At 39.4% G+C, this 144179-nt stretch overlaps 2 protein-coding genes, 1 long non-coding RNA gene and 1 other non-coding gene across 5 annotated transcripts; 1 reads left to right on the forward strand and 3 right to left on the reverse strand.

Moving 5' to 3' along the window:
- The first annotated feature begins 26274 nt into the window (after positions 1-26274).
- TRNAQ-CUG (transfer RNA glutamine (anticodon CUG)) lies at positions 26275-26346 on the forward strand. The gene has a single exon. It is a non-coding gene; the product is annotated as a tRNA-Gln (tRNA).
- Positions 26347-29609: 3263 nt separating this feature from the next.
- Positions 29610-60579, reverse strand: PMP22 (peripheral myelin protein 22). Of its 2 annotated transcripts, none has more exons than XM_034408330.3 (5): positions 60037-60579; positions 56892-56992; positions 55769-55862; positions 36281-36421; positions 29610-31366 (listed from the first exon to the last, which is right to left on the reverse strand). In XM_034408330.3, exons 2-5 carry the CDS (start codon positions 56967-56969, stop codon positions 31200-31202), a joined length of 480 nt encoding a protein of 159 aa, XP_034264221.1. In that variant the 5' UTR covers positions 56970-56992; positions 60037-60579; the 3' UTR covers positions 29610-31199. The 2 variants fall into 2 exon arrangements, with proteins under 2 accessions (XP_034264221.1, XP_034264227.1); XM_034408336.3 differs by lacking the exon at positions 60037-60579 and adding an exon at positions 58611-59279.
- A 2655-nt stretch (positions 60580-63234) lies between these two features.
- On the reverse strand, positions 63235-77302 carry LOC117660254 (uncharacterized). Its single transcript, XR_004589592.2, has 3 exons — positions 77223-77302; positions 68546-68701; positions 63235-64187 (listed from the first exon to the last, which is right to left on the reverse strand). It is a non-coding gene; the product is annotated as an uncharacterized LOC117660254 (long non-coding RNA).
- Positions 77303-82209: 4907 nt separating this feature from the next.
- TEKT3 (tektin 3) lies at positions 82210-101900 on the reverse strand. Its single transcript, XM_034408303.3, has 8 exons — positions 101764-101900; positions 96919-97526; positions 95418-95501; positions 91861-91931; positions 89797-89940; positions 87808-88030; positions 86167-86321; positions 82210-82595 (listed from the first exon to the last, which is right to left on the reverse strand). The coding sequence occupies exons 2-8, from the start codon at positions 97495-97497 to the stop codon at positions 82379-82381; spliced, it is 1473 nt and encodes a 490-aa protein (XP_034264194.1). The 5' UTR covers positions 97498-97526; positions 101764-101900; the 3' UTR covers positions 82210-82378.
- Positions 101901-144179: the final 42279 nt, after the last annotated feature.

Raw genomic sequence — 144179 nt, forward strand, 5'->3', positions numbered from 1 at the left:
TATGGGCCATTTTTCAACTCAATCTTTCCAAAAGTTTATTGCAATAATGGTAATTCAGGTTCATCGTACATACTTTTAGTCAGGGTTCTCCCAAAGTCTGGAGATATCAAAGCTAGAAGTAAGTTTAATCTATCTTTTGCCAAGTACTTTCCCTATACCGCATTGAGTCTTGTTCAGAGCAGTTGTTGGAGTTAGGCTAATGAACCAAACCTTGACTCCCTTTACACAATCTCCTCCAGAAGCATGAAAACCAGCTGGGTGAACTTTGGTTAGTCACTCTCCCAGCTGAATCCACTTCACAGGCTTGTTGTTGGGGAGAACATAGGAGGAGGAAAAGAGCATTAAATATGTCTGACACCTTGAGTTCTAAAGTAATAAACATAGGATTTTAAAAATTTAATAAACAAACAAATATTTTGTTGAGTTGGATGGAATAATGAAGGCTGAAAAGCATGAGGTATCTGGATTCATGAATGATTTTCACTCCTTTACCAGGAGTGGGCATTGAAGGCACGAGTATTTTCTTCTATGTAATGAAACCACTGCCCATCCCTAGGGACGTGTAGGGGATCTTTTCCTGATTTTTTTTTCTTTGTAGCCCCCAGAATGATCCAGTCAGTTCTCAAAATCATTCTCCCCTATCACTACATTAGGCTTTGTTGTGTTCAACTTTTTGAATTATTCTGTCATAGATGGATGAACAGAGTCATGACTGTGTTTATATAATTTAATTCCAACCTTCTGTTGGAAGGTTGTAAGTATAACAGTAAGAACCTTCACATTTGGATGGGTCATTTTCACATTCAGAGTTAGAAGCTATTTAAATTTTACCCAGCTGTTATCAGCTACAGAAACTATTACAGGATCCCAAGGTTTTCATGTAGCTGGGACTGAGCATAGATATATGCACCTTCCCAAAATCAACACTGACGAAAACCCTTTAAAAATGGCCAACAAAAACCCAGAATGCTCAGTAGGCATGGAAAGCTGATTGATTGCCACTGGATTGATCCTAAATAGGAGCACTTCCTGCTGTGACATATTGTTGCAGCGGCATGCATATCCCCTGCAGCCTTTTAAAATTTTTAATAAACTGCAATTTTCCACTTTTGAGGGGGAGTGCTTCTGAACTGTAAGAGCAGGAATCTTTGCTCCTTTACTGAAATTATATTTAGATCTTATCGTGTTGGAGCCTGCTAGCAATGCTTAAAATATATTCAAGAATATCCTCAATAGATTTGCTTACTGGCAATGAAACCATTCAGATGTTTATAATAAGATCATAAGGCCAACTAGCCTGAGAGTCCATCTTTCTCCATTTCCAATCTGGAAGTTGTTTATTAATTCCCACCTTTATCAGAACTGTACCAGGGGCGGATTTCAAAATCCGTCACTACCGGTTTGTGTGTGCGCACATGCGCAGAAGCGTCCGGGCAGGTGGGTGGAGCCTCCCACCGGCGCCACTACCAGTTCGTCTGATCCGGGGTGAACCGGTAGCAATCCACCATTGAACTGTACTGTTATCAGGTATAATAGTCTCCAGAATGTATAAAAACCATAGGAAATACAGTTATTGTGATTTATTATTTTATGTTTCAACAATAACACCCAAAAATTACATAAATGGATATACCAAAAAGTAAATGTGCCTTTCTCTCTGTGTGCATATGAATAAATATGCCTTGGGCCAGCACAAATAATGACTCAAAGACTGGTTCTGCTTTTTAAAGGCATGAAACAACTATAGCCACTTGAAGGCTTGGTGTGGCTGCTATGAGACCTTCTCAGTCTTCTCAACTTATTCTGACAACTAATAAAAACATTCTAGCCATCTGCATTCAATATGGCAATCCAGAGTGATGTTTACACACCCAGGGACAATGCATTAGAAAAACATTATTATTATTATGTATATACAGTTATTAGATTTGTCTAAAATATCTTTGCTCTTGTGATTATTCTTCTGGCAACACTAATTATCGTATGTACTTTAATTTTTTCAGGACTTTGTAATAATGAGCCTAGCAAGTAATACAAGAACTGAATCAATGTTTTAAGTTACCTCAATGTACACTCAACAGGAAATATTGACTGAATTCAATATTGTTGGATTATTTTCAAGATTTATACAAGAACTTTCAACCAAAAATATTGATATATTGGCACTGCTTCCAGAGATGATAATATTTCTTCAACATAATATGTTCTCAACTTCTGCCAATGCAGGTTGAAAGGTTTTAGTTTATGCAGCATAATTTTTGCAGAGTGTGGTGTGACAATGGTTTATCTTTACAGAATGCTTGATGGTTTGCTGAAATATATTTTATACCAGAGTTCCAATTTAGATAATCCTCCCAGAGTTTTTCAAAAAAAAGTCAGAGTTTGATATAGCCTTGATGAAATTCCCTTGATATCGAATGATGTGTGACTATATAATGTGGTCAAATATTATCTTACACATCTTAAATAATATATAAAGAATCTGGATTTATTTAGTACCAAGTTAGTATTTATGACTGTTGTTTAGACAGTGTTGAGTTGTTGATCTCGTTTTTTGAATATTCAAGAAGGAATAACTCCTAAGGGTTCTAGCACCCACTGAACATGTTTTTCTTTTCTAATAGTATGAATTAATTTTCTTGACTGAAAGTTTTCAAAATAATGCTTTAAACTTGATATACTTCAACCTCCATTGTATGTTTGCTTGTATTGCATAGCTAGTTTAGTCTCAGGAGATTTTTATAATAATGATATATAAATATATCCTAAATAGTGCTATAAAACTGGGACTGAAACTGTTTGGGACCGGATTTTATAAAGTATTGCATAGTTACTGTAACTTCAGCAAGCAATGGTAAAGAAATATGTTTCAATGATTTAAACTCTGTTTCAAATGTAGATATAAAAGGATCATAATTATATTTTAAATTAGGATCAATTCTTTTAAAAATCTCCTACTATATATCTAAGTCCATCTTGAAGTCCAATATCTTGAAACTGGTTTCTGTGATTTTTAACTGATATTAGCATAGCAGAAAGGATTCGTAGAAGTTAACTTCTGACCTTCTTTCATCACATTCTTATAATTCAAACTGCAGATGAAATATATCTCTGATCAAGTTTTTAAGAAAATAAGATAATCTTATTTTCACCACATAAAGAAATTACATGGTGATTGAAGACTGTTCCCATTTCTCCTAATATTTGGCACTGATCTTTTCCTACTGTATATAAACAGACATTCTTGTTTGATACCACTTACACTACTGTAGTTTACGATGTACCTCCTATCAGTGTCTAGGGATGTCAAAAGTCATTTCCCCTGGCTCTTCAAAATCCTGGATATTGCTTGTACATACATGTGGCAGCTGTCTAGATCATGACAGAGGGCTCCACTGTGACCCCTTACACTTGTGCTGTATTTTATCCAGGGAAAAACAGAGCTTGCCAGTGGAAAGGAACTTTGCTTAAATTGGCATTACAGTGGGGCTACAATTGTAAAAAACTATTAATTAGCATTTTGAAGATCTGTCCCCTTTTTGTGATTATGGTGGTGATGAGGACAATCTCTGTACCTAGAGAAGGCAATTCTTTTTATATTTTACCTGATGAAATTAGACAACTTAAAGCTTCAGCTGGAGAGGACTAGAACATATCGAGTTCTTTACAGATGAGCTGTTAGTGTAATACAAATTAATAAAATGTATTATCAAAATTTACTCATCTCTACATATGTACAAATATTTAAGAGCATTTTTCCACTGTGCCATTTAATTAACAGCTATTTAGAAATCCATTTTTCATATCACTTTTAATCATTTCTATACAAAGCACAATCATTTAGAAAGCTCATAACCTCCAGCCTAGTTCTTATATTTCTAATTAATGTCTGTATATTAACCAACAGAACATCATGTAAAAAGTGACTGATAACAATAACTTCATTAACAGTCCTCCTGTGGAAACTGGCCCTACATCATTCAATTAACACATTAATAATTAAAATAATATTTCAGGATGAAACGTTCTTCCGTGCAAAACCCTCAGATCACTGAATTATGGGCATATTAATTCATAACTGGCTTTCTTAATGGGTCTTGGCCTTTGTTTAACACCTAGCACATTAATATGGCCTGAACTGATTTTTCCCATCTATTTCACATATGGTCATTCCTTCTCATTTTAAAATTATAGTTTTTAAAGAGATTTCAGAATGCAGCTTTTTTTTTATTGCTGTCTCTTGCTTCTTCCTCTGAAAGATGTGGAACCGTTTCTCTCCCTTTGTTAACCTTTTGAAGTAGACCAGACTACGAAACTAAAGTCAAGTAGACTATTTTTATTACAAAATTATAGTAAAAAAAAAAAAATCTTGCAAGCTTGAATCTGCTTCCCTTCTCCATCTCTTTATGTTCCCGAGAACTAAAGAAGATCTTATCTGAGATGCTTTCTTGGGTTACAGTTCTGTCCAGGACTTAGGTTTCTTTTATCTGATTGCTGTCCTGGTAGCAACTCTTCCCTTTGTTCCTCAGGGTCATTAAGTTAAACCTAAATTTGGTGTTTTTAAATCTTGATAAGATTGGAGTGGAATATTTGATTGGAGCAACTAACTAATAAAAAAGGAATGGTGCTTATGAAAAATGGATTTTACTCTAGAAATGCCCTTTCTACTTCAATATCTTTTTTAAAATAGAATAGAATAGAATAGAATAGAATAGAATAGAATAGAATAGAATAGAATAGAATAGAATAGAATAGAATAGAATAGCATTCTTTATGGGCCAAGTATGATTGGACACACAAGGAATTTGTCTTTGGTGCATATGCTCTCAGTGTACATAAAGAAAAATAAAATATATTCATCAAGAATCATAAGATACAACACTTAGTGATAGTCATAGGTTACTAATAAGCACTCAAATCATACTAGGAAACAAATAAAACAATATAAATTGTAAAGATACAAGCAACATGGCTATAGTCATAAGTGGGAAGAGATAGATACTAGGAAGGATGAAAAGAATAATAGTAATACAGTCTTAGTAAATAGTTTGACAGTGTTGAGGGAATTATTTGTTTAGCAGAGTAATGGCGTTCGGGAAAAAACTGTTCTTGTGTCTAGTTGCTCTGGTGTGCAGTGCTCTATGGCATCGTTTTGAGGGTAGGAGTTGAAACAGTTTATGTCCAGGATGCGAGGGGTCTGTAAATATCTTCTCAGCCCTCTTTTTGACTCGTGCAGTATACAGGTCCTCAATGGAAGGCGGGTTGGTAGTAATTGTTTTTTCTGCAGTTCTAATTATCCTCTGAAGTCTGTGTCTGTCTTGCTGGGTTGCAGAACCAAACCAGAGGTGCAGATGACAGACTCAATAATTCCTCTGTAGAACTGTATCATCAGCTCCTTGCAGTTTGAGCTTTCTGAGTTGGCGCAGAAAGAACATTCTTTGTTGTGTTTCTTTGATGACGTTTTTGATGTTGGGTGTCCATTTTAGCTCATGAGATATGGTAGAACCTAGAAATTTGAAGGTCTCTACTGTTGATACTGTGTTGTCTAGTATTGTAAGAGGTGGTAGTATGGGAGGGTTTCTCTTAAAGTCCACCACCATTTCTATGGTTTTGAGTGTGTTCAGTTCAACTTATTCAAATAGATGGGTAACCCTATTGCAGGAAATCCCACAAGACTGTCACATGATCCTCAGGCCAAGAGGGTGTTTGGCATGCTCTGCATTGCCATTTTCTTTCTGATTCATTTATTTCATTCAGGGCTAATCTGTTGGGACATGCATGGTGAACAGTTGGGGAACAAAGAACCTTTCTTAAAAGGAACTTTATAGCAACTTCTCCTTACAAGGTGAAAATAACTGGGGTCATGGCTTACATTTTAGCTGGGATGGGTGCTAGAAAATAGGGTTGACCCTAAGTTATAGAAGTCTTTGAAGAACATGCAGCTCTCTCAATGGTACGCATGCTTCTTAAAGTAACATAGACAGAAAGCAAGCAGTCAACAGGAAAGACCAAAGACAAGATAAGCTCTTTCTAGTTCCTCCCATGTAAGAAATGGATGAACTCAGAAGAATTTGGGGAAATGTTAGGAATGTCATTCCAATAAAGAGTTTTAACTTTAACCAAACAAATGTAGGATATAGATTAGATTTAGAATGTAAAATTAGCTAAAACAGCACAGAAAGATAAGCAAACAATTGTTCTGCTGATGCAGATGCAAACATACATTTTCACATGCAGTGGAACTGCACATCCTGCTACAAAACAGCTACTATAGATAATGGGGCAAACCCTCAGGACGTTGCCATGGAAATGTTACTATTATGATACTGATGTGCAATGGCAAACGTTTGAAAGATTATCTACTTCTTAGAAAGCTGTAAGTCACCAAGTATGAATGAGCCAATGCTGATACATTCTGAGATATGTTCTAAGGAGAGCAAAGGTGACAGTTTAACATTTGGACTTATTGTGGTCCATAGTAAAATACACGGGGAATCCCATTACCCATGAGAACAAAATTAGGATTAGGGTTAGTGTTAAGGGTAGTTCTTCTTGGAATCACGGGCAAAAACTAATGTCAGAAATAGATTCTTAGAGGTTCTCTAAATAAGTGACTGTAAAATCTTTTTGTTCAGACTTCTTTTTAGACCATAGTAAAGTATATAGGAAAATCCCATTGCCAATGAAACGAAACTAGGGTTAGGATTAGTGATAGGTTTGCTTGGAGTCAGGGCAAAAACTGATATCAGGGAGAGATTCTTAGAGGTTTTCTAATGAAAGAGATGGTGACAGATTTTTTTTCAGATTTCTTTGTGGACAATAGTAAAATTCTGGGAAAATCCCATTGCCAATAAAATGAAACTAAATTTAGGATTAGGATTAGGGTTAGGATTAGGGTTTGGTCTTCTTGGAAATAGGGTCAATAACTGATGTCAAGGATAGATACTTAAAGGTTCATGAAGGAAAGGGACAGTGACAGATTTTCATTTGGACTTCTTTGTGGACCACAGTAAATTTCATGGGAAAATTCCATTGCCAATGAATGAAACTAGAGTTAGGGTTAGGGTTATAGTTAGGGCTCCTTGAATTCATGGCCGAAAATTGATATATGGGATAAATTCTTAGATATGCTTTATTGAAATGGATGTTGACAGCTTTTTGTTTTAACTTCTTTGTGGACCACAGTAAAATACATGGGATAATCTGACTGCCAATGAAATGAAACTAGGGTTAGATTTAGGCTTAAGATTAGTTTTATGGTTAGGATTATGATTACCATATTTTTCAGATTATAAAATGCACTGGTGTATAAGACGCACCAAGATTTTGAAGAGGTAAGCAAGAAAAAAAAAGTGTTTGCCCTCCCTGGCCCCCAGGAGCACTCTGCAGGCCTCCCAAAGCCTCTGCGTGCCCTGTTTTTGTGAAAAATGTGCCTGTTTTTTGCAAAAATGGGACATGATGGGTGGGGCTTCGGGAGGACAAAAATGGCTGCATTTGGTGTATAAGATGCACCAACATTTCCACCCTCTTTTAGGGGAGAAAAAAGTGCATTTTATATTCCGAAAAGTACTGTCTCCTTGAAGTCATGGCTGAAAAAATTAAATGAGGAAAGCCCATTGCCAATGAAATGAAACTAGGGTTAGGTTTAGGATTAGCATTAGCATTAGCATTAGTTCTCCTTGGAGTCCAGGCCAAAAATGATGTCAGGGATAGATTCTTAGAGGTACTCTAAATAAAGCCACTGTAAAATCCTTTCATTCAGACTTCTTTTTGTACCATATATACAAAGTACATGGGAAAATGCCATTGCACTGTTTGAAATACTTGGTGTGAAATTGACTATATAAGGTGGTATATATGCTCATATGTGTATTGGGGTCTTTTGCCTCTAAAGATTTCTTCATATGTCTGTCTCTCTGTGTGTATGTGTGTTCTTTACTATATTCTTATTTTTCTTTTCTTATTTTTCTACTTTTTTCTTTTAGTTTGCATTAATTTTTTTTCATTGTAATTGTAGTTTTTAATAAAACTCCACAGAATCAATAAAATTCTGGAGAAGTATTCTGTGTAATGGCTAAGTAAAGAAACAGAACTAAACATTGCCTTCCAGGTGTTGGATAAAGGAGAGGAGGTGTTTTCATGGAATTTCTGCAACATCCTGAAAAAAGTAAAAGGACCACAGTATCCTTTCCTTCCGCAGATCTATATCAGAGGTAGAGATTCCTCGATAAAATCCGAAATTGATCCACACTTTTAATGTAATCTGATACCATTCAGTTTTATTATTTATCCATCTAGGGTGGCTTCTTTTGCCTCCAGCCTGGCCTATGCTCACTAGACTACATTCACAGGGCAGCAAACTAAGCTTTAATTAAGAGGTAAAATTATTAAAGCCACAAATTATTATAGCCTGAGGATGCTCCAGACCTGGTGATACCAAACAGATGGTCCAGGGCAAGCAGGAGCCCTTTAATAAAGCATTGTTTGCAATTCATGAGCATTAATTATGTCCACTCCTCTCATTTTCCAGTGTTATGGTTGTCAGGCCTGGCATTGTATTGCAAGAAAGCATGATGAATGAGGCAAACCCCATCTGGTTCAGGACAGAGGCTTTGTGTGGCAAAAATTAAAAGTATTGTCTTCCATAAAATGCAGTGATTGGAATGTTTCAGCCTGTAGGTTTCCCCTTTCCTTTCCTTTCCTTTCCTTTCCTTTCCTTTCCTTTCCTTTCCTTTCCTTTCCTCTCCTCTCCTCTCCTCTCCTTTCTCCTTTCCTTTTTTTTTTGTAACCAACGGTTATCTGAAATTCCACTTCTTTTCCTTTAATTACTTGTTATTTTTCATTTATTTATTACATTTATATTTTGCTGCTGTTCGTCAATGTGTGAACATGGGACAAATGGAACTTCTAAAACAAAATTCTAAGAATATGATAAATAAATTACTTAGTATCAAGATGTAATCTAGAACACTCAATGAAATAATCAGTTTTCAGCATCTTCCTGAATGTAGTTAAAGAGGGGATCTGAAAATGTAAGAAATAAAACATTTTTAATGAGGTTACTCGCTCACCTGGAAATAAAGATTTAAGGAAAAAAAACCTATTAATGGAGTAGTTGCATTTTAAACATATTTTAGACCAGGCTACATTCAAAAACAAGGCAAAATTTCAAGGAATGTAGCTGTTTTTGCTCTTGGGGTCTGTTTAAATTGCCAAACAACAACCAAATGGAATAGTATGTAGCCTGATTTACATATAGTTAGCGAATAGCTCTTTGATGGTAAAAATGTTATGCTATGGTAAGTCATGTGGTAACTGATCTATGCAGCAGAGTTAAAAGTAGCTTCCATTTAATGACCTTGGTACAGGTAGTCCTCGATTTATTACACAATTGAGCCCAAAATTTCTGTTCCTGAGTGAGACATTTGTTAAGTGAGTTTTGCCCCATTTTACGACCTTTCTTGCCACAATGGTTAAGTGAATCACTGCGGTGGTTGAGTTAGTGACACAGTTGTTAAGTGGATCTGGCTTCCCCATTGATTTTGCTTGTCAGAAAGTCACAAATGGTGATCACATGACCCTGGGACAGGGCAACTGTCATAAATGCGAGTCCGTTGCCGAGCATCTGAATTTTGATCAATGGGATGCTGCAACAGTTGTAAGTGTGAAAAACGGCCATAGGTCACTTTTTTCAGTGCCGTTATAACTTTGAATGGTCACTAAATGAACTGTTGTAATTTGAGGACTACCTGTATATATTTTAGCCCCTGACAATCAATATCATTCAAGTTATGGTATTCTCTTTCTCCTTCAAATCCATAAATGCATAGCATCTAAGGGGCCACTCCATTTGGACCCAATAAGCTCCAGGATTCCTAATCCTGTGGGTTTTTGGCTGCCCTGGACACTAGTCAGGAAAATGCCCCCAGCGAGCAGCAACCAAATCCCAGCTCTCCATTCTTATAAGTAGCGCTGGAGCTCCTTGCTCATCTTGCTGAGGGACGCAGGTCATCAACCATTTCTGTGATAGACATTTGAAAAAGGACACTCAGCCCCTATGGCTGCTTTTTGATTCAGCCCCTTTCCTGAGGCGTTCCCAGGTGACTGACTTGCACACAAAACCCCAACAAGCATCTGGCCTTTTGGGGAAACTATAACCTATGGAGCATCCGTGATCAACTGCTGAATTCATTTATAGGAAATCCCTTGCCTCTCCCACCTGCTCCTGCATGGCTGTGGGTCAGGTGCAGCTCCAGGCCTGCCCCCATGCAGTCAGAGAACCAGAGTATGAGGCACAGGTCATGTAAGGACTTGAGGGTCTCTCATTAAAGGGGGGAAGGGCAAACAACAACAAAAAAGATTAGACACAGCATAGCCATTCATTATCTCGCTTCATTCTCGGATCCATTAAACAGTCCCTTTTCCCTGACAAGGGAATAGGTGACAGGGGATGCTGTTTTGCTAGGGCAGATGGGATCACAGCCAAATCACACCCCAGGTGCTTCACGGTGCATTAGTGCTGAAGCCAAAAACAAGAAAGTGGGATGACAATTCCTCAAAGGACAGGGCTGAGACCCAGCAGGAGGTCCCGAAGTTCATCTGTATCACAGACACTAATTTAGTTTAATTTATTTCAAAGGCCTCCTTGAATCAGTCAGGGAACGGTCCCTTACTTTTCTGTTTGGTGAAGTCCATGGGCCAGGAAGAACAAGAGGCCAGGCCACTGGAACCACTGAAGGAAACCATTCTGAAGTGAAAGCAAAAAACCATTAAGACAAAAGCTGGACTGAAACAGCAGTGTGACATTTAACTATGGTGTCTCCTATAATGTATGTTTAAAGGCAATACTCAATCAGGGGTCGTGAGATTTTTAATTAATTCATATCCACTCCAAGCTGCTGCACTGGGATAATTCCAATGGTTGCGTCATCTATCTGATACACCAAGGTAGATAAACATATATGATGAATAGATGATCAAAAATATGTTGTTGCTTTATTTTACAATTTCAGTTGCTTCTGCAGCTGGGCTGACACTGAATACATTATAATGGGTTTTCCACAATTTTAAAAAGTATGTTTTAAATAAAGCCTAATATTTCTTTTACTACCATGTTTCCCCGAAAATAAGACCCTGTTTTAATTTTTTTTTTTTTGAACCCTGAAATAAGTGCTTGGCCTTATAGCCATGTGCTCAAAAGTCCAATTGGGCTTATTATCAGGGGATGTCTTATTTTGGGGGAAACACGGTATATTGTGAATCAGTATATGCCGGATTCATTCTAGTCTTTGCAAAAACACATTCGATTCATAGGTTCACTGTGAAGATTTTGCATGCGGTTATATCCTGTATAGCCTAGATTTCATCACAGCCAGTGGTGGTATTCAGCCGGTTCAATCCAGTTTGGGAAAACTGATAGCGGCTCCACCCACCCACCTGGACATCATCACGTCCTGTTTTTGACACTCTGCGCATACGCGGAAGGCCCGCATGCTCAAATTTACGAACGGTAGCAAAGGTAAGTGAATACCACCCTTGATCACAGTCACATACCTATAAATATTTTTTAAAAAATGATTTTCATAGACATGAGGGTTCTGACAAAAGGGTTGACAATGCAGATCGTTTAACAGTGTACAAACAGCACTGAGTGAGCACAATGGCATGATTTCAAATCCTATCAAATTTCCTCAGGATTTTCTTCCCCCTTTGACTCTTTCTTAAGATAAAACAAGTGTCGTTTGATGGATGAAGTGGTGGAAATGTGGGCGGTTTTGCCTGGCAATATACTGTAGCAAGGGAATACAGATGGGATCCATATGATCAGTTCCAAACTGCTGTGCTATCCTTTAGAGGTTATTTTTCTAGATGTGCTATAATTAAACCTTTTTTTTTTAAGGTGCAGAGTTTGTCTTCTTCCTTCCACCTTTCCTCTTGTCACCTACTTCCTTGAAATTTCAAAATCAGACTGTTGTAGTTAAGAAAGGGAGGGGAAGAATTAGGAAGGGACAAAAGAAGCTACAGATAACAAGCGACGCTGATGGATGTAAAATGAGAAACCTGAGATCAAAGCCAAGAGGGCTGTGTGACTCCTGCTGGTGGAACACAACAGCTAAAGCAGGATGGCCTCAGTCTCTGCAAGGGGATGGAATTTGCTGCCCTGCATTTCTCAAAAAGTCCCTAGCCAGCAATGCCAAAGGCTAGAGCAATGGTCTTAACTATTTTTCAAAATAGCATTCTTTTGCTACTAAATCTTCTGTGCAAAAATTACATTTACCATTAAGTGACTAGTTATGATTTGACGTACTGTAAACCCTTCTTTGCAGCCACTGTGTAGGTGCATCAACAGGCATGCCTGAGGGAATGAATTCCCAACTATTTCTCTCCTATATTTGCATATCCCCCCAAAGAGTTTAACAGCAGTATATTGAGAACCACAGAAGACACCACTGTAGCCAAAGAGGCCTCAAAGGATCATGAAAATATCTCTTTGTAATTGTTCTGCCCCAGCTACGGAACCCAAAGAACACAGCACACACAAAGTCCGTTCAAACCTTAGTTTACTAAATAAACCAGTTTTTTTACAACAATGGCTGTTCATTAACTGCATTAACAGCCGCCAAGAATTCAAAGAATAATACTGAAAGCTTACTGTGATTGGCAGAATGCCCAGAAGCAATTTGCAGGAAGCTGATAAGCAAGACAAGACAGGAAGGTATGTGAACGGAGTTGTTCCCTGCAAATTGCTTCAGTCGGCATTCCTCCTTAAATAGGCTAGGGGAGTGGCCAATTAGCCCCAAGCCTTACTCTCGAGGAGACCTCCTCCTGAGGAGCCACTCCTGCCTTTTGGCAGCTCTGCATGCCCGTGCATCAAGAAGAGGCTCCTCCTCTTCGTCCTCTTCATTTAAGGGAGGTTCTGGAGGTTCTGAAGGCCCTGGCTGAATCCCTGCCTCTGGCACCACATCTTCTCCAGCCTCCTCATTGTCCTACTTGAGTGCCAGCTGCACAGGCTGCTGGCGCAGCACCACACCAGCCTCCTTGCTGTCTGAATCAACTACTAGCTGCACAGGTTGCGTGCTGGCCACAACAGTAGTACAGGTAGTCCTTGACTTACAACAGTTAATTTAGTGACCGTTCAAAGTTACAATGGTTCTGAAAAAAGGGACTTTATGACTTTTTTTCACAGTTACAACCTTTCCAGCATCCCCATGATCATGTGATCAAAATTCACTTAACAATGGTGGCAAAAAAGGTTGTAAAATGAGGCAAAACTCACTGAACAAATGTCTCGTTTAGCAACAGAAATGCTGGGCTCCATTGTGGTCGTAAGTTGTAAGTATACAGGTGGTCCTCGACTTACAACCATTCATTTATCCACCCTTCAATGTTACAACAGTATTGAAAAAAGGGACTTACAACTGGTCCTTGCACTTACAGCCATTGCAACATCCCCACAGTCAAGTAAAAATTTGTGAAAGTAAAATTTGGGTGCTTGGCAACCAGCATGATCACCGTTTGCGACATTCTCGGCCTGCTTCTGACAAGCAAAAAAAAAAAATCAGTAAAAATAAAATCATTGGGGGAAACTGGATTCACTTAACAACCATGGGATTCACTTAACAACTTCAGTTATTCTATTATGAACTCTGGCCAAAAAAAAGGACATAAAATTGGGCACCATTTACAGCAACTACTTTGCTTTGCAATAGAAATTCTGGCCCCGGTTGGTGGTTGTGAGTTGAGGATTATCTGTAATCATCATTTCCTGAGTCTTGGGGACTATTCATTTTATGCAAGCAAAAAGAAGCAAGATAGACTTCTCGTATTAGTAATGTGGGAAGCAAAAAGCGATGCGGTAAAGAATTGCCTTTGCTGGGGATGTCCTTTTGCTGGTTAACATTGGTTTTTTTTAAAGATTTTGCAAAACTAAATCCAATCTTTTAAAACATGCTACTTGTTTGCCATTATATTGATTGGTTTTTATTGTTCTGCTGTTTTGTTGTTGCTAGATAATGTAAGATGCCTTTGATGTCCTTTGGAAACATAAAGAGAGGAATAGGAACCAGAGGTGGGTTTCAGCAGGTTCTGACCAGTTCTGGAGAACCAGTAGTGGAAATTTTGAGTAGTTCAGAGAACCGGGAGTAAAAATTCTGACAGGCCCCACCTCCATGTATTCTCTGCCTCCCAAGTCCCAGCTGATTGGGAGGAAATGGGAATTTTGCAGTATCCTTCCCCTGGATTGGAGAGGGAATGGAGACTTTACAGTATCCTTCCCCTGGAGTGGGGTGGGAATGGAGATTTAATAGTATCCTTTCCCTGCCACAACCACCAAGCCGCGCCCACCAAGCCACACCACACCCACCAAGCCACACCCACAAAACCGGTAGTAAAAATTTTTGAAACCCAACACTGTGTGAAACCTATCAGAAATTATTTCTTTAGCTAACATGTCATGCTTCCTGACAAAACCATAGACAACTCTGAAAAGGGGCAATAGTCACACCACACGTCTTTTGTTGATACAGCTGGAATGAAAACAATTACATCAGAGGAATTCCTTGGATTTAGGATACTCATCAATGTAGGTGTACCTCCCTTGTCAAGTGAGCAAACCAACTTCAGTTTAAACTTGGATAAATCGTTGCCCAAGATACGATGACTGCTTTTCAGTTGTCAGAGGGGTGGGGGAAGGCACATGGGATTAAAATATACAGATTCCGTACCTCAAAACTGCTTTTGTTCATGATGCAACATGAGGCTCGACCTAGTGGCGAGCAGTCCAAATAATATGACAAACATAACTGGCACTGGCAAAACGATCCATTTTTATGTTTGGAAAAGTACAAAAAGCACAAAAAGAAGACAGCTTGTTCTTGCTGTGCAACTGCTAAGTGAAAGGCCCAATTGCCAAATACACAAGGATCAGATAATTTGCAAGCATGCTGGAAATGATTTTTGAGCAGTTGAGCACCCTGGTTACCATCTCTGCAGAGAAACCATGCCAGAATGTTAATCTTCATAGTCCTTGCCAGGTCTTCTACTTTCTTGTTATAAAAAAATAATTTATTCAGCAAGATAATAAGCTGTAACATAAACTCTGCAATAGATTTTGGTAAATAAATATGGTATACGCTCAAACCAACTTCTATTGCTTCTAAATTTCAGGGTCAGATGAAATTTCCAAGAATCAGAGCAGAATTAGAGACAGATGAGTAAAGTTACCATTTTGTAATCGTGAAGCTTGGATTTATCCTGCTGGACATTATTTAACACAATAATGAAACAAATGAAAGAGACTTTTCATCTTCTTCATGATGGTAGACTAGATACAACTAACCTTCATTGCCGGCAGTGTCATTTTACGTAAATTGGAAGGAAAGTAACATCCTTAATATACACAGTAGTATGTTATATGAATTTCTAAATTAGTGAGATCGTGGCAACAGTTTGCATATAAACTAAAATACAGTTCTAAAACAGGAATAAAATATACTTATAAAAGTATATTTGGAAAATACTGTATAAATTAGGTATCCTAACCAATGGGCTTTTTTATACTTAGAGTTGGTTGACTGGAAAAAAATATGTACTCCTACTGTAAGTAGCAATTTTAAAAACTTCCTTGCCCAACATCATTTGAATGTGTTTGATATAAAATTCTACTTTGGTTGTTCCCTCTCCTTCTCCCTCTCCCTCTCCCACTCTCTCTCTCTCTCACACACACACACGCACAAAATGACATTCAAAATGAAGGCTGTGTATAGCTGTGCAGTGTGCTGGAGTTTCATCTCTCTTCCTCTTTTTGTATGCACTCTTTACTTTGGTGGTGTGGGATTATCTTAAATGTAGAGTTGTCTTTTGTTTGGATAATTGTGGCATGAGATACTTGGCTGATAAAATGGAGGATTACTGAAAATCTTTTCTTCTGGCCTGGCCCAGCCTTGCTAAGTATTTTTTTTTTTTAAGAAATCTTGTTGCTTCTCTAGAACTATGCTTTCTAGATAAGCCTGTAAAAATCTATGTAAATCTGCTTTTATCTTCTAAAATGTCCACCGCAGAACTCAAAAGATTCAAGAAGAATTCCAGTCTCTCAGGATCTGCAAATGTCTTAAATATTAGAGATGCTGCTGCTTGATGGGAGGGATAAGCCATAGCATCAAATAGCATACAAACCATTACTGAGAAATAAAAGGCTTACTTCCCAAAATCATGTTATCGGTATTTTTCCAATGTTACTGAAAATTGTAGCAGAACCCATTCAGAATTTCCATTCCCTTTCATTCTTCCTGGTTTTCTTTCATTTTCATTCCTACTTTCATTATATAGGTGGATCTTTTTAAATTCCTATTTAGAACAAGAAAGAGGGCCAAGAGGCAAAGTATTTGCATGGTTGTAATCTTCCCAGTGGCAAAATGTTTCCTAGATTGCAGCTGATTTTCACTAGCAATTGACTCTGTAAATGCCAGTATAAAAGTTTATGCCACATTAAAATAACAAGAGTAGGGGAAAAATTCTACTAAAAGATAGCAATAGAAACCTAATTGTTATGGTTCCTTTTATTTGTCTAATAAAAACCTGGGCATGCTTGAATCAACAATGAAGAAACTTTTGAGGTACAATATACAGTGAAGATTATTGACTTGATTAATATGCTGCCAGGGAGAAGCTTCAGATAGTTAGAAAATTAGAATAAAAATATTAACATCGCTGCATGTTTATTATGGGAGAAGTAGTAATGGATTTATTGAGACCTCTGCATGCTCTTACCCTTAGTTTTTCAAGGCCCATAAAGACACAATCATTTAGTCATAATTTATAGGATGGAAATATGACATGGCATAATTTCTAGTTCCTCCAATGCATTTTGAAGCCAACTGCACTGTCAGCTTTATTTGCACCAACCTTAGAGATTATGCCTCTAAGTTTGTCAAAATGCACCTTATTTACCACAGAATGAAGAAAATTGCAGTGAACACACTCAAAGCCTAGTCCTCAATGTTCAGTATTACATGCTAAACTGGGTTAATACAAGTAAATGCAGGTAACATCCAAATACTTAACAGCAGTAGCAATAGCACTCAGACTTTTCCCAAATGCCTTTCAGAAGGCAACTGGACTTCCTTGTTTTTTCTTTTGAAGATGTTTTGCTTCTCATCCAAGAAGCTTCTTCAGCTTTAGCAAGATAGTGGGGAATGGAAGGATTTATATTCCTTGCAGACAGCTGGTAATCTGCATCCTTTTAGAGGGTAATTGAAGCACTTGGAGGTTTATCTGTGTCCTCAGGTCACCTGAGTAGTGCTCCTGGTTTCTGCAGTTGCAATTTTTCCTCTGGAAATCCCTTCTCACTCCCACACCATTCAAAGGGTGTACATCCCAAATTGTATAATTAAAAGTCTGTAGAGATTCTCAGTCATCCAGACTGAGCACCTTTGGGACAACCATGACCTGAATGACTGAGAATCTCTACAGACACTTAGAATTATATACTACTTCATAGTGCTTTACAGCCTTCTGTAAGCAGTTTACAATGTCAGCATATTGCCCCCAACAATCTGGGTCCTCATTTTACCCACCTCGGAAGCAGGGGTGGGTTCTACTTACCTTTACTACTGGTTTGCAACGGGGCCGCGTGCACGCACTTGCTTCGCTAACGTGCACACATGCTCTTTTCTGCAAGCATGCGCAGAAGCATTATGATGATGCAAGCGTGCGCAGAAGCATTTTGATGACGTCGGGGTCAGTGGGCGGAGCCTCCCGCTGGTTTTACTACTGGTTCTATAGAACCAGTGCGAACCGGAGGCAACCCACCACTGCTTGGAAGGATGGAAGGATGGGTCAACCTTGAGCAGTTCAAAATCGAACTCCTGGAGTGAGCAGTGAGTTAGCCTGCAATACCGCATTTTAACCACTGTGCCACCATGGCAGCTGTCAGATAAGTTCTTTTTGCATGTTAAAAATCTCAAGCAAGATCCTGTCATCCTTTCTATGATGAAAGCAAGAAAGCCTATGCATGTACTCTTCAAGATAAGTAGTCCTTTCACACAAACTGAAGCACTGATAATACATGTCTTCAGCTTATGAAAAAGTCTATGAATACAGATTTTTATGCTTATCACGTGGCTGTCAAGGACAGAAAATTCTGTGAAAAGTTGGAAGGTAATGAGACGGGCACCACAACCCTTTTCTCCTAGATGACCCTTTGCCACAGCACTGTGAAGGTAGAGGCACATGTCCCACTTTTCCTCCTCATGTGCATAGACTGGTTCTTTACTAAATGTGGTTTGTATTTTCCTTTCTTCTTATCTTTGAGAAATTTTATTTATTTTATTTATTTATTTATTTTATTGAATTTGTATACCGCCCTACTCCCGAAGGACTCAGGGCGGTGAACAGCCATAGAATAAAACATATAAATACAAAATTTAAAATAAATTAAAACGAATTAAATAATTTGGCTGAACAAATTTAAAACCCCAATAATTTAAAACCAGATTTAAAATTTCCATTTAAAAAGGGGACAGACTTAGGTCAGGCCAGCTTGATGAAAAAGGAAGGTCTTGAGCGCGCGACGAAAGGTAGATCTGGGATCCTCCGTATCTCCGGGGGGAGCTCGTTCCAGATCGTAGGTGTCCCCACAGAGAAGGCTCTCCCCCTGGGGGTCGCCAGTCAACATTGTTTGGCCAACAGCACCCGGAGGAGCCCCTCTCTATGGGAGCATACTGGTCGGTGGGAGGCTATTGGTGGTAGCAGGCGGTCCCGTAAATAACCAGGTCCTAAGCCATGGAGCACTCTAAAGGTGATAACCAAAACCTTGAAGCGCACTCGGAAGACCACCGGGAGCCAGTGCAGCTCGCACAGGAGAGGTGTTACATGGGAGCGCCACGTCGCTCCCGTCACCACCCTCGCGGCCGCATTCTGCGCCAGTTGGAGCCTCCAAGTGCTCCTCAAGGGGAGCCCCATGTAGAGAGCATTACAATAGTCCAGAAATGCTGTCTAATGTATTCTTTGGCCTTTAAACTATTTTCCATAAAGTTTAAAATGTTCTTGCTCAATAACCAGTGGAAAAAAGGAGGTTATAATGGTATTGCCTAGGAAGACTCTCTTTTCTCATTTCTGCAGGAGGGGATGTAACTGTTAACTGAATTATCTTGGTCAATATATCCTGCCAAATAGCAAGTATTATGCTAATCAGTATGATTAATTAGAATAATAGTACAGATAGTCCCCAACTTACAACAGTTGATTTAGTGACCTTTCAAAGTTACAATATTGTTGAAAAAAGTGACTTATGATCATTTTTCACACTTGCACCATTACAGCATCTTCATAGTCATGTGATCAAAATTCAGACCTTTGGCAACTGGCTCATAATTGTGATGGTTGCAGTATCCCAGGGTCATGTGATCCCTTTTTGCGAGCTTCTGACAAGCAAAGTCAAGGGGGAAGCCAGGTTTACTTAACAGCTGTGTTACTAACTTAACTATAGTGATTCACTTAACAATTATGGTAAAAAAAAGATTGTAAAAGGGGGCAAAACTCACTTAACAAATTTTTCACTTAGCAACAAAAATTTTGGGCTCAATTGTGGTCATAAGTCAAGGACTGTCCTATATATAAATCAATCTTAGAAAATGAGTCTCAGCCTGGACTAACATCTCAGGAAGATGAATGTGTGGTTCCAAGAGTCCCTTCACTATCATATCTGGGGATTTCTAACTAGAAAGTTTATTTGATTCTTTATTTTGTGCTCAATGTATAATTGCGCCTATTCTGCAAAGTCTAATTTTAAGATACTCATAACTATTGTTGATATATTGTCAATTTCAGAAAAAGCAAGCAAAGCCACACACATCTACATATTAATGATTCACCTGTGGAGATGGTTAATAGCATCAAGATTCTGGGTACAGCATGCAGCTAACGGGAAGGCTGGTTTGGTTGGTCAACAGTGAGACACTAGTGAAGCGGGCACAGCAACATTTGCATTTTCTGCATCACGTGAGAAAAGTACATCTTCCTTCCCCTGTCCTTACTACTTTCTATAGAGGGACGATTGAGAGCATCCTGTCATATTGCATTACGGTCTGGTTTGGAAGCATTACTGCTTCAGACAGGAAGGCGGTGCAGAAAGTGGTGAGGATGGCAGAAAAGATCATTGGCAGTTCACTCCCTTCTATCCAGGACATAGCACATAAGTGCTAAACCCTGCTTGAGCAGGGTTTGCAGTATTGTCTGGGACGCTACACATACTCTTCACAACCTGTTTTTCTTGTTAGCTTTTGGGAGGAGGCTTTGCGCTATCCGAAGCAGAACATCCAGATTCAGTTACAGTTTTGTTCCACACAGGATCAACCTTGTGAATTCTCAAGGGTCCTCTTCCCACTATGTATTCAAAATGGACAGTGATACACACACACATTCATATACATATGTATGTATGTATATATGTATAGTGCAGGTTTATATTTATGTATGTGTGTGTGTGTGTGTGTGTGTTATGTATGTGTTTGGGTAGATATACACCTTCTCTTGAGAGCAGGCAACATAATTTCATTTTTAATGTGGGCCAGTGTGCTCACAATAAAAAAAATGACAATCAAGTTATTTTATCTCCTCTCCTCTCCTCTCCTCTCCTCTCCTCTCCTCTCCTCTCCTCTACTCTACTCTACTCTACTCTACTCTACTCTACTCTACTCTACTCTACTCTACTCTCATCCTATCATCTCATCTTATCTTACTAATATTTGCCCTGAATGTTCTTTACCTTTGAATGTTCAACTAAAAATCAGTGGCAGTTGTAGTTTAACAAATTGGCATACATCTAGTCAGAGAAGGTTGTTCCAAATGAGGAAGATAGATGCAATAATCTGAAGGGAAATGATAAAATATGCCTCTAACTTCAGAAGGAAATAATAGGTATTGATACATATTGCTTGCTACCCATGTGGTGGTTATGTCAAAAAACTCAAAAGTACTGTATGAAAAGAAATACATCAAAATATTTAAATAATAATAATCCTAAGAATAAAATTTGAATTGCAACCACATATATTGTTCTTAGGTATAATTCCAGAAAACATATATGACAGTTGCAGAACAAATTTGGCACAGTAGAAAATGTCTCAAGCAAAAGGAAAAGATGCTCAGATAGAAACAAGAGTAAATATATAGGTTTTGTATTCATTTAACTGCTATTCATATAATTTATTTTGAATAACTAGGCAAGGCTGCATCATGTTTTGTGTGCACCACTTTTCTAAAAGATCTACAGCAACTGCATTCTTTATAGACGTTCTTCCATTATTGTAGTTAAGAAACAGTTCAGACCAGTTTATAACTAAAGTGATTGTAACAACTCATACTATTGTTAGATCACTTCACGATTTTTTTTGGGGGGGGGGTATTTTGCTCCTGCTATTGTCTGTATAATCTACTTCATATTTTCCCTTTACTGTATTAATTGTATGAAGACACCTCCATATCCCATAACTAAAGTGAATGACAATTTTACAGAGCAATTAGTTTATTAATTGCTGGGAAAATTTTGGAAGAATTTGATTAGGTACAAGAGGAAGCAATGAGTGAAATATGGACAGCAAAATGAGGCTATATCCCATCCCAGGAGGTTGTTGGGCAGACAAGATTTAGTTTAGTTTAGTTTAGTTTTATTTGATTTGTATACCGCCCTACTCCCAAAGGACTCAGGGCGGTGAACAGCCACAGGATAAAAAACATAAATACAAAATTTAAAACTGAATAAAATCGAATTAAACAATTTGGCTGAAGACAGATTTAAAACACCCCAATAAATTAAAAACGAATTAAAATTTACGTTTTAAAAAGGGAAAAAAGGGAAACAGTTAGGCCAGGCCAGCCTGATGGAATAAAAAGGTCTTGAGAGCGCGGTAGAAGGTGTGTAGATCCGGGATCCTCCGTATCTCCGGGGGGAGCTCATTCCAGATGTAGGTGCCCCCACAAAGAAGGCTCTCCCCCGGGGGCCGCCAGTTGACATTGTTTGGCCGACAGCACTCGGAGGAGCCCCTCTCTATGAGAGCGTACCGGCCGGTGGAAGGCTACTGGTGGCAACAGGCGGTACCGTAAGTAACCAGGTCCTAAGCCATGGAGCGCTCTAAAGGTGGTAACCAAGACCTTGAAGCGCACACAGAAGACCACCGGGAGCCAGTGCAGCTCGCACAGGAGAGATGTTACATGGGAACGCCATGTCGCTCCCATAACCACCCGCGCGGCCGCACTCTGCGCCAGTTGGAGCCTCCGGGTGCACCTCAAGGGGAGCCTCATGTAGAGAGCCCCATTTGTGCTCTTTGGCAGGTCATTGGGAATTTTTGAGTGAGAGGATTGTTGTATATTTGTTGTTCTAGAAAGCATACAGGTAGTACTTGACTTACAATAGTTTGTATAATGGCCGTTCAAAGTTACAAAGGCATTGAAAAAAGTGACTTATGACCATTTTTCACACTTATGATTGTTGCAGCATTCTCACGGTCACATGATCAAAATTCAGACACTTGGCAACTGACTTATAAATATCATGTCATAAATGTGTTGCAGTGTCATAAACATATTATGTCATAAATATATTGCAATCTCTTGGAGTCATGTGATCAGAGGTGGATTTCAGCAGGTTCTGACTAGTTCTGGAGAACTGGTAGTGGAAATTTTGAGTAGTTTGGAGAACCGGTAGTAAAAATTCTGACTGGCCCCACCCCCATCTATTCTCTGCCTCCAGAGTCCCAGCTGATCGGGAGGAAATAGGGATTTTGCAGAAACCTTCCCCTGCCTTGCCCACCAAGCCATGCCACACCCACCAAGCCACACCTACAGAACCGGTAGTAAAAAAATTTGAAACCCACCACTACATGTGATCCCCTTTTGTGACCTTCAGACAAGCAAAGTCAAGGAGAAGCCTGACTCACTTAAGAACCATGTTACTACCTTAACAACTACAGTGATTCACTTAATGACTGTGGCAAGAAAGGTCATAAAATGGGACAAAACTCACCTAACAACTGTCTTGCTTAACATAAATTTTGGGCTCAATTGTGGTCATAAGTCGAGGACTACCTGTACAGAAAGCACATGAACAGGAGTGCTGAGTTATGGAATGTTTTGTACAGATTTGAAGGTCTGTCACTTAATATAAATTCAGCAACATCCAGTATAATGAACGTTAAGCATATTCATGAAAAGAATGGAATGTTTAACAAAAGGCCTAATTTTAAACAGGATGTAGGACAAGATTCCTTCATTTGTTTAATGCATTTATAGATATATGTATAAGGAATGCTTATGGTAATATTAGAAGTATATTGATGGGGACATGAATGTGTTTATAGTTTTGAATTAAAATAATACCAGGGTGAGGGCTGAGAACATTCACTCAAAATCATTTTAACTGAGTATTAAAAATATTGTATGATGTAACTAGTAGTTTGGATCTAAAACATATTATATCCAAGATCAAAGCACTTGAGTGTGATGAGGAAAACTGAGCAAACAATTCCAAGTTACACCATCTGTGTACCTTGGAAGAACATTGAATAAATATGAAGAAATTAATGGAAAAAAATTCAGATGTACAAATGCAGACATAGTATATTTGTGAAAAAAATATGTTTGTTAAAAGAAGCAAAAAAAGGTTGTGTATAAAATATTTTCCTGCTTTGTTAAACAGATGCGGGAGTTGGACATGGGACAAAAAAACAACCTAAATATTCAATAAGAGTAGATTATTTAAGAAGTGTGTATGGTCAAACAGTATGAGATAAGATCAAGCATGAATGTTTGCACAAGGACTATGCATTGAATATAAACTTGTGTTTGGTATAAAAGAAGTACTTTGAGGTAATTGTGTTCAAAGTAGGACTGAATCATAGAACAAATATGTGAAGTGTGGATGAGTCAACTATAACTGTAGGAGATAGGCTGAGCGGAAAGATGAAAGCCATCCAGCGATCTTCCAAATGGTACGAATGTTAATGTTGGTCTTTCTATTTCTAGTTCAACATCTTATCTCTTCCATGGTACCGATTCATTTCAAGAACCTGTGAAAATCATGTGTTTCTATCTAACAAAGCCCTCACCTCTATCCATTCAGTCTTTGAGAATTTCTGTCAGTAAGAATAGACCAATCTTGCCCAATCCAATGCTCTCCAGAGGGGATGGATTTTTGACTTCCAGAATTCCCAACCAAAATGGCTGTGATATTACTAAAAGCTAAAAGTTTTCCCTGTCCAGTTGATTCTGACTGTTGGGGGTGGTTATCATCTCCGTGTCAGAGTTCCAAGTAATCTACCCATAGGGTTGACACTCCATTTCTTAGCCGAGGGAACCAGCATTATCTGAAGGCACTTGGGTTTCTAACCTGGCCTGTCAGCTTTCCAGCTGACAGCATCTTTAACTGCTGAGCCATCTGATATAACTAAAGTGAAGTGTAATGCATGTGAAGAATAGTTCCAGAGAATACCAGATTGGGGGAGGTATTAAAGAATGAATAAAGACAAATTCTTAAATTTACACTGAGTTGACATACCAGACTAAGCTGTGATTTGCTCGACCATAGTTTGCTGAATAAAACACAGGAGTCTATATTTAATGACACACTAAGTCAAAACTAAATCTTAGTACAGTGTATGAACTGAAATATAAACTACCTTAAGCAAATTAAATCTCAGTTTTTGCAAATTCAAGGCTATTCTGAAACTCATTGGCTTCTAAATGATATTACTGAAAGATACATGGTCAAGAGCACCCCCTATTGGTTAGATAGCATTTGTTGCTTACATTTAATTCACAGCACTGGTCTGTTTTTTGTTTTTTTTTTAAGTGACAATAATTTTGAAACAGTTGTGGCATTCTTTTACTCCAAAGCTCGGGAAAATCCTCCGAATCAGAATTATAAATGAAAGCTAAATCTATTATGTATGTGTATTTTACAAGTACAAAACTTAAGTTTGTAAAGGATTATTTTGTATAGATTTATGGTGCAATGTACATGAAATAATCTTTCCAAAGAAGTATTCTGTCTCCCTTTATGTATTGCTTAAGTCTCTTATGTCTTGCTGTGACTTTCATTTCCAGATATTTTTCTGTGGCTGCCATAGAGTCAGTTACAGATATCTGTGGAGATTTTAAAGATCCAGCAAGTTCTGATACTTATTCAAAATCTATTTCTATACAGGAACAATTAAACATATTTGTATAGAAATGTGGTCACAAAGACCAACCATACATAGATTGGCTGGCTCCAATGCTAATAAATGTTTGTTCTCTTTGTAGCTGTTATCAGCATTTTAAATGGGAATGTCCTAATAAACTAAAAATAGCATCTTAATTCTCTTGAGTTGTTGTTCCTGGTACCAACATGATACCAAACAGAGCACATCAATTTATTGGCTTCTTACCTCCAGAGGAATGAAATAAGCTTTACTCTATCCAATCAAAAATCCTATTAATGCAATGTGTTCCACGCTAGTCAATCAGATGTCTGTAGGAAGCTCACAAGCAGGATAGAAATCAACAGCCATTTCGAATAAGTGGTATGTAGAGAGACATTGCTAGCTGCCATAGTTAATTTGACCATGATTTTATATATATAGTTTCCAGTGGTGGGTTGCCCCCGTTCGCACCGGTTCTATAGAACCAGTAGTAAAACTGGCGGGAGGCCCCACCCACTGACCCTGACGTCATGAAAATGCTTCTGCCCCATTGTGAACTGGTAGTAAAGGTAAGTAGAACCCACCCCTGATAGTTTCTTCTTAAAATTGTTCATTAACCAACTTTGTGGTAGGGAGTTGCATAGCAGTCTATCACTGACACTTGATGTTTCTAACCATTTTTTGTTGCTGTGCAGGCATCAAAGAAGATGACCTCTCATTAGAAGGAGCCTATAGATGTATATCAATGTAGAGATCTATTGAAGGTTCCTTTGTGATGCTTTGTTGCCTAGAGGAATAGAAGCTATACCCATTCAAAGCAGCAGTTTCTGACTTCTAGGCATTTAGCATAGTTGTCTACTGATACAAGTTTCAAAAAAATGAACAAAGTATATTACTTGGCTACACATAACAAGAATTCTTACAAAAGGATTTGTAAAGATTGTATTCTCTATATATCTAAAACAACAAAAAAACCTACTGAAAAATTTACTTGTGTTTTCACTCTTCACAAAGAGTAATTTGGAAAATGTGATTCTATTACTTTTTTTTAAAAAAAAACACACATTTTATAAAGAAGAGAACATGGCTGCCCTTTTGTGGTTCCATGGTGTAATGGTTAGCACTCTGGACTCTGAATCCAGCGATCCGAGTTCAAATCTCGGTGGAACCTATCATCTAAATCTTTTTCATAAATGACTTAGATGGGGGAATAGAAGGGGAACTTACCAAATTTGCAAGCTGGCAGGAATAGCTAACACCCTAGAAGATAGGCTTGAAAACTATCTAACAAAATGAAATTTAATGTAGAGAAAAGTAAAATCCTACACTTAGGTAAGAAAAACCAAAAGTACACATACAAACTGGGTGAAACCAGACTTAATAGCAGTGACTGTGAGAAGGATCTTGGAGTCTTAGTGGACAACCAGCTAAATATAAGCGAGCAATGCGCAGCAGCAGCCAAAAAACGCCAATGCAATCCTAAATTGTATTACAGAGGGATACAATCAAGATCAAGTGAGGTACTAATACCACTCTATAAAGCCTTAGTAAGACCACACCTAGAGTACTGCATCCAGTTTTGGTCACCACACTATAAAAAAATGTTGAGACTCTAGAAAAAGTGCAGAGGAGAGCAACCAGAATGATTAGGGGACTGGAGACTAAAACATATGAAGAACGGTTACAGGAACTGGGCATGGTCAGTCTAGTGAAGAGAAGGACCAGGGGAGATATGATAGCAGTGTTCCAATATTTGAGGGGCTGCCACGGAAAGGATGGGGTCAAGCTGTTTTTCCAAAGCACCTGAAGGCCAGACAAGGAATAATGGATGGAAACTGACCAAGGAGAGATTTAAACTGGAAATAAGGAGAAATTTTCTGACAGTGAGAACAATCAATTAATGGAACAGCTTGTCTTCAGACGTTGTGGGAGCTTCATCACTGGAGGCTTTCAAGAAGGGATTGGACTGCCATTTGTCAAAAATGGTGTAGGGTCTCCTGCTTGAGCGGGTATGTGTGTGTGGACTAGATGACCTATAAGGTCCCTTCCAACTCTTTTAATCTGTTAATTGTATTTAGGGAATTCGGAATCCTTATGGAATGCACATTTTCTCAAGAACAAGAGTGGTAGTGCCACATTTCTCCCCAAGAGGGCAGACATTCATTACATTTTAGCTTGCTACTAAGAAATCAAATGACCATTACTAGGCTGCTATCATTAAAAAAAAAAAAAAAGTGTATATGTGTGTTGTATGTGAAAACCATTCCAAAGAATTTTTGAAGTTCAACAAAATGTGAAGTGAATAAAAGCTTGTCCTGAGGAAATTCATTTCTGAATCAAAATGGTGTCAGTAATGATGGCTTGGTTTCTGATAAATTTGCACTGATAAGAGTTTCTCAGTGATATTCCAAAAAAAAAACTTTCCCATGCCAGAGGAGAACTCTGTATCTTTCAGGGCAGAGCTCAGACTCTGAAGAATAATTACTAAAATTTCAGGAATAAAAATCAAGCAACAAATTCTAATATATTGAGTGTTATGCATCTCAAATACATTTTGAATACCATAAGGACTGCAAGATTCACAAACTGGCATGATAACATTGCCAGAAAGGTGTATGCTTCTGAGTATGTAGCATTCAGAGATACGAGCAGGCTTTCGTTTACAGGACATAGGTGAGTTTAGGAAGACTTGGAGGTGCTAAAGAATTTAGATAACCTGCTCACTTTCATTCTCGTCTTACTCTACTTTTCTGTTGAGCCATACTTCTGAATCTTAATTGCCTGATTTCTTCTCATCTTGATCTTCCCACATGGCCTAAAAAAAAAAAGAAGCTCTGAATCCTAGTTTCAGACATATATGCTGTTCTACTTGGAGTCCTGTGAGTTGGATGATTTCTCCCACACCAAATCTTTTTAATAGGAACAAGCTGCTAAAACCTGCCCAGGGAGGGTGACTGGTTTTAATACTTTTGTCAACCTTTTCTGAAATGATTTGTGAACATGCAACAGTTCCAGTGATGGAATTCAAATTTGTTTACTACCGGTTCTGTTGATACTTGGTGGGCGTGGCAGGGGATGGATACTGCAAAATCTCCATTCCCACCGCACTCCAGGGGACGGATATTGCAAAATCTCCATTCCCATCCCACTCTGGGGCCAGCCAGAGGTGGTATTTGCCAGTTCTCTGAACTACTCAAATTTTCCACTACCCGTTCTCCAGAACCTGTCAGAACCTGCTGAATAGCACCCCTGAACAGTTCCCTTTCCCTCAGTTCTTTCGTTCCACTTCTCCTGGAAAAGGGAGAAAAGATAAAGCTGATCACTAGGTGCCCTTGTGGTTATCTCAGGAAGTGCAGAATCTTTCACAAAACTTGCAAAACTCCTAATCTACACCAATTGAGAAGACTGTCAATATGGTCTTCACATGAGTCAGTATATTCCTAGCGTCCTACAAACACTATCAGTGCCTTTTAGGAAGCAAGAAATTCAGCTAATCCAGTCAGGAAAATGCTTAAAGTTAAGATGGGGCTTGCCGATGTAGGCTTGTTATCCATCTACAAGCACAAGCTCCCCATACAACAGCTGTATTAATAGTGTCTGTAAGTCTGTGGTAGTCTTGCATCAAGAGTTTCAAAATATCTAAAATCACCTTGAATTTGAAAATTAAAAGAATGCCCTTAAAATTAACAGAGTAGCTTTACAGAATGCAGAGATATATGCAGGTAGGGATTCTATGAATGCTAACCAAGCTACACCATTCTCTGGTTAATGGGTATCCTAAATTGGGATTAAAGGGCTTGGTAGCCCTTTAAATACTCAAATACTGAGGGCGTCTTCTCATAATGTGGAAGACAAATAATGAGTTTGTTAATGGAGGTTTGAGGCACTGGCATTCACAGAATTTTGGATTCAAAATCAGACCACTTCTGCTAAAATTCAAAGTGGGTTATTTCTTTGTACATGAATGTTTTTATAGCATCTTCAATCAATAATGATGAAGTCCATCTGTCCTCAGTATTAAGCACAATGGTGGTTGAATGGATCTAGAAAATGTAAGCCACAAATAAGGATGCCTAGCTGGTCTGATTGGTTTGATTTTGGATATTTGATGGGAATGTAGACAATTATGATTTGTTTTGTAAAATATTATGAAATAAAACTGTGACTTAATGGGAGTATGCAAATCTGTTTATACAGTCCATCAATAAAACTAGAAGTTGCACCAAATAAATCTTCTATACCAATCCACATCCATTAGGATTGGCTTAGTCTTGGTTTACTAAATGAAGCACAAATTCATTCGTTTCCAACATCTATTAATTAAAACTAAGCAAACCCCAACATAGCCTATAGCACATTGTGTGAAGAAGGTCATTAGTTTGTCAAAAGGCTAATTGAGAACAATTGATTGAGATGCAATATAAGCCAAAGCACTTGAGTTATTCTGGCTTTTATTTTGTTGCTTCTTAGTCCACACAGCTGGTATAAAATCAGAAAAGCAAAGAGAAATAATTGCATAATAAAGCCTGGAGTTTTAGGATTAGACGGCATTGCCTTTACTGCTCTGGTCACCTGTACAGTTCATTCCCAGACATCTCTGGAAGCACAGAAAAAGGTTACAGAGGCAGCTTTTTTGGGGGGAGAGGCAGTAGATTCTGTAAGCTCTACAGGTTGCTTACTTCCCTTCTGCCCATGAAGGGAACAAGAAAAAAAAAATCCTTGGTTATAAGTGCTTTATTAAAAAAATAGTAATAATAATAATGGATAGCGACTTTCCTACATACAAAAGCAGTTATAGGTTGTATATATTACACAGAATTATTTATCATTCCTATTCCTTGGCTTTTCTCAAAATGGTTACCGCAATTTCCAGTGAGCAACGGTTAAATGGCTTAGCGATATAAGGAATGGTAAATAGATAGCACCATTTCACGTATTTGGTATTTGATTTCAGAGGATCTTGGGAAAGGGACGAGGGTGAACCATAGAGCTTAGAAAGCGTCATTCAACTTTTTCACTTTTGCTTATTCTCCAGGAAACAGAGGAAAGTCTTTTCTGAAGATCAGGTGGCATAGCTGAAGGAGAACCACTAAGCTAGTTAAAAATCTCAGAGGTTTTTATTTGAGATCATCATCCCGCCCATAGTGTCCCTTTCAACTAACTCAGCTTCCGTGCTAGCCTTGGCTGATCTAAGATATGCAAACATTTCCTTTCTTCCCAAGACTGAGGCCTAATTCAGGTTCTTTGCATCACCTCTGTCCTACAAGGAACTCGGGTGATCATACCAGGTGGCTTTAGGTGGTGATAACAGTGGCAAAGAGCTTTGGGTTGCATCACTGAGGCAATGTACCTCATTCAATCCTCCACAACTTGGTTATCATCCCAAGCAGTTGAGAAGCTGGGCTCGCCCACCCTTAACACACCATCTGCTTTCAGGTAGAAGTTCCTCCCCTTTCTGTATAGCATTTGGTCTCCATCATTTGGTTAAAAGGGCCATAATGCAGACATGGGCTAAGGCAGGTGCCAGGGTACCAGACCATACTTAGCTGGAGGGGCCAGATGGAGGGTTCTCAAACTGGGCTTGGCTTGAGGTTGACAGTGGAAAGCTTTGGAGGAGGGATCCGCTTGCTTCCACAGCATAAAGATAGGGAGAAAAAAGCGGCATTCTCATTACATTGTTAGGAGTTAAGAGTTCTTAGGCACTTTTTTAGGCTTTAGACATGGTGGCAGGTCAACAAACAAAAGCAAACAGTACTCTGTACATATATGTAAAAAGTGTTATAAATAGGCTTTTTAAACCATAGATACTATATACATCTCCAATGAATACAGTAATCCTTCTTTCAGCTCTCTTTCTTCCTTTTTTTCCCCTTAATATCTTTGTGGGTTTTGAAGGGGCAAGGGAGTGGATGGGGTTGGTGGTTTGGGGGGGGGGGAGGGAGAAAGTGTTTGGTTTTTCATTTTCTATTTTGCCAACACCTCTTGTCCTGAGGGCTCTAAGTCTCAGTGACCTCCCTTGACATTTCACTCGCGTTTCCTCAAGATGACATAGATCACCCCGCTAAGGATAGCCAGCGGGAAAGCCACCCAGGACAGAATGTAGGCAAAGCCAAAGGAGACGTTGTCTGTGGAGGGATGCCACTCTGTGTGCCTCACGGTGAAGATGGCCGCAGCACTCATCACGCACAGGCCTAATGCAGAAGAGAGAAAGAGAGAGAGATAACATGAGCAACCAACCAAGTCCATGATTAAGAGACCGAAGAACAAGAAAGAAGATGCTTTGGTTTAAGAAACTTCCTCTTTCCCTCAATTCCAACCCTTTGACTTCAAGAAATGGTAGGAAGTTGGCAGCCATGTTTAAGGCATCATTATCTTTTGCCCTCTTTTCAAAACATCCAAATTTTCTTTAGGGTCAACCCAATTGTCCCAGCAGTTACCGATGACCTAGTGCTGTAATGTAGAGGATACTCTGTACTGTTCAGTTGAAAAAAAAACCAACTCTTCATTTGTTCAGCAGATAGATAGGTGCTCTTTTTAAGTTGAGGTTGTTACCTTTAAGTAGGGACTCCAATCTGGTTGGAGCTCTGCTCTGCAAACCCCAGCGCAGTAGTTAATCCTACCTTATCATAACCAGTAAAGCCAAGCCTGACTTTTCTATTTTTCCATCCTGCTGCCTCCAGTATCTAAGCTCCTGAGATCAACATTTAAGCTGCTCAAATCGGGCCCCTGTGTAGTAATGTCACTAAGGTCAGCTTTTTTGTACTGCCAGCTCAGCAACACCAGCTCGATGGGCTTTTCACCCCTTTTGCTTTTTCTGAAAGCCCAGCATCAGAGTTTGCCAGGACTACACAATGCCCCTTCTATTCATGGTCCAGAACAAGGCTTTTCCGTTGATCTCTGCAATTCCACAACCTGCTCTCTGGGCCACCAGTTATTTCTGTTCCTACAATGTGCCTCAGGACCACCTACACCTCAACGCAGTCATATTTGAGCCCTTCTTTCCCTCTACACTGTCCCCTTTGTTTGCAGAAAATGCATGAGTAGGAAGGTGTTGAATTCATGAACTGCTGATGTAGCTCCCATTCTCTGGGCCAGCAAGTGGACACCCACAAACAGAGCCCACATTCTGCAAGCAAAACCTATTGTCTCTCTGCTTGGGTGGAATGGAATAAAGCAGAGCAATGGCCATTTTATAAATAATCTACAGTCTTTAGAGAAGAGAGGCAGAGATTGTCTGTGGAAAGGGCAGCAGAAAAAGGATGTGTAACTTTAAGCAGAAATACTCAACTTCAGTTTTGGCCTGGGTTGAGGGGGGTGGGGAAAGGTGTTTCACTGGGCAGGTGGGTGTCATATACTTTCTTGCTTGCAAAAGGTAGCACTTGGGATTATTTTCCTGCAGTAGTTCTAGGAGTATATGCAACGCAAAGGCTGCGGGCCTCTATTCCAGATCCATAGCTGTACTGAAATTCACCTCTCATATTTCTCTAACTATTGCTGCAAAACTGGAAGCACATATTGACAGATTACTTCCATTTTATCAGCATGCTAGTCAGTCATCTTTCCACTGGCATTCTGTCCCCTTGCTCTTTCAACTGGGGCCCTTCTTATATCACAAATTAGCTTCTCCCATTCTGAATATCCTTGTATGGAAGCAATCAAATAAGGATTCTGGAGCTGTGAATATCTTTGTGCATAAGTTATGAGGCATAGATTTGAGCTGGGGAACACTCAAATAAAAGTCAAGGGAATTTTTAAAATTTGGTTTTTGGTCTAAGACTTTCATCTTACTGGTTGCAAAGTTAAGAAGAGGGATTTCTTTCATCACATTTCTGCCAAGTTCTCCTACCTGGATTATTAAATTGCTAATGGAAAAAATGAATGTTTAAAAAGAACAGAATTAATATTACTTACAATGTCAGGTGATCAAAACTCATAATTTAATACGGGAAGTCCCCAGTTAAGAACCAGCTCTGTTTCTAACTCTTTCACTCAAATATGTGTAAGTCATAAGTCATACTTACAAATGGGCTGCCTTTTATTAAAATGGTGGACAATGTTGTCCTTCCTTCATCTGACAAATCGCTGAAGCCACACAATGCTTTCAGGAACCATTGGACATTGCTGAAAATAGGCTGTATATTAAAAACTCAAAACTTCAGCAGTTTGTTGGCTTGAGGAAGGAGAATACCATCTGCCATAATAATATGCAGCCTGTTCATATCTAGAGGTTGTCCTTACATTAGACAATATTAACTCAGGAACTACCTGTGTTTGGATTCCAAAAGGGGAGGGCCATTGGGCTATGGTGGCTGGAGTTCCTTGTGGGTGTTTGACACATTTGTGTTGTTGTCTGGCTCTGCCATTTTGTTACTACTATATGCTCTTCCTTGCTCCCTTTTACTATATTTTGTTTTATTTTTTTTATTCCATGAGCTGCTTAGAGATGGAATTGGGTGGTCTCAAAGTCAAATAAAATTAAAAATATCATGCTCATAATTTGAGACTGTTATCTCAGTCACATAACCCCTTACCAAAGTCAAAGAAGCTATTGTCTCCTGATGCTTAATAGCATCAAGGCTTTTTTTGCATAAAGGTCACTTAATTTCACACATAGTAATTACAGAAGCAAATGTTCTAAAAAGTCAGGTGCTTAGTTCTGATCTTATTTCCATCCCCATTCTTCCACCAGATAGCTTATACATGCATATGTGCTCTTCAGATTATCTGAATCCACTTTGTTTCTTCTGGGAAAACACTGTATATGGAGCAAAATCAGACGACTCTCTCTCAACATTCTGTTCCTTTCGGCACAGGGGTTGAATTACACAGCAACCACATCACTCCCAATCAACCACTGTACCATTGCTCTTCCTAGGCTGAGTCATAGAACAAAAGGTTGCTTTGGGGCAGAAGCTTTTCCAAATAAAATAGTAGATGGCTTGAAACCAGTGCTGCCTCACTGACTCCACCCATAGATGCTTTTCAGATATTCCACCCAAGAGAAACTGAGTTTCATTCCCTCACATTAATCCTGTCTATGAAATTGCAAATAGGAAAAATATGGGTGAGGGCCAGTCTTAATCCTACTACAAAGAAACATGAACATTCTACACTGCTCAAAAAAATAAAGGGAACACAAGCAGAAGACATCCGAGATCTGAATGAATGAAATAGCCTTATTAAATACTTCGTTCGTTACATACAGTAGTTTTGTGTTCCCTTTAGTTGTTTGAGCAGTGTATAAACTATTGTATGTAAAGAACAAAGTATTTAATAAGGCTATTTCATTCATTCAGATCTCGGATGTCTTCTGCTTGTGTTCCCTTTATTTTTTTGAGCAATATATAATTCCAGCAATGATTGCAAGGTATGGATAGAATGGTCACAACTGAACCATCATCTCCCTACCATCTGAGGAATGCTACAAAGAAGCATCACCAGGAATTTTGAAAAACCATACATTTCCTACCCTCCTTTTTTTGGGTGGGGTGGGAGGAAGTAAATTTATCTAAGCCAAGGCAGCTCCCATTCTGGAGAAATAAATAAACAGACAAACAAACAAACAAACAAACTAATCTTTTTAAGGACAGAAACATGGAATGTTCAACCGTAGCTAGATTGGAGCACAAGGAGATGAAGATAGTCAACACAGAACTTGGCTTGTGACACAAAGTGTACCGAGCAGCACATAACACTCTCAGCCAGATCCTATCATAAGCAAACTCATTGGCTGAATTGGCAACTTATGCTTGATAGTACTTCAAGGCTGAAAAATGGAATATAATAGCTGGGAAGTCTGCCCTGAAAAAAAGCCAATGTATGGGAGACGCAGCCCAATGTATGTGTAAGGCATCAGAGTAGGGAAAACAACCATATAATATTCAACTCATTTTAATACAACAGATTTAATTACTGGCCCAGAATATTGCAGGAAGGTACATTGGATAAATGTTGTTCCTTCTACTATGTAAGCAGGGAGACTTTATTCAGTTTACATGTTCTCCTAAACAGATAGTTATCAGTCTAGTCCAATTCAATTTTTCTTCCCTAGATCTATATTTATGTCTTAATACTGTATGATGAAACATCTTCAAAGGAAATTAAACTGCATTTTTTGGGAGGGACAGCGTAATGGTTCTTGGTATTAAAAGACAAGGAAAGAAATAGCTATTTCAAGATTTCATTTTTTTTCCTTAAAATTTAGCTTTGGCTGGCAATTTATTTCTATTTTTAATTGGCCAGTAAATATACTGTATATAAATTCCATAGCTGAACATTGTTCAGCTTGTTGGTTTGATTCCTATTTTAAATAGTTCTCAAATTAATTCATTTGAATGTCCATTTCAATAGAGACACTAGAATTTTCTTATTGGGTTTTATGCAAGATGTTTTGGCAAGGGTGCAAACAGAGGCAGGAGGAATAAAAATCTGTAAGATACTGGTAACTCCAAGCACATGTTTAGTTTCATGGATTTAAAAACTCTCTGAAAATCTATTACTATAAGATACCGAGATGGGATGACCCACTTACAATGGAGCAAAAACTACTGTTTTCTTTCACAATACAAAATACTGAAAAAGATGATACAAGAAAAACTTGCATCTTGTTCTTATTGTTGTTATCATCCCAAATGAATTCACTGCAGGATTATTTCTTCAGTGAAAATTATAGATTTAAATTTATCACACTAGTCCAGTATACATTGGTTAACAGGTGTTTAGGTCCAGTCTAACCGCCATATATCAGCACCAAAATATTCAAATAGAAATGCTAAAGGAGAATATTAACTATTGAATCTCCAGGTCTATTATCCATATCCAATTAGCAACTGAAGTTGAAATCTTATATTTTTATGTGGAAGAAAAATCCTCTTGAATTAAGAGCACATTTCAAAGTGGATACACAAGGGTGTTTTGTTAGCAAGCTACTGAAATTGGCTCAAGATGATGCATTCACGTAATGCAACCTATTTGGAGAACACCAAGTTGTAAGAGGCTGCAAGAGACTCCTGCTTGAATGGAGTCATCCTGCTTTCTATTATCAGCCATGACTTTCTTCCCTTTGCAAGCATTCCAAAGCACACATTTTTGTCCCCTCTACTTACCAGCAAGGATCTGGAAAATACCAGTAAGGTAGAAACGTCCACCTTTAGTGAGTGTGAAGAGCTGGCAGAAGAACAGGAATAAAGACTTAACACTGAAGATGACAGAAAGTATCATCAAAGCTTGAACAGATTGCAGCCATTCTGGAAAGGAAAAGAAGAGAGAAGAGTCAGGACAATATTGTTCAGATTTTATTTCTACTGGGGTATACAATCAGGAAATTACAGCATTATTTCCAGCTCTTCTAGCTGTAGAATTCAACCAACATAAAAATAAATTAAGATTACCTGCTTTCTTCCAAATGTTTGGAATTTACTTTTAGACTTATTCCTTGGGTTTTGGGTTTTTGTTTTTGTGTGTGTGTTGTTTAGATAAGCACTGATCTGAAAATATATCATATTTTGTTTGCAAAACTATAGACATCTGATTACAAAGATAAGTGTTCGCAAAGATCAGGTATACAAGACATATTAAGAAGTGAGTACTTTTCAGTTCTAGTTGGAATGGACAGGAGAAATGGGGATTATTGTGTTGCAGTCGAATACCCCAGCAAGATTCTTGTTTGGGGAAGGTGGGATTAGGGGCATAAATCTCTCCATATGAAACAGACATATCAAGTCTTCCTAGGCATAGTTGCTGAAAGTGCTTGTAAATCCAGTCCTGAATGTACAGTGAGATCACTGGCATATTGATGTCACACCCTTATCGTTGCTATCAGCCAGCAGCAAGAGTTGTCTCTGCTAAGACATAGGCTATATCACTGATGAAATGCTAGGAAGAAGTACCGACCCAGACTATGGCAGCGGGAAAACAAGGGTATGCAAGAAAGCTGCAGAAGGCTATTATCAAGGCTGGGATGTCAACAGGTGACTAACATTGGAAACCACTAAATCAGTTATAATTAATACTCCTGTCCTCTTTTCGACCTTTACAGGAGGCATTGGACATTGCTGTCAAAAGGACAACAAATTTACATTATAAACTCACTCAAAGCACCCTGGTTATTTGAGTCAGAGGCTATTTGTGAGCCTCGTGGGTGGCTAAGTGGCCTTTCCAAACAAACACTATAAATGCCACAACTGTGCTGTTTTGATGCAGGAATATTTTTAAAAAGTCTTTATGTAAAGCAGGGTTTACTCCGACTGGTCTAAAAAGGGAGAATAGAATTAGCTCAACTCCATGGACCACTTCGACCTATTTAAAGCTATGTGGAAATTAGCAGTTCCTACAAAAGGATTTGGATTTGCACAACCTACTTTTTTGTGAATTCTTACTTGCCTTTATTTATATGATAAAATAAGACAAAGGGAAACATAACCAAAGGAATCAAATAAAGCAGTACAATAGCCTTTTTAGCTCTTACTATTATTAAGGCCAGAAAATGTTAAAAAGGACAAAACCATGATCTGGATTCATGCACATTCTCTGTAATAAACCCCATCAGGGACTTTCCATTTCTCTCCGCCCCCCCCCCTCCCCAAAATGAAGTAGAAAAAAGACCCTTTAAAAATAGGATGAACCTTCTCATAGGTAAGGAGCATATGACAGGCACATACTTATTTATTTCTACCTAGGATATCCAGAATTTCTTTGTTCTAGTCCAGGGTTCTTTGTCTAGTCCAGGGTTCTGTGTTCAAACTTGGCAACTTTAAAACGTGTGAACTTCACTTCCTAAAATTCCCCAGCCAGTCCACACATCTTAAAATTGCCAAGTTTAGAAAACATCGGACTAATCCCAATAGATTTCCATACCATATGCACATCAACTTTTTTGTTTGATTGCTTTTTAACAAGACAAGGATTTGTTACAATCTTTATCTAATGCTGTATCATTCAGTCAACCCACTGCAAATGTCATGCATTGTACTTGTGTCATGATGCACAAAGGATAAACTTAATACATGCAAAGATATAACATGTCATCATTTTGACACCATTCAGGTTTGTTACAGATGCCAGTACCAGTTGCACCTTGCTCCAGAAACTCAAATGTAGAAATCAACTTTCACAAGTACAACTGTTTATTTTCTGAACTAAAAGTAATTTAAAATCCCAATTTAAAATCTAGGTGTCCAGATTAGCCTGGAGTTCCAGAAATGTGGTGAGACGCCTGCACAGAACACTACAGCATCCAAGAACTACATATTACTATACATTCCAGCAAGGCTTGGTCAGCCTTTGTAAGCATTTATTCCACTTTAGCACTTTTCATATACCTTGATACCTCAATTTTATCCAATTCATAGGAAATCTACCTGTCTCAGCAGAGTCAAGTTAGGTATTTTCACATTTTTGACATGCGGATCCCAAAAGGTTCTCCATTATTGTTCTATAAAAAAAATCTATGCCTCTGACCCAGTCATGTATAATGCATTTTTCATACATAGTCATTCGCCCAAATAAACTGTATAAAATACATAATAGTGGACATATGCTTGACCAATATTACATCTGTGCCCTTTTGGCTGATTAAGGCTGACTGGGAGGGTCACCTCTTGGATGACCTCTGGTCAGAGTAGGATTGGAGTAGTTCATCCATCCTTGCTATTCTTGACTTGTCAGCAGCCTTGGATACCATCAATCATGGAATCTTGGTGATCCGATGGTTTGGAGTGAAGTATCAATATGTGAAAACCCAGCTTTATAGCTCCACCATGGGCTTGAACGATGCTGTGGATGTCCTGTCCAGGGGCCTGGATAGGATGCAATGGCTTTGGATCTTTAGGCATTCTGATGATAAGGTTTTTCTACCTCTGATCCTGAATGGGATGGCATTGTCCCAAATCGACAAGGTGCACAATTTGGGGGTCCTCCTGGATTCACGGCTTCTGCTAGAAGAGAAGGTGGCAGCCATGGCTAGGAGGGCCTTTGCATACTTCCAGGTTGTGCACCAGTTGCACCCATTCCTAGTCTGGGAGGCTTTGCTCACAATTATTCATGGCCTCCTGACCTCTTGGTCTGTATTACTGCAACACAGTCTACATTGGGCTGCCCTGAAAATTTTTGGAAGCTTCAATTAGTGCAAAATGCAGCTGCACTGGGTAGTAAATTTGACACATGTAAAACCACTACTGTGTGAGCTGCATTGCTTGCCAGAGTGTCCCTGGGTGCAATTCAGGGTTCTGGTTAAAGCTTCTGATGGCTTGGGACCAGATTACCTGAGAAACTGTCTTCTCCCAGTTTTTTACCATTTACAATTTGGTCCATCAGATTGGGCAAATTACAAATCCCTTCAGTTCAGAGATGTTAGCTGCAGGGACTAGGAGATAAGCCTTCTCTTCTAAACTCCCTCTGGAACTTCTCTTTTCAGAAATAAGAATGACTCTGACCCTGATAGCTTTTCATAAGTCCATGAAGACCTGGTTTTGGGGCCAGATCAAGTATTTTAAGGGTCCTGTTTATTTGGATATATCAACATGTATGGCAGTAGTCCTACTCAGCAACCATATATATTTATTCTGAACTGTTCTAATTGTTTTATTGTTCATTTTTATGATATATTTCACTCACCAGTTGAGATGGGTGGCTATAGAAATTAAATAAATAAAAAGTATTTATTATCCCTACAGCATAGCATTGTATAATATCTGACACAATGAGCTAGACTTATTTTACTGGCATTAATACATTGGCACGTAGTTCATTAATTATTGTGGTTATAAATGGCTAACATATTCTAACCATGGTTATACCTGAATAGAATTCTTGTTATCTAAAAATGGCTATCTTTAATTATTTGTAAAAAAATCTTTGTATGTCCAGTTATCTCCACAACCTCTTTTTTTAAAGGGCTGCCCAATCTTCTTGTGCTCTTCAATCAAAGCTTTGTTTACAGGCTAAAAATAAACATTTTTTACCCGGTGTTCTATATTCTCATTTGACATCTAGAAATATTAAAATGAAAAGCAAAGAGACATCCATATTGTAGATCAGTGTTGAATAAGAATAAATCTTTTGTTAGTGATGCTCTTCCCCTTATTTCCAAAACCCACCAACATTCCTATCCTATCATGTTCGACAGACTATAGTAATTAGTTAACAAAACTAATTTTCTGGAAAGTTGGTCCATACAGACACAGAGGATCATGATGATCAAAATTAGAGAGATGATATTGCTTAAGAATTTCAGCTCAATCTCATACTTTTTTTTTTTTAGAAGTAAAGACCAGCTGTGTTTCTGGTGTCCAGATTAAATCTCAATTCCCACACATACAGTATATCTCATGACTCAAGATACTTCAGCGGGATGTCCATCAGAGTATCCTGCCTATTAGAGTTTATGTTGAAACCAATGAAAGCAAATTCCAAACGTGACTAAAGGGCAAACTATGAAGATAAAGAATGTTCTAAGCAGCTTTCATATAAGGAATTTGGAAGTAGTGTTTTTCCTGTTCCATGTCCAGTTTCTCTTCTTGCGCAATAGGATCTCAAGTATCGCAATGGGTATCTCTTTTGGGAAAAATAAAATATTTGCTTTATGGGTAGTCCTTGATTAGAGGCTGATGTGGTATGAAAGTGTCTGTGAGAGGGAGATTTCTTGAGAAGATGAAAAAGTTCTGAAATGCAACACCAGGAGAAAGCTATGAAAAATGTTACATTTCATAGTATTAATTCATTAAAGAGCCTTTGTAGTACAGTGGTCTAAAGCACCCTGTTATTAAGACCAGCTGCCTGCAATTACTGCAGGTTCGAATCTCGCCAGGCTCAAGGTTGACTCAGCCTTCCATCTTTTCTAAGGTAGGTAAATTGAGGACCCAGTTGTGGGGGCAATAAGATGACTTTGTATAAATATACAAAAGGATGAAGGCTATTGCTTAGCACATTGTAAGCCACCCTGAGTCTCCGGAGAAGGGCAGCATATAAATCAAATAAAAAAAAATAGTGTGGGAATTATTTTTCCATTATATGATCCCACATAACCAGAGAGTTATGTATGGGTGGGAAGATTTTATGGGCTACACCTGCAACCAACACTTTTAGTTGCCTGCAGACTTATGTTAACTTGTCCGATCCTAGGACCGTAAATGAATCCCACAGGAGACAAACTAAGCAGAAAAGTTCTTGCTATTGATTTACATAAATACAAGAATTGTGCCTATTTTAAAGGAGAAACTAAATGGAATGCATTGAGAGAGGCATTCCACTGGATGCCAAACACTTGAAAGGGTTTAATATCTTCTTTTCTAAAATAACTCATTGCTGTTGTGGATAAATGAAAGTACACGGTGTACGTGTTACTTCAGGCCCTTCAACAAATGAGCTCCTAAGAATGTAACTCTTAGCCATTAAGAGTTGTTAAAATGTCACTGGAGTAATACATTAAAAAAAAACATTTTCTGTATCTGGTAATTTCCAGATATGTTGAATTCTCATAATTACCAACCAGTGTATGTTCTAAGCATTTGGCTATGGATTACAGAGGCTAAAGTCCATATTTGGAGAATGCTAATTTGCAAGCTGCTAATTCTAACAATTTGCTCTTTTCCCCCCACTTAAAAATGACAAGAATGGAGGGGAACATCTATATTAATGCATAGAATTAGCATGCAGTAAGTTATAATTTTATTTCTTAACAACTATACAATAAAGAAGGGAAACAACTGAAACGTCTCAAAACTCTAGCTGGCATGGAAATGAACATTGACCAAACTCAACACAAGACTCAGTTTAATGTAGCATTATATAAGGAAATTGCATCTACAATAATAAGCACTAACAATTCCACCAATTTTATTGAACAACTAGTGTAACATCACTTGAAACATACGCTTGAAATGAATTACTCATCTAATTCAACACTGAGCATGTGTCAGGCTTATGGGTCCTTGTTTTGTTTAGATCCCAGAGGCCTATTTGAAACACACAAAACCAACGGCTGAAGAGAAAGTCAGAGTAACTCATAAGCATTGCCAAATTATTGCCTATTATTGTGCCATCTGCCCATGCAATAAAAGAACTACAGATCAGAGGTTGTAAAACTAACACTGTACATACTGCAGAACTGCACAAAAACTTAGAAAAAGGTGTCTGGTTTGTACAGAATGTTAAGCTTAGCATTTTTATACTACTGGGAATCAATAATCAGGAACTCTTAAGAGATGCATTGCATACCACAGACGGATTGATTAATACACACCTAATTTTGACCCGCCCGGATCTATTTATTTTGTATTTTATGCATGTAAACTCTTGACTTCAATATTACTTTTGCCAGTCCCCATTCCTTTAAAAATGGTTTGAAGGTGCTCTACAACCGTTTTCTTTTCTCTTGCCTTAGAACCCTGAAAATCAGGGTTAAAAATTAAAAATCACTCTGATGTGTAGTAACAAAAAAATATAACTAAAATCATTCTTCATAAAAAAGTAAAGAACAGTGCTTGCACTTTCTCATCTTCATCTGTAGTTTAAGATATGTTCTTTGATTGCTCGTGTGCAGAAAGATCCCAGAGGGGTCCAATGAAGTAGCTGAAAAGATGTCAAGCCATCTTTTCCCTTGGAAGGCCTTTAAGCGAGGAATTGAGTTAAGATAAGAATACTTGCAAACATGAAAATAAACTTGTCTACTAATTCTACAGAGCTGAAGAATTAAAAAAAGAAAAAAAATCAGCTGTAGTAATTATAGCAGTGTGACAAACCATGACAAAATAAAGGAAACTTTTCTACCAATCTGGAATGGGAGAAGACAGAACATCTGCATAAAAGAACTATATCAAAAGACACACTGATAAGATCAAACAAAATGTAGTTGAAATATTTAAATATTCACGTTAATGGCAATTTTTACAGTCTTTCTTTCTAGTTACTTGTTTCCAGTTGAAAATAATTTTGCTAAATTATTCAGAATGAGTTGAGATGGCACAGTTTGACTAGGACTATTTCTTAATTGTAAATCGAAATGTGTATTTAAGGCTACAGTCCTCCCCCCCCTCATTTATGAAATATCCTTATTATTAATTTGCAGTCTGTCAGGTCTTCCAAACTGAAAATAAGAAAAAAAAAATGGTGTTTTTCTCAAATTACTGTCAATTTAGAGAAATCCCACTAAAGAAAGAGTTTTCGATCATCAGATTCACCTGTATTGGATCACAGAAGTTCAGCAGTATTTCCTACAAAGGCTGACCATGTGCCAATGGAGAATCTATAAAGCAGGACAGCCTCTTGTTTGCATGGCATGATGACTGGCATCTGAAAACAGACTGTTCGCTTTTCACTGAATTTATCTGTAACTTTTTTTAAACTTATGAAACATCAATTTTTAAAAATTCCAGAACAGAATTGTACACTGTCTTTTCCAGGTGTGTATCACACCCCTTACTTCTCTAAAGGCACCATAGAAATGATCTACATCTTTTTTTCCCCCTTGTGATTGCCTAAAGCATGTGACTTTTTATAGCATACACACTTATCAATCTATCCACCATAAATCTCAATCTTCCTTCCTGATCAATCACAATATAAAGATTTCTCTGAATTTGCATATTTTGTAGGCCATTTTAAAGTCTCTTTTCCACTTCTAATGTACACAATTAAAGTAAAATAGAAAAATTATCAAAATATGAGAAAGAAAATTACAGGAAACTGAAAATATCTAATATGGAGAAATAATTAGAGATTTGTCAAGCGATAGCAGGAGGCTGACCTTGTCTGGACTCCCAAGCAAAGCAAGGCTAGGTTTGGTTTTGACTTGAATGAGAATTTCAGGGCTGTAGACTAGAGTGGGAAGTGGGGGGGGACATCCTGAAAAGGAGGCAATGGGCAAACCACATTTATGCTGCTGCCAAAAGTCAATGCACATTCACATAAGTCACTAGGACTTAAGCCTAATTCATGGGTTCATTACTTACTTTCTATATTAAGAGGGAAGGGAGGAGACAGAGAAAACAGATCAGTTCATACATGATATTTATACCATCTTCTTCAGCTTCCAAAAACACATAATATGGCCTTCCGCATATCTTATACACCAACCCAAAATCATCAGATAAAAGGTCAGACAAACCAACATGTACAACCTACAGTCTGTGAAAAGCATTCCACCTCCCACCTTCCTGCTGAATTTCTCAGGTTTTTTAGTATTTTTGCTTCCAAACAGATTAAGGGGAGAGGGTGGTGGAATCCAGTACTTTGTAAAGGTTATGACAGGACTGACTTAAACTCCACTGGAACTTGAACCAAGCACTTCATGTAGAAAGCTTGAAAATATGAAGAGTTGAAACAGTTTGGTATGAAGAAATAAGACGAAATACCCACCAGCTGTGTGAGAAATGGGTCAATTACAGAAAGCGCTTGGTTATAGGTATTGCGACTCAAGGTGGTGAAATAGTTTCCTGAATCGAAAGGGGAAATTCCTTTCCTGTATTGTATGTTTAAATGAAATAAATGAAACAGGTGCCAAACTTAACAATATTATATTCTCGATAAACTAGCATGCCTTACTATTCTCTACTTGTGCAAAATAGTCTAGTGCCACAGAGGTGAATGAGAACGGATGCTGAACAATGTAAATATGGAACTTTCCTGTTTAGATCCACATTTCCAGCATAAGGGCTTTTGTTCCTTTGTTGTTTTACGAGTTAAAGAAACAAAAACAGGATTCTTTCTCAACACTTATGCAATGAAACAGAAGTGCTATCTTCTTGTTCCATTTATCACCATGGAGTAACAGGCTCTAAATTGTCACCCATGTTGAAGACATTACTTGCTGGAAAGTACAAAGCCATTTTTTTCACAAGAGAGGGAGGAAAAAAAAATGGCAAAGAATGCAGTTTGATGTTTTTCCTTGTCAACTATGCTACAGTGTATGCCTATGAATGCAAATAATCGTAGCTTACAAAATTCAATAGGAGAGATACTGCTGCCACACATCTACATGGTCCACTTGCTTAATCAATTTTCTGCTAACAGCCTTTCCAAATGAGGTGCTTCCTAACATCTTGCTCCCATCCTCCTCTGTCCTCATGATTTGCAAACAATAGGGTCCACTTTGTGAGGGTGTTATATTTAGAAATGCTACCTCCCTAGAAATGACAAATATTCCAAGAAAAAGGGGATCTGGAGGAGAAGCTTGGCATTTTGACATCTTCCTCAAAGGTTTCTCTAACCGTTCCTTAAGAAACTGCAAAATCACTCACTGAAGTCTTGTGGTTGCAATAGTCCTTTTTAAAGATTATATTATTGTATTTATTTGTTGTATACTTTTAAGAAGGAATACAAAACATACAAGCAACCAATCAATGCCAATAACTGCAATATTTTATAACCCTGGCAATTTTATTTTATTATTTTTGTTCCTGGCCTGCAGAATGTAAGCAAACAAATTTTTTGTGACATGTACCTCCCAAAATGGGGGAAAATTCTGCTCGGTTTTTGTTTGGAGTGGCTTTATTTAAAATGTTTTGAGACTGCCTTTTAGGGTAGATAATATTTTCAAAGGAAACAATGGTAAAACAGAAGCAAATAGTAAGCATCAGAATAAAAGCAGGTGACAATAATTAAAAAGCCCTTCTAGCTCTTAAAGAAAAAAAAAAACCACCCACACCACAAAGCCACTTCTGTCAAAAGAATGCATGGAGATTAAGTAGATCCAGAGAAGTCGCTAAAATCTGTAATGACAGCATTTTAAAAACTTAATTTGTTTTTTTTAAACAAAACCCTGCCACTTAAGTGTATTGTGATTATGCAATTATATTTATCTGTTGAAAACTACCTATGCAACTTTTTTAGAACCCTTCCAACATGACAAAGACTAAAGATTTGATACACACTGGAGAGTGGCCTTGGACAGTGATGGAATAAGAGGGAAAACACTAGTTAATGCTGATACAGCTAAGGAAAATTTAAGTCTGTTTCACTCATGCCCAGCAGATAAGAGGAAGGCAATATCATGGCTATAGTGCAAAAAGATAAATCACATGATTGCTGGGTGCAAGGATGACATGGCAATAAACTAAATCTACCCTTGCTTGATCAAAGTTATGCATATTCATCTTGGCTCTAGGCAGCTACAAGTATCTAATATCACTACTAGCTGCAATGGGTTCCAATGTGCTTCCAAGTGTAATTCAAAGTGCTGGATGTCACCTTTAAAGCTTTTCATGGCTTGGGAATGGTCCAATTGAGGGGCTGTCTCTCCCCAGTTGTTTCTACTCAACTGAACTGATGAGGGAGGATGGATGTACTTTGGGTCCTGTCAGCTAAGGAATGCTGGTTGGTGAGGCCTAGAAAATATGCCTTTTCTGCCATGGCGCCTGTTCTGTGGAACATTCTCCCTCCAGAAATCAGGCAGAAATCATGCTGGCTTTTTGCAAGTCCTTAAAGACATGATTCTGTGCGCAGGCCTGGAGCATTGAGGGTGTCCAAGAACCTTTTTCTTGGTTATTTTTTTAGTGATTATATGATTTTTCTGTCACTATGAATTTTAGTTTTGTATTATTGTAATCTTTTGTTGTTTTAATTTTGTTTGCCATCTAGAGGCACTTGTTGAGATTGGTGGTCAAACAAATTGAAAAAAAAATCTGGTGGCCACTGATGACTTCATTTCTTCATGAATTTGATTCACCATCCTTTAAAATTGCCTGGGCCGGTGACCATCATCTCATTGGAAACAATAAACTGCTTAATTTACTTGTGCTTTTGACGAACAGTTTTTATTTAATTCCTCCTTCTACATAAACATTTAAACTAAACAACTAGTTTCCCCCACCCAACTCTTCCCTGCAAAACTCCAGCTAAGCAGAGGAAGACAGGGCAGCCAGAATTGGATTCTAGAGCTCTTCTTGCAGCAATGACCATCCAATAGGTAGCAATTCAACAGAAGATACCACACAGAGAAAGATCCAGTAACTCCACCAGCACTATCAGTACTGGGTAGAAAGCAGAGGCTGCTTATGAATATGGAAAAAACGAATGACTGGTCTACACATTAGTACGGCACTCCAGTGAACAGACTGAGCCAAGAACAAGTAATGTGAATATAGACTAATGTGTAAAGAACAATACAAGTCAAGATCTTTTTAAACTATATGCTGACCAGAATCACCACAAGTGGGACAGCCTATAAATTTGATTTACAAACAAGTGAACAAAGAAATATGCAGCATCATAAATAGTTGCCTCTCCAATGATTCCTGTACAAGGAAAAGCATCACCATCTCAATTTCTGCATATATGGCTCCTACTACATGCATAGAAGCAATAGGAAAATTGGCAACTTCAAGATCTTTCAGAAATAAGACTTTACATTTTCAAAGATCAAAACTTTAATTCCATGAAAAACAAGCCTTGTTGTATATCAAGGATGCAATGATGAGAAAAGAGGAGGGGAACAGAAGGACAAAACTCATTTCAATATTGGCCATCCTTGGATCCAGTTGTATTAGGCAACTTTGATCCAATCACCAACCTTCCTTTTTTGGCTTGCAGCTTCAGAGTGCCTTGAACGAAGTGGATTATCTGCACCCTTTTCAGTCTGGGTTCAGGCTGGAGTAGAGCACTAAAAGAGAATTGATCATGCTGGCTGATGAGCTTTAAAAGGTTCAAGATAGGGTACTGCAACTCTCCTACTTCTCTCAGCAGTTTCTATATCACCATCCATTGTATCCTCCTGGACCAGCTCCAGAGGTTGAGTGTGGGAAGCACCATTTTGTGGTGGTTCTCCTTTCTCTAGTTGGTGTTGGTAGGCAAGAAGAGATTGAACTCTAGTCTCCTGCAATGTGGGTTGCATAAGAACTCGTGTCCCACTCCTCTTTAACCTCTTCATGAGACCGCTGGGCATGGTCATCCAGTGGCATAGGGCGTGGTTTTCTATGCCCACCAGCGCAAGTGAAGCTGATCTAGGTTCCGCCCAGGGGTCTGGTGAGTTTTTATCTTTTGATTCTGGATGGGGTTGCATTCTTTTGGACTGAGTTGGTATCCAGTTTGGGAGTACTCCTGGATTCATGGCTTCTGCTTGATTGATAAGTGGAAACTCTGGTTGGCGGAGGGGGTGGGGCTTACACAGATTCATCTGGTGCACCAAATGTACCCTTTTCTGGACCAGGAAGCCTTGCTCATGGTCACTCATGCCTTAATTACTTCCCCTTTGGATTACTGCAATGCGCTTTACATGGAGCTGCCTTTGAAGACTACTCGGAAGTTCCAGCTGGTCCTGAATGCAACAGCACACACAGTATTGGGTGTTCACAGGTTCATCCATGTTATATACCTCTATTGTGCAAGCTGTACTGGCTCCCAGTTTCCTCTCGCATGCAATTCAAGGTGCTAGGTATCACCTTTAAATCCCTACACGGCACCGGATAACCCTACATGGTTATTTGCAGGACTGCATTTCTGCTTGTCCCACTGGATCAGATAAAATAGGCATGCTCCAGAGCTCTTCCCCGAAATCCTGCCACTTAGTGGGACTTTGGAAGCATGTCTTTTCCTTGGTTGCTCCTGCCCTATGGAACATCCCCTCCCCAAGATATTCAGAAGTCCCCCACCATTTTAGCCTTTGGAAGACCATAAAGACCTGGCTGTTTACCAAAAAGCTAAACTGGGCGGGGCAGGACAGGATGAATGGGATGAGCATAATTGGAGCATGCTGTGAGCTATCCTAAGGGGATGATTGAAGCACAGGGTTTTGGTGTGATCATTTTACCATTTTATTCTTTTATAGTTACTGTACTGGTTTTATAGTCGTCGTGAGTTTCTCAGAGCTGTTAAAGATGGGCAGTCAAATAAATCTTTTAAATAAATAAATAAGATACGTCATCTGAAAAATGGTATCTGGCCTTGACCATGAGCTCATTATTCCAGGCATCCTTTGACTTTATGCCACTACTTTCAATGGTGCTGCTTCAACAGAAAAACTAACCAGTAATCCTTTGATATACAAGTGGGATACCGTCCTAAATTCCTGAGATAAGTCTTAATGAAGAATGCCTGGCAAGGCAAGCTGAAACTATGATGAGTGCAACATTTGAACTGACAATTGTAATAAATTTATTTATTAATTTATTTATTTGCCAGCTATCTCGCGGCTCAGGCAACTCTTGGGTGTCAAATAACTGACCACTTAAACTGAAGAATGAATTTCAGTGGTAAAAATGTACCGAAATCAAACAGACATGTTCCAGACAAGATGATACTGCTAGATGACATTATTAAAAAAAAAAAAAAAAGTCTGAATGCAAAAGTTATATGTTTTTTTGCCAATGTAAAAATGGGTGCCTAAATAATAAACAAATAAACATACATAAATGCTACTGTAGTATCTGATTATTCAGGAAATAATCACATCTTTGCCACTGTTACTGAACAAAACATTTCAGCAGATGGCAACATCTAGCAGAGAATCTGAGAGCTGTAACTGGATATCTTGAAAGAACTCAACTTGAGACTTTTCTTTAAACACTGAGCATATAGTATAATATGAATAGTATAATATGAATATCTGAATTAGATTTAGAATTTAAATTACATATACTGCTCTGACAAACTGCACTATTACCTTAAATTCTTTCACCATCTTTGAGAGCCATCATTTCTAAGAAGGATGGCCACAATCAAACACTCCATTTGTACCAAAAAGACAAAAGAAAACAGCATTATTTAAGACAGTGGTTCTCAACCTGTGGGTCGGGACCCCTTTGGGGGTCGAACGACCCATTCACAGGGGTCGCCTAAGACCATCTGAAAACACACATTTTCAATGGTCAATGGAATAATTTTATGGTTGGGGGTCACCACAACATGAGGAACTGTATTAAAGGGTCGCGGCATTAGGAAGGTTGAGACCCACTGATTTAAGAGGAAAATTGGTGAATTATGCTAGGTAAACATAAAGCAGGTATTAATCATATACTCTGTTATATGGCTAGTAATTCAAGCAGGCATATATCTGCAAAGATATTAATTCTAGAGCTAGCTTGTTGTAGTAATTAAGACACTAAAGATTAAAACAGGTAGAAAATGGAAGACCATAAGCTCTAGCCCTGACTTAGGCTCAAAGCCTGGGAGATTTGGGGCTAGTCATTCTCTCAGCCCTGAGTAGGAGGCAACATGACAAACCACTGAAAAATTTTGCCAAGAAAACTGCAGAGCCTAATCCAAGCAGTCACCAGAAGTCAATACTGACTAAAGGCACATGCATGCATGTACCCTCCCACATCATTCTACTAAGCTCCTAAGCAAACCTTGCCAATTAAAATAAGATGTAGTTGAGGAAAGTATGGTGACACATTTCCTGTACCTCGCAGTGACATTATTCACTGGTGGTATTAATATTTACAGAGCTATTGAACAGCATCAGCACCCAATTCAACTGTATGAATTTTACAAGTAAGGGTAATTTTTAAAAAGGTACTTCATTCCCTTTCTGCCCCTGTAAACACAGACAATGGCTTTAAAAGGTTTGATTTTTGATTGCAACAAATAAAATTAAAAATTAGCATTTTATTTGAAAAGCAGATAAGGCTATTGAAGATACAGTCCTTAGTTTTTCAGCAAAAATCTGAGTGACCAGGTCTACTGCACGAAGGCTTACAGAAAAGAACCCAAAGAAATTTCAAAGTTTCAAAACTGAACTACATGTGTGGCTATAGCCATTGGACAGCTTCTCTTCAAAAACTAGAAGCAAACTTCTATAATTGAGAACATCTAAAGGATTAATCATGGCATCCATTTACAATGCATAAAATCTTTCTTTACAGATTCATAGAAGAAATAGAAATTTTCAGGTAGGAATATCTATTACCTGATGTCAGCTAGGAACATAGAACATAATTTATATTCAGAATAAGGATAAGGAGACTTATAACAAAGAAGGTCTGGATGGACTACCTTGGTATGTGTTTGCCTAGATGTAGAAAATATGTTGCTCAGCTACATCTCCCAGCAGCCCCAAACCAATAGGGAAAGATGTAAAGACTTTAGTCCAGCAACATATGGAACCACACAAGTTTCCCATTCTTGGTATGTAAGGTTTGGCAGTGAGTGTATTGGGAGGAGGCACAGGAGCCAAAAGAAGGGGTTGTAAGAACATGGCATTGCATATGGCTCCCCCTTTCTTGTCTCAATCCATTCTATCCCCAGAGGTAAACAATACAAGTATCCAAATTAAAAATGCAAATACTTCCTGGTGGTTGTCCTTTGGGATATATCCTGCACATTTGCAAAATATTGAATATTCTCCCTTGTGTAGGTTTCTGTTACTAAGAGCAAAACATTATTTCATCTTTCTCAGCTGTGCAAACAGTATTACCCTTCCCCTCAATTTGGAAGGCTCGTTAAATATAAATAGGTTGGAGGGCTCATTTAATATACTGTAAATAGGTTTTATTTGAAAATAAAAGGTGCCCACTATACCAATGACTTCAAAATCCATAGTCCTCATACATTTAAGCTGCACAAAAATGAATGCTGATTAGAAACTTTCAGATTTAGCATGTAAAACCACTACACTATTACACAGATGTGTCCAGGTACTTGCATACTCATCTCCTACTATTAGGGGATAACAGATATCTTTTCCATTCACTCCTGAGAGGAGCACTGATCACTGCTGCTTTCAGTGAACATTGAAGCTGAACTGGGAACATTACAGAATATCCCAACCTTACCAGACAAAATATTGATTATGGAATAAATAATTTGGAATATGTAGAAACACACACTTGCCAGTTGTCTACAACTCATTGAATCGGGCTATCTGAATGAGTTGGAAACAGATGCTGTGTTTGTAGGCCTGCATATTCTGAACCACTGAGTCGAAAGCATTAGACAGCCTATCAGCTATTCATTTTACCTGTGTGGGCCTGCAATTAAAAAAAATAGACTGAGCAGAGTAATCCGCCAATTCAATATGCTCATGCTGACATTCACTACTATGGATCCAAGGATTTAGAAAGAGATGCTGCCCTTGACAATGGGACTCAGTTAATGGGGACATTAAAAAATGTTGTTTTGCCCCACTGTATCATTGTTAAATACTAAATTATTGTCTTACACAGCAGCTTTCTCCATTGCTGCATTCTAATGATGCATCAGATCAGCTCTTCTCGGAATAAGCAGCCAACAAGATCAATGTCCATATTGTGGGAGCACTATTGAACTGAAGTCCAATACAACAAGCTGGGGGAGGCTATTAAACGTGAACATTACTTTGCTGCAAGATGCTGCATAGTTTTCTGCTGAGAATTATCACAATTCCGAATCACTTTATTCTAAGAGCTTGTCTGAATTCTCCTACATGTGGGAATCCATGTCCAAGCTACAAATGCTTCTTGAACTCCTTTCTTGCATTTATCTCATAATTCTAGCCCAGTTCAGTAAGTGGGCAAAAGACTAGGGCAAACTGAAATAGAAGCAAAAGGTGGACCACCACTATTTTGTCTGCAATTTTATATCTCTTTCATAGTCCAGCTGTTTTTAATATCCAATATTAAGCTTTTGTTTTTTTGATGTCTAGTATCATATTAAAGGGATTCTAGGCTAGTGATCTCAGAAAGAAATTCTAATATATTTCAACTTCCACAATTTAGAACTAAAGTCACATGATCCCTCACAATTGCTCTGATTGGCTAGGGAAGAACTTATCTGATGTCCCCAGCTCCTGTTAAAATGTACTAAAAGTAACCAAAGTTGTAGCAATTTCTGCTTGCATGACTTCGAGTTTCAGGAACCGCAAAAATAATAACCACGGGATACATTCAAAATAATTAATTCATTTCCAAATATTTTCACAGGCTCAGTGTTTTAAAATGTATGTAAAGAAAGTTCCTGCATCTTCAAAGGAAGGAAACATTATGGTTTCATTCCAGTATATTGTTGCAATTTAGTGTTTCTTTTGAACTGAGAACAAACTAGCATAGATCTCAAACTACGTACAATTCACCTCCCTGAATATTGTCCCAGAGGGATTATTTTAAAAAAAAAGTTGCAAGAAATGTCAATCTACACTTGGTGATTGTAATTGGGGGGGGGTTGCTTTTCCTCTTTATCATCAAAAAGTCTACTTATCCTATGGGGGAGACTTAGAAGTATTTATTTCCTTTCCTCTTGGGGTTGTGTAATTGAGAAGACAGTTTTTCCAATTAGGAAAAAAGAACATCAAAAAAATATAAGCTTTCCTCCAACCTCTCCCTCCCAGTGGTGGTAACTTCGGCTGCAGCTTCTCTGAATAAAATTAAAAACGAAAAGCATCTACCTAAAGCAACAATTCGGAGATTCAAATAACTCAGGCTCACATTAAATTTGCAACAAAGATTCTGATGCTCCTTGAGAGGAAACTGAAAGAATATCCTAATTGAGAAATAATGAAACAATATTACCAACTGAGTAGCATAGTGGCCAAGAAATATTGTACAAAAACCGATGCTGGATAGAGTATATAGCTGTTGGGAGAATAACCACCTATAGCCAATGAATTATCTGTAGACAGCAAATTAAAAGATTCAGATTGGAGTGTTATTTCCTTTTATGAGAAAAGCTGTTACCATAATAACCCTTCATTCCCTAGGTTTAAAATGCTATTGGGGTGTGGGGTGGGTGGGAATGTAAGAATGCTTTTATTTTATGTAATTAATGCATTAATGTGCAGAAAAGAACTTTTACACTTAGGCAAGAAAAACCAAAAGTACAAGTACATATTAGATGAAACCTGGTTCAAAAACAGTAACTATGAAATGGACCTTGGAGTGCTAGTAGATGATCACTTATCAGTAAATATGAGCCAGCAATATGTGGCAGCAGCCAAAGAAGCTAATACAATCCCTGGTTATATAAACAGAGGCATAGAATCAAAATCATGTGAAGTATTAGTGCCACTTTATAAAGCCTGGAATACTGCATCCAGTTTTGGTCACCACATTACAAAAAAGATGTTGAGAGTTTGGACAAAGTGCAAAGAAGAGCAACTAAGATGATTAAAGACCTGGAGACAAAAACATATGAAGAACAGTTGCAGGATTTGGGTTTGGCTAGTCTAGAGAAAAGAAGGACTAGGGAGAACATGATAGGAATATTCCAGTGTTTGAGAGGTTGCCACAAAGAGGAGGGGGTCAACTTATTTTTCAGAGCACCAGAGGGCAGAACAAGAAACGATGTATGGAAACCAATCAAGAAGAGAAGCAACCTGGAATTAAGGAGAAACTTCCTAACAGTGAGAACAATTAACCAGTGGAACAGCTTGCCTTCAGAAGTTGTAGGTGCTTCATTACTGGAGGGTTTTAAGAAGAGACTGTCCAAAATAGGATCTCCTGGTTGAGCAGGGGGTTGGACTAGAAGACATCAAAAGTCCCTTCCAGCTCTATTCTGATTGGTTATCCCACATCACACAGTTGCAAGTTACAACACTCAAAGAGTGTGTTGGCCAAAACCACGTCTACTTAATTCAGTGGTCCACAATGCCCTTTCAAACACCCTTAGAAAACTCATCACAGGGTCTTATGGAAAATAAGCCATGCTCTTGATTGGGAAGCAAAATGGGAAAACCCAAATAAGACAAATTCAAAGGACTTCCTAGCTACACAGATGATGAATTTTCAAAATAAAAGGCAACTAAATGGCTTGACAAGGACCTATAACCAAAATACTGAGGCTGGTGACAGCAGAAGGGAATCCATAATCTGCAGCAACAGATATTAACAAACTATATACAGGGATTTTAACAAAGATTTAATCAAACAGTCAAAGACTAACCTGGAAGAAAACTCATGTATTTCATGATTTCCCTTAATGTGGGCCCAGTTTTATCATTATTGCACATGTCTACAGTACATCTTACACATTTATTCAAAAGTCCCAATTTCTGTAGTGGAATTTACCTTTAAATAAGCAAGCATAGGATTGCAGCCTTAGTGACCCTAACATGTATTCATGTATATAACACCACTGTCTTTGGAATATCTCTGCCTATAAATATCTGTTCATAGATTAAAAACCATGGTTTAGCATAACATAAGATAATATTTAGGCTGGGTGTATATACAGGTGTTACGGTATCGATTCATTATTGCATATTCCAAAGGTTAAAGAAATATCCAATTTTGTGGCTAGATTAAGGAAGCAGGACAGTCAATATTCGACACATAAAGTATTAAGAATCAATCATTACTAGATTAACCACTTACTTCATACAGAATGCTTTATTTGATGGACAAACCAAGCACATACGAGTAGCACCCATTTTCTTAATAGACATCTGACAGTCAATTTAGTACAAAATGGGAAGAAACCATGCAAATTATATATTCATTCAGAAATGGAGCTAAGTATCTAGATAGTATTAATGAGCCAGGGTTGTCTAAAAGTCTGGTAAGAAATTGGGGAAACAGGGTACACATGCAAGCAGCAGATAGTTGGCAGTGAGAAAAGTGGGTATACATCGTGAAATCCTGTCTAAACTGCTTCCAGGATTAGCAGGTCACGCTGTTTCAAAGATAATATTGGAGTAAAAAAAAGAGATGAAAGAGACTATTTTAAAAGAAAGCCACGCCCATCAAAAATCTCACCATTTGTGGATGATGATGTGCAACGAAATGGAGACACAGGAATGGTGCAGTTCAGCCAAAGGTCTGCCCTGTGTCCGTTCCCAACGAGCCATTGCTGAAAAAGAAGGAGTGGTTTATTCAGAGATGTACAGTTTGGAAGGGGGTAGGACTTAAATGTTATCTTCCACGTTAAGGAAGTTAAGCCAATCAAGATTGCTTAAGGAATGAAAACAATTAAAAAGACCCTCTGATCCATCCCTCGGCAAAGGCTTCTTTCCAACAGTGAGTGTAGAAATACATATTCCTTCTTTACATTGACTGAGAGGAGAAAGACCTTTATTCATGCTTCGATTCCTTCGACTGCATTACAAACAGCCTTCAAAAAAAGGCAAAAAACAAAGTCAAGTATCTCATTCTTTGAAAATCTTTGCCAAATTTCACAGGAGGAAGTTTTATTCGCTTCAACCTTCTTTTCCCAATCACAGAGCACCAAGAATGGTTCTGGAACAGAATACCAATAAAACACATGGCAGCTAATACAATCAGCTATCTTGGAGACCTGGCAATCTGCAGTGTCAGGACTAGAAAATCTACAGTTCCTCCAGATGTTGCTCAACAACTATCCCAGCATACTTCACATCAGCCATGGAAACTGGAACTGCTGGAAATTGTCATTCAGTAACATTTGGAAGGCCACTAGTTCCTATCCCTTTAAAAAAACATAAAATTATGGCTGTTAGCCACTTTCAATAGTCTGGAAATTTTTCTGTGGTTACTCAGTAAGAGGAAATTTTTCCTTAACCATTCCCAGTGCAGAGACCGACTCACATTTAATAGGCCTTTATGCTTAAAATTTTGGTTTCTATTTTATTTAGCTAACAGATTCCCCCAAAGGCTAATATATTCTCTGATACATGTAGTATGTGATACATACTATAGTTAGTATAGCAAAAGTTATGAGAATACCAATGACTCTTGTTGTGTTTGCATTATAATTTTACATTAAAAATTTAAAATAATAAAAAGGTAAGTTTAAAACTATTTTAATAGATGGAGCTGATATATTTCATAAGGAAGCAATGATTTAATTGCACAATGGAGCACTAGGTACAGGCAATAAAAACAGGCAGGATAGTTTACTTACACTGACAATTGTAGAAACGAAGAGAAGAACAAGCACCGAGATATGGAGCACAATGATTCCCAACAACAAAAGGAGCATTTTGGCAAAAGTGTTCAGTAGATCTGGAAAGGGGGAAAATACCTTTTAAGCAGAGGTGAAAATGTTTACTCATGGATGAGGTTAGGCAAACCTGAATTTAAGAAATGAACAGCAGAGGGTGCCTCTGAGACAGAACATAGCAATGTTTTAAGGCTTGGTTTATGATCACTTAAAGAAATTCACCAAATGTGTTTTTGTTTTATGCAGAATGAAGCTAAAAATATGCATGAAAGTGGGAGAGTTTCCAATTCTTAACTAGGGGTTTTAAGTATAAAACATAATTTTGTGTGTCTGAATGTGATTGTTTGGAGAAGTAAAGGCTAAGATTTGAAATCATTTGAATTTGGGGGGGGGACAGGGTTTGGGGACTTTCACTGCAACCACATGGTAACTACCTTAACAGTTGCAGAAACTGCAAGAAAAAGGATGTTGCATTCTCTACCAAACAATCCATAAAATACACATCTTGAATAACTTTTCTTCCCCAATCAGATTCCCTTTTTTCTTTCCTCCACTTTGGAAAAGTTATGTTTATGCCTGGCGTACTGAGTCTAAATGCCATAACATTCCTCAAAGTTTCCCTCCAGCCTACAGGAGAGCTCTCCTCCGAAGAGAGACAGCAGACAAAAATCTCTTTTCTGAGGGTGCAACTTGAATCGTGTTAAATGTCTAAAAGTAGGAAAACAGTGCCATGCTTGGACTAGACCTCGGAGACTGGCTGAGGTAGTTTAGGAGGCGGGGAATGGAAACAGTTATGCCACAAAGTCACCACTCTTTTTTGAATCATCGGCATCTGCAAACCAATAAACCGCCAATCCCTCAAATTCACAGCCCAGCTATAGATAATAAAATAAACCGGACAATTATGGGGGGGAGGGGGGAGAAAGAGATTTTTCAAGTTTATATAGTATTGGACAGGATAAAAGGAGGGAGGGAGAAACAGATAAAACCCTGAAAGTTTAAAAAAAAAGTGACAACTGAGCGGGGTGTTGCTAACGCAGCAAAGAAAATGGGGAACCTGATGAACTTAATCTAGGTGGGAAAAACCTCTCCGTGTATTTAATTACAAACTAGGAAAATGGGAAACCACTACCACACCACCATAAACACACACACACACACACACACACCACACTTCAGTCTACCAATGGACTGCAGGGAGGAACTAAATTCCAGGCAGAGGGAAATGGGGGTAGGGGGTGGGGGTGGAGAGGTTTACGTGCTAAAATATTTCAACCCGTTTCTAATTATATCAAGGACCGGCATGATTTAGAACGGCTAGTTTTCAAAACGGGAACTGAAGCTTTATATTAAGATCTGAAAAAATCCCGAACCAGAACCAAAAATCCCGAACCAGAGGTCCAGTCAAGCTGAAGAGGGTCTCTCCCGTTTCACACACACACACCCCTCACGCTCCTCCCAATGAATGCGCAATTTAGCCCGCTTAAGATGCAGGGAAGGGAGGGAGGAATAATAATAGCAGTCGTGGATTTGCCATATCCCTATATTGTACCCCTACAATAAAAGTGCCGGGAGTCTTCGGGGTACTAAGGAGGGCGATTTAGAACAGACACCCCCACCCAGAATGGAGTTCCCTGTCCCATCAGAAGAATTGAGTTGGAAATGAAGCGGCCTACTTACTCCGCTGCAATTCGTTTTAATTTCTGCCGGGTGTTTTTCTGCCGCTCGCTCCTTATCACTGGTGGTGGGAGGGGAGAGAAAGGCGCCCCAAAAGAGGAAAGTCCGAGAAAGCGGCTGCCCGCGTTTTTTCTCGCCGAAGACGAGGGGCGGGAACTCAAAAACGTGTCGCCCTTCAACAGGAAAAACGCCCCACTCACGGCGGGGCGCCTAGCGTTCTGTATATGTGTAACACGCCGACGGCAGGCTGGCCGTGCCCCAGCTATAAATACTTTCCCCTAGGAGAAGGGGATGAGATAACGGGGCCCTTCTTTATTGCAGGGGCTTGCGGCGCCTATAACCGAGCGGAGGAGAAATACCTCTCCCACAAAACTTGCCTTTCTCTTGCAACTCCCAACCAACTCCCTTTTTTTATGAGCCCTAGTAATGAGCCTTCATTAGGGAGAGCGCGAAAAAAGAGGCGAGCCAGGTATAGGTCGCGCGCCTCATCAGGGCAGGTGCCGCCTTTCCAGGACGGATATTCCTCATTTCAATCCCGGCAAACTCCCTTCCCTTTCCCACACCTGATCCCACGTAAGGGACTCTCCCTCGCCCCGTTAAAAAGAGAGCAGCGCCCCTGCCAGGGCCCCCACCCTCTCTGCTTTCCATTATCCTCGCCGCCGAGAGAAATCTGGAGGGGAATCATAAGAAGCCTTCGGAAGGATGCGCAAAGAGGGCTTTCTCTGAGGTTGGTGGGGAGTTATTTAGGAGCACAGAGGCGCCAAGGATTGCAGAGAACACGTACCACACCACGTCTCCCAACGGCGTTGGTTACCTATAGTGCGCTTACTTCACACATTCGCTTCACACAGAGAGAGAGAGAGAGAGCCAAATGGGGGGCATAGTACTCCCTTAGAGGGAAACCTTATTACTTCCCTCGTCCCACAAGTGATAGCCGTCGGTCCCGTATCGTGTCACCACCCCCGAGGCTTTCAAACCACTCTCTTCCCTTCCCACGTTTTGGCTTCTCCCTGGCCCAAAACCGGGAGGACTGCGAGGGGTGCGCCTCCCTCCTCGCAAGGTCTCCTACGAAGTTGTCCGCCTGCGACTAATTTCCTCGTGCAGAGCCTTCTCTCTCTCTCTCTCTCTCTCTCAGCCTTTCGAACAGCGCTGGTACTGTATAGAAACGGGGCGGGACTAACCCATTGATAACTGTCCAGCGAGTTTCTGTGCTGCCCCCCCCCACACACACACCCCGTCCCAAATAAACGAAGCGGTCGACCCTTGAACGACTGATTTCGATTAAAAAAAAAAAAAAAAACAGGCTCGTGTAATGTCCCCGAAAAACTTCGACTCCCTAAGACTCCCGAGAGGCGAACCTGTAGAAAAGTTTACCCTAGACTGGAGTGAAGATAATAATAACTCTCGTCCTCGCCGTGTGTTGACTTACCAAGGCTGAAAAACCGCGCGCTTCCTTTGCAGCAGTATTCCCTCAAACAAGAGGACCCGGTGGTTTAAACTCCAGGAACCGAGTCCCGCCTAGCCAAAGCCGTCGCAAACCACTCCGGTGTATATCAGCGAATGGGACAAGCCCCAGCTGTTTGCAATCCCTTTACTGCTAGCGCAGATCTCGTGCTTACTCGGTTTATTCGGCCCCCGTTCCAACGCCCAGATATGTCATGGTGGCCTGAGAGAGAACACCCTGAACTATTTAAAGGGGCAGCGCCTCTATCTTTATCCCCCAGCAAGGAACACAGCAAGCACGCAGAACTTAAGGGAGGGGGGGGGAGAGAGCGAAGCATTACTCCGCGAGGGTGTGGCTTTTTGAGGACTCTTCCCCCTCCCCCGCACGACGGAAAAGGCACGTGAACTATCGAAAGCGACGAAGGGGTCGGGTTCGTAATATCCCTGGCAGCTGTCACTCAAATACCAACGCGAGGGGGAAGACCCTATAGTGCAGTATCGTATCTGGGGATTCAGTGGGGAAAATAATGGAAACCCTACATTGGTTTCCCTCCTCTGTTCAAAGACAGCTTAGTTAAAAGTATTAAAGAGACCCTCTTTAGAAACTTTTTAAATCCTACTACTGTGTTTCCCACATTTGAAACAACCACCAAACTCTGGACTTAGAATGCTGTGCCTTCTTTAATATATGGGTTTTATTTTTCTGGATTTGTGTTTCTTTTTTATACTCTGTTTAAGCATTTTGGAGGAATTCTTGAACAAGTGGTTGACTGACTGTGACTCTCCCATATTTATTTATACGTCATATTTGTATTGCCATGGATCTCACAGAAAAGTGACACTTGGTGGTGGCATGATAAAAATCATAAAATCGAAATATTGAAACAAGTTTAGTTAAAAATCCCTATACATATTAAAAGCAAGGCAGTAGAGAAAAATAGATGTTAAAAACAATGCAGCCATCTTATTAGACCCCTGTGAGATCTCCAAGCCTGCTGATACAGCCATGTTTTGAGGGCCTTACGGAAGGATAACAAAGATGGACAATTGCACTTTGGAGGGGATGATGTTCCATAAGGCAGGTGCCAATGGAAAAGACCGATCTTCTGGGTCCCTTTAAATGAAACTGTTTTGTAGATAGCACCCACAGCATAGATCCGTTGCCGGAAATGATGGGGTGGGTACAGTGGCGGGTTCCAAATGGTGTTGCTACCAGTTTGCACGCACACTGCACTTCTGCACATGCGCAGAAGCATCTGGGTGGGTGGAGCCTCCCGTCGCCACTGCTACCGGTTTGTCCAAACCGGTGCGAACCGGTAGCAACCCACCCGGGGCCGGATTTAGATGAAAAGAGGCCCTAGGCTATTCCACTTATGAGGCCCTTTCATCTATAGTGAAAGTGTAATTTTAATTTTGCTAACAATTTGAATGATCTTGAGGCCCTAGGCTGAAGCCTAGTTAGCCTATAGGAAAATCCGGCCCTGAACCCACCACTACATGGGCAGATATAATCAGGCAAAGATGGTCCATCAAATAATCCACCACATGCCATGAAGAGTTTTGAAGATCAAAACCAGCACCTTGAATTGGACTCAGAAGCAAACTAGCAACCAATGCAGCTCACAGAGCAAAGGTATGATATGTGCCATTCTAGGGGCACATATAACTACCTGTGTTGCTGTATTTTGCACCAGCTAAAGCTTCTGGACACTCTTGAAGTGCAGCCTCATACAGAGGGCATTGCAACAATTCACCTATTTTAAGTGGTGAACAGGGTATGAGTGATTCTGAGATGGCATAGTCCAGTGATGGCTAACCGTTTTTTCCTCAGGTGCCAACAACACACGTGAACACGGGACAGCGTGTGTGTGCCCACACCCATAATGCAATGCTCCCCGTGCCCCTGCGCATGCAACCCGCCTGCAGTCCCCCACCCCCTGCACATGCGTGCACAACCCCCACGCTCCCCCCACGCATGCACGCACGACCCCCCGTGTCCTGTTTTGGGCCTAGCAGACCTCCCTGAAGCCTCCTGGGACCAAAAATGAGCCTTGGGGGGGAGCACGCTGCACCCCCCTGCCCCCACACATCCCCAGCTCTACTTTACACACACACACACACAAGTATGCCTATCAGATAGAAGATCTTTGTACAAGTAAAGGCTGCAGTGCCATGTGGACTGCCTAAGGAACTCCTCTTGAATCCACTGACAATTCTTAATAACTACATTGAGAACCAGATTGGGTGTCATCTGATCAAGGTATCACCAATGCAATTAATTCCATTTGAAAGCCAATTGGGCTTCCTTTCGATACTGCATGGGAATTCTGTTTTTATTTATTTATTTGTGAAGCCCTCTCATGCCCTTTCTGATTATATATTTCATTCATTAGACTGGAGAGCACAGGGTTTCCAAACTTTAGTTTAACTTACGAGAGAGAAATGAAAAGTAATGCATGTGCCAAGACAAATTAAGCCATCTCAATGTTACTTAAGCAAATAATTAATCAGAATTTCCCTAAGGCATAAGTTATTCAAAGGAGAGAAAAAAAAGTGAGGTTTGATTAATTGAATCTTGTCTAAATAATGATTTTGTGCTGATTTTTTTTTTTTTTACTATGTACCTGAAAAGCTGATTCTTGCCTCCTCCTTTTGCTGATCTGAATTCATATTTTGCCTTGAAATATTCTGGTAATTGACATTCTAAAGGGGAAAAAATTCTAGGCCTTTAATGGCATGCAGATAAATGCAGCTTGTTTCGAAGATCTGAGTAGGCACTTTGTTCTCAGCTCACAATGCCCACTTTATTTTAGCTGGTGTTTTATAGAGTGCTTGGCTTTTAAGAGTTCAGAGTTGATAACAAGAAATCAAGGGAGGTATCACTGTAGGGAAATGAGCAGGAGATACTTCTATATGTTTTTTTGGGAGACATACAGCAAATTTTCATGTGATCATGAAGCATGTGGCTGGCTGATAATTGGCAGCCTCACTAAAATTAACTTCTGATATGGGTATCAAAGGCAGTATTTTACACCATTGCCTTACATGGAATTATTGTATTTAAACTTTGTTAGCAATTAGGTGACTGAAACAGAGGGACAAGACATAAAAATATGATCACATGGCTACACTGTAACAGTCATTTGGATTTTTGCCCATAAATTCAAAATGAAAGTGTCAAAACTCTGTAGAGATATTGATTTATTAGATTTTTAACAACTTTTATTACTTAATAAGTAAGTCAAGGCATACCGAATATTCCTTCTTCCTCCTGTCTTCCCCACAACAGCAACCCTGTGAAGTGCATTGGACTGAGAAAGAGTGACTGGCCCAAAATCACCCAGCCAGTTTTCATGCCTAAGGTGGGACTAGAACTCACAGTCTTCTGGTTTCTAACCACTACACCGGATAGAGACATAGACAGACAGACACGTATGGATACATATACAGATACTAGATTTTTTTTACTTTGAGTGGTTTTCAGGAATTGGCCATATGGGAGGAAAAATATGTTCAAATAATATCTTATATACAGCTTCACAGTGCTTTATAGCTCTAAGCGGTTTACAGAGTCAGCATATTGTCCCCAACAATCTGGCTCCTCATTTTATGGACCTCGGAAGGATGGAAGGCTGAGTCAATCTTGAGCCTGGTGAGATTTGAACTGCCAAATTGCAGGCAACTGGCAGTCAGCAGAAGTAGCCTGCAGTACTGCACTCTAACCACTGCACCACCAAGGCTCATAATATGGTAATTTTTCAACTGGGTTGTATATCCAAATCAAATCCGTTAATATTTTATGACAACTAAATTAGCAATAATTTAATGCCTAATAAAACTAATCTAGACATAATATATACCAAATAAAACTTAAGAGAATGAAATTAAAGAGTCAACCCAACTTTCTACAAACTCTAGTCCCTGGGTGTGGTTAGAAAGGATGTGAAAAGCGATCTGACTTAAGTATAGTTCAGAACAGAGAGAGTTTTAACAAGTTAAATGGTTCCTCAGCCAGCTCCGTCTTCTCCAAAATATGGTTGTCTGCTAACAGAGGCTGGCAGTAGCAGGAGGAAATGTTGAGAAGTGGCAATTGTGATAAGTCCTCTTCCTCAGGCAGTTGGAAGTCCCAGCTGCTTTCTGTTCATGGAAAGAAGAGAGATTTATTCAACAAACTCCCCATGCTTGTAAAATTTAAAAAAAATGTTTTTCTCTAGAATTTTATATCTTGTTTATTTCAATTCAACTACCAGTTTGATGAAGACCAAATTTGTAGATCTTTCTGTCTAAAGTTGAATTTTGTTAAATAGAATGACTAGGAAGGAGACAGTTCCTTAATGTACAGTGACTATCAATATATCCAAGCTTATTCTCTGATGGTTTTCCTCAATCTTATTGCAATTCAGTCTCAACAAATAAACCCAGAGCTGTTCTTATTGGCCAGCACAAGAACTTTCAAAATACCTCCAGCTGATGCTATAAAGTGGGCTGGAGACACACTCCCACTCCAAAGCAATTTATCTTGAAATCCTATCCCTCCTAGAGGCCCCAGTGTGTATAGGGAAAAGGACACAGGGAATGATCATGTACATTGTTCTCCAAACAGAGAAGGAGTTGATTTTCCCTGTACAGAGTGATTTTACTAAATATGGTTTCTTCTCTGGCATAGGAAAAAAAGGTGTTTTCCAAATGACTTATATTATTGTATCATACTATAAGCCATCCTAGCATTCCCAGCTAGCCTGGGCCAAATGACCAAAACCAAGATTGCAAGGTGCAGAAGTATAATAAATATTCTAAAATATACAGAATGTAAAACAGCTTGTTCCAAAATAATAATGTCTTCAGGAAAAACCCAGAAACATGGGGGATTTGTGTCTAGTTCTGCTTGAATAAGGCAGTGAAAGAACTGTAGATTTGAACCGATTTGGTCCTTTCTAAATATAGCCTTTAGATTAGTGCAACATTAATATTTGAATCTCTCCTATATGTTGATATTTAAAGTAACATTGCAATTTAGTAAAAGCTATGGGAGTGGTTCTTGAAGTTACAAGAGGTCTTGATTTATCTCCATTTTAAAAGCAGAGAAAAATCTAGAATCACTAATCCATTTCCTAGAGTCATTGTACTGGCCTATAAATGGTGGACATGGTAGCAAAAGGGTTTTTTTTAAAAATGTTCAATTGTGTTCAATTTTCAGAAACTGTCTTGACACGTTCCTGCAATTTTCTTGGCAAAGTTTTTCAGAAATGATTTGCCCTTGCCTCCTCCCTAAGGCTGAGAAAGAATGACTGTCTCAAGATCACCCAGCTGGCTTGCGTCTAAAGCAGAACTATAACTCACAATCTCTTGATTTCTAGCCTGATGCCTTAACTACTTAGACCCAACTGGCTCTCTACCATAAGAGTAAGTTTGTGTTTATATATGACTTCCAACTTTAAAATGATCTGTGCTGCAAAAAATTATCTTTAGGATCACATAAAGCATCATCAACATTTGTATTTCTTCATCTCTCACATCATCCACTTCAGGCCCTCCATAAACCAAGGGGAGCTAATCTGATAAATCAGAGGGGGAAAATATAATACATTTAAATTCCCATCCCACCTTTTTATTATAATTTTAAACTTGGCTGTATTTCTCTTTTTCTCCTTTGTATGCTCACCCGAGTTGACTACTTATATGTACAGTCTAAGCTGCTAGCTAGCAACTTACAGCTGGAGCAATACCTTTAGCCAAAAGAAAGCCAGCCTTGTCATGAGGCAAACTAAAATCCTATCTTTCAATGGCTAACTGGGGAGATTCAAATGTACCATTTTGGGCATAAAAGTCTGGCATTAATCTGGATCCTGCTTAAGTTAGCTCTGAGTTAAATAAATTCCAAAATGCCCACTCAAATATTTTAAAAACATAAATATTTTAATTCAAACATCTAGTTCATATATGGCATGGCTTGTTTAACCATGATTAAATGGATCTTTTGCTACATACGAAACCAAGAGAATACTAAACCAGGGGTATCTTCTGTAAGACTGAAAGCTACTCTTGTCCTTTGACTGGCAGGCTGGGGGTTGCACTCCAGAAAGAAGTATATGACTCAAGAGAAAAACTAAAGTTGATATAATTTAATTTTGTAATAAAATTAAATGTTACTTAATACACTTAATATGCCCATTTTCCAGGTATTTAATGGTTTTTCCATGCATTTAATGGTTTCTCCCCTTCTGTCACTTTAACAATTATCATTTGGCAGCAACTTTTAGAGAATTTAGGAAGCTAAACCAAGATTTTGAGAAGCCATAAATCACCTCAGGTTGGGCAACCTACTCAAATATCTAAACTGTTAGATCGGGCGCAGGAAAGGAAGACGTGACTAGCTCGATACATTAAGTAACTTTATTCGCTACATAAGTAACAAGACAAGACTGCAGGCGCGCTGCCGGGGCTCTCCTTATATTCGCTCCCGGCAGACGCACCGCCCCTTGACAGGGATTCAAATCTCCCGCCCGATGGCTCGCAGCCAATCCGGGCGGATGTCCTTATAAGGACATAACATAAACCATGGCTTATTAACTGCATGTGTGCTCACTAATTCAAAGCCAGTTAAAGTACATTATGTATGGCTTAGTGTAGCATGTAAACTTTTCACACCTCTAGTTCACACAGCAGTATAATCACAGATGTGTTTTTCAGAGAAGTAAGACAGTCAGAGGAGCCAACTTCCCTCTGGGGAAATGGGTTTAAGAGTGCAGTCTATGTTTTGCAATGAAAATCTGCATTTCAGACAAGTATTTGAATCTCTGGTAAATTAAAATACAAATAATGTTCCAGTTTGTGAAACAGAAACAGTTTGATCCTGATATGAGAAATCACAACTTAAAGCTCTTAAACAGAAAAAAATAAAACACCTTTCATCTTATCCTTTGTCCAGCAGAAGCTGGCCAGAGAGAGCCACTCTTTTCCACTCAAGCCAGAAACATTTTAAAGTGAGAAATATGCCAAACTCAGTTAGGAAAAGGCTAGAGCTAAGGAAGACTCATCTGGCAGAATCTCCTAGATTGGAAAACGAGGAGGAAGCACATACATGAGCTCTCGCATCCTGCCAGTATCCTGTCTCAGAAAGTCTCTTTTTGGAAGGAAAACTAGTCCAAGCAGACATGGGGCCTCTGGACTTATTTATTGAGCATGTGGTTTCCATTATAGCTCCAGGGATTTTAAAACTATGCTGCTTCCAAATATTTTTAATCACGTGAACAAGCCACATGGAAAGTTATTTGCCTTCCTTCTGCAAAGGGAAGGCATGAGGAGAGCTGAGCTATTCAGACAGTAGATTTAATTTAGAGACATAAAAAGAACCAGATTCCTAAATTAATCTTACAGACTTTTCTTTTGGTATAGCACAGGATCTACTTTAGGATTCCATGCAACAGAATAAACTTGCATAGGATTTCTGCAGACATTTTCCAGTGCTCCTATGAAAGGGTCTGGAACTAATGGAAAAAACAGAAGCAGATGTTTCTGGTGTTTGAAGCACTATTCTGGACTAATATTCAATATGCCCCAACCAAGTCACAGTGTGTAGTTATAGCATGTTTCAATAGCACCAAGACCAGGAAGGCTGAAATATGGTATTTAACTAGATGAATTGAGAGGTTTCAGGAATGAGTTCATTTAAAATATGCACTAACTATGATATATTGAATATGTCTGTATATTTTAAGCCATAAGTCATGTATCAGAACCATAATGATGGGTTTACACAATGCATTAAGCCAGGGCCTCTCACATTCTGTGATACCACAAGCCACTAAAATGATAAATTATTTGGCAATCCAACCCAAGTAAAATAAAGGTTTTCATAGGGGTTAGGATGTGCAAGAAATAAATATAACACTTTTCAGTACAGAAATGTATTCAGTAATACATTTGTAATGTAGATATCACAGGTATCTCAAACTTTGCAGTATCACAATCACTTGTCTAGGCAAAACAGGAGTGAGTTTTGATTTGCTTGGCAGAGCTTGGACAATCTCAAAACTCACTTGAGACTTCACTCCTCACTTGACCTGTAAGGCCCAATTCACATTTTTAAAATATATTACAGACTACAGTTTCAGAACACTTGGCATACCTAAAGAAAAATAATAACCAAAATAAACAATCCCAGTTCAATGCCGCACATCTCTGATCCTATCCCATCGATTCTGATGGCTGCTCAACCAATTTTCTTCTGTTTGACTTTGTTGTGGTTAAACCCTGGAGCACCTTCGAGAAGTAAATCAGGTTTGTTTCACAGTGGACATGATTCCAGTTGATCCTCCATTATTTCTGCATTTTTCCTATAAAACTACTAAGCTGTTTGAATGCCCCAAGGGTCATATTTTGTAGCCACTGGATTTACATTATTTCTTAATTTATCAAAAGTCCATAAAGCAAACTTCAAAAAATGACTTGTTCTGATATTGTCCAGAATTTAATTGAAGCCTTTGGTGACTCACCTTCTAAATCATCTGTATCCACATGTTTCCCCTTCTTTAAGCAATGGAAATAGGGATAAAATGTCTATGAATTTTGCAGGTATTGCTGGCTTCTTCACATTGGCTGGTGGAAACTGAGTCCAACTGCAAATGGAGGGAAACAGCACCCAGCAATACCTAAAAAATAAAAATAAAACAAGTTCTGACTCCAGCATCCATTCTTCTCTCCCTCCAAGCCCATTATCTGAGTAGTGGCATGGAGAGCATTGAACAAGTCACAGTTCTAGCATCCTGGACTTAAATGGCTTAGATTTTGGTACAAACTGTAAGGATAGTTTGGTATAGTGCAGGGGTCAGCAACCTGCAGCTCTGGAGCCACATGTGGCTCTTTCAACCCTCTGCTGTGGCTCCCTGTTGCTGGTTGACTCCACAATTGATAGGGCTTTCAGTTAGGATAGGTAGAGGAAAAAGGACAATGTGCTAGGAGGAAGCTCTATGGTGGAAGAACCAGACTTCCGGTCAGCAGAGGAAAAAGGACGCCGCACTAGGAGGAGACTATGATGGGGGAACCAGACTTCTGGTCAGCTGTAGAATTGAACGGGGTCTTCCAGTTAGGACCTTTGTGGCTCTTTGAGTGTTTAAGGTTGCCAACCCCTGATGTAGTGGCTAAAGCGCTGGCTTAGAAACCAGGAGACTATGAGTTCTAGTCCCACCTTAGACATGAACACCAATTGGGCAACTTAGGGCCAGGCACTGTCTCTCATTACCACCCACCACACAAGATTGTTGTTGTGAGGAAAATGGGAATAAGAATGAATATTATGTATGTTTACCACCTTGGGTTACTCATAAAGTAATAAAGGAAGGATAAAAGTCAAATAAATAAATAATAAAATTGCTCTGCATACTGTATCATGACAATTTCCTGAACATTTTTGTTTGTTTCTTTGTTTTGGTATTAGTAGCTTGAGAGAAGTAGCTGCTCCTCATTGCTTATTTCAGAGTCAGATCCTGGATTAATATTCAGGATGAAAGAATTGACTTGTTTTTATCTCATGTCATGTCAACACAAAAGCAATGATGATAATAATCTATTCCTATTCGGTTGGTATATCTGAACATTGTAAATTCTAGGTGATTTTTATCTCTTATCTTTTTTACCAGTACACTATATAAACCATATGATTTCTACAAATACTTTGAATGAGTTCTCATGAAACAGGAAATTCTGTCCAAGTGCAAGGTTACTGAGGGAAGGTTACCTGTTGACATAAACATGGGTTGGGTTTTACGATGGCAGCATGAGGGGAATCATGAGTCAGAATAATTTCTGATGTGGGCAACCTTGCTATATTTAGAAATATGGTAGCTGGATTATACAATGTGATTGAACTGCAAGACTTCGGTTTTGTGATCTTTGATATTAATCTAAGGAAATGCTTTAAATATATAAACCCAGTGTGTTTAATAAAGCATCACTTGAAAAATAAGGCACAGTAATTAATGACTTTCATTTAAATGGCCTCTCCAAGCAGCTCTGGGACAACTCTGTACAATGAAATTCTGTGTGTGCTTTTTTACCTACTGCATGTATGTAAAACATACATACTGCATGTATTCTACCTTGCTGGATCATAAATTGGCCAATTATCTGCTAGAGAATAAATACATTGTCCAGTCATTGTACTTATTCATGATTTAGAGCCCTGAAAGTCTGCGTGTCTTCGCTACAGAACATTGACTGCAACCAAAGGGGTATCAACCTACTGCACTGATGCATGTCATGAACTGTATATGCAGGTTGATTAGAAGCCTTCATGAAATGCTCCCAGTTCGGATCGGATCGCCCGACCCGGTAGCAATGGCGGCGGGTGGTTTGGAGAACTGGTAGCAAAAATCCCTGCGCCCCCCCCTCCATGCCCAGCTGAGCCGCGCAATTAACAGAGGCTTTTTTTTTTACTTTTAAAAGCATTTTTTCTACAACCTCTTCTGCTGAAAAAATGCTTTTAAAAGTAAAAAAAAAAAGCCTCTGATGATCACGTGGCTCAGCTGGGATCGACAGAGGCTTTTAAAGGCATTTTTTCTACAACCTCTTTGGCCAAAGAGGTTGTAGAAAAAAATGCTTTAAAAAATAATAATTAAAAAAAGTTGGCCACACCCACCCTGTCACATTACACCCCCCACCAAGCCACGCCCACAGAACCGGTAGTAACAAATTTTACATTTCACCACTGCCTCCAACCATAATTTCAGCAAAATAATAAGTAGATCTTGAGAAAAAATAATATAAATAGATAACAGATCTTCTAAAGCATGAGTACTATGAGTGGCATAGCTGAAATTTTATCCAAGATGCAATAGCCTTACATTCTTTCCTTTTTTCTACATATTGTAACAATCATTGGCAGTGACATGCATATCTGACAATGATTGTTTCCAAGGAAAGCATTTGGCTAAATGTAACTAATAATACTGGCACTAGAAGGGTTTACACTGTAGACTCTACAGTGTTTATGGGGTACTTACCTCCTGTTCCTTGCTTACAGTTGCAATTGTCATTTTGAGTCATCGTGCATTAAGAAATATTGCACACAGATTGCTTTTAGATTGGAGAGAATGACTCCAAGGGACAGCTATCCATACAAATGAAAGCTGTGAATGAATAATCAAATTCATTTGGAGACAATAAGAAGAAGGAATTAGCCAGGCAACAGGCATGGTGTAATTGGTTGCATGCAGGTGTAGATTAACACAAGATGTATGCCATAAAAATGTTTTTGTTTTTGTTTTTGTTTTTTTAAATGAATCGGGCAAGGAAGTAAGAAAGAGCCTTTGTTAGACAATGAATTCGAAAGACAGTAAGGGAGAAAGCATATGAAATAAGAAATAGAGAAATAAATACATGTGAGAGCAATGATCAAGAAATGCGTAGCTGCTTGTGTAACCTGCATGTTATCAACTGACCTCTCCAAACTAAACATCTGCCAAATAATTCTTGTTAAAATTAGAACATTAGCTGTGAGTTTTATTTTGACAACTTGGCAAGGATAGAATTTCTGTGAAGTTCACCAAAATCTATGAATCTTCCTCCAAATGTGTTATGTAAAAATCCAAACATACTTTTAATCAACAAAGACTGTAATCCATAATTGAACAACCTTCATTAATGCCTCTATTGTATTGTACAGATGAGTGGGTTAGTGTTGGTATGGAGGAGGGCGATTCCATCAGGACTGTCAGTGGGAGGGGCAGATATGGTGGGAGCAGGGGGCCACATCGTGTTGTGGGGGCACGTGCCCATTGTCTCCAAGCGGTGACGTGCTTCGGCCCCCAATGCTCACCTCGTTCCCTGGGTTGTCCAGAGTCTCAGAGCCCCGGTCTTAGGCTGATGCTGTGCAACACCAGGTCCGTGGTTAACAAAGCCCCCCTCATCTATGAGCTGATTCAGGAGGGGGGAGCGGACCTGGCGGGTATTACAGAGACCTGGTTGGGCCAGGAGGGGGGGTCCCCCTCGTTGAGATGTGCCCACCGGGTTTCCATGCATTTCATCAGCCGAGGGCCCAGGGTAGGGGTGGGGGAGTGGCGGTTATTGTAAAGGAAGGCCTCAATTCTAGGGAGGCCACTGTACCTCAGATAGCCGGATGTGAGTCTCTCCTTGTGAAGTGGGGCCATGGGATGCAGGTGGGCTTGCTGATTGCATACCTGGCTCCCTGCTGCATGGCAGCGGCCCTGCCCAAGCTCCTCAACGTCATAGCCAGGGTGGCGGTTGATACCCCCCGGCTTTTGGTCATGGGGGATTTCAACCTGCAGTCCATTGGTGGAACGTTGGAGGTGGCTCGGGAGTTCATGACTTCCATGACAGCCATGGACCTGACCCAGTTAATTCATGACCCTACTCGCACAGGAGGACACACTCTGGACTTGGTTTTTGTCTCTGGTCAGTGGTTGAATGGTCCAGATACAGGGGATATAGTCATCGAACCCTTGTCATGGTCAGACCATTCTCTCCTTAGACTTGACTTCCTGACCACTACACCCTGCTGCAGGGAGGCAGAACCAACTAGGTGGTTCCACCCCAGGTGCCTGATGGATCCTGATAGGTTCCAAATGGAGCTTGGGCCATTCCCTGAGAATCTGGCTCACGACTCGACGGAAGACCTGGTGGCTGCCTGGGACAGGGCGGCTGCTGGTGCTTTAGATCGGGTCGTGCCTTTGTGGCCTCTAACCCGGCGCCGAATCAGCCCATCTCCTTGGTTCTCCAAGGAGCTGAGGGAGATGAAGCGCCGGAAAAGATGCCTAGAGAGTAGTTGGAGGGCTAGTCGTTCTGGATCTGACCAAGCACTAGTGAGGTCTTATATCAAGACCTACTTAGTGGCGATAAAAGCGGCAAAGTGTAACTACTTTTTCGCTCTTATCACGTCGGCAGATAATCGCCCAGCTGCCCTGTTTAGGGTGACCCACTCCCTTCTCCACCTGGGAGCGTGGGAAGACCCCTTGCAAGGGCGTGCTGAGGATTTTGCACATTATCTGCATGATAAAATCGCTCAAATTCAGGACAGCCTGGACTCTGACTGGGTGGGTTCAGGCGAGGTGTCCAAAGCTGGTCTTGAGAATGTTATCTGGGAAGAGTTTGATCCTGTGACTCCCAAAGACGTGGACAGGATGCTGGGGAGGTTGAACGCAACCACATGTTTATTGGACCCGTGTGTTGTGACTCCAATCCCGAGCCCGTCTTATCAGAGGGAGAAGACTCTGAAGGTGAAGGAGAGGAGTTGGCCAGGCCTCCCTCTCCAGGACCCTCCTCTCTGGCAATGCCTCAGGTGTCTCCCGAGGGAGAAGAGATTGGCCAGGAGCCAGGTATCTCTGAACAGTCACAGTTGGACAGTGACGGAGATAAGTCTTGGCTGCATCTATGCCAGCATCGGAGAGACAAGCGCACGCAGCAGAAAAGGAGGCATGCCAGAGATTAAGCTGAGTCACTGGACCACACCCCACAGGGGATAAAAGGGGGTGTGGTGGCCATTCAGGCTCTGTGACGGACAAAACTAAACAACTAGCAAGTCTCATTGTATCTCTGAAACTACGTTATCTGCCTGCCTTGGATTTAATACGGACTGGACTTGACAATTCTTTGACTTTGTGTATTTATTTTGGTTTATCTGACGGAGGAGGAACACCTCCCTCTATGAGTAAAGTTCTTGGCAAGCAGCTACTGGGTTGCTGCCAATCCTGTTATTGAAGGAATTTATTGTCTGCAAGTTTTATTTAACTCCTGGCTGACTGTTTGTGTGCATGTGTGAGACGGGGACAGAACACTGTGTCCCTCCTGGCTGGTGCTGGCTACCCGGGAGGTTACACGAGGCTGGCTCCAGAGGATTATAAATGCTTCTTTGAGTGAGGGTTTCTTATCTCCTGCCTTGAAAGAGGCGGTGGTGAGACCCCTCCTCAAGAAGCCTTCTCTGGATCCGGCTATTTTGGCAAATTACCATCCTGTCTCCAACCTTCGCTTTGTGGCAAAGGTTATTGAGAGTGTGGTTGCGCAACAGCTCCCACAATACCTGGATGAAACTGTCTATCTGGATCCATTCCAGTCCAGCTTCAGGCCTGGGTACAGCACAGAAATGGCATTGGTCGCGTTGGTTGATGATCTCTGGAGGGCTCGGGACAGGGGATGTTCCTCTGTTCTGGTCCTATTAGATCTCTCAGCAGCTTTTGATACCATCGACCATGTATCATGCTGCGCCGGCTGGAGGGGTTGGGAGTGGGAGGCACCATCTTACGGTGGTTCTCCTCCTATCTCTCCGACCGGTCGCAGTCTGTGTTGGCTGGGGGGCAGAGGTCGACCTCGAGGCACTTTGTTTGTGGGGTGCCGCAAGGGTCGGTCCTCTCACTTCTCCTGTTCAACATTTATGTGAAGCCGCTGGGTGAAATCATCTGTGGATTTGGGGTGCGGTGCCATCTGTACGCTGATGACACTCAGCTGTACATCTCCACCCCAGACCACCCCAACGATGCCCTTGAAGTGATGTCCCAGTGCCTGGAGGCCATGCGGGTCTGGATGGGGAGGAACAGGCTCCGACTCAACCCCTCCAAGACCGAGTGACTGTGGCTGCTGGCATCCCGATATAGCCAGCTGGTGCCATCACTGGCTATTGGGGGCAAGTCAATGACCCCCATGGAGAGGGCTCGTAACTTGGGTGTCCTCCTGGATGCATGGCTGTCTTTAGAAGAGCATATGACGGCCGTGGCCAGGGGGGCTTTTTATCAGGTTCGCCTGATACGCCAGTTGCATCCCTTTCTGGATCGGGACTCCTTATGTATGCTCACTCACGCCTTCGTCACCTCTCACCTGGACTACTGCAATGCTCTCTACATGGGGCTCCCCTTGAGGAGCACCCGGAGGCTCCAGCTGGTCCAGAATGCAGCTGCGCAGGTAATTATGGGGGCGACATGGCGCTCCCATGTAACACCTCTCCTGCGCGAGCTGCACTGGTTCCCGGTGGTCTTCCGGGTGCACTTCAAGGTATTGGTTCTCATCTTTAAAGCGCTCCATGGCTTAGGGCCCGGATATTTACGAGACCACCTTCTGCCATCGATAACCTCCCACCGGCCAATCCGCTCCCACAGAGAGGGTCTCCTCAGGGTGCCGTCGGTCAAGCAATGTCGACTGACGACCCCCAGGGGGAGAGCCTTCTCTGTGGGGGCACCCGCCCTCTGGAACGAGCTACCCCCAGGAATACGACTGATCCCGGACCTCCGTACTTTCCGCCGAGCGTTGAAGACCTTCTTATTTCAGCAAGCTGGGCTGGCTTAAAATTTTAATGGGCTATTTTATGGGTAAAGGGTTTTAAAATTTAGGGAAGCCAAACTGATTTAATTCTGTTTTAATTTATTTTAATTTTTATACTGTATGTATTTTAATTTTGGCTGTTCACTGCCCTGAGTCCTTCAGGAGAAGGGCAGTATACAAATTTAATAAACCTAACCTAACCAACCATATTGGGATGTATTGTATGCCAATGGTGGGCAAAGTCAAAACCAAAAGTAGTCGAGACCCTTCCCCTTCCTTTCCTCTCTGTCATTCTGTGATTATGTCCCTCCCTCCCTCCCTCCCTCCCTCCCTCCCTCCCTCCCTTCCTTCCTTTCTCCATATTTTACCAATCCCTCTTTGGCCAGAGCTCTAAAATGTACTTTTTTATTTTTGGAAAAGGATAGAAACTGAAGATCACTTTGGTCCCACTCCAGTTTTAATGGTTAGAATGACTCTATTGGTCTGTTGGGTCATTATGAATAATTCTAGAATAACATGCCTGAGTGACAGGCAAAATGATCTAGCAGGAAGGGTGGGGATATGTTTTTCAGATAAAAGGGATTTTCCACAAACTAATAATATCTCCCCTCCTAGCTAGTGATAAATGGCATGTCTCCTAACAGTTTTTAGAACAGTCAGGAATTTTAAAAATCTACAAATACCACATGTACACACACACACACATACACACGGCAATCAAAAATATGACACTGAATTTTTATGATTATGAAATTTTATGAACAATTTATAATAGATTAACTGGCCTAAATGCATTGGCAACAGGAATTCACTGCCTTGAGAAAGTCTAGCAAGGTCAGGGTTATCTTGCTCTCTGGAGGGATGCTGTTGCAAGGGCAGGAACTGTTGTTATGGCTCCTGGGTCCAAAAGATGACATTGTTTAATGGGAGAAACTTGGAGCATGCCCTCCCTGTTAGATCTGGTGAGGTGAGCAGAAACAATGGGAGAGAGAGGCGATCCCACAAATAGCCTGGCCTTGTGCCAGAGCTTTCTAGATGATAAGCAGCACCTTGAATTGTGTCCAGAAACTTACAGGGAAGCAGGGCAGAGCAATGGTATTATATTTGATGGGCATAACAGATACACCAAAAACTGTCCACACCATCACATATGTCTCTTTTATTTTCCCTCAAAAATAAATTTAAAGCTGGCTAATAACAAAAATAAAATCTATAAAACTAAACTTTTGGGCAACAGTTAAAAATCTAAGACTTGAAGATTAGGGGAGAAAAACATGGCAATGTTTACAAAATTTTAAATTCTAGTAATCATGTTTGCAGGGCCCTTGGCAATCTGCCATAAGTGCGAATGGGTTGCCAAGCACCCAGATCGCAATCCTGTAACTGCAGGCATACTGAAACAGCTGTAAGTTTGGGCACCAGTGGAAAGTCCCTTCATTCAGCACCACCATAACTTTGAACCCTCACTGAATAAATGGCCATTAAGGGAGGACTACTCATAATTTGAGAAGGGGATTTAGCTGTAGGATTATGTGTATGAGTTGTAAACTACCCTGTGAACATTTCATGAGGAAAAAAAAAATTAAGGAGCTGGGTTCCTGGGAGCAGTAGCCATAGGAAAAGAATCCCATGCTAGACAGGCTACCATAGAGATGAAACTTTTCAATTACATGTATTAAGCCAGGGACCAACTAATTAGTTTCAGGACTTTGTATTCTGTGAATTGACCACTTGATGAGTAGAGCAATCTATTTTAAAAAGGGAAAGAGTGACTGTGGGAGTTATAGTCCAAGATTATTATTTATTATTAAATCTATATGCTACCCTGCTCTTAATTACTTTTGAGCAGTTCATAATAATAAAAATACAATAAAATCAATAAAACATAATAAAAGATGAAAAGCGTACTGAAGTGAGGCTCCTTGTTGAAGGCCTGGGTGAATATCCTGGTCTCCATGGCTCTTCTCCAACAGTAGAGTTGGAAACCCCAGATAAGGCTTGCTTCTAGGGTCCCTAGAGAGGATATTGGTAATGACTTGTGCTGGTTAATGACTGCAAGAAAGTAAGGCTAGTGCAGCCAATCCCAGCTCAGCAGCAAATCAGGAACAATGAGTCATCCAATTCCTCGGAATCAGGCTTGCTCCTCTCTTTTTTCCTCCTCCTCCCACAAATCCTGAACTCTTGATTGCATGATTTTTTTTTTTTAAAAAAAAGGCCCACTGAGCTCTAGTTCAGAACTTATCCCCAGATGAACCCAGTGAAAAGGCTTCAGAGTAAAACCAGCAGCTTTCACCATCTGTTCTTCTTTTCAGCTGCTTAGTCACACCAGGCTCTCTTTATCAGCCCTGCCCCCTTTCACCAACTTTCAAGGGACTGTTGAATGCAGAGACGTTCTATCTTTTTCAAGCCACATAGCAATAAATTGGGCATCCAGATAAGGCTCTTACTACATAAAATGGGAGGGGAACTCCTGATCTGTCACACCTCTATTGCTAATCATTCTGTGTTTCTTCATCTCTTCTTGCATCATATGAATTTCTAAAGAACATCTGTTTCAAAGGAAAAGGTGAAATAACTATGCAATATCTCTTGATGAACCTCTCACTGGAAGCATTCCATAATCACACTCTTGATAATGATTGTGCCTCTCAATTAGAAATGCCTCCTGATTCCACAGGAACAGAAAATTAAGGTAATTGCACTCTGCTGAGAAAGTTTGTTTTTTATTATTTCTGAGAGGCTTAAGTCAAAGCAACAATAATTACTGGAATTCCTCAGGAAAGAACACTTTAGTCAAAAATAACCCTTGACCAAAACAAATGGACAAAATCAACAGTGGAACAGAGAGTTAGTGATGTCAACCACTAGTGAAGCTAAAGGTCAATTTTAATTTGGTATACTCATTTATTTATACAGTATTTAATGAAGATATTTTAAAACATAGGATAAGAAGAGAGTAATTTAATTCATACAAGGACAGGTATTTTGGAAGTTGATACCTTCTGATAGCTAGAGAGAGAGACATAGATAACAAACCTAACCCCTATGGTTGTATATACAATAGAGACGGTCTATTTTAAAATTACAGGAGGTATACTTCTGGTTCAAAGAGTTGCTAAGAATAATTACTTCCTGTTTGGACCTGCTGTCTTGACAGAACATTCTGCCAGGATGCAGTCAGGATCTTGCCAAGAGGATTTTCAGGCATATTGCCAGAGAAACAAGAAGAACATACTGTAGATGTCCTCTGAACATAGACAATTACAAAGTCATTGGCTGTTGGTATGGAGTTCAAACATGCTAGGCTCCTTTAGAAGAAAAGGAGAAATTCTGTCCCATATACAGAACCAGTTTCCAGGTACCAATTCTACTGTCTTAAAATTCCTTCACTATAGCTGTTTTTTCTCATTGCTAAACATTTCCTTTACCCCTCCCTCCTTTTGTTGTATTCTTTAGAAATATACCCAGTTAGATGCCCTTTAGCCAATTCAAAATTCAAAAATTTTCCCCACTGGTTCTGTGGGCATGGCTTGATAGGCGTGGCTTGGTGGTCATGTGACTGGGAAAACCAACTATCACACTTTACACAAAAATAACACAAAAGCTATACAACTGACACACACACAATGCAAAAGCAGCTGGACTTCACACAAAATGGCCCCTGCAACAAGCAGGAACCTCACAGAGTCACAGAGAGCTCAAAAACAAACTATCACACTTTACATAAAAATACTGGTTCGGGCAATAGGTAGTAAAAAATGCTTTAAAAAAGTTTTTTAAAAAGTTCAGACAATCAGCTGTGCCGCACGATCCTCGGAACTTTTTTTTTTACTTTTTAAAGCATTTTTTTTACTACCGGTTCAGGGGAACCAGTAGCATTTTCACTACCAGTTCGGGCGAACCACCCTGAACCAGTAGCATTTCACCCCTGCCTTTAACACTAATATTTCCATCTTCTTTTTGGTTTACCATGCTTCCTCTAGATGCTTCTCATCATTAAAGAGAGATGGAAAGAGTGACAACATGATAAATTTGTAATTTTCAGTGGAAGAGAGACAGGCCAAGCCATGGGGAGGAGTCAACTGGGGAATTACCATGTTTTCCCGAAAATAAGACCCTGTCTTATATTTTTTTGAACCCTGAAATAAGCGCTTGGCCTTATTGCCATGCACTCAAAAGCCTGATTGGGCTTATTATCAGGGGATGTCTTATTCTGGTGAAAACAGGGTAATCTGAAGTTCTTATGTAGGCACAAGAGGCAAGATTCGACTCCCTGCCCCCCGAGTGCTGTTGAACTTTAGCTAGTCTGGCTCAGTTGCAGACTACCAGTATAGGGAGATTGCTGTGAAATAGGCATGAGCAATAAAGTAGCTAATTGAACTCTTCATGTGTGGATCCACACATGTCCATTTTGAGAAAAAAAATAGAAATCTTCTTTGTTCTGATAGGTTGCTGCACAAGATCTAGAACATGGATACATATCCAGGGCTCTGCAGCAAGGCAGTATTAATCATCTTCTACTAAAGGAGACAGTCATATCAGGAAATACATAGTATACCACCTGTCATGGCAACTACACACTGGATCTGACTGAGATATATTATCATACAAGATATGTATCATCACACATCTTTTCCAGGAGTGAAATCCAGCAAGTTCTAACAGGTTCTGGAGAACTGGTAGCAGAAATTTTGAGTAGTTCAGAGAACCAGCAAAAACCACCTCTGGCTGGCCCCAGAGTGGGGAGGGAATGAGGATTTTGCAGTATCCTTCCCCTGGAGTGGGATGGGAATAGAGATTTTAAATATCCTTCCCCTGCCACACCCACCAAACCACACCCACAGAACCGGTAGGGAAAAAAATTGGATTTCACCCCTGATCTTTTCCCATTCTGGCATTCTCTGTATATTGTAGAGCATCAATTTTAGGGGACAGAGCTTTTACCAGATAGGCATGCTGTGCGCCCTGAAGTGCTTATTCCATGATACTCAACCACCAATTATTTCACCTGTATTTTAGGCTTGATATATGGTATAAAATCACTTGAGGAACCTAAAGTGATGAACATGGATCATGTCTGTCTATTATTGGGAGAATATGGGTGGGGAGAGCCAGGGAAATGTTCTAGGTAACCATCCCAGTATCCTTTTCTCAAATTTGTTAGAGCCATTGACTTTTTTTTATATCATGGCTGTAAGGATGGAAAATGAATTCATTGTGTTAATGGATTCATGCCTCTAAGAAGCAGGGCTTTTCTCAATGGGGCCCCAATGCTTTGGATTTTTTATCCCCCCAAAAAAGGTTTGTACAATTTCTCTTCTGTATTTCAGTAATGTAAGACAGCTAGAATTTATTTTCCAAAGAAAGGTGGTTTAGATCAGGGGTCCCCAAACCCCAGTCTGGGGCCCATTACTGGACTTTGAGCCTTTTGGAACCGGGCCATGGAAGTGGCAAGCAAGCTCCCCCCCCCAATGGTCCACAAAGGTGGAAAAGTCAGCTTTAGATGATTTTTAAATTTATTTTGCATGTTTACTTGCTATTGTTTATTGCAGAGCAAGACTTTTATGGCATGGAAATTTTAGATTAAGATCTTTCTACTGACTCTTACTGAATGTTGGTTAAATTAGATTTAAGTTAAAGATAATCAAAAGATGGAGAAAGATTCTGTTGTCTACTGCATCCAGAATTTATTCACGAAACCTTGATCTGTCACTTTTGTCAGTAGACTTTTTCTTTTGTAAAGCTTTGTTGTATCATTATAAGGAGAACTGTCCTTGATGTACAGAAATAACATGAAATGTGCATCTTAAAAACCATTTAAATATCAAGAAAAGAGGAATTGGGAGGTGAGGTGGCAAAGAAATATCCCATTGTTTGTTATCTGTGCTCCATTCTTCAGATATGTAATGTGGAATGATATGGTAATTATACACCAATTTGGGATCATGGAGATTTGTGGGTAATGATTATACAGATTTTTAATTACAGAGAGGTATTTTATAAGTGGATGCCTCTGAATTTCCAATTTATCTGTCCAAATCTACCACAGTAACTGTAGCCGACTTCTCCAAAAACTGTGTTTGCAAGCTTTTATAGAAAATGTTTCTTCTATACAGGACTGAAGGATTTGCTTTATTAATTAAACCAACATATTAAATCCAGAATAAAAATGTCCTATGAGGAATCCAATTGATAGTTTATTAAATTTACCTTAGAGCCAAACCACTGCCTCAAAGGAAAGACAAACAATAATTGGTGCAAGGAAAGGCCTAATAACTTTGAAAAGGAAAAATTGAGAAGTTTCTTTTTCAAGAATATTCAATAATCCATATTGAAGCTCCCACATTCCAAAAAAGGCACACAATGACTGTTAGTTACTTGGGTTTCCTCTGCGTTATTCCTTTTTCCACCGAGTTATAAAAGTGGAATGGAAGAATTCCCATTTTGAAATGTTTACAACTATATGCTGAGTTAGTAAGAATAAATTATTGCTCTAAAAGCTGAGTCAGGATTGAAGATGCATAACCAGGATCAGAAGAAGTCATTTACTTGAATGGAGAAGATAGAGAACTGATTTTAGTCTGCCTTCTTCAGGCAATCTATCTCTTAAACTGATGGATAGGGGATTTAAAACAATTAAATTCCACTTTCACCAGAAAGAAACACAGTATGCTGTCTTTCCCCTTCTGTTTGCATAAAGTTCTTTCTATTCAGCCAGAACATATGACATCATTATTCCATATTCAATTATAAGTGGTAAGTACATCTGAGCTGCTGAATTATGGTCAATATCATTAAAATTGGACTGTGTGCCACTGAGATGTCTACAGCAAATGTTGTGCACTAAAGGAGAATATCCACCTAGAAGAGAAGAAAATACACTAGACACACCATGTAGGAAATAGCTGTATTCCTATGCAGAGAAACTTTTAATATATGAAAATATAATCATGTCTTCAGAAATAAAAACTTCATAAAAGTGCAACAAAGCAAACCTCCCCTAGACACACTTTATTACTAAGTCAAGTCCATAGTTCCCAAATTTCTTTGAAGTCAGCACCCACCTATGTGTATCCCACCAGCCTCAGTGTGTTAGGGAAAGTCTTCCTCATCCCCATGCATTTCTCCTGGTCAATGAAAAGTGAATTGGCTTTGACAGCAAGGTCATGTTCCAGATTGGCTTTGGTGTGAAGCAGTGTCTGGAGAATATCTTCAGCATCTCTCAGCCTCTGTTGCAGTCCCTGGATTGTATCATCAATTTCATATACTTCATTCACAAGGCTAAGTGGGAAGAAAGCAGGGAAGGGTATTAATACATTATTTTCATGCTTTAGGCTTTTCAACTCCTTTTCTTGTCAAAAATTTACACAAAAGATTAGTATATCTGCTGAAGGAGAGAGGTGGTTTAGAAATATGAGAAATAAATAAATAGATAAAACGAGGTGCATTGGAAATAGAAGCATGCTTTTGAAAGTCACATACCAAATGATGCATTCTGTTAAAAAAATATTAATGGAAGTTATATTTCAAAGAATTTCAAAAATACTGAATTGGGGTACATGCATTAAATTTCAAAAAGTTTGCAGTAAGTGACATTTTCTCAAGGAGTTCACTTTCTCTACATTGTAAATTAAAGAAAGCTGCATACAGAAATCTCCATGTTAGGGAAAGCTGCAAACTTTTACAAAAAATGCTTTGAAAAGCCTTTATCATTGTTATTATTAAGTACAAAATATTTGTATTTATATAATGTTATTTATTGTGTAAACAGCTATGCAATAAATCCTACAAAACCCAATAATGCTTTTGCTCAGCCTGCTAACTTTTCACAAGGAAGCTTCCCCAATAAATTGACCATTTATTGCACTCAGTTGCATAAGAGTTATTCTTTTTTCCCCTTAAAATCAATGAAACAAAATTGTCTGAGAAAGCGTCAGTGTGACAAAGCAGCACTACTTAGGGGGAAAATGAAAAAAGAATGGAAAATTGTGGTTTCCTGTTTGCATACTAGTGTTCTCACATGTCTTTTTTTTTTCTCTTTCATGTCAATTCAAGTGACTGGGCAAAACGAACTCTTCACTCTGAATATCTGAAGGATGAAGAAAAAGCAGAACAGATGCTTTCAAAAGGCACTCTAAGGTGAAACTAGATTTCTAGCTAGTGAAATCCAAACTGAAAAAGAAAACTAGAATCTCCATGAAATGTTAAACAAGCAGTGTGCTTAGTCCTGTTTCCTGTTGCCCATTGTAGCTGACCCCGGGAGTTCAGAGGAAGTGTGTGCACGAGGAAGGACTTTCTTTACCATCGCTCCTGAAGAGAGCCAACCGGTCTATAACTGATTGATAGTTCATTCACAAATTCTATTCAGTCAGAAATGCAGAGTAAGCTAACTATTAGGTTTTGGCCTTTGAAGAACAGTTAAGAGTCAGACTAAGTCGATTATACTTAGATATTATGGATACTAGTAGCTCATGAATTGTGACTAAGATCAAACTCTGAGCATATCTCTATTTTGGTTCAGAGTTTGTATCTGGTTCATATTGTGCAAAATTTAATTGTGAAATTAGAATAAGAAAATTAGCTCTTAAATAGAAAATCAAACTATCACTGCCTGCTAATTGAATGGACTGAATTAGTATTGTACATGAAACTAAAAGGCTAACTATATGTGCAAATTAGAAAAAGTTATTAAAAACAGACATGGAAAGGGCTAAGCAATACTGTCCCAACTCCTCTTTATTCAGTTTCCTACGTCAGGGGTCCACAACCCCCAACCCGTGGACCAACACTGGTCCATGGCATGCCAGCATCTGGGCCACGCAAACAAGCGAAGCCCCATTCACGGGATGCAGACAGCATACAAAACCATAGCCCTTCTGGTCTGCAGAAAAAGCTTTCTCCACAGAACTGGTCCTTGGTGCTCAAAAGGTTGGGGACTGCTTTTCTTAGGTGGTTACAAGGGATGAAAGGAAAGTTCTCATAGGCTCCAGGTCAAGCCTGTCACCCGAGTCTCCCCCCCCCGCCATCCTCCTTATTGCAATGTTAGATTTCAGGGTGGCTATGTTCAAGGGAGGAGACTTTTTTAGGGTGTCCAAATTGCTGTCAGGGAAGAAAGTCAATTCTGATGCCTATTGGCAGAGTAGTATTAGCAGCTTGCCTCAGCATCAAATCTGGGCTGCATCAACCCAACCAGCAACAAAATGGCAGCAAAGAGTTAGATTTCCCTACCTCTTTGCTTTCATCCAGTGGTTGCCCTAAGAACCAGTTTGGTGTAGCAATTAAGGCATCAGACTAGAAACCTGGAGACTGTGAGTTCTAGTCCCACTTTGATCACAAAGCCAACTGGATGGCTGTGAGCCAGCCTCTGTCACTGTATCCTAACAGGAAGGCAATGGAAACTTACTTCCAAAATCTTGCCAAGAAACTATGCTGTGCTTTCTCTATGAGTGTACGCTGGCTCTGCAGTTGACGACGAGGGATTTTTTTTTAAGGATTGAAGACCCAGTTGAATTTGGGGTCCCAAATTGGCCACCATCCCCGTATTTGTTCCACTGGCTCTTTCCTCCAAACTAGTATAATGTTTAGCTTGGTCAGGTTTAGTAGTAGCCTTCCCTTTCTGTCCTTAAGATGTATGGGACTACAGTACAGAGTACTGTACATTTAGTACAGAGAACAGTTTGGAGGAGGTTGTTCTGCAAAAAATATGCATTAAATATTACAGGTGCCATTGGTAGGCTTCTTTTTTACACCAGGAAACCAACAATCCAGAAGATGTGTGGCTGATTTGGTAAGTCCTGGAGATACCTTAAAATTATACTGAGGGGTATTCAAAGGATCTGAAGCCACAATAGAGCATGGGATTCTGTATTTCAGAGGATTCTGGATTTTTTACAGGGACATTCCTCCAGAACGTTATGCTCCAGAACAAAGAAAAAAAAATGTATTCAACCCCTTCTGGCCCTAAGAATTTATTGTTCTGTGACTGGTTGATTAGTGTACTTCATCAAAATGTGCCCCTGAGCAGTCTCTAAGTATGCAAGCTTGTGCATGGAAAACAGAGAAGAATGAGAATGTGATACAGGAAAAGAATTGAATCGCTGTGGTACTGTACATGCTTTGCGTGAAGAAAGCTCTAGGCTTCATGCCTGTTGAACTTCAGTGAAAGGGATCAAGTAGCAAATAATGTGGGATAAATCTGGAGAGTAGCTCTTGATCAGATAATATAGTTAAGTTACATACATATATATATACAGTAGCATGGCCTGATTAAGACTCTTTCCCAAAGGTCTGCCAGCTTTGCTGTTTATAAACACTTTTTATTTACCTAATCCTTCCCTTCCCTTCCCTTCCCTTCCCGTCCCTTCCCCCTTTCCCTTTCCCTTTCCCTTTCCCTTTTTCTTTTCCTTTTCCTTTCTTTTCCTTCCCTTCCCTTCCCTTCCCTTCCTCCTTTCCTTTCCTTTCCTTTCCTTTCCTTTCCTTTCCTTTCCTTTCCTTTCCTTTCCTTTCTTTCCTTTCCTTTCCTTCCCTTCCTCCTTTCCTTTTCCTTTTCCTTTTTCCTTTCCTTTCCTTCACTTCCCTTCCCTTCCTCCTTTCCTTTTCCTTTTCCCTTTCCCTTTCCCTTTCCCTTCCCTTCCCTTCCCTTCCTCCTTTCCTTTTCCTTTTCCTTTTCCTTTACCCTTTCCTTTCCTATCCTTTCCTTCACTTTCCTTCCCTTTCCTTCCCTTCCCCCTTTCCTTTTCCTTTTCCTTTTCCTTTTCCTTCTTCCTTTCCTTTCCTTCCCTTCCCTTCCCTCCCTCCCTTCCTTTTTTCCTTCCTATAGACAACAAGGGTAGAGGATCTTGATTTCCCTTACCGTAACTGGGCATAGTCTCGGCAAAGTTCTACATTAGGTCGACGTGTGCGCTCATCCAGGCGAGTCTGGGCAACTTTCAAAGAAGGTCCTTTTTCCCGAATAGCCTTTCGAATCGCTTCTATGATCATCTCTGTATCAAAGATTTCTTGAAGAGTCTACAATTTGGAAAAATAAGGGGAAGGGTTAGAAAATCAATATGATATTGGTATCTGTCTTTAATAAGGACTATTTTGGTTCCCCAGCCCCAACTTCATCTTAGTTCTGTAAGACAACATGAATCCAGCTAGTGACTGCTGCATTAAATCAATCAATTCTCACCATTTTTTGCCACTAGATTGTTAATTTTTAAAGCCAAAAAAACCCCAGGGAAATGATTGAATACATAGAATCCCTATCCTTTCTGGAAAAAAACTAGGTGGTCATGCTTTTGGCTATGCATCTGTGGGTCCAAGTCTAATTTCAAGGAGAATCTAATATTTCATGAGGGCTACCCCAACAAAAACCTTTCATCAAGTGGCTCTTCTACAGTGAATGGGGAGAGAGTAGCCATTGCAAGTAGGAGAAAGTTACATCCCCTTATGCTGTTCTCTGAAGTTACTAGAAGTTAGACTAGATCCAAGCTTGAACAACCATAATTTTGATGAGAGATTTTGTATTTATGAAAGGGGCCTGGGGAAGCAGGGAAAAAAAGAACCCTTGTCCTTTGCCTCTTAGAAATCACAAAAGAGAGAGAATTAACAGTGTGTTAAATATGCAAGAATGCCCTCACAATTGCAAAGAACAGTTGTACAAGGGAAACATGTGGCCTGTGGAAATTGTTGACAATCCAGTAAAGTCTCCAGAGAGATTCTAGTTTACTCTCCTCTATCATATTGTGAGAAAGAGGGAATCTTTCTTTAGGGCATAGGCTAACTCAAATCTCTAGTGACTTTTTCCTCCTTCACTATGCCCTAATAAATGTGGGAAAAAGAATGCGATTCCAGATTGTTCACTCAGAAAAAAAATGAAAACAACAGTCAGCTCTATCAGCTGCAGCAGCCCCTCTTTGCAAACTTTCTCTGCAGGGAGCTGCCAGTGGTGATTAAAGTGTTAACTTGTGATTGTAGAGTTTAATAAAATTATATTTTTAAAAAGGGAAGGCTGTTTAGGAAAGCCATGGTGCACCTCTGAAATTCTGAAATGTGAAAATTACTGAAAATGCAGTTACTAATGTACAGGTAGTCCTTGATGTATGACCACAATTGAGCCCAACATTTCTATTGCTAAGCAAGGCAGATGTTAAGTGAGTTGTGTTTCATTTTACCATCTTTTTGCCACAGTTGTTAAGCAAGTCATTGCATTTGTTAAGTGAATCATATAGTCATTAAATGAATTTGGCTCCCTCCCAATTGGTTTTGGGAAATTGATTTCACCTTATGAGGTGAAGTTTGTTCTCGGAGCTTGTGGGTTGGTTTCTGAATGTTTTGTTACCAGGCTAGGTAACATCTTCAACAAAGTTTAGGGGATTCCCTAAAGTCCACTCAAGATGTTACCTAACCTGGTAACAAAACGTTCGGAAACCAACTCACAAGTTTGGAGAACGAACCTTCACCCTCATCCTACACCCGAGCTACAGATACTTGCCACTATTGCAGATCTCACCTTAGCCAGATGGGTCTGAATCTTATTTTTGGCATCAGCTGTTTCAGAGATGCGGTTGGTAAAGGCAACATTTGCTCGGTTAAATTGGTTCCACATCTCATTGGCAGTCACCACAAGCAAAGTTTCAATATCATCCCTGAGCTTGGAAGAGGCAGCCCGCTCACTCTGGGAGCGCAGAATGTTATCATCAGTAAATTTGGCCCAGGATTCTGGCACTGAAATCCTGGGAAAGTAGAAGAGACAAAGAAGCGAGTTGTAAATAGTATGTGTGGCTCTTCCTTAAAGCTAATTCTGGATACAAAGGTGTACCAGTTATGTTTGCAACATTTCAGCTGTTTAACAATTCCATCTGTGGTGTTTGGACATCCCATTTTTAAGCATGTCTTAACTATTTTTCTCCTAAGTGAGAAAAAAGAGGAAGTGGGAGGGGAGGGGAGGAGTGAAGGAGGAGGAGAGATGTGAATGCAAGAAATTTAAGTGTAACTGCAGTCAGAAATGCTGGTGTTGTATATTCAAGCCTGCCAAAATCTAGCTTCCTCCGCAAACATTAATTTGTTCACCACGTGTATTGCTTTTTAAAAATGGAAGGGGAGGTATAATTCAGTAATCATTGTCTTACATACTGTTTAGTATTCTGGATATTTCCTAAATGAGCATGAAGAAACATTTTATAGTGGATTGTTCCATTTTATTGTTCCAACTTTCTGACCGGAGGGGAATTTTTCTGGTCCATTTTGTGAGCACAATCTGATTTTATAAATGGAATAGGTGGAGGGTGCTTCTGGTTCTGGTGCCAATGTTGTTGGGTCCCCTTCCCAGTATTTTGTAATTTAACTCCCACTAATTCAGCCAGCATTTTCACAGACCTTTTTAGTAGAAATCATAAAAAAGGCACCAGCTTGTCTATCATTATAGCTTGTAAAAAGCTTTGCCACAATTAGAGCAAAGGAAGGCAATAGCCTTTGTTACAAAGGCTGAAGTTAGTCTTCCTTCAGTCTAGGCAAGCTAGGTTGAATTGATACATTTCCGAGAAATCCATTTTTTAAGAAAGAAAAGTTGAAAGTCCATTTTTTTTTCTTATGCATGGAGGAGAGCTACTCGATACAGAATAAATCAGGAAGCCACTATCCCCATGTTGTCTTGGATTGATCAGCAGGTGTTTTTCCTGATGGAGAACAGGCATGATGAAGGGCATGGGAAGAGATGTTTTGTGCTTTTGCTGAGCAAAGAAAGCATGAGACCCTGGAATCTCTCTAGCTTTTAGTCAAATGGGTAAAGGGCAGGACAATTGGAAGTGCTAAATAAGAGATGGAAGTGCTAAAGAAGGAATGGAGGAGCAGGACGATCCTGTGGACCAAATGAGCTGGCCTGCCAGATGAGATCAAGCTTGAAAGTTAGTGTTCCCCAGCCACATTGTGCTCCTAATGCATTTCTACTGAATAAAGCATCAGGTGAGGAACTAATGTCACCTCAGACACACTATTTGGCTCTGGAGAGAAAAGTAATACCATCAGATAAGAGGCATTAACTATGAAATCATCAAAGGATGAGCAATCACATGCAAATGAGTTCTAAATTTCTGAATAAATGATGTTTATGCTCCTTTATATCCCTGGGGTTTGTATAAAGGGAGCTTTGTATTGTAGACTTATATAGACAAGAGACTCATCTATAAAATCAGACACTTCAACTTTGCATCAGCTGTATCATCAGCTAAAACAGAACTGAATTCTGTACACCTATTCAAGGAAACAGCCCTCAGGTTTCTGTAATAAACAAAAAGGTATGCATGTCACTGAAGGCGGTGTACAGAGGAATCTCCCCTCATTTGATTTTGACAACAACCCTGTGAAATAGCTAAAAGAGACTGAATAACTCAGAGTCATCCATTGAATGGCAAGTCTGAATTTCTGTGGTTCATGTCCAACATTTAACCACTGTCACTGGTTCCCTTAGAAATGAAAGTGGTAGTCTCCATTCAACACTTACGTAGCATCAAACCGCTCTACACCTCGAAAATAGCCGATGCCATCAGATGTGTTCCTGAGATGGTGACATTTGTCATCAATTCGGTGAGCTGATTGCTTGTCACTCAAATCTTTCTCCAACTCGTGCTGGGCTGACCTATCAGCTCTGTGGTGAAATGAAGGTCAGAAAGTAAATTAGGATTATAACTTTTACAAAGAAAATCATTAGCCTCCTTAAACTCCTTTATCTCCTAACAGTGGCAAACTGAGAATTAAAACAAAACCAGAACATACACATGCACATGCGCATAGTCTAAAAATCATTATATTCCAAAGGCTAGAAGTACACAAAACCAACCAATAGTGCTCATCCAAAAACATGGGAGAACAACTGAGCACAATGGAAAGATCAACAGGGTCAGAGCTATCTGGATCTCCAGGGGGATGTTCCATAGGGCAGACACTGTGACAGAGAAGGAATGACTCCTAGGTCCCAGGAGATGGCACTGCCTAGGAAGCCTAATACAAAGGAGCAGGCCCATCCTGTGGATTTTGCTAGGGCATGCAGAGACAAATGGAGATAGGTGGGCCTACAAAAAGCCTAGCCCTCCATGTAGAGTTTCATAAGTGACAATAAGCACCTTGAATTTCACTGGAAAGCTGAAATCCAGTGCAGCTCACAGGAGTATAATGTGAAATGTTTCAAACCACCCATGTTGCTGCATTCTGGATCAGTTGCAGTGGCTGAATGTTCGTCAAGGACAGTTCCACATATAGGACATTACAGTAATCCAACTCAGAGATACTGTAGCTAAGGTATGAATTACTGTGAGTAGGGTGTAGTGTTGCCTGTTTTAAAAGAGACAGTTGTTTTCCCCTTTCCTCCAGGACAATTACTGGACCCAACAGAACTGGTCAATTTTTGCCCAGTCTCACTGGCCCTTTTCGTTGGATACATAATGCACATATATTCTACTCTAAGTGCTAGAGTTTTTTTATGCTGGATTTCTTTTGCACAAATTTCATATTTATACTATGAACCATGCATAGTTATTTAAAAGCAAGTGTGGTGGTTGGTTGAGTGCTTTACTAGGATCCTCTCTCAATTCCCATCCTCATCACATCTCTGACTTTCCCATTTTGGGGGAGATCTCAGTGCATTCTACTCACATCTAAGTGAACATTAGCAGAAATTTCTGGGCAGTCAGGAACCCAATTTTATCACAGATTCATATCATTCAGAGCAGTGGTGGGTTGCCCCCCAGTTCGGACTGGTTCGCAAGAACTGGTAGTAAAACTGGCAGGAGGCTCTGCCCACTGACTCGGACATCATCATAGGTGATCATCATAGGTGATCATCATAGGTGATCATCATAGATGATCTGTGCATGCGCAGAAGAGCGTGTGTGGGCGCGATGCGAACCAGTAGTAAAGGTAAGTAGAACCCACCCCTGATTCAGAGGCTTTTGCTTATTATTCATATAAAAGCAAATCAAGCCCTCTTCTTCAGCTTTCTCTGTTCATTGCTAGATAGGTGTGAATAAGAAGATGGGAAAGTTGAAGGTGAGCCTTGTTCACATTGTCTTCTCAGTTTTTGGGGAGCAGGTTGATTGTCTGGATAGAACTTCACTGCAGACAACTAAAAATGAACTTCACTGCAGACAACTAAAAATTTTCCCAAATGGTGAAAATCATTTCCATGGAGAAGAGGAAGAGGCGTTATAAATAGCCATGAGCCCTTAGTCTGAATAAAGTTCAAAAGGGATTGCCTTTCTTTTATCTTGACTTTATTACATCAACAAGATTGGCACTTGCTAATCTGTTAGGCATTGCTATTGGTCCTTGAGATCTAAAGTGCCTTTCAAATCCTCCAACGTTTACCTCTGTGTCTTTTACCAATACTATATGTTTAGAATCCAGTTTCATGACTCCTGGACATTTCTGATCTTGCTAGAGAAGAAGGCTATCGGTATATAGGAAATGATTCTCACCCTCAAGTGTGCTATGGAGAAAATTGATCAGGTGGTCACATCAGAATTTATTTCTAAGGCCCTTTAAAGAAAGTTGAGATTAAATATTTTCTTACGCAAGCTGGGCCATTGCCTTATCCAAGTGTCTTCTCATTCTCTCTTGACATGAATGGATTACATCAACTTCCTGGTCAAGTTAGAAAAACAAAAACCCTGTCATATATTTCTAGAGATTAGTAAAAATGTTCAGATTTATAAATTTTGAAAAACATCCCTATTTGTCCTCTTTGCCATTTGTTCAAAGTGAAAGATACATCTCTAGTCATCCAGGATAGACTTTTTCTTTCAGACTCGGGATAACTATTCCTAGGGGCTTGCAAATGACATGACTTTGGATGTTACTGGACTTGGTGGGATTGAGATTTTAACCTTGTTTCAAGAGCTTCTGTAAAGCATTGTGAGAATAATCTTAACAGACAGGAGGAAGAGCTTCAGCCTAGACAATGGTTGGATAAATAAAATCTGAGTCCAATGGAGGGATGGAGGTGGAGAAAGCATCTCAAAAGAGATCCTTCTTAGGAAGGAAAGGCAGGGGAGAAGGGAAATAGTTTCAGATTTGCAACATTCTGTTTCTGTAGCCTTACTGCTAAAGGTAGTATGCTCATCTACTCATAGTTTTGGTGCCCTGTCTGAGCTACTTTAAAGCCCTGAGAGCTGGTTTGGTTTCTGTAAGATGCCAAGTAGATATGTTTTCCCACTGTCAGACTTAAGACACCAATTTGGGGGGAATTTATGCTTTTAAAAACATATTCTAACACATTTAAGACATCCAGTTTGGTCCTAAATCTTATCCCATTGTATAAAGATTTGAATATTTGAATATTTATTCTGGAGGCATTTGAGAGCCTGTATGGCGTTGTTTTCTCCATTAGTACCATTTTTTTTTCTGTTAAGATTCTCAAAAGATCTGTTTCGAAGTTCTATATGTTTGGAGTGTATGTGTATGCATGTATATGTATATGTATATATATATATGTATGTGTATATGTATATACACACACACACACATACACATACATATGATATTTAACTAAGGGAATTTTGGAATTCTTTTCAAGAGGCACAACTAGTTCCTCATGCAGATAACATTAGGCCTTCTATTGTTTGTACAAAAAAAATTGCAATATTAAATATCTAAAAGCCAGCTGAATATAATGCCTATTTAGGAAATTGAAATTGAATTTCTCCTTATTTTTACCGCCTTAGGAAAAGAAACAGGTGAGGGTTTGATTGTGTATCCTTCTTACCACACTTATAGCAAGATCAAATGCGACCGGCCTTCTTTGTAGCCTTCCCACATTTTCTCACCACTTCCATTATTTTTGCTTACCATAGAAAATTGATAGGAAGGAAAAATAATGAAAAATAAAATAACTGGGCAGTGTCTTCTGATTTGTAGTGTTAGGAACGTTCCACCTAAAAGTCTACTTTGCACTTTGGAATTTGTCCTGTTCCAATTCTTTTCTTGCTTACACTTTGTAAAAATGGTCAGTTATGAATATTGTTTTCATTTGTCTGGAATAACTAACCAGAGAATCCAAATATAAATGGCAAACCTTCTTGGTTTTTAGTGATTTAGGTGAAAAGACAAAAGACTGAACAAAGAAAGCAAATCCTTTGAGCATATTTGAAGAAAGAAAAAGAATTTCAAGCACCTTAGACAGAAAAATGTCTCTGTTTTTCTCTTTAAAGGTGTTCCTGCAACTGATTTTATTTAAGCGAAAATGTTTCTAAATTTAAATAAGCCAGAGGCTCTTAGACAAGATGATCGTGTAAAATAGACTGTGGAATTTCTGACCCATACACTATAAGGTAGACTCCGGCCCCACAAACTCTTCTTTCTTACATCCACTTGTCAGTCACATATCCCCACTGACCAAATATCATTTTGTTTTGGTTTAATTTTTTGAAACATTTCACTACAATGTTGATATCCAGTTGCCTTTGGTCCAGTCAATAGCAAGGAACACACAATTATCAAGGACTTAATTTTTTCAAGCCCCTCTCTCCCATTAAAAATGTGACTTTCTTTTGGATAAAAGCATTCTCTAGATCAGGGGTGTCAAACTCAATTTCAATGAGGGCCACATCAGGGTTGTGTTTGACCTCAGGGGCCTGGACTGGGTGTGGCCAGGGTGGGCATGGCCAGCTCGACATCACTCATGTCAGGAGTGCTTGTGGTGGCTTGAGCACTCTGCCAGAGAAAACGGGCTCCTGCTGGCCTCCTGTAACCCTCAGCCAGTGAAAACAGTGCTCGGGAGGGCTGCCATTTTCAGCTGTGCTGGCCTCCTTCAACCCTCTGCCAGTGAAAACGGAGCTCGCAGCCCTCCCGAGCTCCATTTTCACTGGCAGAGGCACCATGAGCCAGTCCTTTGCTGTTTCCAGGGTGGCCCTGCAGACCTGATCTAAGCACCTCGTGGGCTGGATCTGGCTCCTGGGCTTTGAGTTTGACACCCCTGCTCTAAATAGTTTTAGGCAGTAAATTGATGGTATTAACAAACAAGTATTGTGTTTTGGAGTGGCACAAATTTTACACAGATTACAGCTCTTAATGAGTGACAAGGGGTCAGCATTTCATGGAGAAGTTTGTGACCTAGAGTCTGGGTTCAGTATTATCTAACAAGACCAGAACCAACGGAAGCTTATACATGGAAGTTCAAATTCTATCAGTCCAACTTTAATAATTTTCAAAAATGGAAAGGTCAAGAGTGTGAGGAGCATCAAGATTTATAGCCACTAGCTGACAGTTCACATAATAAGGAACCTTGATAGTGGGAGAATGAAGCTGCTGAAGAAGTAAACACTTGAGAAGGGGAAGCACAAATAAGGAAAGGCCAAGAGGCAGGATGTACAAAGGAAGACTGAGCCAAGAAGCAAATCCAAGATAGTGATGAGACAAGTGAAATGTTTGCTGGGACATTTCCTGACTTCTATAATATCCAGAAACTACTGAAAGACCAGAAGAAAGAATTTATTAAATAGTGTAAAGAATAGTAAGTATTCCAAGCACAGTATTTCTATGAATTTTTATCAAGAAATGATTCTTAAACCAATTGCTTTCCTCTACTAAATTGTATACTTAAAACAGGAATATGTGGTATCACAAAGCATCTCTTGCATTGTTTTCCTTTAATAAGCTGTCATTATTTACATCTATATTTACTTATTTACTTTCATAATTGCCCAAGCCTACATACCATATGTGAACCAACCCTAATTGTGAACTGATCTGAAGATAACTCTGAGTAGTTAAGGAAGGAATGATGTGAGTAATCTCATATGCTGCAAAAGAGTTCCCACAACTGCCAGACAGTACAAGAGAGGTGAGATTTGTAGTCTAAAATATCTGAAGACAAGCAATTTGGGCAAAGTTACACTCCAAATGAATAAAAAAAACCCATTCAGGCTTAAACTCTAAAAGACAAGCATACAATGGTGCATTTGGGCCATTCACTCTCTCTCTGCTCGATCTACCTCACAGAGTTGTTGTTATGGGGAAAATACGAGGTGGAAGATATGTTGGATATGTTCATTATCTTGAATTATTTAAAAAAATAGTAAGGCAGGATACAAACAAACACATTTTCCTTTTTCAGGTGTTAAATGAGCTTACTGTCAGCAATTGTTTTTCCACATCATCATGAACAAGATCAATGCCCATTCTCTTCTCTCGGTGAAGGAGGCATTCCTGGGCTACCTAACAAGGGAAAAAAAGTTATTGTGTATCCCTATGTTGAAATATTTTTTAAAAACCTGTTAAAACTGTTCCAGGATTGTAAAGTATGTTGCATATTGAAAAAGGTATTGTTCTATGAAACCTATATGTCCTTTCAGTGACAAGTATGACTTCCCTATCTATCTAATGCAGGGATGTCAAACTCGATTTCATTGAGGACCGCATCAGGGTTGTGTTTGACCTCAGAGGGCTGGGGTGGGCGTGGCCAGGATTGGGCACGGCCAGTGTGGTGTCACTTGCATCGGGGGCGCCTTTGGTGGCCCAAGCGCTCTGCCAGCAAAAACGGGCTTCTGAGCTCCATTTTCAGCTGTGACGGCCTCCTGTAACTCTGCCAGTGAAATGAGCTCCGTTTTCACTGGCAGAGGCACAGCAGGCTGGTCCTTTGCTGTTTCCAGGTTGGCCCCGCGGGCCAGATCTAAGCACCCCACAGGCCTGATCTGGCCTGTAGGCCTTGAGTTTGACATTCCTGGTCTAATGTGTTTTTTCCAAGTTCTTTCCTTTAGAAGTTAAAATTTTTATTTGACCATTTCACACAAAATCACTCAAACATTGATTTAGGGTTGTTCAAATGAACAACAGGAGTGAGATAAAAATTTGAAATATATTTTAATTTATTCACTTATTTAAATATTTAATATTTTATGCATACATACATACATAATACAGAAAAGATGGAGAGAGGGAGAGAGGAAGGAAGGAAGGGTCACAATTTAGTAATCTTGGAATGTGTGATGTAGGGAGAAAATAAAAGGGATAAAAATAAAATACAGAAGGGAGGAATAATGATCTAGAGATAATTATTTCTGCATTGCAAGTTTCAGTTTGTATTCACCTGCTTATCAAATATAGAGGAAAAAATAGTTCTTTTTAAATCAGAAATAGCTTAACCTACCATTTGCTTACCCCAGGGGTGGGCAAATGCTGGCTCAGGAATTCTGGGAGTTGAAGTCCACAGGTTGTAAATGAGCCACATTTGCCCACCCTTGGCTTAACCTATTAATTCTAGTTGCTTTTTATGGAGTAGTATAACATTATTGCTTGCTAAATTTTCTACATGGCAAAATGCATGAAGATTTATCTGAATTCAGCAGTTGATTGATCTGCCAAAAGAAAAAGAAAAATTCACCGATATTGATTTTTTTCCTCAAACTGAAGTAAAAAAATGAGTAAAAACATCATTGACTTGATTCCTCCTGGACTGTTAGTATCAACAAAACTAAGCGGAAATTATTAGGAGAGATACATAAGATATCTGGATTGTTGCCAAGTAATCTAAAATAATTTTACTGGAACCTAAGAGGGCATTTAAACAGCTGAACCACAGCAGGTAATGTCACTGAAATATCAAATGTGTTATCAATGGAATTGATCGGTTTACCTGAAGGGGCCCTTCAGTTTCTATCAATCCTCTTTCCAGGCGCTTCTTCATCTCTGTAAGAGCATTTGTCTCTCCAATCATTCCATCTATTTCATGGTTCAGCTCTGTTTTCCAAAATACAATATCATTGACTCGCTCTCCTATATTTTTGGTTGTTTCTGTTTGGGTTTTCCTTGTCTGTTGCTCTTTATCCTGGATCATCCGGGTAGTATCCACTCTCATGTTCTCAGCATTATGCCGTGATGCTTCTGACTCCTTGTAGTTGGTCAGATTTGATCTGTACCAATCGTCAGGAGAGTACCTATTAAAGAGTGCTGTTCTGTTGGACACAAAAGGGAGCATGCTGCTTGGGGTGACCCCCAGAGAACTCTTGGAAAATGGTGCTAAAGTCGGAGTGATTGCAGCAACTTTATAGTAGGTGCTAGGTCTCCAAGGAAGGCTCAGGCTGTGGGTTAAAGAATAATGAGGGAATCGATTCTTATAACTTGATGCCATGGTGCTGATAGCTGGCAGAAAATTTGATGGTGTTGGTCTTGGATGGGCATATGTAGCTGTCAAGGTAGAGCCTACGAGCTCCATTTTGACAACAATCTATCCAGTCACGTGTCCTGCACCAACAAAAGAAAGCATAGAAATGCATGCAAGAAAGTCCCACTTAAATAACAAACACAATAAACTCAAAACCTAGTTGGCAAAGGCCACTCACCACATGCAATTGATCCTTGAATATCATGAAAAGGTTAAGCAATGATTTGTTCTTTAAAGGTATTATTGTTAAGCTTAGATTTCTGTTACAGACAAATCTAAAAATCGGGCATTAAGATATATAGCATTTTATATCATAAATAGGAAATGTTGCACTTCAGATCTCTCATGTTTTTATAATATTGGCCTACTAATAAGTAGCAGATACAATAGTAGTAGAATGCTGTAACAACAACAACAAAAAAACCCCCCTCTAAACTAACTTTCCCTATAGGAATATCCCATCATAAGTAATTCATTATGATTCTCTTAATTAATGTCTCAACTCATTTGCTGTTCTTTCAGATGAGTCATTGAAAAGTCTAACTCTATAAAAATCTTTATGGCTGTATAACCATGTGCCAATTTCATACCGAACCTTCATTTTTAGACAAATTCAGAATTTGTATTAAAAAAAATGTTTTAATGGATGTGTGACTTTACTGATTATGGGACAGGAAGGCACAAGCAATTGTCCCAGACTCAGTGCCAGTTTTATGTCTACTAGTTTAGCATTTCTGAGAAGAAATGGATTGAATATTAGATTTAATGTGAGAAATTCAAGTTCAAATCCAGGGTTTAACTATGAAATTTACTAAGTAGCGTTGGGAACCATAATCCTGATCTAACTAAGTTGATCGCACTCCTAAAACACTGTCAGACAAATAAATAAAGAATTATTCAATAAAAAATTAAAGAAAGCATAATATGTTCAATTGCATCATTGACTAAGGTAGGTAAAGCAAATATTTTCTTTCATCCTACGATTGAATATCTGAATGTCAGTGGCGTGTAGCCATAAGAGATCATCCAAGGTCAGTTCTTTGACAGTGTCTTTTTAGAATCAGAGTAGTAACACATTTGAAATAGTACTGAAAACTTATCTTGGAAACAACAGTCATAAGGAAGATTGTTGGTTCAAATAACCACAAGCTTAGTCAGTCCACTGCCCTTTTCAGTTAGGCTTATTGTCTGCTGGAAACCTAATATTTCTGGCCATCTAATGTAAATACCTGGCTGGTACATAATACATAGTTCAGTAACAAATACAGAAGATTCTCCTGAGCTGAGGAAACTTTATTGCGGCTGCAAGAACAGAAGTGAAGCAAAACCAAACCATTTGATTTATTAGACAGGCAATAAAGATGGCAGCTAAAAGTAGGCATTACATGCTAACAGAGGCTTGATGGGACTTATTAACCCCCTTATGTTCCATGTTAGGTTTTCTTTACTGCCATTCTAACACACATTTGCCTTTATTGCAATAGCACTACAGTAATTGATATTTAATTAATGATCTTCTGAATGTCTTTGAAATACAATGCCTCCTTTTTAACAATACCCAAATTCACCACTTTTCCATTGGACTCAGTGGGCACCAGTGTATTTATCCTCTAGAATTAAGACATTAAGATAGGGAGCATTCCTTGTTTTTTTTTTCCCCAACCTGTTGCTGAGCTTCACTGCTGCTTTGTCATAAACACTAGCAAGAAATCATGCATCTTCAGCAGGATTTATTTGTGTATAGAGTGGGGGTGTGAGAGAGGAAGAATGAATTTTCCCTCTCTCTCAACAACTCTGGTCAAATTTGTTGATTTCCAATAGCCTGATTAACCAACATCATGAAAAGCAGGTCCTTGGTGGAAAAGGGGGACTTTCTCCTTCCTTCTACCAACTTTATTCAAGATAAAGAAAGGAAGAATAGAAAAGGAGAGGAATAAATATAGATGTGATGTTTCTGTTTTTGTGTAAATGGGTATGGAATATCAGGACCTTTACTTGATAACCAATGTGATATTTTCAGCTGAAAATAAGCCTATCTGAACATAGGAACTTGAGGGGGGGGACCCTACTCTTAATATACCCAGACCTAAGGTGCTTGTCAACCAGTTGGTGTACAGTAGTGGGTGACCATGGGTCAATCACTCTCCCTCAGCCCTAGGAAGGAGGCAATGGGAAACCAGTTCCAAAATCTTGTCAAGGAAAATGCAGGGACTTTATAGCAGTGGTGAAATGTAAAATTTGTTACTACCAGTTCTGTGGGCATGACTTGGGGGGGGGGTGTTAATGTGACTGAGTGGGCGTGGTCAACTTTTTTTTTTTTTTTTTACTGTTAAAAGCATTTTTTGTACAACCTCTTCGGCCAAAGAGATTGCATTAAAAAAATGCTTTTAAAAGCCTCTGACGATCCCAGCTGAGACGCACGCTCATCAGAGGCTTGGTTTTTTTACTTTTAAAAGCATCTTTTCGGCCGGTTGTACAAAAAATGCTTTTAAAAGTAAAAAAAAAAAAAGCCTCTGATGATCACGTGGCTCAGCTGGGCATGGGGTGGGGGGCAGGGATTTTTGTTACCGGTTCTCCGAACCACCCGCCGCCATCGCTACCGGATTGGGCGATCCGGTCCAAACCGGGAGCACTTCACCCCTGCTTTATAGTATTATCAATAATATTAACCCCCAAAGAATCAAACAAACAAACAAACAAAAAGTCTGTCAAAGAAGCTTTTGAAGCAAATTCTAGCAAGCATGTTCAGAAGCCTCTGCACAGCCTAAACGTGTGTGTCATGTGACAGTTTGTGCTGCCAAACTTGTTTAGAAGCCATGTTCTTGAATGAAATACATAGAAAGTTACACAAGAAAAGCTGAGTTTGGAGCAGAGGATAAAAAGTCTTTCCCACTGCTCTGCTAAACAAACTCTAACCTGCACTCATCTGCAAAAATGTTCACTCAGGCCTTTTTATAAATCTGTAATTCCTCAATTCAGGGTAGAGTCAGGGCGACTGGATGGAGCTGAGTGTTTACTGGCCAGATGCCCTTCCTGATGCCATGTGGAGATCACAGCAGATATTGTTTTCATTCAGACCTATATTGTGTGTTATCTCATACTGTTTCTCACACTGTGCTTATAATTATTTGTTATTTCAGGAAATGGAATAAGTTCAGGAAATCTAAACAATGATAGCCATATTGCTATTACTACCACTACTACTATTACCACTACTACTACCATAGTATCCTTTCTTATCTTCAACATCCATGAACAAATGATGTTTAAATAATGCATAATTTTATACAGCAATCAGACTTGGGTTATTTTATAAAATGTCCAATAGCTTTTTATTACAAACTACAGCAAATGGCTGAGAAAAAAAAAGCCTCTATAATAAGGCATTCAATTATCTTCTTTCAGCTTGGTAAATCTAACTGCCTTTTAAATTCAGAGGCATTGATTTATTCCCACTGGGTCAGATGACAAAAGTTCTGTTAAATAAACATTCCAGAACAGTTGCTAGAACTGAAGCCTGCCTGGGGCATTTGGGTCCCATAATTACAAATTAAGACAAGATAATTAACAGGTATATATTTCTGTTGAGGTATGATATTTAGAAGTCTGTTTTCCTTCTCCCATTGGTATTATGAATAAATTATTATACCCCATTTCATAAAATGAAGTTTATAGAAAGGATTTGGGAGCAGAATATTGTAGAGAGCAAAGTGTTATCCATTTTATGGCATCATTTTCCACCCACAAATGGGGTGAACTTTCCTTGATCTTTCAAACCCACATTTATGCATTAACTTTCAGATCAATGTGAATAAATGTTAAGTAAAATTTACATAATATGTAAACATTTTAGGATATTATTAATATATTGTTATTATTTGAATTCTGTTTTCCCTATAACTTTCCCCCATTTCTGCTTTCTCCTCTTCCTCTTTCACATCCCAGGGGATCTTACAGTACTTTTTTTTTTTTTACATCTTTATTAGATATCTTCTTTTAGCTTTGTGCAGTGGATTAATTTCAGGAGGTAGGCAAGGAGAGGAGCAGAAGGGTATTCTCTTGCTTAACTTGCCCCTATGGTTTCACTTTCCATGGACCAATCCAAAGACTCATTTCCTATGAATCCATGAGTAGGAAGAGGGCAACTTGCCCTGTGCCTGTCTTTTCTATCTGTTTATTCACTCTTGAAGGACAGACAAATAAGACAATCTGCCTAGAAGATTAGTATGTACTATGATTGCTGGGTATTCCTTGAGAGATGCTGCCTCCCTGGTGCCAAGAGAGGCCTTCAGAGAAGCCAGAGTGGCTGCTACTCACCTAACTGCATATGGTGCTAAGGAAGGGATGGAAAAAACCTCCTGGATCCACAGATTGCTGCTCATACAGTGGCCAGTGTCTCTACTGTTCTTCCCTCCCACACAAGGCTTCTATCCCGCCCTCTCACATTGTGACATACATCCTTCCAGGTCCGTGCCATTGGTTAAAAGGAGAGTGGAAGGAAAGGTGGGTGGGGGAGGAGCGAGGTTGTTAAGGACTCACTTGCTGCTTAGTAACTCTATTCCCTTTCTGGTAAAGGAGGAAGGGAGGAGGAAGAAAAACTGGCAGGGGAGGGGGAAAAAAGTTCTGAAAAGATCATTACTCAGCATGAGCTATTAACTGCACACATGTGGGGGCAGGAAGTGTGCAGCAGTGCCCATCCTTCCATGGGATGTAAAATTCACAGCTAATGGAGTAAAAATGCCAGCGAATCTCTAGCTGCATAGAACCATAACAGGAAAGTAGTGCTGCAGGTAAAAAAAAAAAATCTTTGCAGGATAACCGAGCAAGCAGACGAAATTTAGGAGGAAAAGGCATAAAAAATATATGGAATAGAATAGAATAGAATTCTTTATTGACCAAGTGTGATTGGACATACAAGGAATTTGTCTTGGTGCATACACTCTCAGTGTACATACTGTAAAAGAAAAGATACATTTGTCAAGAATCATAAGGTACAACACTTGATAGTCATAGGGAACAAATAAGTATATTTTATATAACAAATATAAAATATCCTTATTTGAACACCACAATCATTGTGATTGCCATGGATAACTTGAGCTGAAGCATCATTTGAAAATAAAATTCTTCCATAGAACTAATGATTCATTTTTTTAAAATCATATATAAAGTTTGGGGGGAGAGATATGTGAAATGTGTTGCTGTAGCAAGCAAACAGCCCTCCCTGAGAATAAAACCAAACCTCAGTGACTGACACCACACTCATACAGCACCTTTTAACATTGCTGTTCTGTTCACCCTTGCTTATAAATAAATCCCACTTTGTTCACTGAAGTTTATTTACTGTCTAAACTTTTGCACCTAAATGGTGTTTTTGGAACCCAGCCTAATGTATGCAAAACATGGCATCCCAATTTAAAGAACACATTATATAAATTAGAGAGCCGTGTTCCTAAAATCTAAATGCAGTGAAGTACATTTCAAATGCATTGAGATTCTCTTGGCACCCCAAAATCCAAAACAATCTTTGTTGCTTACTTGCACCTGGCTGAAGAAGGAACCTGGTCTCCTATTGCTGTTGCTGCTGTGCAAGAATTTGTAGGAAGAGTCTGTTCAGCTTTTCTTTTCAACCATGCTCTATTATTAATCATGAGTTACAGGGTTTTTATTTATTTATGTGAGTCAGGGAGGAAATCAAAGTGAACGTTCAAGGGATGAGTTGGACGTGCTGCCCATGTACAGAGAGAGAATGTCCTCGAGAAAAAAAATTGATAGGCAAATATGAGGAATACCCCAAGAATTCAGAGGATTCATTTCACTTGACTGATATTAGGTGGGAGGCTATAAAATGGGATGGCCAGACTCGGTCCCTTAAACATGGGCACTTGGTTGGAGCACAGTTACTGGGATCAGAAGTCATATTCATGGCAAAAACAGAGGTTATGCATTTGCCTAGCCTAAACTGTTGCTGAATATATCTGTCTTAGGATAATGTTGCAGGATCCAACCTGGGTCAGTCACGGAGACCAGAGGTTTAGTCTTCCAAGCTTTTAGACTCGTGCTGGACCTCATGAGTTGCCTTCCAATTATTTTTTGTGACCCCCTGTAAACATTTGGTATACTCTATGTTACTAACACTTCTCTGTGGTGAACATCCCTTGATGGCTGCCACTTGGAGCTTTTAAATCTACAGACCTTTTGGTTTAGGTGGGCTTCTTTAAAATGTTGTCACTGTCAAAAAATGGCTACAGTGGAGGGGACATGCATATTCCTAACTATCCTGATGAAGGTAAGGTAAAGGTAAAGGTTCCCCTTGTACATATGTGCTAGTCATTCCTGATTCTAGGGGGCGAGGCTCATCTCCATTTCAAAGCTGAAGAGCCAGCGCTGTCTGAAGACGTCTCCGTGGTCATGTGGCTGGCATGACTAAATGCCAAAGGCACACGGAACACTGTTACCTTCTCACCAAAGGTGGTCCCTATTTTTCTACTTGCATTTTTTACGTGCTTTCGAACTGCTAGCTTGGCAGAAGCTGGGGCAAGTAACGGGAGCTCACCCTGTTACGCAGCACTAGGGATTCAAACCACTGAACTTCTGATTGACAAGCTCAGCATCTTAGCCACTGAGCCACCGAATCCCTCTGATGAAGGTAGGTAGGTATTCATAAAATACTAACCCTAACTCTACTCCTCATGCAAAATATATCCTGGGAGAAATTTTGAACATATGTACTCTTGCTGGATAAACATTTCATCCCATGAAATATTTCTTCCCCTATCTAGGTCATGAAGTAGGCTAATATATGTACTTCATGTCTTCTCTTCCTGGTTGGAAATGTGTATATTTCAACATTAACAGTTCAGGAAACAGAGGTTGAGGATTTATAATATACTCTCTCAATCCTTTTTTCAGCAAAAACAGATGCAGAGATACCCAACTCATTTTATAAATAAAGTGCTGGGAAATGAGAAAGTTATTGACATGGCTTTCCTAATAAAAAGCTAACCTGAATGTTGTTTTTTGACCCATTAGGTTTATGTAGATGATAATAGCACATCTGTGCATAAGAAGAGGTTGCTGAATCAGATCATCTAAGCTTAATGGCTAGTCCAGCATTCTTGCTTTATAGATGCCTTTGAGAACATTAAAAGTAGAACATGAGGACAAGATCCTCCCCACCTCATTACTCTTCTCCAGTATGCAAGTAATATATATAAAGGCATTAAAAGTATTCTGCCCTGCTTTCTATCTAAGCTGATTATTTGATGATGATGTATCTTCTGGCTTCTCCTTCTCTTTCTCTTTCTCTTTCTCCCTCTCCCTCTCCTTCTCCTTCTCCTTTTCTCTTTTGATGTATGAATTATTATTACTTCTTGTTACCTAGAATTGACAGATTGGCCAGGTTACAAAAAATTTAAATAAATGAAGTAGTAACAGACATGATACTTTGCCTCCGTGAGGTAATATTCCCCCATCAAAAAGGACTATAGAAAAATGCTGTTAGAGGTGGGATGCTATTCTCAACTGCCAAGGTTCAGAATAAAAACCTAAATGATAATGTGACTTGCTTGTATCTGGCTTAATGTATTGTATGAACACAATGACGGTAGCTTATAAATCACAGTGTATGCCTTAGAATGACAAATAAACCTAATAAACTGCTTTTTTATTCATTTGACCTCATTAAACAAAATATACCTGAATATTGTATAAGGTGAATCACTATGGGATATTACTTAAAATAGTTTAAAGCATTATTGGTACTTCCAATTTGTGAATTTGCACCAAAGTGGGTTTATTAAAAATTAGGTGAAAGTCACGAGGGGGTCCTTAAAAGAGAAGAAATGTAGATATGGAAATAAATGGACTCTTTCATTTAAAAATCTGCTAAAAGGGATTCTAGATATACAAAGTAGTATTAGAAAGGTTTGTCAACAGACTTTAAATTTCTCCATATCTTAATTTCAGTTTTGGAGTTCACCCAGTGGTGAAATCTAAAATTTGTTACTACCGGTTCTGTGGGCGTGACTTGGGGGGGGGGGTAATGTGACTGGGTGGGCGTTGCCATTTTTTTTTTCTTTTAAAACCATTTTTTCTACAACCTCTTCAGTGAAGAGGTTGTAAAAAATGCTTTCAAAAGGCTCTGACAATCCCGTCATTGATTAACCGTCGGTCAAGCAATGTCGGCTGGCGGCCCCCAGGGGGAGGGCCTTCTCTGTGGGAGCACCTGCCCTCTGGAATACGGCTTATTCCGGATCTCCGCACTTTCCGTAAGGCCCTGAAGACGTTTTTATTTCAGCAAGCCGGCCTGGCCTGAATAGGTTTTAAGGGTTTTTAATTGTATTGCTAGGGGTTTTAAATTGGGGTGGCCATTTAATTTAATTTATTCTTAATTATTTTAACTTTTATATTGCATGTTATTTTAATTCTCGGCTGTTCACCGCCCTGAGTCCCTTCGGGGAGAAGGGCGGGATATAAATTTAATAAATAAATAAATAAATAAAATAAAATCCCAGCTGAGTTGCCTGATCGTCAGAGGCTTTTTAAAAAACCCTCTGCCGATCAGGCAACTCAACTTGGATCGTCAGAGCCATTTAAAAGAAAAAAAGCCTCTGATGATCGCACGGCTCAGCTGGGTATGGGGTGTGGGGCAGGGATTTCTCCGAACCACCCGCCTCCATCGCTACTGGATTGGGCGATCCGGTCTGAACCGGGAGCATTTCACCCCTGAGTTCACCTCATAGTAAGTCATAATATGAGTTTGTTGAGTTTTGGCAAAACATATTATGTGAACCAAATGAGTCTGAGAATATGAGGTCAGATTTCTTCCCAGCCAGTAATTTAGACAAGACACGTTTTTCCCTTTCTCAACACTACCAGTTTTGGGCTGCAAAACTCCAGCCAATACTACTCATTGGCAAAGTTTTAAGAGTTTTCTGTTTTATTTATTATTATGTAATGGTCATCCAGATTTTTTTTCAGCCCTGATTTGATACAATTACCCTTAGACACACTCTCTTTGAATATTTTTTACAACTTAATTTTCTAAATCTGTCAGAATGTCTATGGGGATTCTCAGTCATCCAAGTCATGGAAGTAAAACGTCTTCAAAGAAAAACAAGGAAGTCCAGTGGCCTCTTGAAAAAGCTCCTTTGGGATGATCTGCCAGAATGATAAGTTTCTCATTCTAACAGCCCATTCAGTTAACCTGAACATTTTTAATTTCGTTAATAGGTCTTACTTTGCTCCAGGAAGAATGCTATTCAATTCTCAAATTAGAGTTCTTAATCACCCTCCCTGGTTTCTCTGGTACTGAACTGGCTGATTGTGTCAAAGATACTTCATCCTATTTGTTCTTTGGTGTAGTTCGATCTCTTAGTGACTGATGTCTTTCTCTTTTCTTGATCCTGGAGCCAAAGGAGACAGACACAGGGCTATCTTAACAGCATTATGGGTCCCGGACAAAGCAGTCTACTGGCACCCCTATGATAACTACTCACAGGAATAAAAATGGAAATGGTTGATAAAATTAAACATATATTTGCATGTTAGCATTAATTAAAAAATGCACTAAAATGTAATAAATATGTTGCTGTATTTATATGATACAAGGTGCATTGAAGAGTTAACATACACAGATTAGTATGGGGCCCCTATGCTTATGGGGACCAGGGGCAAATGCCCATCAGGCCCATGCGTTAAGACAGCCCTGTCACAGACACATCTGTTTATGTGTGTGTAGATATGATATATATATGTGTGTGTGTGTGTGTGTGTGTGTATATGTATATGTATATGTATATGTATATGTATATGTATATGTATATGTATATGTATATGTATATGTATATGTATATTAGATTAGAGTACAATTATCCCTTTTAAATTCTCATCTGTAATCAATATATGGATTCATTAAAGTTTCCTGTTACATTTTATTGCCTGGAAAAAGAAATAATTGTAGAGCAGCTCTCTCCAACCTGCTGATCTCCCCAAGTGTTTGGCTTCAACCTTTATTCTGAGCTCTTCTTTTGTGATATGGTACGGATGAAGATCATTAAGTTAAAAAAGGTTTTCCTTTTCCACAATGCCCTATGGAGTTCTGGGCTTCTGTTATAGCAGAGGGTAACATCTCTTGCAGCATTATAAAACCATTATTAGTACTTCCAAAACATTAGTATGTCGATGGACTATGATCAGCAGAGTGCTCAGATTCATCTGAAGAGCAGAAACCTCCCAGGTAGCACAAAGAGTGCAAGGAAACCTTTCTTATTACTGCACTCTGATGCAGGACTAAGGATATCTCCCCTTACAAATTTTGTCATGTTATGAAATGCAAAGCAAATTCTCACTTCTAATTACAATAGAGGACAGCTGTCTCTTTTCGTGTCCATCTTGTTCTTGACTACAAAAGCCCAATGATTCAGCAAAGTTTATACTGAGTTAAGTTGTGAGTCTAGATCAGGGGTGTCAAACTCAAGGCCTGGGGGCCGGATCCGACCCATGGGCAGGGGTGAAATCCAGCAGGTTCTGACAAGTTCTGGAGAACTGATAGCAGAAATTTTAAGCGGTTTGGAGAACCAGTAGCAGAAATTTTGAGTAGTTTGGACAACCAGCAAATACCACCTCTGGTGGAGATTTTGCAATAACCTTCCCCCAGCAGTGGGGAGGGAATGGGGATTTTGCAGTATCCTTCCCCTGGAGTGGGGTGGGAATGGAGATTTTGCAGTATCCTTCCCCTGCCACACCCACCAAGCCATATCCACCAAGCCACACCCACAGAACCAGTAGTAAAAAAAAATTTGGATTTCACCACTGCCCATGGGGTACTTAAATCTGGCCCATGGAGCTGTCCTGGAAACAGTGAAGGACCGGCCCATGGTGCCTCTGCCAGTCAAAATGGAGCTCAGGAGGGCCATGTGCGGTCCTGGCGAGCTCCATTTTCGCTGGCAGAGGGTTGCAGGAGGTCGTTGCAGCTGAAAACGGAGCTCAGGAGCTCGTTTTCGCTGGCAGAGCACTTGGGCCATCACAGGCACCCCCGACACAAGTGATGTCAAGCTGGCCATGCCCACCCTGGCTACCCCACCCTCAGCCCCCCGAGGTCAAATGCAACCCTGATGCAGCCCTCAATGAAATCGAGTTTTGACACCCTTGGTCTAGATTGGGTGAAATAGGTTTAGAACACTTTCCTGGCAAGTAGTGCACAACAGTGGTGAAACCCAAATTATTTTACTACCAGTTCTGTGGGCATGGCTTGGTGGGCATGGCAGGTGAAGGATACTGCAAAATCTCCATTCCCACCCCACTCTGGGGCCAGCCAGAGGTGATATTTGCCGGTTCTCTGAACTGCTCAAAATTTCTGCTACTGGTTCTTCAGAACCTGTCAGAACCTGCTGGATTTCACCCCTGGTGCACAATCAAGTTTTACAAAGAAGGCTTTGAAAAATTCCTGTTATAAATGCCCTATAGTTGACACCTGGGGAACTACAAAGCAAGGGTGGTAGGGTAAATAGAGGGGAAATGACACATTTATTTTCCTTTAAATTCCATTTGGGTGCCCTGTTCTGTTATGATTGGTTTTTTATGGAATGGAAGGTCCAGTGCCTTCTGTTTCTCCCCCTATAATTATGCTGCTTCTTGTTTCTTTCCTGTTGTTCACATACCTGAAGAACATCTGAAGATAGTGGCCTGCTTCTACCATGTGGTTTCAAATTCCTATGATTTCACATGGTCTATTAATCATACAGAAATAAAATGTTTTAGTAGTTCTCCCTTTTGGGCTTAAGTAGAGCAGAATATTGGAACCAAGAAGTGCACATCTTCCAAAAAAAAAAAAAAGGTATGTTGGAAGGTGTTTTGTTTACCTTTAATAGAAATGCACATGAAGATAACTGTCCAGGAAACATTTTACAGTCACAGCTGAAACTCCTACTGATGTTCAGTATTCAGTGTCTATCAATAAACCATACCTCTGTAAACTTACAAGAAAAATGCTAAAACCATGCCAACTCTAGCAGTGTTATTTTTAGCTCCTGGTCTTAAAAAAATAATCTAATGAAAATGTTGCAGATTGGCTTCCCTTAACCTGGGCGCCCTGTAGCTCCAAAATGTCCCAGTCATCCTAGCTTTTGGTTATGCTGGCTGGGAATACTTATAGTTTTAATTTATCTGGAAGTTACCTGGTTGGGGAGAGTTATTACATGTTGTGATTTAATAGTAGGCATGGATGCCTTAAAATAAGAATTAGTTGGCGGTATCAAAAAGAGTTATTTTGAAACATTGGAAACATGAATCTACATTTGTTGATATACGTATATTACTTGTCAATAGTTAAACTTGTTTTCTTTCAGCAAAGAGACAGAAAAGAAGGAACAATGAATTATTCAAAGCAGCCCTCTGAATAATTAGCACGATATCTTTCAATTCTGTATATCTCCCAATATGTCACAATGGGAAATAAAGACCTGATTAACTTTTATATTCATAAAAAGAAAATTAAATAATTTATGTATGTTCATATGTGCATGTATATGTTTGTACACAAATACATTTGCATGCATATTCATGCAGCTTTTCATATATAAAAAAACATTTCTATATTGAGAACTCTGCCTATTCCCAAGGCTAGATTTGTGTGTGGCATGCAGATCCTCTAAAAACATCTCAGAAGAAACATAAAATTAAGGATGTAATTTTGTAATTAAAAAGTTAAACAGTAATTCCTGGATTCAGAACAAACTAATTTTCCCTCTGTTGCTGCATTTGGCAGTAGAATTCAGTACGTTAGGCAGCCAATGCTGTAGCCACAAAATTGCCCCAGCAACGCAGAATTTTACTGTGGATTTTATTTTAAAAACCGCTCACTTCACTTTGCGTAAACATTTCTGTCTTTCAGTATCAGCGCCTTTTAGTTCCTGCAAATGTTTCCACTAAACACACTTCAGTTCAAATCCTGTGGTCGAGACTTCCAATAGAACATCTGCATGCCACGACCAACCCTTTTGTGGGATAATGAACAGATTCAGAGGTTACAGTATTTGCTGACTTGCTCCCAATTGCTCCCTGAAATATTGATATGTGGAACAAGCCAGACTAGCTTTCCTGAAAGTGTAAGATCAATGATTCCCATTCTGTTTCCTGCTACTTTGAATAACAGTCAGCAGACCTGGGCCCCTCATTAGAAAATACAGCTGTACTGCATTTCCAAACATGTACAGTAATAGCACACACTGCAGCCAACAAATTCTTCGGAGCTCTGGTTTCCATAGGGTTGGATGCTACAGATTTGCATTTTATTTCAATCTTAATAAATCCAATCCCCAATGTACCAAAGAGGGACAGCAGAGTTGTGCACGTTACCCTATCCACCCTTGGATGCCAATGCAAAAAACACACACAGTATATTTCATTTATTCATGCAGCATTTGGGGAAAAGATGCTCTTGTTGATAAATTGCAGTAAGCAAGGCCTTCCCATGCCTTCTATAAGAGGACTATGCTCTTTGAGGGGTGCTTTATTGCAATGGAGGCAATCACATTGCTTCACAATGTAATGCCGCTCCTCACTTCGGACAGCAAAGCAAAAGGACCACACATTTCATATTGCTGCAACTGCACCTTACAAATGCCAGAAGCTTCCAGGCAGCCTGCAAAGAGGATTGTGTGAAGGAGCCTGTGTAGAGAGACACAGAACACCCCATTGAAGGAAAGCAGATTGGCTGTTTGTTTTGGCAAGGTGTACCTCATCATATTTCTGGTATAAAGCACCTCACGGAGGAGAATCCAAGCCATCTCACACAAGCTTACTTCATCATTCATACCGCTGTACGAATGAAGCCTCTACTTTGACCTGTAGCCTAGTGATGTGGCCAATAGGAATACTGTCCGGATTAAGTGTATGTCTAAAAGTGTCATGGCCCGATTTACAACTGCTCTTATATCTCTCCTTCCTATGTCTCTTGAAAATATTTTGGTTCAGTTAGGCCAGTTTTTCTTAAAGCGTGGTTCCAGAATCCGAAGATCCTCTCCAGGGTCTGCAAAGTCAAAATTATTTGTTATCTTATATTGATAAACATCTAGCTTGCTGTTTACCATATTAAATATTAAAATGGATGCATCTGCTGCCACTACCACTTCTCTTGATTATTTGATGGGATTTTAATATTGCATTAAATAATTGTGAGAAGTGGTAGTAGCAATGAAGGCGTCCGTTTTAATGATTAATGTGGTAACTAGCTCTCAATATAACCCATATAAACTAAAAAATTTTGGTGGGGGGTCCTCTAAAATGTTTAAGTCATGATCAAAATGTATCTTACAAGTAGTCCTTGATTTACAACCAAAGTTGGGACTGAATTTTTGGTTGCTAAGCAATTAAGCAATTAAGTCATCACAAGACTGAATCTAATTTCATAACCGTTTTTACGACCTGGTTGTCAAGTAATCAAATTATGATCACATGACTGCAAGGATGGTGTGATAGTTGTAACTTTCAAGACCAAGTCTTTCAAGTCAGTTTTTCTGAGGTTGTCATTAATTTCAAATCATTGTTAAACGAACAGTCATATGTTGAGGACTACTTGTATGTGGTTACTAGGAGTACAAAATTACTTGATGGCATACAATTAATCCAGCAATTTTTAAAAGTGGGAAGTGGTCCTGAGAGAAAATAGTTTCAAAAATACTGATGTAGATTGAGATTCTACACGGTTCCAATAGTAACTAACCTGATGGTCACCAAAAAATTTAGGGCACTCATATTGGGCTGGATAATTCAGATGATCACTAGATGGCAACAAAGAGATTAAAAAAAATCAAATATGTTGTCTCAATCTAGTGGTTGCATGGATTTTTGCAGTTGAGATATGGCAGACCTAGAAAGCTTTAGATTTCAGATCTTCTATCAGCCTCAGTAGCACAATTAGTGGCAGAAATTACAGAAGTTGTAACTGAAAACATTTGGAGTAGTTGCTTACTCCTGTTGTAAGCATGTATAAGAAAAAACATATTGATCTGGAAAGACTTGGAATAAAACTCCCACTCAGTTATATAGCTGACAGACAAAGTTTTTATCCAAATCTGTCCTGTTTCTGTAATATCCGAGGTTAAGAAACAGATGTTTCGGTTTAAGCGCAGAGAAAAGAAATGCAGAATTTAAACCCTGGTGCTGGTATGTTAATATGGCCAGGTTGCTGCATTCTGCAGTCGGCATTCATCTAGGGCATGGCAATAAATCTCTCTTTGGGAATGCAAATCCAACACATGAATTCAGGAGTGGAAGATTGAAGGCTGAGGTAAAGATAAGTTGTCCTCATTGCAGGCCAGACACAAAATAACGCTTTATATCAGGGGTCCTCAACCCCCAGTCCGCAGATCGCTATTGGTCCATGGCCTGTTGGCAACCTGGCTGTGCATGCTCAAGTGGTGGGCAAGCATAGAAACCTCCATTTGTGCAAGCAGCATGTGTGCACGCAAAAACATCCCCTTCTCTCTGCCTCTGCCACTGTTGCTGCTGGTCCACAGAGCCAGAAAGGTTGGTGATTTCTGCTTTATAATTACAGTCAGCTCCTAAAGGATCTAGGTATTTGGATTTTGTAAAAAAAATAATAATCTCAGCCTTTTATTAGCAAAGGAAGACAGCATAAGATGAAGAATTAAATACCTCTGTCCTAATATCGTAACAGATTCCCATATATGCTTTGAAGTGAAATGTAAGTCAAGTAAAGCAATATGATTTGATGTGAATATCTCTAATTATGTTCAGTTTGATCCTGAGGATATACAGATTAGTAGTGGGTTTCTACCGGTTCACCCCGGTTCAGACGAATTGGTACTTGCGGCGGCGGGAGGCTCCGCCCACCCGCCTGGACGTCATCACGGACGTTCTACGCATGCGCTCACAGTTCCGAACTGGTAGCAAAGGTAATTAAAAATCACTACTGATTAAGCTAACTCATCAAAAGAAAGGAAGGTTTAACCAGAAAAAAAATTCTCAATCGTTAGCTTAATGGAAATGTAAGTTAGCTTAATGGAAGTTTGTACTTTCTCCAGGCGAAAATTGATACTTTAAAACTCTATATGTATTTATTACTCTCTGCAATTCTATCCATATTATTATATTTTTTCTGTATTTTTTAATAATTTTCAATAAAAATTTAAAAAAAAAAATCACTACTGATATAGAGCCATAATGAAGAACATGTATACTCCATACAGTTTGCGATTATCTGCTGGCAAAGTAAATATAGATATGTGTCTTTTAGCAGGTCAGTAAGTGAGCTTGTTCACCATACATAGATAAAGACCTTCCATAAGTGAAGAAGCCATTGTGTGTGATGTTGTGTGAATCAACTCTTATTTTCAGGCTGTTATTAATTACTAATGGTCTAACTGAAGAAGTATTTCTGACCAAAGATGTGTGAAGTTAAAGCAATATTAATATTCAATTCTTCCAAATTGTTTTGGCTCCTAAGAGCAATCTTTTTTCTGCCATCAAAGTTTGCAGATTCACAGTAACTACACTGATTCTAGGAAAAGGAAAGGCTGGTTGAACATTATGGGAGACTAGAACTGTCTTTTTGCCCTTTAGACCAGAATAAAAGCTAATTTTCTCACCCCTTGCTTTCATATTATGCCTCCTATAGTGTTTTCCCCAAAGATCTTTGCTTCAATAGTTTTGTAAGTCTTCTTTATATTTGTCCAAACAACATTCTAAATTAATCATGCTTTTTAAAAATACACGTTCCATTCAACCACTTTTATAAGGAAACAAAAAAGTAAAATAAAATCAGTAAAATACTGACCAACCGTATAATTGATCAGTTTTGCACCAACCAGACCTCAGGCAATAACTTGATTCAAAAAGTATTATTTACCTCAGTACTCCTGTATAACAAAAATGACAGTTTTCCTCACAGCTCACTTTTTACACTTTTATCTCTTCCAACATAAAATCCTCCTGACTCTTAATATTAGGTAATTTCCAGTGGCACTATATTAGAGGAGAGAAAAAGAAGAAACTGTAGATACCCATATCCATATACATAATTTCATATATATTTGTATAGAAGTATAGAACCTATGTACAACAAAGGACAAAATTGAACTATCAAGTACTACCATTTTAATACCAATAATCAGTAATAGGAATGCTATTATAGTACCACATTCCTGAGAAAATAATTAGTAACATTTCACCTTTACACATTGGGAAGTTACCTCAATGCATAGCCTTTTGGTTAAACGAGGCCAAAGTCACTTATGTTTTTCATTAATAACTTTGAACTCTTTAGAGTTAGGAAGACTGAGGCAGTGGTGTTAGTATTAGATGCTTATTCAAACATAGCTACACATGCCATATGATCTACTATGTAATCTAATTCCTCACTTTCCAGCATAGAGAAATAAAGGGTGAGCAGTTCCCATTATCAGCCTAATTAACTCTTCTACTCTGAATAAGGGGAGAGACTATCTTTCACTTTCAACAACAAAATATGTTGGCTGATGATGGTCGATTTTAAATTACTATCAGTTACAACTTTCCATTCTCATCCTTCACCGCTTTTTTTCCCTGTTCTTTCTTCAACTCTCACTTTAAACATAGTTTTCATGTGAAAGTACCATGTGATTTCTGAAATACAGTTCTGTAAAAAAAAAAGTATCTTCAGCCTTCAAATTTTCTTAAGTTTTACATATTTTCTGCTACTGAATGTTAGTACTACTGGTATAGAGTGGGATAAAAAAGGCTTATTCACACTGCCCAGTTGCCCCCTTGCCAGGAGAGGCAGTCAACTGTTTCTGGAAGGCAGAGATTGATTAAATTGCCTGCTATTAATCCCCTTATTCCCCTTCAAAGTGACCTCAGGGTGCCTTTTTTCTGTTCCACTTCTGAAGTACACTTTTCCTTATTATGATGTTTCTAGTGCTCCTGTCTGAGAAAGAACTGGAGAACCAGAGAAAGAACTGGAGAACATAACAAAATATAAAGAGAATAGAATTTCTGTAGTAATAGATGGCTAGGATGCAACAGCAAAACAACTGGAACACCACTTGAACACCATCAAAATCATCACCAGTCAATTGCAAAAGGCAGCTTTATTCAGAACAGCTTACATTCTGTGACGATACCTTTAACACCATCAAACATCCATATTTACCTCTCCCAAGTCCTGGGGAAGGACTCCATAGGTGGATAAAAATGCCAAATCCAGTCTAAACATCTGGCTGACTGTGTGACTTCCTCCTCCTCCTCCCCCTCCTTTCTCACCTAAGATAAAGGAGTTTCATCCCCCCTTCCCAAATATCCCAAACAAATGTATGGGCCTATATTGGGGGGCGGGGGGGGGCCGGATAGCAATCTCTGTTCTGGGGGGGGGAAGGATGGAATGCCATAGCAGCAGGAGAATTTGTCCAATGGGGGTATGTGGTAACCTGCAGTCCAGATTAAATATCTTGCAAACTGTTGCCGAAGTGTCTCAGTGTGGACAAGTTTGCCCTATAGCAATTTAGATTCCAGCTGGCAGAATAGGAATGGCTGAAAATTTAAATACAGGCATATGCCTAACAAATAGCATCAAAGTTTGGTAGTTTATGGCAGAGTTCCCCAACCTTTCTGGCTTTTCAGACAAGCTGGTGGTTCTGCGCGAGCGGCAGGCAAGCATGCATGTAGCTCCATTTGTGTGATCGGCGGGCACACACACATGCACGCGCTTGCCCACTGCTCACGCAAATAGGGATACACGTGCACTTGCCCATGACTTCCATGGCCCTTTTCCAAATGGCTTAAGACCCAATAGTGGGTCATGACCCAGGGATTGGGGAGCCCTGATTTATGGTGTTTCAGGCATGGAATTCCAGAAGACATACCCTAGTTTCAAGTCCAGACCAGCATTTTTAGTTTGGAAGATTTACTTCTAAAACTGCTAAATTACTCCCAATATAACTTTGGTCATGGGAAGTTCAACATGTGAGGAATTATTAATTAGATGGGTTTCTAAATCCATATACCAAAAGAAAGTCATCATCAACATGAGAGCCAGTTTAACCTAGCAGTTTAAAGCTTCAAGATAGAAACCAGGAGACTGCGAATTTTAGTCCCGCCCTAGCCATGAAAACTGGCTGGGTGACTTTGGGCCAGTCACTCTTTCTCAGCCCATGATGTCAGGCTCGGGCACCAAGCCAGTCAGTCAATTCTTGTCACAACCAAAGATCAACATTTAGTTGATCCAAAAAAAAATGGACCCTGCACTTGTGGGAAAACTACTAGAAAGAAAAGAAGAATCATTAGCAGCATGCTTTAGGTCTAGCGGCTTCGGGACTAAGAAGCATAACTATAGAATATGTTCTACTCTGCTGATAAAGAACAAGGTAGCTAGGCACCAGCAACTACTCTCCAGAGGTGGGTTTCAACAGGTTCGGACCAGTTCTGGAGAACCGGTAGCCGAAATTTTGAATAGTTCGGAGAACTGGTAGTAAAAATTCTGACTGGCCCCACCCCCATCTATTCTCTGCCTCCCAAGTCCCAGCTGATTGGGAGGAAATGGAGATTTTGCAGTAACATTCCCCTGGAGTGGGGTGGGAATGGAGAGTTTACAGTATCCTTCCCCTGCCACGCCCACCAAGCCACGCCCACCAAGCCATGCCCACAGAACTGGTAGTAAAAAATTTTGAAACCCACCACTGCTACTCTCCCAATACCAGTTAAACAGAATATATAATATAAAGCAGTCAATAACAATGTTGGTTCAACTTTGATATAAGATGGAATAGAGGAAAATTCTGACCATTTTTCAAGATTCTACTATGTTTGCTCTTCCTTACATTAATAAATTACATTTGGGAATCCCTGCTGTGCTTGTTTCTTGATCCTGCCTACCTCAAAGGATTTACCCAGGACTGGTTTGAGGTAACCCTGAATTGCATGAATCTCACAAACTTTGGATTACTTCATTACACCACCTAGATTCTACACATACGCCATGATTTTACAGAAAGTAAATTTCTGAAGAACCCTGGAAAAAGCTTTAGAAAAAAAACCCCTCTAAGATTACACTGCTTTACAATCAAGGATATTGTCTTCTGGAAACAGGGAGAATCTGAAACGACTGTTTTTCTTCCCAAGAGTGGCCATCCTGTCAAAATCATTCCCCACAGCACAACCATAAAATCATCCAGCAAGTTCAAAAAAAAAGCCAAGCAACTTTCAGGAATCTTTAGGCCTCTCTTGTCCTGGCTAATGTTTTCTAACATTCTAATATCAGAAAATAGCAGCAAATTCCAAGTTCTGTACTTCAGTCTGAAACCATAAGTAACAATAATAATTGATGAAACTCTTCTGCATTTTTGTGAGGTTTTTTTTATAATTCATCCTGCCTTCTTCAGCTGCTGCCTGATTCTAATGATGAAAAATTCAGATCTGATGCCTGCCCACTGCACCCAATACAAAAGGGATATTTTCAAAGATTCATGTAAACTTCCAAAGACAAGCAACTCCTACTCCTCCAGCACTGGCCTCAGATTTTGTTTCTCTTTTTAATATCACCATTCTTTCCAGCCCCTACCCCAGCTGAAAATAACAATGTAAATAGCCATGCCTGAGCTACATATAGCTATTTAGTGGGAAAACAGCAGTCTGCTGAAAGTTTACAATGCAATGGAGAAGACAATGTTCTTTTTCTTTTTTCTTTCTTTCTTGAAATCTCATTTTTAGTATACCGCTATGTGGTGGCATCTTAGTTCGGGAATTACCACCATCTAAGTTCAGTTGATTATGGACCTGGAAGGTAGTTCCTTCTCCACTGCTTGGAAAAGAGAAGTTGTCAGAAGACATTTGGTCTTTTTCATAGGCTGTTTCCAAAAACCAGAAGCGGGGCATTCTTTCATTTCACCTCAACCTCCATGCCTTTGAGTGTCTTTTCTCCTGAAGTGTTTTTATTTCAGCAAATCATTACAAACATTGTATATCTTTTAATAGGTATGGTTACCCTTCTGCCCCCCCCCCCACCTTACACACACCCTCGCCATCTTTTTTCTTGGTAATGTTTTATCTTTTAGATCAGTGGCCTCCAACTTTTTGGGCACCAGGGACCAGGTTCCGTGGAGACAGTTTTTTCCATAGACCAGAGGGGGTGTAGTTTCGTGTGTGCCTGCATCTCATGGATGGGGCTTCGCTTGTTTGCACAGACCGGTTTCTGGCATGCCGTGGCTCGGTCCCAGTCCATGGACCGGGGATTGGGTCCCCTGTTCTAGATGTTATAGCTGCAAGTTGAAACTTGATGGTATAGTAGGAGCTCTGAAGATCTTTAGCTAATGAGAGGATAAGTGCCATGTATAATGTCTATTTAGACAAAACAGAATGTACTTCCAGTAAGCTATTTAATAAGGTGAATACCTTGTTTTATCCAACATTTGGCACCATGGATCAATTTGTCATGTTACATTTTAGCAAATTCTATGATTCTGTTCAGAGGACTAAATGATGGGAGAAAAACAAGGACATTAATGACCTAATCTTTGTGAGCTAACCTGTTTCACTGCCAAGCACGTTTTGTTACAGTCACCAATAAAATTGTTGAAATGGGAATTCTATAAGAGCTACTTTAATCTTTTTTCTTTGAGTATTCAGATGTCATTTTCCTTAGAATAAATTTTAGCTATTTTTCTTTGGAAATTAATAGCCTATCGTAATCAAGATTTCACTGCCATAAACAGAGTTATGTACAATTAAATAGTTGTTTATCACCATATTTGAGGATGGTTGTGAATAAATCAAGTTAGGGTCCAGAGAAGAAGTTTCTGAAAAATATTCTGGCCCTGCAGTGATAAAGGGCTGTGCAGTGCTTGGGATTCTGTCCAAGCCCTTCAAGGCATGCACATTCAAGAAACAAAATCCACTTGCGTTTCTGCAAAGATCATTATTGCTCATAGAGTATTGTAATAGAACTTTGAAAGCCTGTCAAAACAATTCTCCAACTCATCTTTTATCTAGTGCAATTAAGGTGGGTTATTCTGAGTTTCTTTCTCATGCTTCTCTCCTCCCCCATCTCCCAGGATGAGATAATTTCTTTTGCACTGGCCCTATTTTCTCCTCTGCTTTTCCAGGCTATGTTAGATATTTACAGATTCAGAGTCTAAAAAGGTTATTTGGACTGTGCAGGGTTACAAATGTATCTGCATGGAACTCCCTAGAATGGGGCAGACCAGTGGTGGGTTGCCCCCGGTTCGGACCGGTTTGCAAGAACTGGTAGTAAAATTGGCAGCAGGCTTCGCCCATCAGGAAGCTTCATCAGGAAGCAGAAGCAAGCACGCACGACCCTGTTGCAAACTGGTAGTAAAGGTAAGTAGAACCCTGGGGCAGACATATTAGATATGACTATTATGAGTTGTAATTCAGCAATGTCCAGGGGACATAGATTTCCTTCCTCTAAACCAGGGGTGTCAAACTTGTGATGACACGTCATCATGTGATGTATCACAACTTTTTTCCCCTTCGCTAAACCAGAGGTGGGCGTGGCTAGTGCGGGATGCATCTGGCCTGAGGGCCGTGAGTTTGACATCCCTGCTCTAAACTGTGACTATTATGTTCTATGGTAAATATCATTAGGAGATTACATGAGATCAGTATTCTAAGATGGGATGGACAGAATTCCATCTTCCAATTCAACAGGAGTATATTTCTTTGGGGAAAGCTGGAATACACCATAAGTAACCCACTACAAATTTTCCCAAGGCCCACTCATTGTGTCCTGGTGCTATTAGGTAACTTCTCTTCAAAGGGAGACATTGGAATCAATGTTTACTTCTAGAGTGATGTTCTTCTAGGGTGCTTTTTACAATTTCCCAATCAAATCTCCAGCCCTGAGATTTTCCAATGGTTTTCCACCTAACTAGTAACTAACTCCCACCTTGCCTAGCTTTTCCCCAATCAGCCAAGGTTGCCACCTAGCTTGGGTCTTTATTATTGCATGACACAAACATAATTATGTTTTATTCATCTCTATCCCCAGGAAGTGGTATCCAAATAAAACACTAAACATGAATTAATAGAATAAAAAGAACATGCACACACCCATGCACAACTACAGAGACAAATATTGACCATGTCGATTCTGAAACTTGGAATGTATGCAAAACAACATTAGCGGAAATATCAGCAGGTTGGAGCATAAAATTAGGCCAACTAAATAATAACCACATAATAGTTACTGCAAGGGAAACTAAAACTACTTCACTTGCTCCTCCACCTAAAGCCGAGCTGTATAAGGAAGGAGTTGGATTGTTGCATTGAAAGGTCTTGATTCCTGCCCCATCTTCCAGTGAATGTCTGAATAGCCTTCCATGGTTAGTTGTTATGTGTAGAACATAATTTGTCATTGGGCTGTTCATTAAGGAGAAAGACAATTATTCCAGCTTTGTTAATTTCTCTCAAACTCTTACAGTATTTTCAGTTAAGCCCCATTTTCTAATCTTGGCAGTGAATCTAAATCCAATTTTAATTGAATCTGAGGCTATCAAAACCATAAGAGCATAGAACTCTATTCAGTTATTCTTCCCTTCATGCGCTAATAGATAAGATGAGATTGTGTTTCTAGTTCCAAGAAAAAATATTCATCCTCTTTTAATTTTTTTTTAAATACTGGTAGCTTTGTCACTGAATATGTATGATCACTAATCTTTGTGTGGTTCCTACTGATCCATAAAGGGAGACTGCATCAGCAAATGACACCAACATTTGATGTTGCTTTCATTTATTTCATCAACTGTTATCCAAGTGCAATGTGCCAGTGTGAAAACATAATCATCCTTTTAGATTCAGTAAGTGGTTGGTGGCCTCCAGCTACAATAACTGTAACTAAACACTTCCTGTAGTTAATGATCAGTTTTTTTCCTGTGTAAGTATTTTGGTTCATTCCTCTGTGACAAACCATTTTGACTCAATACATTTAAGGGTTATCTAGTATGAACCTCTTGTTTCAGGTTGTACCACAACATTTAAATGGGGTTTTAGTCTGGACTTTAATGTGACCATTTGAAACATTGAATTTGTTCCTCCTCGTCCAATCTCTTGGAGACTTGCTTGTAAGTATGGAATTATTTTGTTGCTGCAAGATCCTCTTAGGCTTCAGACTTAGTTGATGAACAGATGACCTAAAGTTCTCCTATAGTTGTCTGATACAAAACCAAATTAATCTTCCTTCATTGATGACAAACTTTAAGGTGGTAAAACAATAAAGTACCCCCAAACTATAATACTTTCATCACCATGCTTGGCAGTTGTTATAGGCAGAAAGTTAATTTCCACCAGATGTAACAACTCCCATGTACCCTGAAAAGTTCTTTTCACTCTTCTGTTCAAAGAACATTTCCTCAGATGTCTTCAGGATTATGCAGATGCTTTTTGGAAAATATAGCTTTAGTGTTCTTTACTATCTATCCCGTTTTCACTCACTTTGATTTTAGCCTGTATATGAGAGAAACCAACATGTCCTTGAATATTGTTCTGAAATGTGTTAGGAGTTCCTGGATGATTTTGTGCTATGCTCTTAGAATAACTTTGGCCAGAGAGGTATTCTTGGGAAGACTCGCTATTGTCCCAAGTCGCCACTTCAAGGGTATGCCTCTGATGTTGAGTTGTGGAATCCCATAGTTCTGGAATTGGTTTTGTAACCTTTGCCAAACCAAAAAACATAAGTTACTTTTTGTGAAGATCTTTAATAATATGTTTTAAGTGAAGTGAGTCTAGAATCTGTGAGGTGAGAACTTCACCATGATGGGTTTTGTTGTAAGGCAGGACTGACATGCTTCCAAGCAACCCCTGATCTTTCAAAGCAGATCACAAGCAACTTAGTTCAGCTAGCAAAAATCATAACTGTTTATTTAATAGCTTAGTTAGCAAGCATTTAAAAAAACCCAATTAATTAGCAAAACAGAACAAAAGACAGGCAAAAGCAGGCAAAGAAAGAGACACCAATTACAGACAATAATTTACATTCTCGCAAATGAATGCAAATATACGTGCCTCGGGATAATGTTGCAAGATCCGATCTGGGTTGGTCACCGGGACCAGAGGTTTAGTCTTCCAGGCTTTCAGACTCATGCTGAAGTCCATCTTCAGGGAACGTCTGTCTACAGTCTAGAAAGAAGAACGAGGATCGTCTCCAACACAAGTCCAAAAGCTTGGAAGACTAAATCTCTGGTCCTGGTGACTGAGCTAGATTGGATCTTACAATTTACATTCTCTATAAGAATTCTCTCTCTTCCTCTCTTTCCCTCTCTCTCTCCCTCTCTCTCTCTCTCTCCCTCCCTCCCTCCCTCCCCCCCTCTCTCCCTCCCTCCCTCTCTCTCTCTCTCTCTTCCAAAGGGAGTGGCCTTTGGATATTCCAGCTTCAACCCTTATGTTATGTTGTACACAACAGCAAAATAAAGATAGTAGAAAGGATACCTACTGTTCTTCCTCTGTTTTACACATAAAAAAAATGGAAACAATTTGGAACAGTGGAACAATAATTCTAATATACTTTACAAATGTTGACCAAACATCCTAGTTTAGATGTACAAGACAATGAAGAAATAAGCAAGAGTTAGGACCTGTGAGCTCACCACCCTCACACACCCTGGCCATTTTCTGTCGGGGCAAAATATGGAAGAATTTTCAAGCACAATTCTATTGGTTTTGAAATTGTACTGTTTCCTCTTTTCTGTGTTTATTTTATCTATCACTACCAATTGACTGCAGAGTGAGTCTGACGGAATTGTATTATTATACTCTCTGGGAGGTCCCCATAAACAATACGGCAGACAGTCATGCCCTCTGACAGATATGCTAAAAATAGAATTTATTTAGGACTAGCTAGTTGCATTTGCATGCGCACAAGTCTGTTTTCAATGCTGGCTACAAAAGTAATACAGCAAACCTCTCATTACTTAACTGAAATTTCAGACATTCGTCAAAAGCCAGACATTCCCTAGACTTTCCTAGAACTTGTCTCGATCACCCGAGGTAGTGTCATTTTTAAAGACAGCCTCATAAATGCACACAGCGCAAATTAAATTAACTGTAGTCTTCCATTATATTTCATAGATATGAGTGTACAGAATATTTGGCTTATTAATAACTGTTTTAGGATTTGTAGATCCAAATAGCTGTTGCTTTAGATGTTCTGTCTTGCCACCCCATACTGGTAATTCCATAGAAACAACTAAAGCAACATATGGATTAATGTTTCTAACTGCAATGATCATTATCATTATCTCCTCCTAATGAGAGCAGAAAAATCTCAAGGGACAGCTAAGAACTAATTCCAAGTCTATTTTTGGGGGGAGGGGGGATTACCAAAGGTGATGAAATTTTACAAGTATGATTTAAGAGGTTTCTACCAAAGTAAGCATTTATAGCTACTTTTGAGTCATGTAGTTTTCATCCATAGTAGTCAAGAGAATCTGCAGGAGGAGTCGAGAAGGACAAGAGGTTTGTTCAAAGCTTCATCCTTTTTTTAAAAAAAACAACAGGGATGTCCTCATGCAAGACACATAAAAAGGGGCTGGGCTTTGGCTCAAAGGGCCCACAGATGCCACTTTGAATTTTTGATCTCCCTTGAAGATGTTCTGAAACCAGCCTTAAATATTTTATAATTTATTTCCAAATGCAATAAAAAAATATGTACCCAGGTTGGCTGATCATAGATCAAAATTATGCAAAACTGAAAAAGGCAAAAAAAAAAATCATTAAAAGATGTCTTCTTGAACCTGGGAAAATGTTTAGACATTCAAGAGAAGCATAATCAATGGATCAAGGGGCACAAGCCTCTGTTATCCCTCTAGTTCATGGGAAATTTTAATAGCGTGCCAGAATAGGAAAATTAGCACATTTGATTTTAGCAATCAAATCAGATTTTCTTAATCCATCCTGAAAATGCTGGCTGAGAATTTGGGAAGTTACAATTTAGGCCTGAGGGCAGAGGTGAAATGCTCTTGGTTTGGACCGGATTGCCCGATCCGGTAGTGATGGCGGTGGGTGGTTCGGAGAACCAGTAGCAAAAATCCCTGCCCCCCCGCATGCCCAGCTGAGCCATGCAATCATCAGAGACTTTTTTTTTTTAATTTTTAAAAGCATTTTTTTTATAACCTCTTCGGCCGAAAAAATGCTTTTAAAAGTAAAAAAAAAAAAAAGCCTCTGATGATCGTGCTGCTCAGCTGGGATCGTCAGAGGCTTCTAAAAGCATTTTTTTCTGCAACCCCTTCGGCCGAAGAGGTTGTAGAAAAAAAATGCCTTTAAAAGCTTCTCGTGATACCAGCTGAGTTGCCTGATCATCAGAGGCTTCTAAAAGCATTTTTTTCTGCAACCCCTTAAGGTTGCAGAAAAAATGCTTTTAAAAGTAAAAAAAAAAAAGTTGGCCACGCCCACTTAGTCACATTACTCCCCCACACACACACACCAAGCCATGCCCACAGAACTACTAGTAACAAATTTTAGATTTCACCCCTGCTTGAGGGGCAGATAAAGTGCAAAAGTCTGAAATTAGAATCTGTCAAACAAAACTCTCAAGAGGTATTCTCATCTAGAGGTTTTTAGACCATACCTGAAATTGACTCATATTTCACTGCTCCATTGCAATTGTTTAGTGCAAATTGGATTCAGTTTGGATGTGTCGGATTATTTCATACAGACTGAAATGTAGCCATGCATTGCATCCATTTATGAGAAAGATAAAACTGGACAATGAAAACTAAATTCCAAGATATGTCTCTTCTCTTCTGCTACAAATGCCTAGGACAGCTCAGTAATAATAATAAATTAAAGAGATCTCTGAAAGTAGTAAACATGTATAGCAATGGTGAAATCCGGCCGGATCTATCCGGCTCATGCGAACTGGTAGAGCCAGCAGCGGGAGGCTCTCCCCACCCACCGGGACATCATTACATCCCATTTTTGACCCTCTGTGCATGTGCAGAAGGCTCCCAAATGGGTAGCAAAGGTAAGTGCATTTCACATTTTCTTTGAATGAGGTGCTTTTGATTATGGAAGCTTTTGAGTCACCTCAAGTTTTCACCTGATAGTTCCAGTAGTTGAAAATTTCTTTCAAATTCTTAAAGTGCTGGATGAGAAGCTCAGAGCAATGTAAAACAAAAGAGCCATTTCACTTTGCTTTTAAAATTGTTTTTTGTGGTGGGGGAAGTTCACAAAACCTTGCTTGAACTGCCCCATTATTTCCATCTGCCTTTCCCCCAGAAGCTCAAAGATAAACAAACCCCTGAACAACCCTGAGCAGCAGATGAGTTTAGAAACCATCTGGCCCAATGTCACCAAGTTTTGTGGTTTCCATCTCAAAGTTGGAGGCTTCTTGTTCAGACTACAGAACCAAAAAGAGTTTCCTCTTTTCTTGTTCTTTTCCCTCCCAAAAGGTTACAGTTACATAGGGTTCATTAAATATTCAAAATGTGTATCCAGATCCTGCCCTCCCTGGCTACTGTTGACAGATGTTTCCTTGGAGACAGTTTTTTTAAACCTTCATGGCATGAGCTATGTACCAAGATAGGGAAGAGATCAGTGAAGGAGATGAAGGGAGCAAATGTCCCATATTCTTTGGGAGGGGACAGTTGTGGGGTTTTTTCTTTATTTTTCTAATTCTTCAGTCTCTTACTTCATCCACATTCTTCTCCTCACCACCGTTTTAACACTCAGGGGCAAATGAAGGATCTCAAAAAATGCAGAGCATTTGCAACAAGCAAGGATGAGATTTTTTTAAAAAATTCCTTGCAGGCATCAGATGAAATCTGAGGAATGTCAAGCTCAGGATAAGCATTTGTCTTAGTTACCTAAATAAACTAAACTTTCTAGAGACATCACCAAATGTATGTGAGTGTGTGTGTGCCTGCGTGTGTATACGTGGACAAGTGCTTAGTATAATATGTAATCTTGTTCTAGATCTGATCGTTTTTGTAACTGCTGTGGATAGATACAATGGGTTTTTTAATGTTTGGGAAAGGAAAAGCAGCATAAGATAATACAGCTCTTAATCATAACGGAAGGAAGAGTCAAAATAATTCAAAAGAATGTCAAAAAGTTGGGGGAAAAAACATCACAGAACATTGCTTTTATATATGTTAACTGCAGTGAGACTATTATTATATGCACAATGCAGGAAAGATCTGACTCTGGCCACAATGGACAAATGGATTGTGAAGATGATGGAACTTGCTGAGATGGGCAAATAGACAGCTTTAATCTAAATTCAATGCAGATTGGAGCGCCTTTTGGATTTTTTTTGTGTGAAACAGAAAAAAATTAACTTATGTCAGAAAATATGAAATGTTGTAACCGTAGACCAAGAGGTTAAGTAACATTTACTGTATACTTAGAACCAGTTCAAAATAACATCAACAGCTATTTCTTTATTGTTTTCTCTCTTTTTTTCTAGCACTTTTGCCTTTGTCCATTTTTTTTTACTTCTTTCCTTTTTTCTTTCCTTCTTCTGTTCTAAATATTACTGTCGAGCGGCAAGAAGCACTCGACACTCGACCGCTGCGTCATGGATAGCATGCCTGATGGGGAGGGGGGGCGGATGTGGCCCACTGGGTGATGGTGTTCATTTTTATACTTTTTGTTTAAAATTCTAATAATTACAGAACCAGAAGGAAGGTTCTGTTCCAAACAAGTGGTGTCCACAAATCAACTTAACTTATAAATTTATTATAAGTTTAATAACTTAAATAACTTTATATATAATCAGGTCATCATTCAGATCCTATAAGAGCTTGTCTTATGCTTATCAGAAGCCACAAGAAAAACATCTCTGTAATTTAGCAGAACCTTCCCATCAGATTCCCCAGCAAACAGTAGTAAGAGACATATAATTCTTACTTTTGAGTTAATATATTACGTAAGTGGTAGTAAACTTGGATATCCTTTATCTCCATGTATTTGTCTAATCTTCTTTGACATTGCATCATCAAAAACATCAAAGCGCCAGAGTCCAAAAAAGAAGCTATAGCCAGGACAAAGTAATGAGAAGGGTGAAGGGAAAAAAGCAAACAAATTATATTTATATTTAAATAAAATGATTGCTTCTTCTGTATTTATTTTTTAAAATATTTTTGTATCAATGACAATTACAATTTGATAGCCATTCCAGATCCCATACATCCAAGTCTTTGGGGTTTCGCACCCCTGTTGCATGAGATGATGTCCAACAGCTTTCTGTGCTCTAAACAGAGGATAATATTTGGAAATTAAATATCTTGAAGAAGGAGAAGAAGCACGGAGCATTGCAAGTTCAAAACTGAGGGTCAAGGCCCAGAAATCAACAGATAAGATCGGGTAAAAAAGCAGGTTATAAAAGCAGTAAAAAAACCAGATAAGATGGGGTAAAAATGCAGGTTATAAAAGCAGGGTGATAAGTTTGTTGGGAGCTATATGCCTCAAAGTTGTAAAATTATATCCATCACTATCAGAGAATTCATCAAACTTCAAAGCACTCTGGTCAATGGAGTTTAAGGAACTTACAGTTCTGTCATGTTAATATGCTTTAGAAGTATACAGTGCAGCCATATAGAAAAGAAGCACTGTCATTTAGCTGGCACGTAAGGGATTTTACTGCTCTTGTGATAATACAGGTTTAAATTAAAATACCATATTTTTCGGAGTATAAGAGGCACTCCCCCCCCCCAAAGAGGGTGGAAATGTTGGTGTGTCTTATACACTGAATACAGCCATTTTTGGTCTCCCAAAACCCCACCCCGCTTGTCCTATTTTTGCAGAAAATGGGCCCGTTTTTCACAAAAACGGGGCACGCGGAGGAGGCCTGCAGAGTGCTCCTGGGGGCCGGGGAGGGCAAAAACCTTTTTTTTCTTACTTACCTCTTCGAAATCTTGGTGCATCTTATACACCGGTGTATCTTATAGTCCGAAAAAAACGGTAGATAGCAGGGGAGTATGTTACCATTCATTCATTTAACCACTCTTTTTGAAAATAAAGAGTGCTGCCCTTATCTTATCAGTATTATATAATAAAATTGTCTTTCTAAAGCATACCACAGTTTAACCATGTTCCAATGTTTTTTTTTTTCTGCCATTACACTTTTCAAATGGAAAACATCAATGGGTCTATGCTTTAAAATGGCCATTGGAATTGCTGTCCTGTTCAAGATATTAAAGAAAGATATTTCTTCACAAGACCAAATCTTATCTACTTTGTTTTTCCTCAGAGCAAAAGCAATAGCTCCTTTGTAAAGGCTTTTAACCTGGAAGTAGGGATTTTTTTTTTTATCATATCATCGTTGAACTAAAGAATTATTTATTTACAATTAGCACAGAATTCCCCAACTTTGTGTGTCCTCCAGATGAATTGTATTATAAATCTCAACCTCTGGTGTGTGTGGGGGGGGGGATTTGGAGTCATTTTGTCACAAAGTTTGAGAAGGAAAAATAGGCTCTTGCTTTTAAGAGTTCAGACCAGTGGTGAAATCTAAAATTTGTTATTACCGGTTCTGTGGGCGTGGCTTGGGGGGGGTAATATGACTGGGTGGGCATGGCCAATCTTTTTTTTTTTACTTGTAAAAGCATTTTTTCTACAACCTTAAGAGGTTGCAGAAAAAAAATGCTTTGAAAAGCCTCTGATGATCCCAGCTGAGCTGCACGATCATCAGAGGCTTTTTTTTTTACTTTTAAAAGCATTTTTTCGGCCAAAGAGGTTGTAGAAAAAATGCTTTTAAAAGTTTTTTAAAAAAGCCTCTGAGGATTGCGCGGCTCAGCTCGGCATGGGGGGGACAGAGATTTTTGCTACCGGTTCTCCAAACCACTCGCCACCATCGCTACCAGATCGAGCGATCCGGTCTGAACTGGGAGCATTTCACCCCTGGTTCAGACCTGTGGCTTTCTCAAACTTCAGGCAATGTTTTGTAAAACAATTTTTAACTTATATTTAAAGTCGATTTTGGTCAGCAGATACAAATTAATGACTTTTCTCCTTCTAAAGAAAACAATTATCTGAATATTTAATAATGTTCCCTTATGTAGTCTCAGCTAAAAATTATTCATAGCAACCCTGAAATAATACAAATGAAGGCTAATACAAGATTTACTAACAGTTATGGCAAGGACTACGAGCTAAGAAGTCTGGTCTGACAGCAGATTCAAACAAACTTCCCTAAAATTTATTAAACTCAAGAGGTATTTATATTACGCTTTGAGTAAATGCCTATGAATAGTGTCTGTGTACATGCTATGTTTGTGGAAGCAAATGTGGAGGCAAAAGATCCATCTTTCTTAATGTCAGTGTATTTTGGCCTCATCCCTTCGTTCTTTTTCTAAAGTAAAGGCAGGACCAGGAATATTCACAAAGATATGAGACATTCCCAAATCCAAGCCTGGTACCCCACCTCATTCAAATATGTTTCCCCTTCCCTTCTCTTAATTTGATTATGACATAGAACAGCAGTTATGGTGTCAGATACAGAGTAGGAGGGGATCCTCCCCTTTTTCTATCCCTTCTCTTTGTCTCCATGTAATGGGTTACAGAATGGTTAGGATAACTATAATTCTTCTAGGTACAGGCATATTTGTAGACACATTAGGAAGAATTACAATTCTCCAAAACGCAGTACCTCATTAGTGGACAATATCACATAGATGGTAAAAGCAATTTGATTTCTCTTGTTCTGTAAGAAAGGGTTGTACAGGAAAAGTACTGAATATGTTTGCCTGAAGTATTATAGTCAAAGCTGGATAGATATCTATCACAGAGATACTATGATGGTTTATGTTGCAGAAGAATGGACAAGCTGATCTTGTATGTTCCTTCCAATTGTTCTGACTATATGGTCCATGTGCACAGCATAGATGTGTACATGTTTATTTAGGTAGTGTGGCCACTGGCCCAATTATGGAACAATTTGGCATCACTTGTTTTGTACCTTGTCCCCATGACATTGTCTTCGCCTCACCCTGGGCCATTTGTGGGATAGTCTAAACTGACCCTTAGCTGCAGTGGACTTAAAACTGTCCTTCTATGCATGTGTGTATTTGCCTGTCCCTGAAGCTTTTTTGACAAAGTTTGTTCTTGCCTTCTCTCTGTACAGTGACTGACCCAGAGTGACCCAGCTGGTTTTATGTCTAAAATGGGACTATAATTCACGGCCTCCTGGTTTCTAGCCTGGTGCCTTAACTGCTACACAAATTATTATTGCAAGTTATATCAGAGGCATTGTTAGGTGTTATCTTGCAGTGTAGTCAGGTGACAAGGAACAGAAGCCAACAAAGTAGGAAAGGGATTATCCACAGGGACAGCAGATTTCATATAAGCATTGTTTTCTGGTAAACTATGCTTTGACACAGTTTATGGGGAATCCTATAGTGATGCTTCAGGACTTGTGGAAGTACAAATACAGCATCCATCTAAATTCATTAAAAAAATGATATCTTTCTCTAGGAACATGTGGCTGATGCATGATGCTAGAAACAGGAACATATTTGTGACTTTTATATCTAAATCACTTCCAGATAGATGCTGTAGTTGTATCTTCTGCAGGATTTTTGTTCCCCAATCAAATTGAAGGTGTTGCATGACCTCTCTCTCTCTCTCTCTCCCTCCCATTCTCTTTCCCTCCCTCCCTCTCTCTCTCCCTCTCCCTCCCTCCCTCCCTCTCTTCCTTCCCCCCCTCTCTCTCCATCATCTGTCTATCATTTCTGCTGGGACTGCCAGTGAAATGAAGTGGCTCTGCATGCATATGCATAAAGAGTCAAGCAGGAGCCAATTTCAGAATAGTTCCATGAGCCTTGCAAATGGCACAGCTGCTTTAACCATTCAAAACGGTGCTTTGTTCACACCAGTGCACATTGTGAGGCACTAATACTTCTTAATGCTTTGCAGATCCCTGATCTTCATCCTACTGCTGGAACAGAACAGGGAGAACTCCTCCCCTTTGCCTCTCCTATTACTTGAAGAAAGAGAGTGATTAGGTGTCAGGAATGAGTTTGGAAGGCAAGCAAGGGCAACAGAGGAAAGAACGGCGAGAGGAACACTGCCAAGATGTCTCCTAGCACTAGCTGTAAATAGGAGAAAGCACCAGGGAAGGATGCAACCTCATCCCATAAAGCCAGGCAGAACTGTTGCCTCCTTTCTCCTATGCCCAGAGCATGCTCAGAACTTGTCTAAAGCATCGATGAAGCTGCAAATCAGATCACAGGCTCAGTTCTTTGAATTCTTTCCAGCTGGGATTATTAGGATTTCACCCATTGCGCGCACAAAGGCACACACGCGCTTTCAGCTGTCACTCTCAGCAAATTCTCTAAGGTCCATAGTTATTTGCAGGCCTTATAAGGGCGGTTTGTTTCCTCAAAAAGAGGCCAAGAGGATACTGATTTGCATATCAATTTTAATGGGAAAGCCATGGAATGCAACCAGGCTGTTATGCTGAGCAAACATAAGAAGTCAGATGGGAATATTTTTTTTAACAATTTTCTCTCCTGCCATCCATCACTTTCCATAAAATTTATGCATGCCCTTGGTGAATGCATATGTGGAGACAGATGGCTGAACTGTTGTGAGGATGCCACCAACTCAGTACTTTGAGCAGCAAGGCTTGCTTTGTAATGCCCTCGTGAATAAAGTGCTCTCCTGAATGACTTACGTAGCATTACTTTGAGTGCCAGCTTTGTGTAGTGGTAAAGCACCAGGCTAGAAGCTGGGAGATCATGAGCTCTAGTCTTGCCTTAGACACAGTGGTGGGATTCAAGTAATTTAGCAACCGGTTTTCTGCCCTAATGATTTCTTCCAACAACCAGTTCCCCAAACTGCTCAGAAAGTTAACAACCGGTTCTCCCGAAGTGGTGCGAACTGGCTGAATCCCACCACTGCTTAGACAGGTAGTCCAGCTGAGTGACTCTGGGCCAGTTAGTCTCTCTCAGCCTAGGAAGGGGACAATGACAACCTCCCACCCCATTCTCAGAACAGAAAGGCATTGCTGTAGAGCACTATGCCTCAATTTATAGAAATTGTAGAGTCAAAATCTAATGTAAATATTTACAGGAACAAAAGGTTGGTTCTTGCAAAATCATAAGTGACTACAGCCATCACCACCTGAAACATATCACCATGTATTTCTGGAGCAAATTACAGATTCTCTTCAGAAATGGTATTCAGCAGGTTCTGACCAGTTCTGGAGAACCAGTAGCTGAAATTTTGAGTAGTTTGGAGAACCGGTAAATATCACCTCTGACTGACCCCGCCCCCATCTATTCTCTGCCTCCTGAGTCCCAGCTGATCGGGAGGAAATGGGGATTTTGCAGTAACCTTCCCCTGGAGTGGGGGAGGAATGGAGATTTTACAGTACCCTTCCCCTGCCACGCCCACCAAGCCACTCCCACAGAACCAGTAGTAAAAATTTTTGAATCCCACCATTGATTCTCTCCCATATTCATTGCAATTAAGAAAACAACTCCATATTTCTAAGTTTACTTTCTTTCTTTCCTTTGTTGTTTTTTTAAAAGTCCCATTCATATGTGGTTAACTTGCCTTTTATAACAATGTTTTCTGTACCTTGTTGTACTAATGTCTAACAACTGGGAACTGCAATTCCACTGTTTTGATCACGTACTGTTCGTTTTCTTTCCTTTCTAGCTCCCACAGTGAAGCTAACAGATTACATTAGATTTGCAAGATCAAACAATGCAACTTCTGATGGTTTATTGTTTCTTAAACTCCTTATATTTTTCCCCCTTCAGTGTATTTATATAAATATGGAATGGTATATATTAATCCTCCGTCCTTCCCACTCTATTGATATACAGCCTAGGAGACAAGGGAACTCATGTCGAGGCTTCCTTCACTGATCTTTCAGTGGGCTATCAGTAAACAGCTTCTTCCTCCTTTGGATGCTGTTTCCTGCTATTAAAGGACAGGGTGTGCTTTTCCTCTTTTCTATTCACCTGCCTGACTCTTGTTCCTAGTCCAAACACAAACATCTGGCTAGAGGTTGGACAATAGATGGATTTCCCAGCATGAGTGCAAAAACTTTCTCATCCCTAGCGATGAAACCATTTTTTCCCTTTGAGGATTGTGCTGCACTCTTTTCTCCATTTCACTTTTAGTACACAGAATCTGTTGGCAATTCTTCCTCATCCTTCTAAGGTTGTTGCCAGAACTGTTGATCACCGTGCTCAGCACAAAAAATTGATCAGCACAGAACACTTGGCTGCATTACAGATTCAATAAATTCCCATGAACAATTCTGTAGCTTTAAACCAGAATGTTAGAATGCTGGGTAACCATTCAAAAGATCAGGCATCAAACCATGGATGCAGCTCAGGAGTGCTATTCAGCAGGTTCTGACAGGTTCTGGAGAACTGGTAGCATAAATTTTCAGTAGTTCGGAGAATTGGCAAATACCACCTCTGGCTGGCAAATGTACCACCCAGTGGGGTGGGAATGGAGATTTTGCAGTATCCTTCTCCTGCCATGCCCACCAAGCCACGCCCACCAAGCCACACCCACCAAGCCACACCCACAGAATCGGTAGTAAAAAAATCTGAATTCCACCACTGCTGCAGCTCTTCTTGACAAGTTCTTGTGAAACTGTGTGAATTATAAAACTAATTATTTTGTTAGTTTTTTAATTTCTATGGAAATTCTTGTTGATTGTTGGAGATGGCAGTGAAAATGCCTTTAAAAGTGTGAAGCGCTTCACCAGCATTATTTAGTCAAAGACAGAGTAGCTTGCCTGAGGCCTAAATATATTAATGACAGAAAGAATTAAATGAGTCATGACAGAAATTGTTGAAGTTTTAAAATTCCATTTTCTACCATTATAGCATAGTCCAACTAGAGCGTTTGATTGACCATACCCCAAACATCTTTTCTAGACTATGAGATGATAATATTAGAAGATGTCAATTAGCCAAGATCTTATTTGAATTTGTAGCTGGAACTGAATTTGCAGGTTATTTCAAAGATCCACTTCAATCACAGCCTCTATGCTCATTGACTCAATATTTGAATTGATTGAAAGATATTTGATTTGATAAGATGTGCTAAATTGATCAGTTCACATACTTGATTTTTGTACATTCCACAATTCATGTCCATAGTCTCTTCTGGGACATAGGATACATGCCTTGCCTCTCTGATTAATGTGCTGGAGAACATATTGCAGTAAGTAAACAGGGTTAAAATAAACTGCATGATACCAAGGGCAAAATCAAGATTAGATTTGATTAAAAGAAACCTTAGATGAATAGAATAGAATAGAATAGAATAGAATAGAATAGAATAGAATAGAATAGAATAGAATAGAATAGAATAGAATAGAATAGAATAGAATAGAATAGAATAGAATAGAATAGAATAGAATAGAATAACAGAGTTGGAAGGGACCTTGGAGGTCTTCTAGTCCAACCCCCTGCCTAGGCAGGAAACCCTACACCACTTCAGACAAATGGTTATCCAACATCTTCTTAAAAACTTCCAGTGTTGGAACATTCACGACTTCTGGAGGCAAGATTAAAATTAATTAAATATATTTAAGAGTATTAATTGTCAGCTGAAAAGTTGGAAGGGAGCTCATTCCCAAAATCTTAGAAGGGACTATGGATTGTCCCTTGATATTTACCTCTGCTCGGTAATAATAGTGGCTTGTATGGAATGTAAAATGTTTTAACAGAGTATTAAAAAGTGAAAACAAATATGAAACCACTATAAAAATAGCAAAGTAAGAGACTCTTGCCTGGGTGGGAGAGATGAATTTCATTTTCTTTTGTTCTGAAATACATCTCCTGCCGTACAACAGAATCTTGAGCTTAATAAAGTAAAAAATACCATTGATGTTCCTTACATTGCTTTCCTTTGATTTAAGCCACTGTTTCTCAGCCTCAGACATTTTAAGATGTATGGACCGATTATTTCCCAGCTAGCATGCTGCAGAGGGGTATTCTGGGAGTTGAAGTCCCACACATCTTAGAGTGACTCTGGTTGAACAACACTGATCTAAACTATTTACAATAATCCATTTTTCTACTCACTTCCCACATCAAATGATAGACATCTGCAGGAGGGGGAAGGGGAGCAGACAATAAAATAATTATGACATGGTTGTTTCTCCAGTCACATATTTTCAGGGAATGTTATAACATTATTACATAATCTTGTTACTGTGTGACAACATTGTGACTCATTCCAGAGATACATCACCGATTTAAATCCATCTTTTTTTCTTTCTTTTTTTTAATTTGATTTATATGCCGCCCTTCTCCGGAGACTCAGGGCAGCTTACAATGCGTTAAGCAATAGCCTTCATACTTTTGTATATTTATACAAAGTCAGCTTATTGCCCCCACAAACTGGGTCCTCATTTAACCTACGTTAGAAAGAATAGAAGGCTGAGTCAACCTTGAGCCTGGTAAGATTCGAACCTGCAGAAATTGCAGGCAGCTGTGTTAATAACAGGGTGCATTAATCCACTGTACTACCAAGGCTCCTTCCTCATACATTTGCATTATGGCTGTATTTTCACAGGAATTCCACTGGGAAAGCTGAGGAGTAGATGCGCCCATCTCTGGGTCAGATTTTTTTAATACGAACAATAATGTTTGCAGCGATGTGTAGAAAGATTGTCCTCAGAAGCACATCCTGATACTGGCAGGTATCAGTCGGTGAAGAATTTCTGTTCTGCACCTGAAAGCAAATGATTTGAAATGAAAGGTAAAGGGGAAACCTTCAGATTAGATTTAAAGATCCAGCAGAATGAAAATACCTAGTGATGTTTTCCACGCTGGCCTTGGGCCATGTGGTTCCAGAGGAACATAAGTGGCATGTTTTGTTCCAGGAGCAATTAGCACATTCCATTTGAGCCACTGGACAGCATGTGAAAAGAGAGACAAGCCTGTCTCTTAATGGCTTTGGTCAGAAAGCTCCAAGCTGGTGGGAGTTGCTCCAGACACTGTCCAGAAAGCAGGCTGTTAAGCTGAGAAGCCCTAGATATTTTCGGTGCCAGCAGAACTATGCTGAGAATGCACACGCTTCAGATGAAGCAGAGCTCAAGACTTTACAACCAAGGGGGAGTAATGTTCCTTGACAGGGACAAGGAAAACAGTAGAGAAGATTGAGGGAGGAGTGGCATTGTCTGGAGCTTAGACAACAATTCTTGTACATAAATCTGATAGCTATTTGGAAAGGATGAGAGAGAAGCAAGGAACATTATATACAACAAGATAAAGAGGTCTGTATATGTAATAGGTCTTGCTAATGAGAACATGTGGTTCATGCTTGAAGTGTGAAGCTTAGAAGCTGAAACCCAAGTTTCTAATGTTTTTTTCTTAAGGAAAGATGGATTTATTGTGTGGATCAAAGCAAAGCTGTATTTTGCCCAAATCCTTTTCCTCATGATGGACAATTAGGTGCTTATGGGAAGCCCACAAGCAAGGCATAAATGATAGCCCCTCTGCCTTGTATCAAGGAGTTGATACTGGGAAGCAATAGCACTTAGACTTATATACTGCTTCATAGTGCTTTACAGCTCTAAGCGGTTTACAGAGTCAGCATATTGCCCCCAACAATCTAGGTCCTCATTTTACTGATCTCGGAAGGATGGAAGGCTGAGTCAACCTTGATTTGGTCAGGATCGAACTCCTGGCAGTGGGCAGAGTCAGCCTGCAATACTGCATTCTGACCACTGTGCCATCAAGCAATGTGATGGTAGGGATCAGTTTTGAAGGGGACACCGAATCCTTCTCCTAGTTACTATTCATATTTGCTTATTTGCATGTCTGCTGATAAGCCTTGCCATTCATTTTTTAAAGCACTATTTCTTTCCTAATTGCAGCCTACTACCTCCTCCTCCTCACCACGACCTCTACTCTTTTTGCATCCTTTTCACCATCCATTCTCAGGGTCTACATCAGAGGTGGTATTCACAGGTTCTGATCAGTTCTGAAGAACCGGTAACGGAAATTTTGAGTAGTTCAGAAAACCGGTAAATACCACCTCTGACTGGCCCCACCCCATCTATTCTCTGCCTCCCGAGTCCCAGCTGATCGGGAGGGAATGGGGATTTTGCAGTATTCTTCCCCTGGAGTTGGGAGGGAATGGGGATTTTACAGTATCCTTCCCCTGCCACACCCACCAAGCCACGCCCACAGAACCAGTAGTAAAAAAATTTGAATCCCACCACTGGACTACATGGATAATTTTTTCTTCCATAATGATTTGTTCTTAACCATGTCCTTCAAATCTTCCAACAGTACACCAAACAAGATCACTTTAGCTTTAAGCCAAAAGTTTCATAAACTTTTAAGGGTTTATAGGCAAATTACCTATATCACCCTTTTCAGGCAATAAACACAAACGGTAAAAAAAAAAGTTTATTAGACCTTTCATAAATTGTCAAATTTGGCAAATTGATTTGGTTTGATAGGTTGTGTAAAAACCTATTCTTTTCTATTCTTTCCTGTAGTGTTATTTCTACATTGGCCTGCTTTCTTTTAAATTATTACTTAACAAGGATCAACAAGTGGTTTTATAGGCTTTTAATATTAAAAATGAATACATTATTATTTGATTGGCCACCTACAAGTACAACATGCCATTTGTTATAACAAGCTAAACATTAACATTTTTTTTAATAGATAATAATGGACATATTTGATCTCAAAATCTTACCTGGCATTTCCAGACATGTGCTCTGTACTAGTGGCCCCCCAACCTTTTGGGAATCAGGGACCAGTTCCATGGAGAACAGGAGAGGATGTGATTTTGCTTGCTGCCTGCATCCTACGGATGATCCTTCACTTGTCTGCTTGGGCCAGTTTCTGGAATCCTGCAGACCGGTGCCAGTCGATGGACTGGGGGTTGGGGACTACTGTACAACTAAGCATGTGTGATTTGTGAATTATTATATTTCTGTTGAAATTAGTGATGTGGACTCTGCAAATCTATATATGTGATGCCTCTAGGTAGCCTAGTGGTCAGCTGATTTCATAGGGTTTACCCTTCATGAGATCTGCTTCTTTCTGTCCTCCTTTAAGAGAAGTACAAACAAACTCTTAGAACTCTACTGCTCTATACAACATTTAGCTGAAATTATAATATTTTTTCCCTCTTGCTATTGAAAATCTGGGTGTAAATTCTATCTTCAGATAATTGCTTGGCAGGCAGAAATATTCAGTTCTTAGGGTGATGGTCGTTTATATTGAAGCTCTTTATTCAAGCTCTTAGATTTTGCAGATCCAAGTCAGGCTTAGAGGCCAGTTAATGAATTTGTGAAAACTGAGTTAGGAAATGCAGTAAATAATCTAATCATACTGAGGATACAATTAGATCTGCTACACAAACACAGAGGGTTTTTGGAAGCATATCTACTAATCTGAAAGCAAAATTATGTATTTAAGAGGATGGAATAGTCATAGTCTCCCTACAAATAAAATTGGATTCTGAGTGGTCTAAGATACAACATCAGGACAGGATATCAAATAACCCAGATCTGAAGAGAGAAAGTGTTAGAATGGATAATTGTTATATTGTGACAAGAATGGGACTTTGTAATTCCAAATAAAACAGAATTAAGCATGGTATAACTAGGTTGAAGAAAGAAGGCATATCAGTCTGGGTACCTGACTTGTTTGTTGAACTTTTGATGACTATATTTAAGTTTTGTACAAATATTGATGAACAAATAAATTTATTATATAGATGTGGGCTACAAAATATCCAGAAACCAAAACCTGGCAGCACAGAGATTGTCTGCATATTGATTGATTGATTGATTGATTGATTGCAGTTTTGAAACGATAACTATAATACAACCAATCAGGTGACATGACTTGTGGGCTATATCTGACTTGCTGAATCAAAGTTCACATAAGAGTATTAACTGGTTTTCTGATGAAAATTCAATACTACCTGTCAATGGAGAGAGCATTTGATAATTAATTGAATCGTCCCTATATGCAATGCTTTTATTAGGCCAAATGAGAATAAAACCTTATTTTATGCTATAAGCATACCAAAAAAGATCAAATCTATGGGGCTTGAGTCCTGAAAGTGAATAGGCCAAAGAAAATCCCCAACTGTTTGCTCTGGGGAGCAGATTTCCAACCCACCAAATACTTACCTTAATTTCAAAAATGATCAGTGAGAAAACAAATTCTAGATCCAAACCAGGGTAGATGGAAGTTGCCCTGACTAATGTAACCACCACACTCCATGTGGTTATATCACCCTGTCGGTGGAAAATTGAAAAAGGCCTCTACTCTTTTGCAAATGTTACAGATAGAAATGATGTTCATCTAGGGCTTCCTGTCTGGTTTCCGGTGCCGCCAGACGGTCCTCTGCGACCGCCGCCCCGTTGCCTGTAAAAGAGCCGCCTTTACATCTGAAAGGCGGCTCGAAAAACTCCATTTCCTGATGGAAATGTGAGTCTGAGCGGGTGGGGGTGGGTAGAGCCCTCTGCGAAGTCCCCAGAGTCTTTTTAAACTCTTGGGGATGAGCAGGTTGGCGCTCCCCCTTTTTCCCTCGCCGCCGCTCCAGGCATCGGGTGCACTATGCACTTTTGCATAGCCAGGCGCTGGAACCGGACTAATCAATGAACTTAACAGATGGATCTACTAAAAAATAATAATATGAGATTTGGATTTGGATTTGGGACCCTAAACTGCAAGTATTCTTAATGAATTTACAAGCATTTTAAAGTGAAGAGAAGGAAAAAAAAAAAGTTTTAAAATGGCCGCGGAGGCTTGGGAAGTAGAAGAAAGAAGAGTCTTTTTATAACAGATACAAAGTTGCGGAATATACAGCGCTGGCTACAATTTGAAACAACAATAGTTATTTTAGGTTCCTCTCTTCCTGGTGATTACTTGATCTTGTTTGGGGGGTAAAAGAGAAAAGTCTGCTGGAAGGATGGCGTTAATAAAAGCTGACAGACAAGAAAGGGGGGGTGCTCCCCCACTCTCTGAGCCTACAGACCCTGCAGAATGGTTGTAATTTAAAAGAATTTATTCAGGAGGAAATGGCAAAATATTATGAAACTGTGAATCAGAAATTTGAAAATTTAAGGCAGGAAATTAAAGAAATGATACAACTAAAGTATGATAATTTGCAACAAAAGATTGTAACAGTGACTAATGGTTTTTCAGAAATTGCGATAAAGTTGGATACAAATATTAAATTGCTAGAGTCTAAAATGGAGAAAATTGATAACTTGGACAATAAAATATTAAGAATTGAAAAGGACTTAGCAAATATTCGAGATAATAGCTTAGAAGTAAAGTCTAAAGAAGAAGCTAGTCACGAGACTTATAATCTAGAAGATATAAAGCAAGGAATTGAAAGAGAGGCTGTAATGTTGCAATACAGGATCACAGAATTTGCGATCAGAATTAGAGGCTTACAGGAAAATAATAGTGATGACTTAAGAAAAACATCTGCTCAAGTTTTGGCTGGGATCTTAAAGGTTCATCACGGGGACGTAATCAGTAAAATTGATAAGGCTTACAGAGTGGATTCCTGGATTGCCAAGCAAAGGCAATTGCCTAGAGATGTGGTAATTTACTTTACAGAAAAAGAGATAAGAAATGATATTCTGCAAAAATCCTTTAACTCTACTTTACAACTGAATGGGAGAAAAATTTGGATATATAAGGAATTGCCGCCTAAGATCTTAAGAGATAGAAAGAAATTTGGGCCCTTGGTGACTGAGTTAAGAAGACAGAATATCTTATACAGGTGGGATGTCCCAGTGGGTATAATATTGAGATATCAAGGAGTAAGGTATCAGTTAAATACTCTTGAAAAAGCGGAAGAATTCTATTATAAGGTACTTAAAAAGCAAAATCAACAAGAGATAGAAACCCAAGAAAAGCAGAAGGAGATGGAAATAACGAAGAAACAACAAATTAAAGAGGTCTCCATAGATGAGCCGCTTTTGGATCCTCTTTCAGAGGCCTCAGCTGGATTATCTAATATAAGAGAGGCGGTTCCGGACCCTAATGCAATGATTTGTCAAGCCACAAACGAGCATGTAAGTCAATCAGCTGATATACAATTTACAGAACCAGAAAGATCTCAGCCACAGATGCAAACCCAACAGGATCAAGCTACTCTTCAGCAAAACCAAATAGTTGATACACAATCTACAGAAAGGAGTTTAGGATGGAGATCCAACCCACAAGAAGTTAAGAAAAGAAGAAGTAGGTCTCACAAACATAAAAACTTTTAAATTAAACAACAGTGTAATGCCAGTTACTTATGAGAGGACTGAATATATAAAAAGATAATGGGCAAAATATTGGCTTATTTTATCCTGAGGAGAGTGGCAGATCTCTGCAGTGCTGAATTATTGGGTGTGAAAAAGGCCTTAAACCAAATGGTTGGAAATATCTTGTTTGTTTTTTGGAGTTCCGGATAAATACGTGTATGCTGAGCTATATGGCAAGAGACTTATTGGATTGGGGCACGCAGAAGATCTGGTTGTTACCCTATTATGATGGTTGGAACCAATTATCTGGATCAAAGACACCTCCATAAACATTATATGGAATATAATTATAAAGTCACTCGGGTGGTTGTCGGGGTTTTTTCTTTTCCAATATGAAGATATTTGTTGCTGATGGGGGCAGATGGTAACTGAAGATATCGAAAATACTGTTGGAATAAGGATGCGATGTTACCCTAACATGGGTGGAGTTCATCATCCAGTTGAAAGATATTCCAGAAGATGCTATATGGATCATAAGTTTAAAGTTTTTCTTTTTCTTTTAGGATCTTATTTACATAAGGGAATATTTTTCTAGGGGATTGGGTAGAAGAATAAAGATATTAAGAATAATTATGGTAATTCTGTAGGAAAGTGGGTGGAGAAAGGTTAGGTTATGGATTGTCTATTTTAAAGAAATGTTTAGATGTGAATATTTGTAATGAAGGGGGGAAACGAAATGGCTACTGGAACTGAATAAGTGTTAAATTAGGACTTTTTGAATACTTAGAATAGAAGTATGTTTTGAAATGTTATATTGTCTGAGGGGTAGTAAAAGGGTAGACTACGAGTAGAAATTGTTAAATTGGGAGATATAATAATATTATTATTTTAAATCAGGAGTTATTAGATAATGTTATAATAGAATGTCACTTTGAAATGCTTATTATAGCATAGTATACGGGGGGTATGATAATCTTATTAAAATGAAAGGGTCAGTATATGGAGATTGAGTATGTGGATAGTAAAGTATGATATAATCTGTTATGAACTTGGGTTTTACTATGAGGAAGTCAAGGGGAGGGGGGGTGGGGGGGGAGGAGGGGGAAAAATCTGTATTTGAAAAACTTTTTCAATAAAAAAAAAAAGAAATGATGTTCATCTAATTTTAGATAGCAATGGTTCCTTTTTCTCAGGAAAGAGGAGTTAGGCTAGCCATATTTCATTCTAGTTACATTGGGCCTCTGAAAATAAAATGTGCTCCCTAGTGTGTAAAATCAATGGTAGATATTTCTTAAAAACCTGAATAGACAGCTAAATTCTTAAAACAGTGACAGATATCTTTTCATTTTTTTTAAAGCTGAAGATAGAAGAAAATCAAACAAATAAGGACCATATATAGAGTGGAAAAATAATAACAATAATTTATGAAACTTGAATGCTGCCTGGTTCTCAACAATTTTGGGCAGATCACAACCATCACACAAAGAAATTACAATCAAATCAATAAAACATAAAAATAAAGATGAAATGAAATGAAATGAAATGAAATATAATGAGGAGAAAGCGGTATTAGCTTCTCAGAGCCTCCTACAAACTGTAGAATATCCATGCTAGGTAGAAATTATAGTCTTGAGTGATTTGATGAGCATCAGGAAGGAGGTATTATAAAAATTATATAACACCTACATCCATACCCACACCCACCTACCAACACATACACAAACACACATGCACATATACAAACATATAGTTCAGCTCTAGCATAATCTACAATGCCCTAGAAAAGAGCTTCTTTCTCAATTTCTTTTGACTGGGCCTGTTATCAAATGCAGATACCTCTACCTTCCCTCTGTGGACATCTCTGCATTACCATGTTGACCCATGCATATACGCCAATGTTTGGATAAGCTTCCATGGAGCCATGATTCTTGCAACTTCCCTTCTGATTTCTTTTACCTATAGCAATAGCAATAGCAATAGCACTTATATGCCACTTTGTAGTGCTTTACAGCCCTCTCTAAGCAGTTTACAGAGTCAGAAGATTGCCCAAAACAATCTGAGTCCTCATTTTACTGACCTCAGAAGGATGAAAGGCTGACTCAACCTTGAACTGATCAAAATCGAACTACTGAAAGTTGGCAGAATTAGTCTGCAGTAATGCATTCTAACCACTGCGCCATCATGGCTTACCTATCTGCTTCTAGAAGGAGAAACACATACTGCCACAAGAATCTGACTTGCATTATGCTAATGGAAAGGTGCTGCTTTTTCTGTAAGATATTCTTCTCAAGACAAAAATGAAGAGCTTCAAAACTATGGTGTTCTAAGCAATTTGGGGAGATATTTGGGAATATTTGCTGGCAATTGCTGATATTTCAAGATGATTTATTGGAATTTTACCCACTTCTGCTATTAACCATAACTGGAGAGCTCAGCAATATGGTTGCATAAAAGGACCTTGTCTTAGTTGGGAAAATGGTTGAGAAGTGGTCTTAATGGCTTTTGCAGTTACCTCTGCAGTTTCTCAGTTCTTGTTTTTTATGACTATGAGGGATTGAAA

This window comes from Pantherophis guttatus, chromosome 2 (assembly GCF_059756535.1).
Source record: "Pantherophis guttatus breed Tessera chromosome 2, ASM5975653v1, whole genome shotgun sequence".
Lineage (NCBI taxonomy): Eukaryota > Metazoa > Chordata > Lepidosauria > Squamata > Colubridae > Pantherophis > Pantherophis guttatus.

Excerpts from the sequence above, each read along its gene's own strand:
- PMP22 (XM_034408330.3), bottom strand. The coding sequence starts at position 56,969 with ATGCTCCTTTTGTTGTTGGGAATCATTGTGCTCCATATCTCGGTGCTT. Across the intron at positions 55,863-56,891 it reads TCGTTTCTACAATTGTCAGT|CAATGGCTCGTTGGGAACGG; the intron begins GTAAGTAAACTA and ends CTTCTTTTTCAG. Across the intron at positions 31,367-36,280 it reads TATTTTCCAGATCCTTGCTG|GCCTGTGCGTGATGAGTGCT; the intron begins GTAAGTAGAGGG and ends CTTCTGCATTAG.
- TEKT3 (XM_034408303.3), bottom strand. The coding sequence starts at position 97,497 with ATGGAGCTCGTAGGCTCTACCTTGACAGCTACATATGCCCATCCAAGA. Across the intron at positions 88,031-89,796 it reads GTAGAGCGGTTTGATGCTAC|GATTTCAGTGCCAGAATCCT; the intron begins GTAAGTGTTGAA and ends CTACTTTCCCAG. Across the intron at positions 86,322-87,807 it reads TTCAGACCCATCTGGCTAAG|ACTCTTCAAGAAATCTTTGA; the intron begins GTGAGATCTGCA and ends TCCAAATTGTAG.